The 121552-nt window shown below is 36.6% G+C and overlaps 3 protein-coding genes across 12 annotated transcripts; 1 reads left to right on the top strand and 2 right to left on the bottom strand.

Moving 5' to 3' along the window:
- Positions 1 to 543: 543 nt before the first annotated feature.
- On the bottom strand, positions 544 to 14857 carry RMDN1 (regulator of microtubule dynamics 1). Of its 5 annotated transcripts, none has more exons than XM_054649405.2 (10): positions 14584 to 14715; positions 13833 to 13944; positions 11039 to 11126; positions 9929 to 10088; positions 8497 to 8586; positions 7785 to 7840; positions 5650 to 5737; positions 4063 to 4093; positions 2742 to 2875; positions 544 to 744 (listed from the first exon to the last, which is right to left on the bottom strand). In XM_054649405.2, exons 1-10 carry the CDS (start codon positions 14713 to 14715, stop codon positions 706 to 708), a joined length of 930 nt encoding a protein of 309 aa, XP_054505380.2. In that variant the 3' UTR covers positions 544 to 705. The 5 variants fall into 5 exon arrangements, with proteins under 5 accessions (XP_054505380.2, XP_054505412.2, XP_054505388.2 ...); XM_054649413.2 differs by lacking the exon at positions 544 to 744 and adding an exon at positions 3343 to 3460 and having other exon boundaries at positions 2740 to 2875; positions 14584 to 14857; XM_054649429.2 differs by lacking the exon at positions 544 to 744 and adding an exon at positions 3343 to 3454 and having other exon boundaries at positions 2740 to 2875; positions 14584 to 14857.
- Positions 14858 to 14873: 16 nt separating this feature from the next.
- CPNE3 (copine 3) lies at positions 14874 to 43994 on the top strand. Of its 6 annotated transcripts, XM_077188226.1 has the most exons (18): positions 14874 to 15009; positions 17675 to 17733; positions 22196 to 22288; positions 24411 to 24550; positions 25209 to 25388; positions 26550 to 26624; positions 27042 to 27113; positions 27893 to 27976; positions 29553 to 29642; positions 32970 to 33068; positions 34203 to 34289; positions 34867 to 34926; positions 35922 to 36055; positions 36481 to 36535; positions 36637 to 36688; positions 37321 to 37454; positions 39538 to 39774; positions 41158 to 43994. In XM_077188226.1, exons 4-18 carry the CDS (start codon positions 24419 to 24421, stop codon positions 41266 to 41268), a joined length of 1602 nt encoding a protein of 533 aa, XP_077044341.1. In that variant the 5' UTR covers positions 14874 to 15009; positions 17675 to 17733; positions 22196 to 22288; positions 24411 to 24418; the 3' UTR covers positions 41269 to 43994. The 6 variants fall into 6 exon arrangements, with proteins under 6 accessions (XP_077044341.1, XP_054505361.1, XP_054505372.1 ...); XM_054649386.2 differs by lacking the exon at positions 22196 to 22288; XM_054649392.2 differs by lacking the exons at positions 14874 to 15009; positions 22196 to 22288 and adding an exon at positions 15288 to 17169.
- A 2587-nt stretch (positions 43995 to 46581) lies between these two features.
- Positions 46582 to 107479, bottom strand: CNGB3 (cyclic nucleotide gated channel subunit beta 3). The gene is made up of 18 exons (XM_054646419.2): positions 107372 to 107479; positions 104906 to 104981; positions 95252 to 95363; positions 80532 to 80686; positions 78875 to 79090; positions 77682 to 77890; positions 75816 to 75866; positions 73749 to 73835; positions 72060 to 72124; positions 68461 to 68583; positions 61230 to 61371; positions 59173 to 59332; positions 58721 to 58818; positions 57615 to 57698; positions 55641 to 55759; positions 51113 to 51259; positions 48383 to 48563; positions 46582 to 47239 (listed from the first exon to the last, which is right to left on the bottom strand). Exons 1-18 carry the CDS (start codon positions 107477 to 107479, stop codon positions 47009 to 47011), a joined length of 2364 nt encoding a protein of 787 aa, XP_054502394.2. The 3' UTR covers positions 46582 to 47008.
- Between the last annotated feature and the right edge of the window lie 14073 nt (positions 107480 to 121552).

Raw genomic sequence — 121552 nt, 5'->3', positions numbered from 1 at the left:
AGTATGTATTTCTCCTGTTGATACAGTCTAGGGTAAAGAGTGTGTGCCCAGCAAACATTTACAGCCACTAAATCATCACAAAGCTTCTCACTGCACATGGTGATATCACCCATAAAGGGATTTTCTTAGATGTTCCCTACTTGTTCTTTTTTCATTCATTTTTTATTTTAAACCACAACACTTTCTGCAAAGTCAAACACTAGCATTTAAGACCATTGGAATTAAGATGGTGCAGCTTAATGATAAATCTGTAGGAGCATCTATTACTCTTGAAGGCCATTGAACCTCACAAGAAAACACTGTAGAAAAATACTGCAGGATTATAATTATTATCATTATCCTGTCCCTCCTTTCTTTAAACTTACACTAGTCACATTTCTTATTATTCCTCATAAATAACTTGTAGTTTAGAAGTGTAAAAAACTTAATTTAAACCCCAGGCCTTTTCTAACTATCACTCTCCCAGCCTTTTCTAACTATCAACCCTGCTTGTGAATGAAGACCCCTTCATTCCCATGTAAATGAACAGACAGGATCACATAATGAAACAGAGCTTTCAGTTCAGATTTTAATAGAAATGAGAGGGAGATAGAAGGTCTGAGCTGTACTTTTAGTAACAGCTTCAGTAAACTGAAGTAGTATTTGGGGCCTTTTTCCTATGCTGCTCAAACCTGAGGCACTTACTTCCCATTATCTTGTTTCTTCTTATATAGAATTAAGCAGCTCCAAAGCTTCTTTCTGCACCTGAAAGAAATAAATGTAACATAAGAGTCCCAGATGGTTACAGACTCTTCTAGCAAAACTTCTCTCAGAAGCACCCAAATGTTTCCCTGCAGCTGTGACAGTCCTAGGACAAGTCATTTTTCTTCCATAGTTTAAGATGCTAAATACTTGAAATATGAATCAGAATAAATCACTTAAGCCAGTGTCTTCAGTGTCATTCATTTACTACATAAATGAAGTTTATTTGTGTTGAATACAGACACTAGTTCTTGATTTGCTGCAGTCCAATAGGAGCATGCAGGAAACTCCTACCTCTGACCATACCAAACCAGCCTAGGGATTTCAACACTTTAGACAGCAACTAAGAAGTGAGACCATTTCTGAGGCTCTGTTTGCTTGGAGCAATGGTTCTAACATTCATATTAAAACACCCCCCAAAAACAAACTGAACAGGAAAAAAATCTCAACACCCTCTCCTCTCTTCTCAAACCACAAAAAACTTCCATCCTAACAATGGTAATAACATAGCAAGCCATGCAGACAGTGTAAGCCAGATAACCTCTGAGTATCTGGGGTAACAAATGTTCAGAAAACCTCGTTATGCTGAGACAAGATTCAAGTGTCTGCACAGGCCAGTTTCCTTCATAGTGGACTATCAAGTCTAGTTTCCAATGAATTTTGCATTTTACACATTCACCCAGAGAATGGAGAGAATGCTGCCTTTCTCAGTTCAGCAGCTCTGCACCCCTCTAAGAGATTAAGAAATAGATGTCAGTACCAGGAGGCCACAAGTAGCTGAAGCAGATCAGTGGTTTAACAACTTGGCCACTGCACAGAATTCACTCCTGACTATACTTTTTGAATGGTTCCTAAAGACAAGCTTTTGGGATCACTGGTTTCATGTGTGCCTCTGGCTACTGGTAACTGTCAGAAGAAATGACCAATTCCTTACACACCTGAGACTACTACTCCTTTAGGCTATTAAATTCCTAAACATTGTGCAAGGCACTAGAGGAATGCAAGACTTGTTCTTTCACTGAAAGATGTTACTAAAGGAACTCAGTTTTGGAAGAAACAGTTTAAGGCTTACTAGTGAATCTACAGAGGGATTCTGAAACACTGTCTCGGTAGTGTTTGTTTCTAAGGTGAGAAATGCAAAATCCTACCAAAGTATTTCTTATGTTGGACATTCAGAGTGCTGCATCTCAACTGCAGCTTTAATGCTAAATGAAATAGAGGTCAATCAACCATAAAAAAATCAAATGCAAATTGAGGCTTTGTTAGTCATGATGCTAACAGGATTGTTTTTGAAAGGTAACTGCAGTTGCATTGGTTTATACTGAATGCATTATCAGGTATGAACAAGTCTAATGGATTATCTCTCCTGGAAGTACTTTGAATGTTTAGGTAGGAAGCAGATGCCTACCCTCCCAACCAAAATCCTTCTGCACAGTTTCAGAGGGTAATTAAGTGACTCATGACATCTAGCCCTGGAGATCTGCTGTCAAAGATACATTACCTTAATTTGTCTTACTCAGATCATCTGAATCTCTCTCTAGGGGCCTGGAAAGGACTGTAATGTTAAAGTTTTGGTACATCTGGGTTTTTTCTTCCTTGTGTTCACATGATTGTGAGCTATTCCAAAATGTAATTCCTACCTTACCCATTTCAGGCACATGAAAGGTGATTCTGTGTTCACACAGAAACAGGCTAGTGAGGTGCCTGTGTGACCTTCAGTAACACAGCTAAGGCTGGGTCGTTGTTGGCACTGTGGAACTACCATGAAGAAGAAAGGGTAACAGTTCTCTGCTATGAAATAAAACAGAGTATTTCCAACCACAGCTTCCAGAGGTGGCTAGTAATATACTAGAATTTTTTTGGTGTTGATGTGATTCTGAGCTAAAGGTGCTGAACTGTAAGTTGCCCTGAGTTACTGTTATAAGACATTCCACTGCCATGATGTCATACATCTTGGATATGATATATGATGTGTATGATCACAGTTCTTAACTTCCCACCTGTTTGTCCTCCTCTGTCTGTGCAGGATACTCCTTTGCTTTGCTTAACCACAGAAGAGCCATTTTCTTATTGTTTAACTTCAAGTATGTTTTCCCCAAAAAGAGCAAATTTTTGCTGTAGAAATTTGGATCAGCTGCATAGAGACAGGAGAAAAGCTTCAGATGAAAATTAGCAGCAAATTATACTTTGATACTTGTTTTAGAAAACATGGTTTGGCTTTGGATCAGAAGGAAGCAAATGTAAAATTTTCACTTGCTAGATTTTTTTTTCTTCTCATAAACAATTATATTAATTAGCAGCTTACTAGTTAATATAGTAAATGACACTAGATTCCTCACAAAGAGCAAAGCAGTGAGCTTAAAGTATAACAGCTTTGCTTTGCAGATTTTGGGCTTTTCTGGACCTAGGAGGTAAAACAGGCAGTGCAACCAGCTTAGCAAGTATAGGCAAGGGAAAATAGGGCACATTTGCTAGGACATACAGATACCAGTTTAATTTTTGCTGCACAGAAGAAACATTTTTTAAGGAGAGATTTTAACCTTGCTTTTATAAAGCATCATTCATTATTAAAGACTAATCTTGCCTGCTGTTCATACTTACAGCACAGGCTTTCTCTACTGCTGGATTTAAGGTCAGGTTTCAAAACATATGGAGGTGTTTTGGAGGCAAATTTTGAGATGAAGTTCACTGTTCCAGTTCACAGCTGCATTACCTGACACTCAGGAAGACACACTATGAGCCTTTCCTCTAATCTTCAATTATTTAACTATGTACAAATCTTTCATAGAACACTGCCTTCCCTTGTCTTCCTGTATCTTTCAGCTAGCGAGTTTTGCTTATGGCTTCACTCCTGGAGAAATAACACGTTCATATTTTATTTTATATCATGTGTACAGTTTAACTGTCAGATTGGCATAATACATTCTGAAATAATAAAAAGTCTGCTTTTTCTGTTTTCTATTTAGAATAAAGAGGACTTTCGAACTCCTAAGAAAACTCTGAAAAAGTAACACAGAATTCCCTTTTTTTATTTCTTCTGCCTCTCTGCACTCCTGTTGAATTCCTTAGGGAAGTGTACTTTATTCTCAGGAAGGTATAAATTTCACTTTGGTATTTATACTAGATGTGTAACATAGTGATAAAATGTTGCAATGTAACAGCTCAGTGTGCTGAGGGGCACACCACAGTTATCAGCTGATCATATTATACTGTTTTGGGTTTGGTGGCTACAGTTACTAAGGTAATACTGACAGCTAGAGGTTTACTGAAGTCATCAATCCTAAAAGATATTTTTCAGTCAAAATGAGCCACAGGTCTTACCTTCTTCTGCCATGTGGAAGTAACGGAGAGCCTGAAAAAGACAAAGTTGTATTCTTTAAAATGGAGAATAAACTCAACACAATAGTCAAACTAAAGTCTTATGCACACACCTGAAGAAGGAGTTCCTGTCCATGATATGTTTTTTTATTAATTCAGAATGCTACTGATGTCCAATTAGATTTGACATCATCTCAAAAGAACTAGTACTTACCCAACTATTCTCCTACTACTTTTCCCATAAGTGTAGTACATCCTATTTGTTCCTACCAAACTGGATTGTGTTTTTCCAGTTCAACTTGTCAAGATAAATTTTGAATTTTGTTTGTACTATCCAGCACATCTGCAGTTTTCCCCATCTATTTCTCATGTATAAATTTAATAGATGAAAAAAGTCTTGTGATTTTGGTCATTAATAAATATTGGAGAGAGAACTGACTCCCACAGAGCACCAGTCAGTAACCTCTCTTACATAAGGATAAACATCTATGATATCCACACATTTTCAATAAGTTTCCCATCCAAAATCTCAGTCAATCCCTACCTTTTCCTAATGAGAGCAGGGGGAGGGAAAAAGCTCTCACAGAACTTGAAAGTATGGATGTATCTACAAAACAGTTTTTGTACTGAAACTGCAGAAATCTTACCGGTACAAGTTTACTTCTTCAGCAAGTTTAAGTGCTACAGAACTGAATGCTGGGACTGGCATTATTTTGGCAATATTTGAAATCCTGGCTGACACTTTGTATTCTTCTGAGAGTGGTTTTTCAGGAAAACTTACAAGCTTGACATTCTATTAAAGAGTTTTATTTATTTTTCAAACAGCTCCTAATTTGTTTTTTGTGTAACAGCAAGCAGCCTGCCCACCCCCACTTTAAGAGAACAAAAGAGTTACTGGTTGCTCGAAACAAACAAAGATTAAAACAGCTGCACCAAATTTTTCTATTACCAATTTAACTGTCAAGCTTCTATATATGTAGGGGTGTTTAAATAAGATGCACACTGGTTTAGATGCACTATTTTAAAGGATTAACATGTGGATAGTATGTTGTAGGGTGTATGACTGCAGGAATCTTCATAGAAAAGAGGAACAAAAGTACTTTCAACTGAAAAAAGCCCACACCACATGTGGCCAGAGAATTAAAGGGTATTTGTTCATCTTAAGTAACAAAGCGAGCTGTTGCTTTTTACATTTTATATAAGGGACAAATTCTGTTAACTAGCAAATAGGTACATGGCATAACACCACCATATAAATCATCAGCATTGGACTAGTACAGACAATTATCTCCAACAGGGCACAACAGTAATTACAAGCTAAGTTACATATAGTTTATTATTTTCTCATGCAAAAACTATTAAAATAATTTACACTATTCTGTGTGTGCTACAGCTGAAGAAAATGAAAGGTTTTTATGTTTTTAGATACCTCTCACTCTCATGTTCTCATTTTATTATTGACAGTTGTAAACTCACAACTCCATGCCTATTGCATAATCAGAGGTCAGTTTTTGTCAGGAAAATAAGTACAAAGTGTATCATCAGCTTTGTGGGTGAAATAACAGTCTGTGAAATATTTTCATACTGTACCTCCTGAAATGTGGAAGATGGTGGTGTGGCAAACAGTGTTGCAGCTATTTTTCTTTGGTACCATGGCATCTCAGCAAAAGAGTAACACCTGAAGGAAAAAGAAACATTTATATCTACCCTTCACATTTCACTTGTTTTCAAGCAACAGTCTCAGAATTGTTGTTGGACATAAAAACTGGATGTCATAATTGTTGGTTCCAAGAGTCAAAACTGCAGACACACTGCAAGTTCCATAAGCATGTTCTTATACCTGTAAAAAAAATAGCAAGATGTCTGAAGCTGCTACTAAAGAAGTTTTGGTGTGTGTTTTACTGGGAACTACCTATGGTAGCTAAAACTGGAACAATTACTAAGCATGAGACAGATTTTGAGCTTGAATGATTTTAATGATTTATGTGTATTTTGTTCTAATGTATTTGCAAAAGCAACACAACTGAATAATGTCATTGCCTTACCTCAACACTACTTTGCTTTTCTCAATTATTAGTATAAAGTAGATCTGCAGTACATTCCTGAGACTCTGATCTATAAGAATGAAAATAAATTCAAGAATCAAACCACTGTGCTCTAGGCTAAGCCATGCTATGCTGGTTTTCTATCTACTAAGTAACACAGGTAATCTTATTGGTGCTGGAAGGATTAAACATTTTTATTGAAGCATTTCAAGTGCACAGAACATTCTGGGTGCAAACATTAAACAATGATATTCACTTTAGCAGCCTCCCACAATGAGATTACAATTGTTATTCACTGTGTAAAATAGAGCATTCTAGAGGAGGTGAAAAATGAGTAACTGTAAATGTTTGGAGGAGAGGCAGGCAAGACATGGAATACACTGCTGGAGTTGAAATTATGTCATTAGATATGCCTTATCAGCAACAGATTTAGTCCTGAACAGATTAGAAAAAGAAGAAAGAGAAATACTCAAGAACTGGCTGATACTAAGTGCCAGTTTCAATTTAAGATGGCTCTGAAATTCAGTAAGGAGTAGATTTAAATAGACAACATGGGAATATTTTAGAGCCAAAAGCAGCATTAATCTAACATTTCTGATAATATTTTCTAATTTTCCTTGGGAACAATGTCTGAAGTACTTTCCAGAACATGCTTCCTATCTCAAAACGGACTTTGAGGCTTAGTCAGTTGGTAGCATATACTTCTGCTTAAAAATCTGGACTATTGCAAGTGTTAGATCACATGGGAATGAATGGTGGATTCCAAAGGTTCTGAACTAGTAAAAAACTCTGGAGCATTCATCATTATCATTTTCTTTGATACTTAGGATCAAAAAAAAAAAACCACAGAAAAACTGACTGTGGGTTTCAGTATTCTTTTAGGCTAAAAATACATTGCCTTTCTTTATTTTCAATCTCTCAATCTTATAATAGAGATCTCTGGTAAATCAATGTGACATCTTTGGTCTTTTTCAGACAAATAACCAAAAGTGCCGTCTAGAGTCTCTCACTAACATGTGCGTGCTATTGCTTTCCATCACACCACTTGCACAGAATAGCCTGGTTAGTATGGAAAGTTCTATTCCTAGTCCATTTATCTGCTATGTAACAGTGATTCTTAGTATCATTTTCATTGAGAAGTAAATTCAATTTCAATGATTTTTGGTTAATATATATGCATTTATAAGCTCCCTTTTTTTCATATAACTTTTAAAATACTGTATCCTGACAGATAGTAACAAAAGTATTTTCAGAATACATCTCATTTTTGATAGCTTTTCAGGGACTGTATTAAGTTGCAGCCATCACTGAAATTCAATGTAAAGTCAGTGCTGAGTTTTGACCCCATTCATACTCCAGAAAAAAATGAGCTACTACTTCCTATCACTGATGCCCACTATGGATTCCATGAAGCAAACTTAACATCTGCAAAAGGACTTTTTAACAGTTCCATACAAATAGATTAAATGAACAATTATTTTTCATCTTTACAACTGCATAAGAATAGCTAGACTTTTTCAAGGCATGACATCCTATATCTGTTCAATACGTTTTCATGCTTGCATCAATTACAAGTACATTCTATATTATTCCAAGCAGTTCTGTAATTAATGCAAGATATTTTATTCTCTTGCATTTTTCTGTGCCATGTGCTAACTTTAGTTTGAAAATACATCTTACCAAATCCCTATAAGGTGAATTGTTGTAGCATCTTTGGGATTCAGTTCAACGGCTCTCTGTTGTGGGAAGAAAAAAACAACACAATATGTAAAGAAGTTGTTCTGACACATGGATTAAAATATATTTAAATATAGGCTTGTTAGCATACTGTTAATTAAACCAGACTGTGGTGGGTAGAATTTCAAGACAACACACCACTTATTCAGTGCACAACTTAATCAGCTCACCTCCAAAAGTCTGATGACACTGACAGATGTCTAAGCACATCTCTTTAGTAGGTTATTAAACCTTGCATTTGAGACTTGGCATGTTCAGATTTTGATATAATCTCTGGTGATATAAAATTAGTAGTTCTTCATCTTCTCCAGTATTTGTCCTTTACTGTTACATAATCCACAGTTAAAAGGACAGCCACACTGCCATTTCTCAATATCACAGTTACAACTAATCTAGTCCTAAGAGGTGTGTGAAGCACTTCAGCTATTTCAAGACTCCCTTCTAAAGTGACTTAGTTTACTGCAGGAGAGAATTTCTACTCTGTGTTTCTGGGGCATTTCTGGAGCATATGTCACAGTAACCCAAAAACCAAAGTGCTACTAGGAAGTCTGAACAGAAGTATGCTTTCAATATTTCATCAAAAATTAGTTACCAGCTGTCACACAATATACATACTGGACACATTAATCTTGTCATATGCAAAAAACTGCATTACCTGGAAATGCTCTTTGATGATAACAGCATTTCCAATTTTAGTCTTGATTCCTTCATAGTCCCCAACATCACTGAGGCAAATTCCATACCACTGTAATTCAAATAACAAAAAAAAAAAAAATTAATACAGCACTATATTAACAGAGCCTTTAAAAAAACTTCCAAGTAGAACTGTTTGTGCCCCTGCCACAAACAACCACAAGCAGTGTTGCAGTTCATGTTTATTTCATTGAGTTACTGTTAAATGGTTCATTTTGTTACCCTCCCACATTCTCCCCAAGTTGGTTTTTCCCTAAGTTGTACCCTCCCTTAAAGCTGTCCCTCAAGTCTTCCCCTCCCTTCCTTCTAGTCCCCTCCCTGCCTGTCAAGGTAACCCTTCCCCTTTTCCTGAATGTGCCCTGCCACTCACCCCTGGGGCAATCCCTGATTGAAACACCTACTTAGAAATCCCTTCATCCATTGGCCCATGTGACCTTTCTCTCTCCTCCCCCTGTCCTGATTGGCCCCACAGAGTTGATGTAATCCCCTCACTCCTCCCCTGAGGATTCCCTATTGGTTAGCTGTTTGTATCCACCGCCTGACTTGTATCTGAACAAAACCCCTTCCACATGGGGGCGAGGCGCTCTTATTGGCCTCCTCCCTCCACCTAGAATAAACTTTCCCAGTGGAACCTCAAGACAAAGAGTCTCCTCCTTCCTTCTTCACCTGGTCCCTGCTGTGGCTGTAGCAGTGTGCACTGTAGAGCTTGCAGCTCTTTAGGTTTGGCTGTGGGCAAATCCCAGACCCCAGCTGTTCCCCACTCCTGGAGTGTACAGAGCTAGCCTGGGTTCCGGTGAGCTTTGGCAAAGCAGTAAGTATTTGTTGTGAACAGCTCGATCAACATCAGAGCAAGCTGCTGGTCTGCATGTGTAAAGGGAATCAATGTCCTCTCCTGATCCAAGATACCAAGGCAAGTGACTACATTTTCCTACCTCTTTGCCAGTGAGAAAAGCAGCACACACCAAAAAACCCCAAAACAAAACCAAAAAAAACCAAAAAAAACCCCCAAAACGAGGGCAGAATGTAGCCAGGGCCTGAAATATTTCCAGTGAAACTCTACAGAGCCCAGAAAAGGCATGGAATGTGTGACGTACAACATTTCAACATCTTTAAGGTGAGGCTGGGGCAGGAGGAGCTGATTTCATCAGCTGTTATCATCCTGACCAGTCACTTCTTTCCATGGTCCTGCACTGAATGTTTCTGCTTCCCTAGAGGAAGTTTACCTGGAAAAGTCTGAACTCAGATCTTCCAAAAACTTTAGGAAGAATTAGAAGTGTCATTCATTCACAGCTGAAAAGTTATATTATGCTGAAGTTTCCTAAAACACAATGACATTTGGTGTGTTTTCTATAAGCAGAAATTAAACAAGATTTCAGTTATTTTGCAAGGCTCACCTTGTGTGCTGCAAAATTTGATTCATTTTTTTCAAGTGCCTTTTTTGCATACTCAAGGGAGTCATATGTCAGTTTTTTCTTCTCCTCTGCAGAAGTACTACCAAGCTGAGCCAGATCTCGTGATGACCGTGCCAGCCGCCATAACAACTCTGCATCGTCACTGGTTAGGAACAGAAACACTGAATTTTTAAAGCAATCAGAGAAACAAAGCAAAAAAGTAATATTTTAAAGTATATCTAAAGTGGGTGATAGGACAACAGTGAATCATCTGTCATGCTATGCTATGTACAACTCCAAGGTAACAAACAGCAAATGAAAGTCCACTATTACAGACTGTCTGAAAATACCTTTGGTCTGCCATTCTGGTCTGCAAAGCAAACACATCTGCAGGAAAGGTTTTTGTTTTCTCCAAAGAAAGACAGATTTAAGAAACTCCTATGGTACCACTCAAAACACCAGAAGGAAAAAGAGGGCTACTCTCTTCTTAGCTAGATGGTATTTTTTTCCAGCACTCTGCTGATTTGTATTGATGCTTACTTGGAATACTTAAATTATTATGTGGGTTTTTTTTTTTCTTCTAATTGTATTTAAATTATTAAATTCTTCCTAGAAAAACAATGGAAAAACCACAGATGAGCTGTACCACCAGCACATAAACCTGTAACTTTAAGTATTTATTTATATCATTTACCAAATGGTGTATTGTAGGTTACAGTCCAAGCTTATGGATTTAAAGTTTAATTTTGTTAACATACTGCTTTGGAACACTGCTTACACTTCATTATACTTTAGATAACTACCCCTGGCTTACCAATTTAATACAGACTTTAAAGTCTTTCAGAATTTTGCAGTGTATCCTAAGGGATTCTTAGAGTAATGAACAACCATGACTAAAAAAACTTGAGGGTTAACCCTCACCTTCTACAACTATCAGTTCTTTCTTCATTCATTTTTCCATCAGGAGGAAAAACATCACAAGTCCTTCCTTCCTACTTACTTAAGGGTGAAAAATAGGTTCTCCAGCATTCCACAATGAGTATATCAGTTGATAAACTGATACAGAAGAGCACAGAAAAGAAGCTACACTAATGTCCCAAGGCAATGAAGTACCTGTTTTTATGCTGAACCAGCAACCGATACAGCTTTTCAGTTTCTCCACTCCCATACAGGTAGTCTGCTTGTTCAATCACATCTTCCACTTATGAAGGAATTAAAATTGTGAAAACAGAAGAACGAATGGTAGTCAATTAAGACATTATCACCAAAACATTTTAAAGCAAGACAACTTAGCTGAAAATTATGTAGCTCATTTTTAGGCCATCACTTCAAACTTACAAGCACAGCAGGATTGAGTAAGCAACATGCATAATGCACAATGAGGATGACAACTAGTGCCTCTCCAGTGACACTACAACAGCTTTCAGCATGACAGCTTTGGTTGCTGGACAGATTTAACATCCCAAGGTGTCTTTCTCAGTGCATCAGACTACTAGAAATAAGTTATTTTTTAACTTGTGAAAATGGTAGAAAAGAAAAAAAAAGTATGGAAAATGGATGAGGAGAGCAAGTGCAGAGTGCAGTACAGAGTTGAAAGTAACAAAGCCCCTTCATTAGTATATGTAAAGAATTTAAATCTTACAATAACAATGAAAAACCCTCAACTTCTAAAAATAGTCTTCATTCTCATTATGGTTCCACAGTTTAGCCAGAACATTACTGCAGTTTGAGTGAGTCCTATTATTTACTCACAAGCCAAAACAAAACATTTCTTAAAGGCTTTCTGACCGAAGTCCATAGGGTTTTCCCAAATACAACGCCAAAAAAGACAATCTACCGGAACTCCTGTGTGTTTAAGATACTAATAGCAAAAACAATTTTGAAAATCAGAATTGGCTTTCTAGAATATCAATTTATGAGCTAAGTTCCATTATTTTTATGCCTTTTCTAGAAAATACTCTGAAACACAACAGTGGTGGGGAAATATAATTTCCACAACTGCATGAATATAATAATATATAAATAATATATAAATAAATATAGCACTTGGAACAGCATACAGGAAACAGAATTATCAACCACCACACTACAGAGGATTATAGCATGAAAAAGGATAGAATTAGAAGGAGAAATACCCAAAGGGAAGCAGATGGGTAATTTTGTTGATGTATGTAACTGTACAGGAGAAGAACAAGCTTCAAGTTTACTCTTCTGCCAACATCAAAGCATTAAAAAAAATACCTGTTAAGTCAAAAGCCTTGTCTAATTTTTTACAGACCTACCTATGCTTATTGTCTATTTGGTATTACTCCTGGGTCCATGATCAAACTTAAGAAGTCAAAACATAAGTTCTAACCCCTTTCATAAAAATTAATCATGTTTATAAGGTTTTCTTTTTCAAGTTGCCTACTAAATATGGCAGCCAATTTAAAGTCAGCACAGTTTTCTTTACAGAAGAAGCAAAACATTGAAGGTGACTGAACACAAAAGCCTCCTCTTCAGCTTGAAAACATTCTAGAATATAAATCAATGCATTCTGGATAATTTTTAACCTTGCTGTCTCTAAATGTCTTCTTTCAACCCTTTCAAAGATAAGATAATGGTCTATGTGGGCTTTGGATTTTAGCGTCCAAAATGAGCTTCATGGTACATCTTCAGTATGATCTTCACTAAATAGTTATGTTTGCTTGCTGACCTGAACACTACTAACATATCTAAAGACTAAATGCTCAGAACTCAAAACTTCTGAATGCATTTCCCACAAGGTGTTTTATACACATTATTATATTTTTATTATTTTAGAGTATTTTTCAGGTATTTCTGTTTTACCCTTGTTTTTACCATATTTATCGCATGTCTTGTATAGAAAGCACATTAGTGTTGCTTTTCTTGGCAATGTAAATATCAGATTCATGTGGGAGCACTGAAAAGACCAACTAAGCAGTGTTATTTATGTTTATATTCCTCATGAGAAATGATGAATTCTTTATTCCTCATTATTATTATTTCTTAATTGTGTAGAGTAGCTACTTCAGATCTACTCACTGATACTCCTGCACATGAAACGCTCCTTATCCTTTTATAAATTTATTATCTGAATTTTTATTTCTCTCTGCATAAACATCTAAGATCTTCCTCTTTTTAAGACATGGAGAAACAGGTTACCTGAACTGGCTACTACCTCAACTATACAATGAGCACACATCCAGTTTAGGCTCATTCTCCTTTCAGTCAGGCTTACTCTGAAAATCCTTATTTAGACAGGCAAGTTTTAATTCTGCAACAATATCCCCTTTTAAGATATTGTTACTGTCTTTCCCACAGTGAGTCTATTCTTATGCAAAGGATACAAAAAAACATTTTACCACTTGTTAAATTGTTTTCTAGTCGGTAAAGCAAGGCTTTGCTTCCCGCATTTTAGTGTTAGGGAGACAGAAGACATTGCTCAATTTTATATGAGGAACTATCTTGGTATTGCTCAACTAGATTAAACAGAAATTACACAGTGTTCATACTGAAAACCTCAACTAGCTAAAATTTCTAGAAATAGATTAAGTTTTGGTTTGCATTCCTAACAGACCCATTAAGACTTAATTAAAGTAAGAGTAAATAAGCATAATTAAAGATTGGGCAACAAATTAGTTATTATCCACTTTGTGCATGTGTTCTATCCCCGACAGGATGAGCTACTAATCTGCTTTCAGTTATACCTGAAATAATCACCTGTTGAAGTGCTACCACATCACCCATAACCAATTCAAAAGCATTCTGTCATGAAATTACACTGCATGCAGTCTTAATGGAAAAAATCAAAAGCATTACACCATTTTCCTCTATAATTCTGGTACTAAAAATTTTAAGTTTCATATCAGAATATGCAATATACTTCAAAATTAGAAAATATTACCTTTGAAGCTTGCATGAACCTCAGCAAAGCCAGAAATCAGCTTATGAGCTTCATAAACCAAAAAGGAGCCTGTTGAAAGCATGACTCCTCTCTGAAGGCTTTTCCTAAGCACCTGTGTAGGATCATAAGATAGGTATTAATGAACATTATCACTCCGAGTTAAAAAAAGCTTTTTCTTGTCTGTATCACCGGTTATATTTCAGATTCTGAACAAAAAAAAAAAGACTTTAAAATTTAAAAAAATCTTCATATGACAAAATGTCACTTCATCAAGCAAGGATTTAAAGTATATTCACCAGAAGCTCACGATTACGTCGGAAAACGAACAGAGCACTAGACTGGACATAAACCGTAAGTACGGAGCAAACACAAGGTATGAAGCAAAAATCAAATGCGTACTGCTCAAACGAGCCCAGGGCTGTTTTCGCACCAACAAACCATTCCTTCGCTACGCCCGCGGTGCCGGAGCCTCCGCCCGCCTCCCTCCTGCCGGCGGAGCGGCTCCGCGGGGGCGAGCGGCGGCCACACCCCGTGGGAATCGGAGAGAATTAGGCTGGAAGAGGCCTCTGAGATCACCGAGTCCAACCTACGAGCGAACCCCACCACGCCAAATACAGCACGGCACTAAGCGCCGCGTCCGCTCTTCCCTAAACACCTCCAGGCTCGGTGACTCCCCAGCCCCCCGGGCAGCGCATTCCAAGCAGGCCCTGGAAGCGGCCGCGCTCCCCGCAGCGAGCGGCACCCTGGCTACCTGAGTCCCCCGGCCGCAGGGGCCGCCCATCGCCTCTCGCCGGAGTGCTGTCCCCAGGCCGGCGGGGCCGCGGCGGAAGGGCCGCGCCAGCGCCGCCATGAGCGCCGCCAGCGCCGCCATGAGCGCCGCCATCGCCGCTGCCAGCACCGCCCCCCGCCTGCGGAGGAGCCGCTCCGCCCCACGGCCCTGCCCGGGCTCGGGGGCACACAAGGGCAAGGGCCGCCCGCCCGGCCGGGCAGCCCGCCGTGCCGCGGGCCGGACATTGCGCGGCCGGGCCCTGAGCCACGCCGGGCCCAAGCGGCCGCTGGCCCGGCCGGGGCGGGGGGGCGCGCACGGGGGCTCTGCGCCTGCGCCCCGGGGCGGGGCGTGTCCGGTTGCGTGGGTGTGGCCGCCGCGGGTCGGGGGTCCGGAGGCGCTGCGCTGCAGGTGAGGGTGGGGTCCGGCCGTGCCCTGGGGCCGCCGTGTCCCGCGGGGCTTGACATCTTGGCCGCTCTGCCCCGTCCAGTGGGACCCGTGTGGGGCTGGGGCGGCAGGGCAGGGCTCCGGGCGGCTGCTATCCTCGCCCTTCCTCGTGTGAAACGTCCCCGCAGCTGCGGCCCCGCTTCCTGCGGGGGGACGCGGAGCGCGCTGCCAGCTGCGGCTGCTGCGGGGATCGAGAAATCGCTGCCCCGTCCGCCGTCCCGCGGGTGGCGGAACTCGGTGAAGTTAAAGCTGTGGGCCTGAAGGTTTGAGTCCGTAGTGCCGGTCTCTGTGGCGGTGTAAACGCCGCTCTGAAAAGCACCCTTACCTCTGAGAGAGGAGGGTTTCGAGAGTCAGCATCGTTCCTGAAAACCGCAGGCTGTTCTTTCTGAGCTGCTGGTTGAGTGGGTGGTTGTTTTCTTTCTTCACTGTAGTTGCATAATATATACAAGACAAATCTTAGATAATGTTCATGTTGTCATAACTTACTCTTCCACTAGGGAAAAGTTTTAAAATGTGAAATCTCTTCACTTTTGCTTACATACTCCTGTCTTCAAAGTACGTTAAATATCCTCAAAGTAATATTGCCCTGCCTCCAACACTTACATTTATCTTCCTGGAGGGTTATGTCCCTGAAGGTTCGAGTTAAAAACATTTTTGTGGTGGTGCAAAAAGTTTGTTTAATAAAGTAAATGTAGTCAAACCTAATCCCGGCTTTTTTTTCCCTCCTTTTTTTTTTTCAGTTGGAGCTTTTAAATTTTGACATTATATGTGTATACTCATAGAGGGAAGATGTTTCAAAGTGCATGCAGAATACCAAAAAGCATTTGAAGGGGAAAAAAGTAGGAAAGATGTTAAAGGAGTAAAAGATAGGAGTTCTTTTGTTATCTTTTGTTATGTGGTGTTAGGAAGAATGCAGTGTTTTTGCAACAAGTATGTTTGTGCTAAATGTCTTAAAATTAAACTATGCAGATTCATTATAGGTGACTGTTACACTAATTTCACTTCAGGTAACAAAAGCAAAAAGCTATTTCTGGTAGGCTGAATAACTAAGCTATTATTAAATGTCCAGAAATGCATAGTAGCAGAATTGGTACCACAGTGTTTGTACAGTCTTCTTTTATGCCAAATTTTTCTCCTGTATTGAATGCTAAAGGAAAGCGCTAGTGTTAGGGGTAATAAAATTAAAATCTCAACTGTACACATATTTGGGATGGAATTTAATTTTTTTAAATTTGATTTAGGAACAAATGCTGTCATTACATGGTTTTCAGGAACAAAGTTAGGGAGTAAGATACCTTCTATTCCTTCCTGTTTTATTTTCCTGTGAAAGTCAGGATGCTCTTCCAACATAAGTAATATATGATCAATTTATTATTGGTAGATCTTAGTTCCTGTTAAACCCAAGAATATTATTTCTGTTCCTGGATCAGTTAGGCAAAGATTAATACTGGCCCCTCCTAGCGTGACATTTGAAGGTGTGGTATGGCTTGTGCAAGCCGGTAGGGAGGAAGTAGAATTGTGGTGTGGGTTTTTTTATAATCTTAAAGGTCTTTTCCATCAACTCTGATTCTATTTGATTTCTTTGGTTTATCTTTGATATTGCTTTAGATGAGATGCTTTTGCTCAGACATTTTGAAAGGGCATTATTAAGTGTCTGAAGGATTAATGAATAGAGGAATTTTAGGGGCTTGGTTGCTGGATCCAAGCTTCTGTTTAAGGAATAGTCTTTACTGATTTGAATCATGCTTTGTTCTCTGATTGAAGGAGACTATATCCTTTAGATCCATTCCGTCTTGTAGATGGATCAAGGGCACTTTCACTCAGTGCTTTATCAAAGGCACAGTTAGGAGGCAGCTGAATTCGTTCTAGTTGTGGGCAGTTAGCTTCTGGTACTTCCCCTACCCAGGAGGGTTTTTGAAAAAATCCTCATGGCAAGTGATTAGCATATGTGATGGTTCCAGGAATTAGCATGATTACTGTGTGCCTGTCTTAGGACCCACTGCCTGTGGATATGCTGAGCATGAATGATGCCTCCAGGTGCAGAGAATGCTGAGTGCAAGTAGCTGCTGTGATACAGAACTGGAGAGCAGCTGATTGGAGAGCACTTGGTTTACATACAGGAAGGTTTGAAATACTTCTGGGCTACTGTAAAGTGCAATTTTGTAATTGCTGGTTTCAAAATGTTATTGTTTATACTGAGATGTGCTGGACCACTGTGGAATACTGATTTCATGGACTTTCCTTTGTCATCCTTTAGCTGTGTAAGGATGCACAGGTTAGTTAGAGCATAAACAATGTTGGGGGCTACTGATTTTGATCTACTTACTCTAATCCACTGTCACCTTATTGGAAAAAAAATGAATAGGACAAAACCAGTAATTGGATCTTCATTCTTAAAATCTTAAAGGGCTCTTCTTGCTGGACTTTTATAATATTTACTATATATTATTCTCTAATAAAGGCTCTGAATTACCCTTGACTAATCCCTACAGTGCTGCTGTCATGGACACAAAACTGTTGGACAGGTTATTTATTTTAAGAGAAACTGTAGTTCCTCAAACCTCTTACTTTGATTGATCTATGGGAATAACAATTCTTCGTTTTAATTTCCTTTCATTTCACTTTTTAGTGCTACTGTTGCTTGAAGCTTTAGCCTTTTGCTGAGAGGCCTGGAGGCAGACTTCTGTGGTACGTTACTGTAATTCCTATTTAAGAACTAATATTTGTAACAGTGAAGAGGGACAACGTCCCTTGAAAAGAACTGTTAATGGGATTAGTTTAAGGCATGTGTTCACCTGCATCTTGTTTCTACAGTAAAGTATAGCAAGTTTTACTGAGATAAAGGTTTTTTCTTTCTTGTGGTTAATGTTAATTATGTAGTCAATTAGTCAGTGGCTCTACACAGGGAAATTGCAATGAAGAACACACAATTTAAGATACTATTCACATTGCATAGTTGATGGATGGTTTTACATGAAATAATTGATATAAAGATACTCTGATAAAGCATATAAACATATATGCAAGGAATGTGTGTTCCTCTGTTTTGCTGCTGTATGCTTAAAATAATTGAATTTTGAAGTCAGGAGATCTGTATTTCTTAATTTTCTTGTTAAAGGCACAATATTACCTTTTACAGTTTAGCTCATTCGAAACATCATCTAAATACTTTTGTGTGAGGAAGATGCTGGGAAGAACTAAGCCTTAAAGATGTGTCTAAAGGGCAAACACATGTATGCAGGATTAAAAAATAAAATATATAAAAAAAGACCAACAGAAAGATATTTAGAAATAACTGTTTTGAAGTAATTTTGTGAGCAGGTGTCCTATAAGTCAAATTAATAATTTCTTTGCAGTGGAATTTTTATTTAAAAATAGAATTCTAAACTTGTTCTTTGGCAATGTAGCTTACTGACAGATTTTTATATACGGAAACAACCTGCAAATAGTTGTGTAACTTGTTATACCAGTGTGCTACCAATCCAGTAGAGTATTATAAAGCTTGTATAAATAGGTGATTCATTTCCCATACAGAAAACTATGCTTCCATTCTCATGCATGCATGTATCTCAGATTTCTTTAGTATTAGCTTGTGTTTTGATTGACATAATCCCCAGTCAAATGAGTGGTGTGGTTATTAGGGTTTTATCAGCCTGATCTTACTTGTTTTGTTCAGAATGTTCTAATTCCCTCCTTTATACTGAATTGTGAATATGATAATCATGGAGTCATTTAGGTTGAAAAACACCTCCAAGATCATCAAGTCCAACGTGTGACCTATCAGTGTCTTGTGAACTAGACCATAGCACTAAGTGCTACAATGAGATGCTTCTTGAATGTCTCTGAGAGGGGTGACTTCACCACCTCACTGGGAACTCCATTCCAATGCTTATCAACACTTTCCATGGAGAAATTCTGCCTGATGTCCAACCTGAACCTCCCCTGGCACAGCTTGAGGTTATGTTCTCTTATCCTGTCACTTGTTGCTTTGGAGGAGGCCAACACCCACCTGGCCACAGCCTCCTTTCAGGGAGTTGTACAGAGCAGTAACATCATCCCTGAGCCTCCTTTTCTCCAGGCTTAACACCCCCAGCTCTTTCAGCCATTTGACATAGGACTTACTCTTTACACCCTTCACCAGCTCTGTTGCCCTTCTCTGGACATGCTCCAGCACCTCAATGTCCTTCCTGAACTGAGGGAGCCAGTAGTGGACACAGGATTCGAGGTGTGGCCTCACTAGTTCCAAGTGCAGTGGAACAACCACAGAATTACAGCCCTTGTCTTGCTGGCTGTTCTTGTTTTGCTACAAGCCAGGATACCTTTGGGCTTTTTGGCCATCTGGACACACACTGGCTCATGTTCAGCCAGCTGTTAACCAGTATGCCCAAGTCCTTTTCCACTGGGCAGATTTTGAGCCAGTCTTTCCCAAGCCTGTGGTGCTTCATGGGGTTATTGTGACCCAAGTGCAGGATGCAGTACTTGATGTTAGTGAACCTCATACATACTTCCTGAGCTATCACTCAGGAAGTGATAGCTGTATCAGTTCTAGTAGAAGATAAGCTTACACTCAAGATTTTGTGTGATTCTTCAAATTCAGAATGACTCAAGCTGCTTCTGGTACTTAGCTTATCAGCACATCAGCTGGCAATTTTTCCAGCTGTATTGTCTGTTAACAAACTGAAAAGAGGCATCATAATTCCAATTTGGAGGTAGGATTTATAGAGAAGCAGTTTCTTGGGGATTTTTTTCAAATGCAGTGATGAAATTAGGTTGTGAAACAGTCTTAGCTCTTGTAACCTCATATGAAATGTCTGTTTCCTGTGAAGCGCTCTGTTTCCTTGAGAACTGAATGGTTACCTTGAGATTTTAGAAAATGTATATTTATGTGCATGTAGCCCAAGATCACTAGCAATTGTGTTGCTACAAGCTCTATCAGTGAGAAGAAGCATCCATTTGTCATAATTTCATTGTCAGCTTCTTGCAGCAGACATAGCATTTCCTGCCTTTTTCAGTCTGGTGCACAGCTGACATAAAATGCTGAAGTGTAGCATTATGGCAAGATTAGCTGATCAGAAATAGACTTCATTTGCAAGTTTCTGGTTTCTCGTTCTGGTTTTGTGTTCATTTGAGCCCTGAGATATCTGAAAATTATGGATTTTTGGTCTAATGCCATTAGCAGTTCACAGGAGCTAGGAAATGTTCAATGACAGCAATAGTTTCTGTCAGAACAGATTTGAGGCTTGTGACTAAAGACAGTGATGCCAAACCCACTTCAATAGTTTTTCTGTGTTTTAGCTGGGTATCTCTGCTTGTCAGACTGGATGCACCTATAATTGGGAACAATGTCATTGTAATGCTCTGCAAGGTTATCTGGGCAGGCCAGTACTGTCCTCTGACATTGCAGCACAGAGAGGATTGCTACAGTCTAGCAGTTCCCAAGTGCGCTGATAGATCATTCTGATAATAGATCTGTTCCTTTCCAGGTAGAATGCCATGTTTGCAGTTTCTGCTGAAAAATAGACAATGACTCAGTTGTTTGATGTGTGCCACTTATCTTCATTAGAATCATCACTGGAGTTCAAAGAACATTCTGATCTATAAAACTGCAAGACAGGACTAGTCCTTGACTTAGATTTTTGCTTTGATAATTACAGCTCAAGCAGAAAGACTTGTCATATTCTTAGTTGACCTAATCATGCTCTCGAGCAGCCTAGACATGGCAGAGGGTCCCTTGTGACTGTACATCACTGCAGTTCAGGTGTACATTATATATAGTAATTTTCAGTCTTTTCCTGTCCAGATATATATTTTTAAAGCCTGGCTTCTGCAATTATAAAAGCTATTTCAATAAAAAGAATGACAGAGCTATCACCTGTACACATTCTGAACTGCTTTGCCTCCCTTTATGGTACCCTACCTGGAGGGCAAGTTGATAGCTTGAGAAAAGCAAAGGTTTTAATTAAATATGACCAACGTGGAGCACAGCTACTTCAATAACACCAAGTAATTCAAGAACTAAATTTCTTGTTATGTGTTGTAACTTAGTGGCAGTCGAGGCTTATCCTACATTGTCTGAACAATATAATCTGTTCATGTTATGTTATTCCAGAATTCCAAATGTTCAAGTAATCTGGTCATGTATCTAGAATATTTTACATTCGGTTTGCCGACTAGATGTGTTGTAGAATGGTATTTCAAGAGGTAATGCACCTATGGTTTATTTTCACCATCCTGAAAATATGGCAATTTGCCAGACTTTATTACATCAAGTCCTCAAGAAGAGATTGCTTGCTTCCCTGGCAGTGACTGATCCTTGAGGATGTTTATTATCTTTAGAAACCCTACCATCCGCCTCTTAACCTTGGGAACTTTTCAGCTAACATGGGCTTTTAGAAGTGAGGAGAATTGGGTGGAACTGGTGTAATTCTTTCTTTCATGCATTTGGGATGATGAGGATTTGTGCAGCATGAGCAGAACCCTAGCAGATAGTGCTGTTTGAAAGACTCCTGACTTCACACATGTGAGGCATGTGTGCCCTCTGCAAATTCTGTAAGGTGTGCAATGTAGTAAGAGAAGTATCTCTTATTTACTAAGTTTCACTACCTTAAATACTGCTTTGGGTTAATGAGACATAACTTTTTCTTGCTAATAAGTATTTTACTAACTTTTAACATTTATAATGTTACTGAAAATCAGTATAACTATTTGCAGTAAAATGTATTAGTTTTTCTGAGAAACATTTTTTTTTAGTAAAATAGCAAAATTATTTATGGAAATGTATTTGTATTACAGACCTCTTCAACCTATAATACAAATATATATTCCTAATAGTCTCCAAACTTCTTAGAAAAATGCCTTGCCTTATTTTTCATCTTGGATTTTTCAAAACTGGAAATGGTAAAGATTAAAGGACCATCTTGTCACTTGTGAAGTTTTGCTCTTTATCTGAATTTTAAGTGTCCTCCATTTAAATAAATGCATGTTCTTGTTACAAGTTGTCTTTTATCTAATATGGACACAATTGTTGCATCTCAAATGAGCATTTGCATTTCAGGGAAGGGAAATCAGCCTTTTTATTCTTCCCTTCTCTATGCTAAAGGATGCTTTTTGCACAGCACCTCTTTCTTAATCTTCTCTTTTCCTGCATTAGATGCATAGTGGGAGAGTTGGTGACATGGAGGAGGAGAGGAAGTAACAGAATTGATGTGTCCATGCGAGAAAGTACTTGAGTTGTACAAGAAGTGTGAGTACACACACAGACAAAGAGGAAAAAGCTGACCATATTTTTAGGTTGACTCAATGCTATCCATTTACCAGTGAGTTTGGAAATATTACCTTGAAAAAAGAATTGGGTGCTTTCAAGAACTCTTAATAATGAGGAGTTTCAGACAGTTGACGCAAGAAAATTTTGACTGGTTTGAAAATGCATCTCAGTTCAAGTTTAAATTCTGTTGCGTTTCATGCAAACCCTTTCTACTTGCTGTTGCAGCATCAGTGGGAGTTACAGCATCATTTTGTCACCAGAAATTTGTTTTTCTGAAAACTGTCATTAAGGGGTCAGGTACTGGTCTGCACTGGATTCTGTGGGAAAGGCACTAACTGTTAATGAGCTCAGTCTGGCAGCCAGGAAAGCAATAGGGAGTGGAAAATACCAGAATAAAAAGAGAACTAGGAATAAAGGGGCAGACTGCTTTTAAGAGGTGTGCTTTCTAAGCCTAAAAAGCATTGGTCTAAAAATTATTTTAGTACTTAGACCTTCACTCTTTTCTCCTCAAGGTCAATGAATTAAACTTTATGGAAGTCATGGGAACAAAAAGATACTCAAGGAAGAAATCACATTTAGGTTTTGGGAGGTGCATGAGGACTTCTATGAATCTGACAGGCTTCTTAAAATATGTGCATGGATGTTTGAGTGTTTCTTTTAAAGGTAATTTATATGTACTTCAGTGTCCAAAAGATTCATCACTGAGATAGCAAAATGAAGACGAGACATGTGAATTGTGCCCTAGAGGAATAGAAGAAGCCTGAGGAAAATTTCCTCAGACCCCACAACATTTTCTTTCTTCTATTTTCAGTTTCTTCTTTGTATTTTCCATGTTCCTTTTCCTTTTTTCCTCTAAAAAATCACTCCTTTTCATGAAAAGTCTTATGAATACAGTGGAAGGAATGGAGCTGGGTTGGGTTAAGTACAGTTTCATATTCAAATATTAATATGTATGTTGCTAGGGAGCTGACCAGATAGAAGCAGATGCCTTTCCTTCTGCCTTGTTCTCTTTGATGTCTCATGCACTTGTAAGATAAATTAATCCAGAGGGATACTTGGTCTAGACTGTGGGTTTACTGAAAAGAAGGCAAACCTGAAACTAAAGAGGCTTGGGAGCTTTCAGGGTACGCTTCTTGTGGAAGTTTTAGTCTCTGAGTCAAGGACAATTGCACTGTAGAGGTTAACTTCCCTAAGAGTTGATGGAAATTATCAACTCTATCCTTGAAGTGTATCATTATGGATATTTTTATATATATGTGTATCTATAGAAAATAATCTGGTGCTCAGACCTTCTTGGGCTTGCAAATGCATGTTATGCCAATGTGGGACTCATAACAGATAATCAAGTTGTTTCTGTAGGTTTGTAATATATGTTGGTCTTAGTGGACATTGTCCAGTGGACAATGATGGAGGTACTTAAAGAGAAAATGTAAAAATGCTTTCAATTATTCTTCTTTTTTTTTAATGGATCTTCAGAAAGAGCAGTTCCCCCAATTTCTCTGTTATTACTTGACTTCAAAGTATTTATCTTTATTATTAAAATTTGTAGTTGTTTTTTTGGATTTACTAAAGCAAGATAACCTGTTATCTGCTTAAATGACTTTTCCAATTCTGCCATGCTTATGGTTTCAGCACTTTGTTACAAAGATTTGGTAGAGGAGTATATAATACAGTGTGTTTTCCTTATTGATGGAATTATTAATAATATCTCATAGATACTGGCATTTATGTGGGCTTTTGGATTTCATTTAAAGCTTCTGAAGTTTTATTGTCAGCAATTCAAACCACTGTGCCTTCTTAGAGGTATATCCCATTTTTCATTTGGTTCCTTGGGCATTCTCAGAAACCTGATTTTGTTTTTTATGAGCAGATTTTTGAAATTAATTTTTATACCTGTGTGGAAAAAAACTAGAGTGTGGCAGTAATAATGCTATAATAATGTTGGTACATCATAAATTTTAAAATTTGCATTTGTAATCTCAAATTATCACTTTTGACAAGCTAAAACTTCTTGTGATCAGTTAGAGAGTTAATCATCATGACAATCCTATTGTTTGCTTTTTAGTCCATTTTAATGATGAATTCTGTTGCTGCTTTCTAGTGTAACAAATGGCGGCGCAGTGTGTGACAAAGGTGGAGCTGACTATTGCCTGCACCAATCTCTTGGATAAAGATGTTGGTTCCAAGTCAGACCCTCTGTGTGTGCTTCTCCAGAACACAAGTGGTCAGCAGTGGTATGAGGTACATCCTGATGCTTCTCACAAATCTGCTTGTTGGACCTTTTAAAACACTACAGCATATGGTTTTGTTAAAATATTTTAATTTTGTACCAGCACTTTTGAGTCCTTTTTATTAGATGATAACTCTAATAGTCTAGTAGGTTTGGATTTTTCCCTTAACTAAAAACCAAGCTATGGCAAACCACAACAATTAGTTACATGGGCAGCACATGAATAATCATTTGCTGTTAAATACTTACAACTGTCTGATTTTTAACACTGTTCCCCAGCCATATGTGGACCAATATAAGAAGCTTTCTAAGAGATTTAATGTGCTTTTATAAATTTATAAACAGTATTCCATAACTGGGGTCTCATCCTGGATTTGACAATACCAGATTTTATGTTGGTCTTTTCTGTGCAGGAATAGGTCCCACCTTAGAAGGAGTGATGAAAAATAGGTCAAGTATCCCTAACTTAGAGCAGTGGATTTTGAAATATAATGTATATATATATAATATAGTATTTTGTAATATAACTTATATTTAATGAAAAGGTTTATAGGAAGATACTCCTTTGTACTTTAAGAACTTTTGAATATATTTAATAATACCATATTTGATTTGCTTGCTTGTTTCCTTTGGGAAATACTGGATAAAGTGGTATCTTTCTAATTTCAGGTTGATCGCACAGAAAGAGTTAAGAATTCCTTGAACCCAAAGTTTTCCAAGAAATTCTTAATTGATTATTATTTTGAGCTTGTTCAGAAACTTAAGTTTGGAATTTATGACATTGATAACAAAACCTATGATCTGAATGATGATGACTTCTTAGGAGAATTAGAATGTACGCTGGGACAGGTAAGCATGCAGATGATTTCCCTTAGAATTAAGTTACTGAAAATCATTAGCCACTTTTACCTTGAATTTATCACTATGTTCTTGTGCAGTTGGAGTACTCTTAAATTGAATAGGATGCTCTTCATTTGACTTTTCAAGTCTCAGTTCAGTGTATATGCATTTTATTTGCAAAGGTCTTGAGATGATGCCCTGAAATGTGCTCTAGGATGGTGACTGTTGGATTGCTAGCTAAAAGTAAGTGGGCTTTCAATGAGCACGAAGTTGTAGTAATTGCTATTTATTTACTCTAATACTCAAATTCCTATTTTTATGCTCCCAAAAAAGAGAATCAGTGTAGAACAACGTATGAGTGCTCACAAGGGCCATGTTATCCTTGTAATCTGCTTTCCACTCAATGCAAGCAATGATCCTAGGTCTGCCAGCTGTAGATTTACTTTTATTTCCCACTCATATTCTGCTATTGATGCTATGACAATTGGGCAGCTTCTTTTAAACTTGTTCTTTTGAATAGATCCTTCAAAGGCACTTCTCAGAAAAGTTGTCTTGGGATTTTTCTTCCCCTGTGTCTTAAGCCTTTATCCTTATAATGCACTTAAAATAAAGAGGTATTGTGAACTGAAATTCAATGTCAATTAAAAATTAATAATTCATTCTTAAGGTAAAGGAGGAATAGACACACTTCTGAGGAAGCATTGCCTGAATAGGGTAAAATAAAATCAGCTGGAAACTGTGCAGGGGAAGGCTGATGATTTTTTTGAGCGACAGGCATTGTGTTTATAAATTTATTTCCTGAATCCATTTATGAAATGTGCCTTGCATGCATTTTAAAGGTATGTATGGAGAACCTAAAGAACAATTTGACATTGGAACCTAAGGTATTATCTTTGTCCATGAATGTGTGTCATGTTACTAGAAAACATTTTAATTCTTATTACTCCTGGAGCTCTGCATATGTTCATCTGCATGTGTGTTTTAAAATTTTGAAGTGAATAAAGTATAACCTATTTATTTATAGAAGATTATGGTAAGTAAATGTAATGCTGTCATCTTCACAAAGAGGAAAATTACTAAAATGAAAATACCTCACTAACTCATTTAATTCCTTTGAAAATCTATTAAATTGTGTTAATAATTCTTGATACTCCAATTTTGTCTTGGCAGATTGTTTCTAGCAGGACTCTGACAAAACCATTAGTACTTAAAAATGGCAAACCTGCTGGAAGAGGAAGCATTACGGTAAGAGAGTAAAGAAATAAATGTCTTCAGAGTTCATCCTTAATTGTTTCTGGGTTGTATTTTTAGTTAGTGGCTTGAATACAGTGAGTCTATTCTATAGTGCTGTAAAGCATGGTTTTTTGCTCCACTAATCTGTCTTTGTCATCGAATAGCAGCCTGTCTTCTGAATTATAAGTCCCATTGCAAACATCATGAGGGCGTCCAATGGGCTTCTGTTCGGGGCATATCTTTGTCAGTGCCATCATTTATGGCAAATAGATGGAATAGAATCCCAGTGCCAAATCAAATTGTTCCTCTCCTTCCCACCCCCATTTTTTAATGCTTCACTTGTGAGAAAACATGGGGGCTTTTTTAATGGGCATGTCATAGGAATTCTGTGAATATGAGTAAACTGAAATATTTTGTTTGCCTACCTAGATTACAGCAGAAGAAGTAAAGGATAACAGGGTGGTTGTATTGGAATTAGAAGCAAGGAAACTGGACAATAAGGTATTTAAGTGGTTGCTGTTTCTCTGATAAAGTAGTAAATCAGAGTCTTGTCAAAGCAGGAAACATTTGAGTATTCTTTCTCTTTTTTGCTTATAAAATAAAATCCATTAAGATTTTACTTATACTAAAAAAGAAATTGAAGTAAGATTCCTGCAGAGTAACTTCATTGACTGTTTTGAAATTAATTGTAATGTATTTCTAAGTAAGTAAATGCATTTCAGGGGTGATCTGTGAGCAACATGTAATGTTGTTAAAATGTAAATCTTTACATATATTCATAAATAAAAGGGAGTTTTGTATATCCATTGGTTTCAATGGATATATAAATGGTTGCCCATTACCTCTCTGAAATAAATGGTGAAAAGTGTACTTGGTGTTTATGAATTTGTTATGTTTACTGTAGGGCTGGCTATCAAGAGACTTTAAAAAATAAAATTAGAAAAATAATAGAAAAATGTTTCTATTTTTACCTTTTGATTTCATGATATTTTTTTTAACTCCTTAGTTTCCTGTCTATCCACTGTAGTACTTATAGGTATAAGTATTTTGCTTGAACTGTCAGGTATTTGATGTGTGGACATTTTTCTTCTAAATTGAAGGACATTCACCACTTTCTTTTCCTCTTTCACAGGTGTTAATATAATCAGATTTGCATTTCATCATCTAAAGCTTTTGTTCCCTGAATTTACTTTTTGTTAATCTAAGTGTGTGTTAACTGGAATTTAATGGTATTCACTCTACAGGCTGTTCTAAAATAATTGCATGTTATTTAAATACAGGATTTGTTTGGAAAGTCAGATCCTTATCTGGAATTCCACAAACAGACTGGAGATGGAAACTGGGTGATGGTTCACAGAACAGAGGTAGGATATTTTCAGTTAACAACAAAGAGGTTCAGGTTATTTAATTTCCAGTGTGTCACAGCACTAGAGATAAAATGCCTTACAAAAAGAATTGACTATCTGGAGTTGATGTGCAGACTAGTTAGAAATTACATCATCTCTTTCACTGACTTTTCTGGGAAATCTACCTTATTCTCTTTATGCTGATTTCAATATATGCCGTTCTGTTTGGAAGGAAAACACTTTTTTTTCCCCCTAACTTTCAGCAATCTAGGAGAAAAGAAATATTTTGAAAAAGAGCTGCATACTCAGAGACATTTGCTTAGTTCTACCAAGTGCTGGGGTAGGACTTGGGCATTCCTGACTCTGCTGTTCTTAGGAAAGTGTCACCTGGCTGTACCCTTTACTAGTGAAAGTAATGGTGCTAAATGCTTGCATAGCAAGGGCAAGCCAAGGAGAATGCAGAGTGAGGGGAAACGTGCTTGAGCAGCAGCAGCAGCCTTTCACCCAGGAGGAGGTGTAGGGGTCCTCTGACAGCAGCTGACAGGCTAAGAGCAGTTTCAGAATGTCTCACTGCACTGGCAGCTCAGGGCCCCATTACAGCTGAGGTGCTGTACCCATAGGAAGTGCTGACTGTATTCATTTTGAAGTATGGGCGTTGAAGAACTATAAATCCTTTTTGTCAGACTTACAGTTTCTCTTATGAGGTCATTCTTCTGCTTAAGGTGCATCTTTTCCAGTCATCAACTTAAGGAGTAAATCCAGAATTTGTGGTTTCAGCCTAGAAATGTCTAGTGGATTAGCTCTTTGTTACTGGTTCAAAAAAACCTCTTTTTTCTAGCGACTGTTTTTATTGGTTTCATTTTCAAGAGAGATTTTTCACAACACTCCTACAGTGTTGAAAGTATTGTTATTGTAAGGTGTTATTAATTAAGTAGTACATATTATGTGTACTTTCTTGTACTTTTGTAAGATCGTTATTTGGTGTATTGGGTGTATTTACAGATAAAGACAAATTTTGAAGATCTTTCAGTATTATTTGTAAATAACACTTTAGTGTTTTACTTGAGAGGCCTTTTATCCTCATGCACTGTTCTTGCTTTACTACACCATGAATGTCTTTTATTTGAGAGCATATTTCCATAAATGACATTTCAGAATAAATAATATGTGGGAGTGTGTTGTAATCTCTTTATCACTGATGTGTTCAGAAATTCTAATGTAATGTTTTTACACACGTTTTTGATAATGCATGGCTTTATATGTGTATGTATATATGTGTGATTATTAAAAGAAAGCAACCAGTATCTTATTTCTGTAATGATAAACTTTTTACAGTGCAGTAGCTGAAGGATATAAGTAGGTGATAGGGAAGTCTAGCAAAAATGGAGCTGAAAGAGACTAATCTCTTTTTGAACAATGGCATGTTAAGAGTAGTTTGATTTATATCCTGTGTATTGGGATTTGGAGTGCATTGACAGCAGCATTAGTCAATTGCTGTTTGCATACAAAAATCATGGCATGAAGGTATGATCCATCATGATGACTGCTTTCCACCCCTGTGAACAATGGTGTTCTGCCTTTTTTTCCCCAACAGGTTATTAAAAACAACCTGAATCCTGTTTGGAGGCCCTTTAAAATCTCTCTCAATTCTCTGTGTTACAGTGACATGGATAAGTCAATCAAGGTAACATATATTAAATGTGTGTATAAATTAATGCATTAAAAGTTAAAATATGTAACAAGGGGAAGATGTGTTATTCTAGTTACTGCAGGTTTTTTGTTTCAAATTTAATTGAAAATATTAGGTTTCTTATTTGAAAGGCACAGATAGATGTTTTAGGGGAAAAGAGGAAAACCCTGCACATTTTGTCATGCATTATGTGGTAGAAGCTGGTCTTTGAAAATCTGGGAAACCAATTGAACACAAGTATCTTTGAAATGTCCAATGCAGTTTCTTATTTTTATTGTACAGTTCTAGCATGGCATCAGCTAATACTGCTGGTGTTAAAGATACTGTGCAGTGAAAGAAGCATGTTAAAGGCTAGAATATACTTTGTTCTACGTGATGGGTCTTGTAATACTTTGTTATTGGTGCAACAGATAACATTAATGAAATTTTTAATATACTGCCTGATAAAATAAATTACATTTAATATACTAGCTAACAGATGTGGGTCAGATATAACCTGTGAATATCAGTTTAAGCAACTTTTCCTCTTCATATAAAACTGAATTTTCTGTCAGAAAGTAAATCAAACCTGTGAGGTAATACTTCTACTAGGGCTTTAATATTTTCTGTTTTCCAATTTTATCTTGAATAAATTGTGTTTAGCTATTGAATATTTTTCTTTAGGAATTCCCTTTAGGGGTGGAACTGAAGCTAAACAGCCGATCAAAATGCCATTTATAAGCTATTATGATCATGTTAGAAACCTGGTATTTTAGCATTTGAAAAAGACCCCTGAAAACCCAAATGCAGCAAACTGCTATATGTTTGATGTTCTTCCTTTGGAAAGGAAAACTTAGAGCATGATTTGCATGTAATGGGTATTAGTCATATGATTTGAGGCAGTCCTGGAAAATCCTTAACAGCCACGGGGATCTGGGTGTTACCAGTGCCTGAATGGATTTAAATACATATTTATAGAGGAGACTAATGAACAACTTTACAAGCCCAGAACCTTCTTCTCTTGCTGCTTCTGTGTTTTTTCCATCTCATTCCTTTCTGCTTCCCTTGTCCCCAAAAGAGCTGTGACAGCTCTTACATCTCCATATACTATAAATATATTTCTCCTTTTTACTTAACAGCCATACTAAAGCTATAGACCATTGATCTAAATGTATCTCTGAAGAGTTATTCTCAGCTCTATCATCATTTTAATAAAGTCTGTTTTTTGAAATCTTACCTGGGAAGTGCAGGTTTTTATCCAGAGGAAATAGACTTGACTAGGAATAGTTACAGACTTGCAGACAGGCAGTTTGATTATACCTTAACTTAGAAATGCAGGACCTATCACTTCAAACATTAAAATGTAGTCAGGATTGTATTATGGAATGTTATTGAAAAATTAAACAATGCCTTTAACACTTTTATATGCACACAGTTGCATGTGTAATGGGCTGTTTGGCATAGTAAGTAAAACCAGCAATTTTTCTATGAGTGGCTTTTCACCTCTTTAAAGGCTTAGTTTGTGTAGACCCAGCAGTGCACAAACCAAGTTGATCCTTTATCTTCTGGATTCATGGTTATGTTCCATGTGAGTGTGTTTGCAGTCGGTGAAGTTTTTCTGTCTCAAATGTGAGTCTTTCAGCTGGAGCATGCATGCCTAATTCTGCTGGGAAAAATATGTTACATCACATTGTTCCCTACTGCTATGGCATGTCCAGGAGGGCATATATGGAAAAAAAAGGAAATGCTTCTCTCTTGTCTGGAATAAATATTAAAAATTGGCTTAAATGGTCAAACATATCAAGCAAAGACAAATTTTTATGCCTTTGAAATAAAAAGGAGATACATTTACTAACTGTGCTAGCAGGTATCAGAACTATTGGGTCAGGAAATATGTTCAATTTTAAATTTTAGCTACTGAAGCACTTCACTGAGTATTTGATTGGCATAATTTATGACATTCAGAAGAATTTACATAGCATCTGGCATGAACATTAATTAGCCTGTTGGTTCTTTGGCTGCCTGCATAATTTAAGGTGCTGTTTAGTGCATGTGCATGCATTTTTTTATTTATTAGTGAATTCAAAATATTGTAGTTGTGCAAACTGCAAGATAGAGGTATGTTCTGTGCAGTAGAACTTCCAATCTACACATCATGTTTTGTACTTCAATATTCCTGTTTGTTGTCAGAAATTTAATTTCTTTCAGAAACTCAAGTGTATGTTGAAGTTGTTTGTTTTGCTTTTTTATTTCTATCTGAAATGCTCAAGTAATCAGTTAAATTGATTCTTGAATGTAAGTTACAATATTTTTAGACTTGAAAGATGGACATGCAAATAGCTGTTCAGTTTAAGCCATACATACTCTGAACATTTTTCTCGAAGTTTGCATTTTGATTCCAAGTAATGTGGGATACCTACTTGACTCTTGATTTATTATTGTTTCTATTTATCATCATCATTATTAAATTATTTTAGTATGTTTTTATGTGTGTTTGATTAAGTTAGCTCTCATGTCTGTGTTGCTGAATTGAAATAAAATATCAGAAGTGGATGAAATGAACATAAGCTTTTATAGATAAATAACCAGCTTTTTATGTAGAAAGGCAGATTGATCATGTTTTCAAAGAGAAAAAAACAATTGTTTTTCACTTCTGCCTTGTTTGGCAGATTGGGCTGTTAGAAGAGTGCATTGATTAAATAATAAAGCTTATAATTCAACTCTCACTGTAAGAAAAGAGATTTTTAGTTGACATTCAGATCCATGAAGTGTAGATCAAAGTTTAACAGATCCACTGTTTAATTTTCTAATCTTAAAAAATAAAAAATCATATATTGTTTCTAGCTTTAGGGCTGAACCTTCATATGCTTATGAATTCTGTGTTATTTTAAGGATTAATGAAGTAACATAAAAGTGTTGCTAAAACTCTTGTGATTGCTTACATAACTGATTTACTAAATTTTTAGCTGGATGCTCAGATTCATGATGAATGTAAAAAACCCTGTCTTGTTTTCCTACTCTTCCCAACACCCCATCACTCTCAAAACATAGTTCTTCAATATAATTGATGTTACTTGCTCATGTAAGACCTGACACTACTTAATATTCTCATCTCTCCTTCACTTGAGTAGAAGATTAGATTCAAGACTGAGTGCATTGGCATCTACCCAATTTTAATGTTTTTTAAGTGCAACCCTATGCAGTTCTAAAACTTCAATGCAAGAAAAACTCTGTGATATAAAAGATACAGGAATATTTGGGATGTTCAGGTTTGCCATTTCAGTGTTCATTGTTTTTGTAGGGCCATTTCTGTTACTAACAGTAAGTAATGCTGCATTTTAGGTTGAATGCTATGATTATGATAGTGACGGGTCTCACGATCTCATAGGAAGTTTTCAAACAACGTTGTCAAAACTGAAGGAAGCATCTCGGTCATCACCTGTAAGTGTTACACAGTCTAAGCTGCCTGGGTGTTCTTGATAAGCTGTTTCATTCATATTGCAGCAAAACCTAGACCACCTGGCCACAGGTGACCTCCAAGATGGGCTAGGCTACACCTTGACACTGCTACTGCAGTTGAGGCTGAAACAGCATTTGCATTGTTCATCCATTTTCCTAGGATTAATGTCTTGGTTACAGTTTATTATTATGTATCTAAATGCCCCACCATCACCACAAAAAAAAATTCACTAATCATAAAAATACAGAAATAAAAAACCACTGTATTGTCAAAAGACAGAATGCAGCACAAATTTAACTACAGTTAAAAGACCAAAGCTTGTAGTATTTTTTTCAAATATTATTTAATTTAAATTTATTTTAAAATGTGGCACTTATTAACTATTATGTATACTTCAGTGAATATGAGAAAATTCAGTATTTACAACAGTGCACAAAAATGCAGCTATGTTACATTAGGTGGCTTTTTCCTAAAATGATGCTACCCTTCCTGATCTTATGAACTATAATAGTTTCCAAACCTTTTAATAGGCAGGGTTTGCATGTTGAAGACAAAAGTTGGCCTAGCAAATATAACATAAAAGTATTTGCTTTATGGATAGGTGTGTTATCAAGATGTTTTACCATATTTTCCTTTAGACCTGTAAAACCTCCAGAACTACTTCTGCATTAAAAATACTGGGATCTATAAACAAGAGTGCATGCTTGTATTTCCCTAATATTTTTAGTGTTGTATTTATACTAAATAATAAAAATAATAATAATTCCAGCCACAGCTTCTGGAACACTGATGCTTTGTTTGAATTGTTATGTCTTTACCAAAAAGAAAGCTGTTAGCAGAATCCTCAGAGGGAGAATGGTACAGAATTTCTTTCTCTGTTTGAAATACATTTGTCAGAACAAGTGTGTTTATAGACTTTTGGGTTCTGTCTTGAGAATATGTTTTTTCCTTGCTGATATTGGGCAGGCTGGGTTTAATTTTGCTGTATTATGAAATGAACTACATTTTTAATATAAGCCCAAAGTATCAGTTCTGAAATGAAAGATAATTAAACTTGTTGCATATATGATAATGATATTATAATATTTTTGTTGGATTTGTTTGCATTCATGCAGGTTGAATTTGAGTGCATCAATGAAAAGAAAAGACAGAAGAAAAAGAATTATAAAAACTCTGGCATTGTGAGCGTTAAACATTGTGAGGTCAGTAATATATTCTGGAATGATTCTGGTTTTAAGTGTTAAGGTGTAACAACTCTCATTTAATATATCTTCATCCTCAAATTGTAAGAAACTTTAAAATGTCTAAAAGTTCCACATACAGTAAATATTTAAGGGACACTGATTCGCACAAGAAGACAAATTGAGAGCTGAATTACAGCTGTTCTCTCTTGTCCCTTTATCTTGAAGAGAAAAGTGGTTTACTGATTTAAGTAATTTCTGAACCACTGCATTTCCCAAATCACTGTTTTATGGCAAAGTAAAAAACTCTGTCATAATGTGTTATTTTATAAATGAAAGTTGTTTTGAAGCTGCTTTGGTGTATGTCTGTAGTTTTGTTAAAGGCCTGATTCTGATACTGTCATGCAGTCATACTGACTGTATGGTAGCATGTGTTGCAAATATCCTGGTTACAGTGGGTGGGTGGGATAGCTCTAGGGCAAAGCTAATGCTTTTAATGGGTAAAGACAACATATTTGGAACCTTAGAAGTTGCTACAATAACATTAGCTGGGTTTTCTCCCATTGAAAAAACCAAAACTTCTGTCTTCTATTTTTAGATTATTGTAGAGTGCACATTCCTTGATTACATCATGGGTGGGTGTCAGCTGAATTTCACTGTAAGTTAAATCATTTATATGAATACTTTTTGAGTTTTGGAGCAAATTGAAGTATAGAATTGATTGGCTGTGTGGTTTATTTGATTATTGTATTTTTTTTCTTGTCAACTTTGTTTTTGTTCTGTAGCATGGAGCAGGAAGCTATTTTGCCAGAGTGCTTCTAGTCTGTTCTTGCTTCAAGAAAAAAATAGTCTTTACTCTTGGAAAATGGTTCTGAACCTCTGGTTATGTTCATTAGGAACTAGCTAAGTTGTGTGGATGGAGACCAATGAGAAATTTACTGTTCTTTGAAAGCAACACGCAGAGGTCATCATGTGGGTTAGAACCCTTAGGTTATATAATTTGTGAACCAAATGCATCACAACTAACAGTATGATATCTTCACCTGATTAACATGCTTCATCACCAAAGCAAAGGAGACCTGTTGAAGTCAGAGAAAGAGCTCTCTAGGCTTCTGTGGAGCCTGACTAGTTGTACTTCTGAGAAGAAAGGGGTGTGTGTGTGTGTGTATCAAGATACAGAATTAAATTAATTTACCAGATTTTGAAGAGCTGCTGTGAATAGTAACTGAAAGTAAACACAGTGAAAACCTGACAGCATGCCCAGAAAAGCTGTAGATGCCCCGTCTCTGAAAGTGTTCAAGACCAGGTTGGATGGGGCTTTCAGCAACCTGGTCATGTGAAAGCTGTCTTTGCCCATGGCAGGGAGGTTGGAACTAGATGATCTTGAAGGCCTCTTCCAAGCCAAACCATTCTGTGTTTCAGATGAAAGTAATTTTGGCCCTTCTGGAGAGATGCAGAGCTTTTGAGGGTTTTGTTATGATATTGTTTGAAGAGTATTAATATTCCAAGAAACCTGCATCCAAGTACTGTGCCTGTTAGATTTGTAGATGTCCTGTTTACTACTCTTTCATGATTTTCACTTTGGCTTTGCCAGAGTTAAGAAGCCTAACTTAACCTTTAAGAGCAATGAGATATGAATGCTGCATTTGGCAGGTGGGGATAGATTTTACAGGCTCCAATGGAGACCCTCGCTCTCCGGACTCTCTGCATTACCTCAGCCCTAATGGAGTTAATGAATACCTAACAGCCATTTGGTCTGTCGGGATGGTCATTCAGGATTATGATACGTAAGTGTTAGATTTTTATTTGGATCATGTTTTTAGACATGTATAGACACTTATGGTAGCTTTTTAAACCAGTGTTGAATATGCCTGCAGATATACTGGAATGAAACTTGTGAGCTAAGTTATAGAACTAAAATACCATCATGTAATTGCAAGTATAAGTTTGTGTCTACTGCAGACCAGCAGGGCTTTTCATAATTGATGAAAAGAGCAGCATTGATTTAAATATCTGCTTGCATTCTTGCCAGTTCAGTGTTAAAGACTACTTTTGGTCCCAGAAACAATTACAGTGAGGAACTTCTGTTTAATTTTGCCCCTTAAATAACATCTCTAATGATGAAAAGCAGCACTGATAACTACACTTACTGAACTATGTCAGCTTTTAATGGAAGGCACTGACTTTGTTTTCTTTAAAAATGCTTCTTTAGAGATAAGATGTTTCCAGCCTTTGGATTTGGTGCACAAATTCCTCCCTCCTTTCAGGTAATGGAATGTGTAAATGTACTACCTAAGACAGCTGAAAGCATTTACTTCAGGAGGAGATCATATATGCAGTCCTGACTATGTTTTCTGTGTCTTCACAGGTATCTCACGAGTTTCCAATAAATTTTAATCCTTCAAACCCATTCTGTAATGGTAAGTCTGAGAAAGTAACATCAGACCTAGAGAATAAAATACCTAAGTTGACAGCATCAAGACACTTGAAAAGTGAACTGAAGCTGGTTGTTGTAATTAATTAATTAATTTAGTCCTGTAGCAGGAAAAATTTTACAACCAATTTCTTATTTAGGAGAAATAGCATTGCATCTGTCTTCTGTAATGATTTGTTAAAGAAGTGGTTTAAACACAAGGCTGGGAACAGTTCTCTTGTGCTGTCGAGATACTTTATGCTGCTTTGCTGCTGGTGTGGAGTTGTCTGGTTTGAATGTGGTGCTGCTAATGCCTGTTCAGTGTGGCCTCTCTGATCAGACTACCAACCACCACAAGCTGCCAGGTGAAGAGAATTGCTGTAGTTGTTTCACACCCTTGAGCATAGAATATTTGGCCTGTCTGTTCACACAAGGCAAATCATGTTATGTATGTGCCTTAGGCGTTGGTCAAACTGAGAGCTTCCATCACTCATGGGTTTTTTTTCCCACCATGGTTTGTTTTAAATCTTTGCGTAATCACCTCAAGTAACCGATTTATACAGCTTTAGAAAAATCAGGTGCTTCAAAATACCCTAAATCTAATATAAAAAAAATGAAAGATCTGTTTCTGTTCTCTAGGGATCCAAGGCATTGTTGATGCATATCGAGCCTGTCTTCCTCAAGTGAAGTTATATGGACCAACAAATTTTTCTCCAATTATAAATCATGTGGCAAGATTTGCTGCTGCAGCTACTCAGCAGCAAACAGCATCTGTAAGTTCTTTATGGTACTCTCTGTGTTTCTCTACTTTTTTATTTTCCTTCTTGTTTATAAATACTTTTTTTCTCTTTTAAATTTGTGAATGTATTTATTTGACAGTTGGCCCTTTACCTTGTGAATAAATGCTTGTTACCCTTAAAACAAGAGAAAAACTAGGGTTTTTTTGCAGATTATATATAACAGTTCTCTTAATCAATTAACTAAATAAACTCTTCAGATTTCTAATAGAAACTTAAAAGTACACAATACCTTTATGGTATCTTCTGTTGAAAGCTCTTGCAGTGCTATACAGTTGCTAAAGTCTAATTTAGGCCTTTATGTCTAAGAGAGTGATTTAACCTCAGCTGAGAAAAAAAATCAACTGGCCCTTGTTTCACATTAGATAGCTGGGAGAGAAAATTAACTAAGGTAGTGAAGAAGTGGATGGTATAGCTCCTGACACCTAGGTACCAACACAGATAATTAACTGCACTATAAAGGTTTAGGTGCTGTATGGGCTGTGCCCTCCTCCATATTAAAATTTTATACATGAGTTGTTTTCCATATTAAAAATAGAAATTCTGAAGACCAAGTCTTGAGTATTCAGTCATGTTGATAATGAGTGGAAGTTCACAAAATCCTAAATCACTGATGACAAATACTAGTGTATTTGATGTCATGTAAAATCAGGAAATAAAATTAGCTATTTTAAATGTAGATTTATCTGTAGAAACCAATTTGAAAAGAGCTATGGATTTTCATATGCCATGAGGCTGCTAAGGTTTAACCTTGGTAGTCTTTCACTAGTAGCTGTAAAAAAATAAATATATGTATATGTAAATATATGTATATGTATGTATGTCTATATCTTAGGAAAGGAGCAAACCTCTTGTTGGTTTTGTTTTTGTTTGGTTTTTTTTAACTTTTATGTAGTATGCCTAGCAAGAGATTTGTTTTTCCTGCCTGAAAGGATATATTGAAGACAATTTGCTACCTTGACATTTAATACATATCATAGTCATTTGGGGTTTGCTTTTGATTCTGATGCTGGTTGTTTTTCCAGTATGGAGGAAGTATTAGAAGAGAGAAGTAAATCCAGTGTGATGTGCTGTCCTGCTACAGTTGCTTATAGCTTTCTGTGGTCATAACTGCTTTATAGATTCTTGCTGATGTGGGGGAACAGACTAGCAGAAAGCAGGGAAAAAAGGTGATACCTAAAGACAAGATGAGGGAAGAACAATTATTTGAAGGCAGATAAAGGCAGATGGGAAGGAAAGTAGTGAAGAGAGACTTGCAAGAATACTGGGAGTATCTTTGGGACTTGAATTTATGCTATTCAGTAATCATATGAAATGAAGTGAGGAAAGACTGGAAATTCAAAAAGCATTTGATAATTTCCAGACTTGGTACTTCTAGCTCATTTTTGGTGCTCCAATCCAGAACAGAAACTAGGATGCCAACTTTTAGAAGCCCCGTCAGAATAGTGGAAGCAACTCAGGTGGTAATTAATTAATTTACTGATGTACTACAAAGACACCTTGATAATTAACTTCATGAAGCAGCTAGAAAACATGATTGGAGGAATTTGAAAATGGCTGTGTGTTTCAACACTGAAAGGTGTGATTTAGGACTTTCTGGATACAATAAATGAAGTAAAGGGTAGTGTTTCATAAAAGTATTGATAGACCAGAAAAGAAAAAAATACAAGTTTCAAAGGTGTTAACTTTCCAGAACCTCAGTAAACTGCCTTCTATCCCAGAACAAATAATGGCAAAATAGGTTAATTGTTGGTTTGTCTGGGGATTTTGGAGGAAAGAAGGGTGATAACACTGGAGTTTTGGATGGTGGCTGTTTATTGACACCTTTTTTTAAAAGATTATGTTGTCCTTACAAGTTTTTTCAGACTGTGCAGATGAAGCCTGACCACAAATTAGACATTTGATTGTAAAATTCAGTGAGCACACTAGACATGCCAAAGTGACAGCACTGTGTAGTGTTGTGGGTTTCTATGTGTATCTGTATGTGGGTTTTTCTAAGTGTACATGGCTAAATGGTTGCTATTTCTTTGTCATAACACAGTGTTTATTGGTTTGACAGCAATACTTTATACTTCTGATCATAACGGATGGTGTGATAACAGACCTTGATCAGACTCGAACTGCCATAGTTAATGCCTCAAAGTTGCCCATGTCCATTATCATTGTTGGTGTGGGAGGAGCAGACTTTGATGCCATGGAGTTCCTCGATGGTGACGATGGAGTTCTTAGGTCCTCGTCGGGAGAACCAGCTGTCAGAGACATTGTCCAATTTGTGCCATTCAGGAAGTTCCAAAATGTAAGTAATCTTACTGATATGCTTAATAAATATTGTAGAGGTATGCTGGGCTTGCTAGGATGTCCTGCATCTAGTCCTAAGCTTTTGTGTGGTGTATCCAATATGTACTCTTAAGACAAGTCTTTATCAAATGCTAAAAAAAAGCCCAAATCTCTCAGTTTCTAGTTCCAGCACTGCATTTCTGGCTAGTTTCTGCACCTGAATGACCTTTGTAAAACTCCCTCAGACTTGATTAAGCAAATGGATGGGGTTTTTTTATTTGTGAGGAAAAACTTACTATTACTTTTTTCTTATGGTAATTTTTCGTTTTATTGTGGATGCCCTTTTATGAATATGGATTAGTGTCATAATTTAGTGCAGTAGTAAAATTCAAGGCTAAGTCATAATCAGGGAGGTCAAAATCAGTAGAAACTCTGTGTGACCACGATAGTGGTGATAATTTTCATTTTCATAAAAGTAAATACCTAAAAAAAGGTGGTGAAACAATAAAGTCCTGATATTTTTTAATTTCTGTAAAATCCAATAATGTATGTGTAGGCCAATGGAAGTCAAATTTTAAGCCTCATAATGTTGAAAATAGTTGACTTAAAAACCACCAAAATTTCCTCAGGATGGGCGAATAAGATCAATATTTTTATTTCCATCCTAATATATATTCTAATTTTGTTTCATGTCTTAGTATTAACTTGTTAATAATACTCCTTACAACTTCTTATTTTGCTTTTATATTTTTACTTTTAATACAAATTCTGAGTTTAATCTGAGTAACTCAGGCAAACTGAAATGGGAAAGAGCAAAATCAAAACAAATTATGCTAATCAAGTAATGCACTTGGATGTAGATTAACTAGGTCATTGCTCAGTATAAGATTATATATTATAAATATATTCAAATGCTTTCAGTTTCTAGAAAAAGAGATTTTTTTTCTTATGGATACTTAGTCTTACAGTTAAAACAGTATCTGCAGAAGAGCTGCTCCATAGAAGTACAGTTATTGTGGATGAGACTTGGTACAAAAGATTGCAGAGGATTTAGACAAATCCCTGAAGGGTCATCTTAAGTAGGTAGTGGAAGTATGTTTACATGGCTGAAGTCTGATATCTGCACTGAGTATTTCACATGAAAAAAGGTGTCTTCAGACATGGCAGCCCTTTACTCAGCTCCTGTTACTTCAGTGGCACAAGACAGCCATCTGATTCATGGTAACAGGAGTGAGAAGGTAAGAGGAAAGCTTCCATCTGTCTGTCACACAAGGGCACTGTGTAAATCCTCTGTAAAATGTCAGACTTTAAATTGCCCTTCTAGAGGAGGTGCTTATTACTTGCCTTAGAATCTTCATTAGCAGTTGGTGGAAACTGAAGCTTGGTGTTCTTTTTTTATAAGTCTCCCAGAGAAGCTCTGGCTCAGTGTGTCCTGGCAGAAGTCCCTCAGCAAGTGGTGAACTACTTCAGCACCTACAAACTTCAGCCTCCTAAGAATCCTGCTGCAAAATGAATGGGCTGAGCAGAGGAAAGACTTTGTGCTTGCTTTACTTGCTGATCTACAGACTTTGGTTCTTGATATACTTCTGTATATGTGTACACATGCCTCTGTATCATAATGTCAGATGTTAGCTTTTGCCTACAAATCACTTTGCCTACAAATCACTTTGCCAAGTGTGCCTTTTAAGGGCCAAAATTGTAATGGTATTTAAGTTTCATGTTGATCTGAGAGAGAGTGCTTACATGGATGCATTTGATTTTGAAAAGAGTGGAAAGAAGAGTTTCTATTAAGCCACCATAACAAAATTTTGATACACAGGTGTTTCATATTCAGACAAGTGCCACAGAGTGTGAAGGCCCTCCTTGCACAGCTGCTTCATGTTTGTCACTTCAGTGCCTTTGGGCAATGCCTGGGATTCAGGGCTGTGTGAACATAAGCCAAAGAAGTCATTAAAGTATATATTATTTTATACTATGCCTTCTCTTAAGATAGTATGGGAACAACTAGGGTCAATCAAGGTAAACCTCTGACATCTCAGAATAGTAGTACTGGCCTATGAGGCTACTACTGTAAAGGCTGTAAGATGTGTTCCAATGTGCAGTGTACTGGAAAATGGAAATTCCAGATTTATTTTGGTAAGGGTTTTGTTTTGGGGTTCTATCCCCCCCATAAAACAGTCATGACTATTGATCTTTAAAGGGCTTTTTGTGAAGTAGGAATTTGGTTTTTATTTTAAAAGTTTTCTCTGATTTAGAACTGCATATTTTGAGGTAAAGTTCTTCAAATTGGCTACTTGTATTTACTTTTGTCATATTTTGAGTCATGCTGCTTTTCCATGAGCCTGCTAATGAAAAGTGCCTACAAAAAACCCGGTATTCCCTTTTTCTCTCCTTTTAGGAAGACTCAAGAAAGTCAAGTCTCTCAAGCTCTAATCCTATAATCATACTGCATTTCTCTAGGGCAAACAATTTCTGATTTACTTGGCTTGAGTTTTCCTTCACCTTTTATACCAAATGTAAATCATGTGTTTGCTTAGTGGATAAATGAAGGTTTCTTGACCTCCAGCTGCATACTGCTTGCTGAGGATCCCCTCCGAGCCTGTCACTGTGTGTAACATAAGTGGATGGAAAGGTCACATTTATCACTTCTGGAATGCCAATCTTGAACATTAATTTTGCAGTTTCACCTTTGAAGTGGTTTAGAGTTAGACATCCAACTTATCTCACGTGGATGGTCTGGCTGTAGTATGTAAGAACAGAGTGGGCTCCTGCTAAATTTAGCACACTTGGACACTCAAGATTTCACCAGGTCATAGTGTATTTGACTTTTAGCTGCTGGAGCTACATAGTGTGCTGCTTTTTTTGTTTTGGTTTGGTTTGGTTTGGTTTGTTTTGTTTTTTGTTGGGTTTTTTTGTTTGTTTGTTTTACATGTATAATCCTGTAGAAAGTCTGAATTCACATTAACATTGATGGGTGAAGGATATATCTATTATCTTGCACAAGACATACCAAATGCTTTGTAGACAGCTGACATTTATCAATCAATCATGAATGGATATATTGTCTCCACTCCATTTTTCTTAATGGAAGGGGATCCTAAATGCTATCAAGTAGTGAAATGTTAAGGATGAGAGTTTTTCATGTTAAGCCAAGCTCTTTCTTTTTTAAAAATATAATTCATATATTTATGTTAAAAAAAATCTGTAATCATCTTTTTATCAGTGTAGTGAAAATCCGTTACTACTTTATGTATAAATTACAATGAAGTGTCATATCAGATATGCAACTCAAAATATTGAGATCAAGGAAGTTACTATAATAAACCTAAATCACACTGCTGCAAATTGAGAGTGAATTATTTTGGAAGAGTAAACTGTTTCACAACTATCTGCTTCATGTACAGAGAGAACTGGATGCAATACTAATACTTTATCTGCATTAATTGTAGTGGATGATAGGAGTACTACTGATAGAAGTATGGGATACTACTGAAGTTCCTCTGAGCTGTCTGCCAAAGATAAAATGCTGCACCCGGGTTATGTGTTACCAATTCTGTTTTAAGTTGCCATGGAAGTGCATTTAAATGTGTTAGTATGTATTATTATACTAAGTATCTGCTGCATGTAAAAGAAAACCTGTTGTTTTGTCTGTATTCTATACATAAATTCTGAGTTTCTACAGTAGAGATTTCATTATCTTTTATTAGAGAATTGCTCCCTGTTCCTCAAGCTTAGGGAGTTAAATAGCATATCAACAACACCTAATTCTCAGTGTGCCCTATTCTTTGTAAATTAAATGTTTTAGACAGGACCTGGTATAACGTAGAGATGTGCAGCTAATGCCTGTTGAAAACTTCCAGGGTAGGCTGAAGTGATATTCTGGATGAAGAAATGCAGCAGATTGTGAGTCAAGGGGAAGGGGAGTTACTGTGCTGTTTTGCCATTTTTTGTTTATATTTCCATGTAAAAAATGCCCTAATAGCTTGCGGATGACAAAGCAAAATATTGTCCAAGTTTTGTAAAGTGAGTGTGCTCGTAGGTCACTGGCACCACCTTGTGATAAAAGTGATGTATGGCAGTCTTTGTCATCAGATGCTTTTTGCCATGTATTGGTCATAATATATACATATGCACAACAGAGAGCTCACCTGTAACCAGAATTTTTTACTTTTATATGTATTTCAGTTCTGATGAAGTTAAATGATTTACAATACCTCTGCATTAAAATTATCATTTCAATATACTGTTCTGTGGTACTTTTGTATTCAGCATATCCTGTGTAATGCTAAATGCTGCTTTTGTGATTCCTATGGTGAGTATGCCACGGATTTATAACAAGTATAAAAGGGAGAGGAAAAAAAATGCCTTTCCACTCTAGTGGTAATGACTCTGCATTTTATTCTTCATAAGTATCATAAACAGGCTTCTAGCAAGAAGATATTCTGAAGTTGGAGAGTTTTAACTACGACTGTTTCATGTTTTGTGCCACGTTAGAGTTCTCCCATGCATGTTATTTCATACAATTATTATAAGGTTTTCCAAAAATTCTTTTCCCAGAACAATCTCTACATTTTAGTTAGAGGGGGCATAGAGAGATGGTTATTTGTAGTTTTCAAATACATTATCCTGCTCTACCCTTCAGTTTCTTTACATTCAAGTGTAGTCAAGTCTGAGAGACTGAATTTGGACACTAAGATACAGGAGCCAGTGTTGCAGTGGAATGTGATGCCACACAGAGACAACTATGACACTGGAAACTGCATCTTCTAAGTGCACCAGAGTAATTCATTCTGCTTCTTCACTAATCAAGAATCTACAGGGCAGAATTAGTTCCTGAAGGAATTTATTGCATCTTACATCTTGTAAGATGTATACATACAAATAGTTGCAACTTCGATTTGTGCAGCCTTCTTGTGCCTGACAACCCTGAGAATTGAGAAATTGTGGGAAGAGGAAAATACCCCAACAATAGAAAAGTAGGATGTTACAGAAAACCAGATGGATGTTCTTTATGTGTGGCCACTGTCTTCTGCACTGATACTTCCCCTAATTTCTTTTGGGTCTAAGGAACTCAAGAGCTGTGTATAACAGTAGTCTTGCAGACAGAACTGTCAAACTTTTCTGCAAACCTGAGCTGTAGCAAAGCAGCAATTTGTGGGAAGCTCTGTCACTGCAGTGAAGCACTTGGTGCTGCAGTCTCAGCCTTTACTTTGTAATTTATGTCAGTGTGTGATTGATGAACTTAAATATGCGCTCAGAGAAAACGTTCAAAATTACCTGGTAGCATTTGTGTAGGCAGAAGGGAATCGGCTCTTTTCAATGAGAGTGAGCTTTACTCATTCATACAAAAATGCTAAAATATGGGGAATATTTTCCCCCCTTCCATAATGCTTTGACAACTTTCTCTCAAAAAAAAGGATGTGAAACTACATATTGCAATTCATAGAGTATTATTATTCATAGAAGGTCTCATTCATGGAACAGTTCAGCAGTATTTCTAATCTTGAGATTTCATTGAGACAGTCCTGGATGTGCAATAGATGAATAATTCTTTATGAAACGATTTAAAATTTTCTCCCTCTTTGTGATGTCATTTTTTCATACATATCAAATAACAAGCTGCATACAAAAAGATGGTTCTTTCCACAAAGCAGTTGAACCTTCACCTCGCTGCTAATGCAGCAGAACTTTCTTTTGAAAGAGATTATGGTTTGGGTCTCATCAGAGGATTGTGGAATATGCAACATATGGAATTCACTCATCCAGCTTTTACTTGGGCAAACTTCCCACTGATTCTGGTTAGGCTTCCAGTTTTGCCTGTGATTACAGAAGTTGAAAGGCTTTGAAGAACAGGCCTACAGAATGCACAGCCTGTAGGGTCATACATTGCCTGCAAAGTGAGTGTTTTATTTTGGCATGGTGCCTTGGTTGGCTGGTCAGCCAGGGAGCTGTGAAGCCTGCTTTTCCACTTCTTGGCTTGGCCTCTGCATAATGTTTTTTGTTTACAAAACTGTTCATCCAGTGGTATCTGAAAGGGGATTGGGAGAGAGGAGATGCAAACCCATAGAAGAAAAGAATGTAGTTGGGAGTTTATCTTAAAACACAGCTTCAAGCTTTTGTGTTTTAATACTGCATCTGAGACTGATGAGTCGATGCAGAAGGTTGGCAGTGTGGGAGCTCCTGCATGGGAGACTGTATCCCCCAGCTGTGGCACCCATGAAATTCACAAATGTGATGTAGCTAAGACATGGAGACACAGGTTTCTCTTTGCACCATTAGTCTATGATGTAGATGAACAACTGGAGCATTGGTTGCAACTTTGCAATGCAGAGCCAGAAAGTGTAAATCCTGCTTTTTATAAAATAGCCTTTATTTTTGAAGTAGCTTGTTTAGATACCAAGGTTCTTCAGACAGCTCTATCAAGTGCTTACTTGATGAGATATAACAGAGAGCATGCCCAACCCCTTGACAAGATCAAGCAAGTAAATCAGCAGCCCAAAATTATATGTCACATCTGGAGGGTGAACTCTTTCCCATGTTAATTTGTCAGAATCAAAGGCAGCTGAAGCAGATGTTTATGCTTTCAGAGGGCTGGCAATAATTCTATAATCTGCTTCCCTATTGCAGATTTTGGGATTTATTTTTTCACAATGGTTTTGTTATGTTGCCCTCTGTCCCAAGGTAAAACATCCCAACACATAGCAGCTGCTGTCTGCTCTGAGCCATGCTGGTCACAAACCCAGGTCACTGATTAGAAGTATAAGGGGAGGAGAGAGAAGGATAGAGAGAAACATAAGGAACCTTAGCAACAGTAGGGCAGCAGCAAGGAAAAGGATAACTGTGGGGAGGCAGAAGAGAAAACAGAAAAGAATACACACAAAAGCTAAGAGCAAACTGAGCAACGAGAACAACAGGAAGAAAGCAAGGATAAAGAGGAGAGGGAAGAGGAGAAGTAGGAACAAGACAGAGTAAGAGAAAAGGGAGAACATGAATAAAGCAAGAAACAAGTGGTCGTGAAATACAATCTGAGCCGTAATTTCTAGTACACCAAAAGTTCTCTCTTCAGTGTCATGGTTAAGAATATAAATAATTTGTGCAGTTGTGCCAGGAGAGGAGGGCAGGAAGACGAGGAGCTGGTGTAGATTTTTCTCACACGTAGCCTCTACTTTTATATTCTATACCCAAAAGCAAAGTCCGGCCAGGCCTCTGAATGTAGCAAGACAAATAGATGGGGCCACGCCCCACAGCACCATCTATTTCTTTTCTTTCTCTTTAATTTCAACTTTAAGAATCTCTCCTTCTCCTGCTCTGGGGGATGGTGTCATACTAATGATCAGAGACTCCTTACTCGTTGTTCTCTGTATAACTGCAGGCTTAGCATCTGTCTGTGGCTTTTCCTTTTTAGCAGGGGGTGCAGAGGGGGCTGCAGGCTCCACAGGTTTCTTCTCTTCTTTAGGCTTGGTCTCCGTTTCAGCTTTAGTTTCCTAGAAACAAGAAGTTTAATGTTTTCCAATACTGCAAAAGAAATTCAGAAAGCAGTTCAGGAATTCAGCAGTAGTTCTGCACGTGCCATGGACAGGCACAGCATGACAACTGTATTAATGGTATGCAACACATGTAAACTTCTATTCAGATGCTGAAAATTGGTTTCTAAATGAAAAGTGTAATTTCTGAATCAGAATACCAGTATAAAACCAAGAAAACACTTGTGGATATTAAAAATATGTTCTTCTTACTAATATAGGGGGATGAAACAGACTCATTATGAGGCATAGAACCCTTCCTTAGGTCTCGCCTTCCTTTATGTCCTTAAACGAGCGGAGAAAGAAAGAGTGTTATGTAAACCTTAACATACTTCACACTGCCCCCATTCCTTGGCCAAGCCTATTTGCTGATAAGTTCACAAATACACACTAAAATGAGCAGTATTTCTCCTCCAATCATACTGTTATAGTCATTGGTGTGAGCAAAGTGCAAAGTTCTTTATTTAACTTAAATATAACCACAGCTATTTCAGCTATAAAGAAAATAATTCTACCACCTTTGGGTAAATATGTAGAAGTGAGCAGGTTCTTATTAACATTAACATTTCTCAGAACAGAGTATTATGTGGGAATTATTTTTCATCAGTAACAACAATAGTTTTCTCATAAGTGCAAGATATTAGAGATGTAATCAGTTTTAGCTGTGTGGGCTACACTTTATATTTTGTCTTCAGGATTTTTAACAACCAGAGATCTGACACTGAGTTGGAAAGTTCACCATGTGCCTGAGTCAGCTGGATCAGATTACTGTGTTTGGGTATTTCTGTATTTACTGTTGTTTGCATAAAATTAGAAGATCAGATGCCCTTAAGACCTTTGTAAAATCCATTTATCCTTACTTTCTTACAGGATTTTTTGTTTGCTTGCTTTTTTTCCTTGCTTTTGTTTTCTCTGGTCTGCATAAAGTCCAGGTTCAGAAAGATCAAGACAAATTTTAGAATTAGTGTTTACAGAGATTAGGGAAAGTGGTTATATCTCAGCTACTGGGAGTTTTTGCTGTTGATTGCAGAAAGGCTGAATTTTCATCTACACTGTTTGCCCAAGCCCTCTGAGCAGATTCTACTATGTTTTCTGTGGCTTTACCTGAGTTTCTTGTTGTTTCTTCAGCTGCAGCAGCTTAGCAAGGCCTTCTTTTCCTTTTCCTCCAAGCATTGCTTTAAACAATTTTGGAGTTTCCTGTTTCTGCCCAAAGAGACTGGCCAAGCCCCGTGGTTGTTGCACTGGTGGTCCTGGAGGAGGTTTCCCCTTCTGCTTCAGCAGCACCCTGGAGAAAGCAGTGGATAAGAACACACAGCAGTGCTGTGAAACTGAGTAAAGTTCCTGCAAAGCTGGAATACCACATTTATGGTATTGGAGATCTGATGGCTCTTATTTGGTTCCCAAGTCAAGTGACAAGAGCAAAATTGGAAACAGTAAAGGTTTTGCCCTAGGCTCTGGTAGAGATGGAGGCAAGTGTTCAAATCTGGAGTTGCTTACCTATATCCTGGATATAAAGAAGGGCTGGCTCAAATTAAGGTGTCACAAAAGAGATCAAAGAGAAAGATAAGGAAAGAAGAGGTGTGGAGAGGGGTGGGTGCCCCATCCTGAGATGGCAGTTTCTTATCTGGTCTTCTGGATGCAAATCCAGGGAGCATTTGGTGCTCCACCAGGACTCCAGTTGGCACTTTTGGAGGAAATACTTTACCAAACTAACAGTGTGGCTCATCTCTCATAGGTCAGGTCAGACAGTGGTACTTGGTTTTGGTCCTCTTCAGTAGAAGAAGACACCCTGACAATACAAACACTACTGGCAGACTAGGTTTTCACACCATTCTGTAGCTGTACTGATTTGCAGCCATAATGACAAGAACTGAGAATGAATAATGAGGGTAAAGATTAGATGAAAGGTCTGAGATAGATGGGACCAGTAGAAAGCAGAGGGTTCCCATGCTTTCAGTTTCTATTAGATTACTGTCCAGGCTTCAAGGCCACTTTTCTATCCTTGCAAAAGCCCTGACTTAAGGTTCTTTGCGAGTGAAGACTATATTTGCAGTCTGAAGTATAGTAAATCCCATAATATACTATCATTTTCTCCAGCATCTTGTACTTTGGGAATTTCAGAAGTGAAGGGTTTACTTACTTTTTTTACTTTTTTTTTTTTTAATTTCATTGTCACAAATTATAAAAAGGTATACTTTAGTAGCTTGCATGCTTTATTATGCAAAAAACATATAGGAGTTATTGTGATAACTCCTGCAGGTGATAATAGAACAAATTTCTTTCTTGAATAAATCCTTTCAGTTTATTTCAAGGATCCCTTTAAGGGTGTCAGGTGGCCAAAAAGAACTCTAATGGAAACCTTCCAGGGCAGAGCAACTGGTAACTTCATTCCAAAACTGAGCATAACCACAATCTTTATGAAAACAGTGCACAAATTCCTCTTTGTGTCTAGTTTTGGCAGAATTTGTGGATGCCCTGACTGGTAAGGAACATGTCCTCCTGCACAGGGCAGGTACTGCATATCTTTAAAATTAAACAGAATATCTTGTTTTTAGTCTGGTATCTAGAGAGGTCTTTGAGCTCAAATGGCAGTGCAGATACAAAAGGTGTATGATTAAGCTCCACCATTGAGAAAGGTTGTCTGGAGGAAGCAGAATTTAATGGATGGGCAGAATATACCTAGGGTGGGCAAGAAAGAGAAGAGGCAGTGTGGGGCAGAGAGAAAGGACTAACAAGGTCATACTACTGTTTAGATAGAAGCTGGAGAAAAGTCAGGAATGATTAATGCTAGGGATCACTGGTCCATGTATTTGTTCCCCTTTTCTACCTGTTAATGCTAGTTTTGAAAATTGAGCAGTCAGCCCATTCTTTGTCTGGTTTCCTTGTTCCTCAGGGGCATCATGATTCTCAAGATACTGTTGTTTGACTACCTGGGCTGTTACAACATGATGAATGCAGCCATTTGCTAGCACTTCTGAAAAACAAAATGTCTCTCCTGTGCTATGTTTAGTCTTCTCTGGGGGAATTTCAAGTCTGCGACCAAGCTTCCAACCTTTGACAGCAATTTGATACAACAGTAAAGACAACAGTAAAGACCACTAGGGGTGCTGAAGTATACTAATAATGACAAACTGTTTCAAATATTTGGTATTTTACAAGGTAGCAAGGTACTCATTTTGTCATAATTTTATGACAAAATCTGACAATACTTTGCCCTTTCAAAGCTGTGAAAATGGTGATCCTAGCAAGCTACAGCCAAAGGAAGGTGAAAAGCAATCTTGGTTTGAAATCCCATTTTGGAATGCTTTTGAATGAAATGCACAGGTAATCTGTGTAGTTCCATCTTGTCAGGCCTTACTTTCAATCCATTCCTAACTGCTGCTTAAGGTTTTGGAAATGCATTCAAGTCTGTGGATGCATTGAAGCATATCTGTAGAATTAATTCTACAGAAGCATATCTGTAGAATTAATTGTTTTGTTGCATCTTTGAAAACCTAGTCCTTAACCAATGTCTGTCCTGCGGTTTCTTTCTTGATGTAAGACGGTGTCCTGATAGATGTCCCTATCTCCTATTTTTTTTTGTAATTTTACCTTAAATATAATGCATAAGGCAGCTATATTGAGGATTTCATTCTACTTACCACATTTCCACAATCCTTGGGATTCCTTCCAAGACCATGCTTTCAACTAGAAACTACCAGGCAAATCTGACCCCTAATAGCAAATGTATTTACAACTGTTATTTTCCAAGAAAGGAATGCAAATCGTCTAGAAGTCACAACTGTCCACCTTGCAGCTAAATGGTATGATTTAAAAACTGTTGTTAGGACATACTTTGCTTTCTTCATGAGAAGTTTTTCTGAGTCAGGATAGTTCACCAAGATTTCATTGAGTGTTTTCTTGTCCAGAATAAAAAGGTTGGCAAAACCATGAGCCACCACATTGGCAGTCCTTCGATTTCCTCCGCCCGCAGCTAGTAGGCTGGAATGAAAATAAACACAAAATAAACACCATCAGTCACAGTGTTCCTTGGCCTAGTGAGGAATCTCTCTGCTGGTGCTTCTCCACTAAAGTCCTTGTAAAGCTCATGGAGCTGGCTGTTCTGTCCAGTGTTCTGTAAAGGCCCTGTGCAGTTGGGATTAGAAATTCCATCTCAGGAAGGTAAATTGTCATGGGTGGTCAGGTATATGTGGATGCTAAGGACTGTGAAAAGTTTTGCTAATAGAGATACCCACAGTTCAAACTGCACTTGCTTTAGTTCTTATGTGAACTTGGCATTTCCTCAGTTTTATTGCTGAAAATTATTTGCATCAGTACTAGAGCAGCATTATTTACAATGAATGAGTGATTTTTTCCCCCAAGGATTTTTTTCCTGAGTGAATAACTTCTGCGGGACTCTTGTTTTTGGTTTTCTCACATACCTCATCTCACATTTAAATGTTGGCAATGAACTATACAGTTTAGGAAGGTCTTTCAGGCTGACAGTTACAAATGTGTCTGCCAGAAAAAGAAGGCTATTTTTTTTTTGAATGTAAGACATTAGACCTGTTTAGCTAGCAGCAGTTGGCCGGAGGTAGGACATGTAAGAAAGAATTAGATGTACAAATAAAAATAAATTCTTCATCCTGCACCAAGCAATTGAAGAGACTTCACTTGTCAGCTCTGCTGGTAAGTAAGAGAATTTGCATTTTGTTTTTAGTTCTAAAATTGCTCTATCACTTTATTCAAGATCTACCCCAAAATTTTTCCTTTAAAGATTTCCCAGTGAATTAATATTTTTAGAGAGCATTTAGGTTTATCTAAATTTAAAAGTAATTAAAAAAAGATATTCTGGACCCCAGTAAACAGGAATCAATACCCATCTGAAGTAATAATAAAGGATATATATTTGTTTTAATATTAAAGATAGTTATAAAACATATTTCTAAGTATTGAATCATATAGATAATATATTTAATTTATAAAGGATAGTAGGAGACCTCTGCAACTGTGTGTGCAAGGCTAGTTTTACATGCCCACAGTGTGTTTTTCTGCAACTCAAGACAGCAATCAGTACATGGACTGAATCTGAAAATGCAGTTTATCATCTTCTTTTTAAACAATTCTCTATGATTCTTGAGATAGAATAAAACTCTTTGCACAATAGGAAAATCTGCTAAAGAAAATTGCAAATACCTTTTGAGCTCTGATGAATCACTTCTCAACAAGTCATTGAACAATCATTTTTAGGCTTTCCTAACAGAAAGCTCATTTTATCAAGGTAGACAGGGACTAAAGAGATCAGCTTTTTCATTATGGTGATGTTGTGAGGTGAATTTTAGAAGTAAGGCAGTCTTTGCTCAAACAGAATCATCTTTGACTAAGGGCAAAGTTATGGTACTTCAGCATTCAATCTGGTTTGGTTAGTGTGTGAAGAGTTACATGACCAAATTTTTTAAAACAGATACGTTTGCCTTGCAGGAATGCTTGTTAATGCAATATCTATATTAATCACAAAATTTGCTTTTTTTACCTCACAGTTTTTACTCCAGTTTTGAGCGTCAAATGCTCTAATAATAGTAGAAGTTGATAACCTTAGAATTCTTATGGTAGCAAATTAAATTTCAAGCTATAAAGTTGTCAAAGTGATGACTCAGCTTATCTACTGTTTTTATAGCTGATCTCTGTGGGAAGCTGTTGTTAATAGAAATTGGGGAATGGCTTGTTTTATCAGCTGAACATGCACGGGGTTGTGGCAGCTCAGCTGGGCAGCTATGTGCATATGAGGAGAACTGGTAAGTCAGGAAAGGGAAATAGATCTGGATCTTGCTTCTGATAAGGATGTCAAACTCCAAAGGGCAGAGACTATGAAAAATAGCAGCTACTACTTTGAGGGAAATCCTGGACCAAAGTACTGGAAAACATCTTTCAGAAAACTAAATAGTCCCTGTAGTTTGGATTTTTTACAAAAAGTTTAAAATTACAAAACAACTGAAAGCTGATGCTGAGATCAAACATTTAGAGATCTTCCTGTCAAAAATTTACATAAAATGGAGAAATGTTTTAGTTTTTCCAGAATTGACATTTTCTGATAGGAAATACCAGTAAATGGATGAAAGAGGACATCTGGCTTCAAGTGCAACTTTCTCTGGGCTAGTGAAATGCTTTTCTAACTGAATTTCTCTTGTTCTGAATTGTCTTTGCTGATGGGCTCTCATTAAGACAACAATCTGTTTGCTTCTGATTCTGAAATTATTTTATGTCCCCAAACTGATATCTATACAGGAAAGTATAGATATAGCAATGAGGGTAAAATGTTAATTGAAACTCCCATTACTTAATCCCTTTCTGTAATAATTTTCAAGGATGAAATTGTCAAGGGTTGTATTTGGTTGTTACTCTTACGTTGGCTTTCTAGTATAATTCAGAGAATTTTTGGAAATAAACAGTTTTTATTTTCTTCAATTCCCTTGCTCCTGGAGAATTTTAAGCATCGTTGACATGCATTTTGAACAGAGTGAGATTAAATAGCAAGCATATAAATCATATACCTAAACCATTCAGAAGGAAGCTGACATATTTCTCCAAATAAATCTTGACTTGGAAATCAGAAGGAAATCAGCCTGATACCAGGTTATAACCTTTATAAAGTGAGAGGAAAACTTGGATGTCCTAGAAAAAGTAGTACGTAATCCATTAAAGAATATTCCTTTCCATTTGCCTCTATTCAGAAGACCTTGAAAAAAATTATATAGAAAAGCACAATACAAACTCATTATTTTCTAGCACCTTGCCACTAGGAAGAGCATATCTCTACTGATAAGCTTAGTGCATCATGTCTGCCAGTTGCTGTGGATTTTTCTCCTTGAGTTTATCCACTGCCTGATGTTTTATATGCAAATTACACATGTTTGGATGGGTTTGCTGCTGCAGTAGGTCAGAGGTGAATAAAACAAGACTAGAAGTGTAGTGTTATAGCATTGCTGAGGGTTTTGCTGGCCATATTGGCAATTATGCAAAGAGTAACACGTACAGGGAAATGAATCTTTAAAGGTCATTGTGTGGTTCTCTCATGGAAACAAGCGCTCACCTGTGTTAGATCAAAAGTGTGAAAGTCCCTTCCGTGTTTTGAAACCAACAGTTATCATTTCTCAGTTTAAAATACAAAGTTCTCACTTCAAATACCAGACTAATAAATAATTGAGAACCATGTGTGTGTTACATATGGGGGCTGCTTTAGCTTTTCTTCTGTCTTTTCATTAGTCAGCCCTTATTGATGGGTTCATTCTCAGTCTTTCTGCATAACTTACAATACAGCCTTTTGTTTGGACGCTTTGCTCAGGTAATTATATTGTCACACAGAGAAATGCCTCCCAAATAACCTTCTCCAAGAGCTAATATAATTTCACTTTCCCACTTAATGAACAAGTTCTGTAACTGAGATATATCAGATGTTTTCCACTTGAGGTCTAAGCAAGTTCTGTACTCACATCACTGGATAAACAGGAATGTTTCCCCTACTACAAAGAGGACAAATTAAACCTGGACCAGAGCTGATTATTGCTTTTCAAAAAGCAGATTAAAACTACCAGCAAGAGCATTAACAATAACAGGAAGGCAGCTGGAAGAAACCAAGGATCCAGTTTATCACATGCAGCAGCACATTTATTTTATTACTTTTCCTTGGGCTACCCCCAGCAGAGGGATGCAATGCCTAAAAGTTAGCACTTGATTGGCTAACTGGGGAACTTAGCACATACGAGTTAATGGATTTTGCATAGAAAGTACATGCAGAATATAAAAACCATTTGTAGCCACCAGCAAAAAATTCTCATCCAGATAAATTCAGACAAAAAAATCTGGTCTATCCACCTTTTTTCTTGTCTTGTATGCTTTTAAATGAATACTTTTTCAAATTGGGTTGTCTGATTTTCTGCAATTTAATCAGCTCTTAAATTAACTATTTTAATTGCTATTTTAGATTTTTCTATCTATTTTGTTGGAGATTAATTTTTATCTTTGCCATCTGTCGTTTAAAGGCACCTAGTCTTATTATACAGGCAATAAAATACATTTGGTCCTCCTGTATTGCAGACAGTATAACAGAGAGATGTGTTAAATCTTTAAAATGCTAAAGAAGAAATTTGTCTCTATATCCCTGTGTGCACTGATTAAAACACTGGTCTCAGATCTTACCCTTTTAATCACTGGTGCTTCACTTAGATTTTCCTTCACTTACATGCATCTCCTTGCTCAGTGGGCTCTTTGTTGATCCTACCCACTTTCTAGCCTCCCCACTGTCACACTTACCACAGAGAAGTTAAACAATCACTGATTATTTGGCAAGCTCTAAAAAAAGTATTCAAAACTGTGATGGACCTACCTGATCTCCCCAAATACAGCTCCTGCTCTTAGAGTAACCAGGACTTTGGTACCATCAGGGCCTCCAAGGACTTGAACTTCACCCTGTTTGATGATGTACATCTCTCTGCCAATCTCTCCCTGCGTATACAAACACATGAGGAGCCCATGTTTTAGCAATGGTTTTTGTTATTAGAATCGTATTACAGGTTCTTCTTTAAATATCTTTCTACTCTCTCATGAGCAGAGGGTGTACCACTATCATGAGGCAAAGCGGCAATTTAGTTTTAAAAGTGAAAAAGCAGAAGCCATAGAGCCAGGACTGAAAATGAAGGGATTTGCACTTCCTGTCTCTTCACTTGGTGCTCCAAGCTTGCATGCAATATCTCCTTGGTGAATAGGGTGAGACTGATATACATCCAGGGGGAAGGTGGTTCCAACATTCCCTACTTCATGTTGCAGCATTAATAAGATTGCTATGGTTGTTGGTTGTCACTATAGGACACGAAAGAACACAAGCTCACACTGCTGTTCTCAAGGTGAAGAAAAGAGGGAAGTTTATTTTCTGACTCTAACATTTATAGTTTTCCAAAAGTGACAGTGGATTGGAGGGTGACAGTGACACCTCTCCAATGACACTGCTCAAACCAACAGTCTATCAACTTTCTCCTCTTCCATAAAGGAATGCAAAACAAAGAGTTATTTACAGAAAGTGTGTGAAAAAGTTCACTACAAGAATGTCAACATCAGAAAGCTTAGAAAATCTTAAAAAACCAGGGTGACAGTTGGTCACATAGTAGACTTATACAAATGAGAGGACTTTTAGCTCTGAATCAAGCAGCAATAAGTTGATAGTTCAATTTCTCATAACCTGTCTTTGTGAAGAACTGTTTGCATCAGACTGCAGTATCAAGGCATTGAATCTGTTGCTGTCCTTTATTCCCTCTGTTGTGTCAGAGTCCCAGCTGTAGTCTAAAATCTTTTTATGCTGTGCACTGTATAAGCAACACACCAAACTACTCTTCCACCCTTCTTAGCCAACAGCAGTTCTTGGATTGGTCTTTGAAGGGACACACTTGATCCTTCAGTGTATTCACAAATGTTTAACTTCTGCACAGTTGAGTCAGTGAAGCTAGCCCAGCATTTTGGGGGAGGATTGTATGCTTAACTCTGGGATGGAGCAGGACCTTAGTGGGCATGTTGGACCAGAACTGCTAAAGACAAGTTAAGGGGTTCTGATGGTCCCTTGTGTAGGTGGTGGGACCTGTGGTCACTTGCCAGAGCAGTAGTAGTGTGGATTACTATTCATCCCCCCAAGCTTTGATTGCATTTGACTTTGCCCTGTGTTTAAATGCCTCCTGGAAAGAGACGTGGGCTCCCTGGTCAGAGGCTGAGATATTTATCTGTGAACTACCTGTCTGGCCAGGTTTAAGCCAAAAAGCTGAGACAAGATAGACATCTTTGCTAAGAGACAATGTGACAGCAATCAGCTGGAAACCTGGAGATGGCTCAGAGCTGTGAGTGAAGGCAGAGCAGACCCTGCTCGAAGGAGCTCTATGGAATGTATTTTCTACATTCTTAAATAATTCTACTTAAGTGTGTCTGAGTACACAAATGAAGCACAGACAAAGCATCATAGGCTGAGACCCGTAGGCTGGGTTTATATGCATAGAAGTATAGAAACATTATGTTTGATCCATTTTAAATATTAAAATTTCATGAGGTATCTTTAGATAAACCATATTTACATTAAATACTTTCCCATATTACTATAATTTCATGGTTGGTAATGTAAGTAAGAAAATTCATATTGTCTTGTTCTAGATTGAAATTTGAGAGCATATTTGTTGTTATTACACAGAGTAGCTTAATTAATTTTATGCTTTCTAATTCAGTCAGGATTAGGTTTATTTAAAGGACATTGTTGACCAATGTCTGAACTCTTTTTCTAAAACACATAATATAATTCTTATTTGAATAAAACAAGAATTCTCACCTTTTTGCAGACAAAGTCACCAGGTAAATATACAATGGATTTCAACCTTAGCAGCATGTCATATATCATCTGGGTATCACAGCCCTGTTAAAATAGAGTTGATCACTCTGCTAATTCAGTATTAAAAGTGATTATTAGTGCCTCAAAAGCCAACAATACAGGAATGACCCAGAGATTTCCTGATTGGAATGCAAACTCAAAACATCATAAAGATCAGCTACTAGAGCTGAGAAAGAACTGAAAGAGTTGTTTCAAATACTGATGAAGCTCTCTATGGGTTGAACATATTTCCCTTTTTTTTATAAAGGGAGTTTCTGTACATCTAGATTTTCGGAGGAAGCTCAGTTAGTGTTATATTCAGAGCTTTATATGTCTTTTATGGGGATGTTATGGGATTTTTTTTAAACCAGTCCAGGGGAAAACAACAGGTTCTGTCAAATGCTCATATGAATCTATAAATTCTATGTCTTCAGCAGATGTAGAAAAAAATGTACAGCCATGTAATTCTTATATAGCTGTATCATGTGATTTCTTACAAATATTCTAACCAGAAAATTTTCTGTCTGTACTCAGGGTCTCCTTGTTTTTTTCCCAGAAATCCAATTTTAAGTACACATTTAAAGTGTAGCTCTGGAAAACTACGATGGTAAGTAAAGAGAAAGCTCCTTTGCACAAAAACTGACTATGATGCAACTTTCTCTACACCAATGTTACATTGACAGAACACAGAGCATGGGTGATCTCTTAGGCAGACCTGGGTGGTCACAGCAAGGTGACTGTGTCAAAAATTAGATTGTTCTCTGACTGTTGAGATGGGTTATACTCTAAACTCACTGACAGTCTGATGACCCTACCATCAGCTATAGGATGTGGTCATAACAGGAGTTTGTTCTAATCTCATTTGTTTCTTTTGAGATCACTGCCTCGACACAAAAGAAATCCAAATGCAGGCACTTGGATTTGTTCTGATGTCTCCATTCCTGAGATATTTCTTTGACTTATTTTGCCTTGCATACTAACATGTACTTAAGAGTTTCAAGATGCACAAAACAAAGTTTCTGTATGGAATACCACATATTTCTGTATTCACTTGTAAAACTACTTGCTTTGAATAAGTCCACTTTGTTGACAATGGCAAAGTTCACATCAATTGCAACAGCTAAGTGCATTTTGGTTGGCATCTGCTCCAGTAATTCTGATTCATCTGGGAAAAAAAAAAAGACAAATTTAGGAATGTCCACAAAAATGAGCAAAAATAACTTAATGGAGTTATTCTAACACTTATGAGTTCAAGTGAGGAAGCAGCTAATATCCTTTTACTAAGATGCTTAATAAATCTTGTCTAAAATTATTACCAAAGCATTGTATTAATGAATAGAGTTTGTAGAGTATTAAGAATCATATTGCCTTGTAGTTTCTTTCTTTTCCAAAGTAAGTTGAGCAGCCTCCTCTCACTTCCCACATGCAATTCAGAAAAGGAGAAATGTGAATTTCACCCTATATCTGTATCTGTACAACCATTCTCACTGAGGCATGCTAAGAAACTGGAAATCCTCACCCAGCATTCCCTGAGAGTCCCATGTGTATTCATACCACGTTCGAACACGATTCTGCACCAATTTTGGAATAGAATAGGTGTTCATATAGGAGACAGTGTTGTCCACACAGGAACGGAAGTAGTTCTGCCCTGCTGTTGCTGCTCCAATTACGTCTCTCATCTGCAAACATCAATTGTTGTTACCACACATTTCAGAAAAAATAGTCTTGATTTTATTTTGCCAGCAACTTATGACATATAGTACTTTTTTCAAAAAATTATGCATTCGGCTGCATGTTTTGAATAGGTGCTTCTTCTGCTTTTTCAGAAACATTGCAGATTTAATCTGATTGTCTGATTGTAACATGATTTTAGAGGAATTGTTTCTGGGTTTTAGCTTATTCTTCTGTCTTGTATTTTTGGACATGGATGAAAATGATAGATAATGCTTTTCTTAAAAATCCATAGTAAAGCTACTCTGTATTTGGCATGCAATGCGAATGCAACTTAGAAGCAAAGAAAACTGGGCTGAATTTCTGGGCTGTATTATCTGACACCACTAAAACTAAGATTGTGCCACTGTTAAATAGCTGACATCAGTCCTAAGCTCTGAGAGCTGAAAGGTGACCTCAAAGTTTTTAGTGCAGGAACATCATTTAACATTTCAACTCAAATGTGATTCAGTTTTTAGAAAGTGGATGAGTTAATGTTCATAGATGTTCCTTCTTCAAAAGAATAAGTATTCAGATGTGATTTTAGTGGAATGGCTTCATGTGGCAGCTGCCAAGGATTAATGTGCCATGGGCTCAATTTTGCTCTTTATTATAGAGGTGCAATTGATTGTAATGGGAATAAGAATTTTTAGGCAAGTGTGCTAAAGCAGAAATAACTCAATAATTTCAAGGGTTCTTTGTAAACAGAAATTATAACCAACAAACTGCAATGAAGCAGCTTGTGTGTTAAGGTTTAAAGTTTGAGACTACACATGACTCCACTGGTTACAAAAAGTCATCTGTAGAATCTTCTTGGGGAAATGAGGCCTTCATTGATAGTTACAACCATTCAGGGAAAAGTTATAAATATGCAAGCTCCGAAGCTTAATTCTAAATACCATAATTCAGTTGTTTTCCAAAAGAAATATTTTATATGTATGTATTGTTTTATTTTTGGTAATTCTGGTTTATGGGGGAATTTTAAATCCTATAAGGAAGAGTCTCTTCAGTGACAGTGACCCCTTCTTGCAGTTCTGGAGAGCAAGAGACATATGCAATCTCTAGTTGCTTGATTGAACTTTTCAAATGCTGTATTCAAAATAAGAATTACATTTCAGTTTTAATTTAGTTTTTTTTAATTATTAATTTTATAACAGGCATGGAGAAATCAAAAAGTCTAGAATGGCTTCTACAGAAACCGATAAGGCACAGCCTCACTCAGACACCTCAGCATTTATTTTTCTGTAGGCAATGTGTTTTAAAACCTATGATCTAAAGCCCAAGTTTAATAGTTAAAAACCAGAAATATTTCAATTATGTTCATTTGGAAATATAACTGATTTGCTGTGCTATGGGCTTTTTAAGTTCCCTCCTGCCAAATGGGAAGCAAGAGAAATGAAAACCAGTTAATTTTCAGGTTGACAAATATATTATCATTTGTGGAAGAGACCAGAGGTCTAGTTTAACAAAAATAATGGGATTTCAATTAGCAGAATCCTATCAGGAGTAGTACTAAACATGACTTATTCAACAATCACAATTTTTATTTCAGATTTAACAGTATAATGTGAATGTCAAGGATTTGTCTCTTTGGCTGTGAGTAAGGGAAAAAAAAAGGAATTATACATAGTTTCAAGAGTCATCTGTGTCCTGCAGAGTCTTGGCTTTTAATCAGCTTGTGTGCAAAAGAGCTTCAAAACAGGGAACTGATTAAACACGTGTATTTATCAGAAAAATAAGCATGTTTGATGTTAAAATAGAGAATGGAAACTAAACTTTTTCTCAGAATAAAGTCCATTAAATTGAATATATTATCACTACATTACAGTAATTGGAGTCTAACTTGTTATTGATTTTTTTATGTACCTGACCAATCAAGCTGGAGAAGACAAAGACACCCATGAAATAATTCAGCAGTTGAAAAATGATCTCAAACAGCGTTTGTGGCTCTGCAAGGCCACCGATGGTGATCAAGCTCCGAACTGCCCAGTAGTAACACCTCAGGTACCTGTGGATACAAACAGCATTTTTGTTAAACTGCAGCTACTTATGTGTTTGAAGTTAAGCATATGCCTGCCTGAGTTGGGCCTTTCAGTGATGCTTTTCAGTCCAAAAGACTTTCAGCATTTTATAAAGGGTTGTGAATCTATAAATGATACAATTACATAGGCCAGGTTGAGTTGAATATCCTCACTCACAGCAAAATAAGAATGAATGGGGCATGCAGCTATAATTTACTGTTCTCTAGTAATTCTAGGTAGCATTAAAGAAGATTTGTGTACAAAATAGCCAAGATGGACATTACAGTGTTAGAATGCTACCAGTGAAGATGGTCAAAAGCAGTGTAAAAGTGTGGGAGATTTCCCAGAAGCTCTCTGTAGCAGCATAATAGGTGCTCAAACACCTGAAGGTCCCTTTCTTTAGTGTGAGGACACCAGTGTAAAGCCCTGTGGTGGGAATGACAAATGCAATACCACTCTTCTTGTGTCAGTTTTTACTCCATTTGTTGTGCTGGTCTTCCTCCCACTCTGCATCTGAGCACCCTTCATTGGCTCAACCTCTGGGTTATGCCTAAAAAGTCATATATTTCCACAAGCTGTGTGTTAATTCAGCTTCTCCAAACCACTAATTCAGCACTGAAAGGTTGACTCCTCTGTTAATATCTCCTAGCTGCTCATCTCCACAACTCCTTCTGTCACCTTAACAAAATCTTTCATGCCTTTTTCACTACAGAGGCTTTTGCCTTCAAGTTGTCTATTTCTACTACAAGTTTATGAAAAGAGCAAAGGACCTGAACAGAATGCTTTAAAAAAGTGCCTTGGCATCTCTAAAATTCTGGTTTAAATCACTTTCTAGAACATGGTAACTGCAAGCAATGCAGCACTGCAGTGGGGAATAACTAGTTCAAATCATTGTTGTGAGAATGCTATAATTTCCTTCTTTTCTGAGCAAACAAGTGACTGGTTTAGATGTATTTTTAAAAGCCTGCTATTAATTAGAATGTGACTTCCCAAGTTTCTGGATAATCAGACTTCATCTTTGCTGATGATTAGGAATGGAACTTCTTATTCCTTAATTATAAAGTGGTATTTTCTATTACTTTAGCTGTGACTACTGCTTCTGAAGCAACGATGATTCCTTATGTGAGTTGAATTCTATTGCATTTTAAATAATAATTTAAAAAACCCCAAACAATCCCCCCCACCCCCAGCACTAAGACACAGAACAAATACTTTTGGAGATAAGTTTGTTTTGAAATAGAAAGTCTCATGTGCCTCTTCTCATGCCTGCTCTGACCCTGAGGACACCTGGTCTGCTTGCAGACATTAGGTCTATTTCAGACTCCTCTCTTTGTAAGGTAGGAACTACACTATAATAAGAGGCTCATGTAATAATACAGCTGCAAGGTCTGTTTCGTGCAAATATGAGAAAATAAACTCACAAAAACAACCAATTCCAATGAAGTTTTTTTTTTTTCTTAAATCACTTGAAAGTGTTTTCACCCAAAATACAAGCCTTTACCGAGCAATTGATATCTGCTTTTCACTACAAAGCCCCTTTTATACTTGGTTGCAGACTAAGAAAATGCAGTAACAATGATCACTTTTACCATAGTTTTCTAGTTTTAGATGTTAGCAGTCAGAACTGGCCATTTTCATTCAGAGTCCTTAAATACAAAAATTCATTGCATATCTTCCATCTTAACATTTTTTGCTTGTTAGGGATGCAAAATGAACTGCTCGATTGCGCCACAATAATATTTTCACTTGGATTAAAAAAAATCACATATGCATGTTTCCAGCAAAGTATGCATAAGTGGCAGCTTTTTCTTAGACTTCTGTAGCATAAACAAATAATAAGAAAAAGATTGAGGTCCATTTTGGAAGAATTACAGATTTAAGCATAAAATGATGCTTCTAGTTTGGCTGAGTGTAATTATGTAAAACACATTAATATATTGATTTTGCCATAACTGAGAATGCTGTGGTGCTTGAAACATGTATAATTGGGTAATATAAAAGTAAAGAAATTAACAATATTTCTGTGGTACTTACTTTAGGAAAAAAAAAGTAATTAAGGAAATCACTCACCCTCAATGGCTCTGTGTGCCAAGTTTGCAAACTCCACCATGACAGACAATATAATCTTTATTCTGGGAATGTCTACAAAGAATGAAAGTAGCTCCTCAGAAGAATTTAGGGGTCACATTCTTCTTTGCAGTGTTGTATGTCCAAAATGTGTGAGTGTTTTTATATCTTTCTACCCTTTCCTAAGATTTAGTTAATATACTGTATTCTTCTGTGATTTTACTTCAAAAGAACCTTTCTATTGGTAAGATACACAATATTCTCTATCTCTTTGGAACAGGTTTTCTCAATTTATGCATTTTTTGTTTTTATTTTAATCTGAAATGGAAGTTGCACAGTTGAAATACAGAGCAGCTTTTTTCTTCCCTAAGAAGGGGGGAAATGAGATTGTAAATTTTGTTTGAGGAAAGCTAGAAAAAACAACTCCTATTTCAACAGTATTAGCAGCTCTGCTTCCTACCAGCATGTGTCTGGAAACACTCACTGTTCACTACACAGCTTACCAGCCTGCTATAAAATTACTGTTGAAGTAAACAGCAGCCATGAGACAAGAAAGGGATTTTTTCCTCTGCACATCATAGAGAGTATGTTTATCCTTCAGGCAATCAAAGTACTAGATTTTCCTTAAAAAAAATCCTAGGTATGAAAACATTCAGAAACACTGCAAATAAGATAACTTGTAATATTATGTCAATAGAAATATCTTTGTCAGAAAAGCCCATTTCAGAGTGCACTAAACTTCTGTCATGGTTTTGGTTAGCGCAGGTAAATCAAGTCCTTGTACATGTGTCTCTCAACTTTTAAGGTGATATTCACATATTCATTTCAGCCCAGGGAAGCATTGTTTCAGGACTATCATGTTTGACTCCTCTCAGATTACAGCCAGGATGGGTTTAAGCAGAGAAAAGCAGCAGCCTTTATAAACTAATGGCCTCCTTCTTGGTACCTCTTCTAGAGTGATGTGTTCATCAGGTGCCTGTGGGTCTGACGATCTCAGGCACAGCGGGGCAAACTACAAAGTAGTTACTTAAAAAAGTAAGTAAAAGTGAAAGTCTGAAAGTCTAACATATGAGTTGGGCTGTGCATTCACAGCTTGCCTGGAGGCACAAAACCGTCTTTGCATAGCAAGCACTGAGATCGTGACACATCAGACCTACTGCAAGAGCAATGCACAGCTGAAACCCACGAGACATGTTTCAAGATTTGCCAGTCTCACTGTGCATTGGGCAATGCATACCAAAGGAGTGGATTTGTTCTAGACACTTACAGTGACCATTTTCTGGGACTTAGAGATATCCACTAAGTCTGTGCCCAGAACAGGAAGGCAGCACGCTACAGAGAAACATAATTGGGATGCAAATAGATGTCTTAAATTTGCCAAATAATTTTGCAGACTTCTTGCAAACAGCAGAAGTACACCATGAGCAAAGTGAAATTATTTGTTTTGCCTAAACTTACTGCTGACCTGGAGGGTTTAGATGAGAATTTCAGCTGCCTAGTTTTAATTTCTCTGTGAACAGTGATGAAAGAGAGATACTTCCTTGGAATAATTCAGAACAACGACATTGCCTTGAATCCCTGAAAGGGGAAAGATTTGTGCATTTTCCTTAGGAATTAGGGATATTGATCTTTTACTTAGGTAGTTAAATTAGATTGTAAATAAACACATATAGTTGGAATTGTCCACTTAAGAGATCTTTTCAATATCTGCTACTGTCCTTGCATAGGCTCTATGCTCTGCTGTTGCTGTGCGTCTGCATTAGGAGAGACTGAGGTCTTGCTAACTCAAGCTGTGCACTTTTACTGCTGGAAACACCCTGTGTGGCTAATTTGGGTGTGTTGCAGGGAGGTAAAGTTGGCTGCATTTTACATCTCAAGTCAAAGGCTTTGACTGAAATCTGCTATGCAAAAGAGCTCAAAACTTGGACTGACACTAGCACTTTACAGCCTGGACAAAAACCAGAAAAGAATAGAGCTTGTAGAAATTTGCAGAAGAGCTACTTTGATAATTTTGCTTGTGGTTTAAGTGTTGTGTATAGCTGTTAGTTATAGATTTAGTTCACCAGCTAGTGTGCCTGTTCAGGAATATGTATGTAATCAAACTAATAATGGGAACTACTGTCTGTTAATTATTTTTAGATTGGAAAAGGGAAAAAAACATCCTAGGAGTGCTGACATTATTAAGAACTGGTTTTGGCCATAACTATCAATATTTTATGGACAAAGCAGGGATTCCACATAAAGCATTAGGGCCACTAAATCAGCGCCAGATCATATTCTGTGCATCAGTGTAATCTGAGACAGCTAGAATTTTGGTTTGCTTGTCAAACTGCTTACCATCATTTTTCAAAATTAGCTAAGTAGCTATGTATCCCTAATAGTATTTCTGAATATGTTCCCATTCTTTGTGAGACTACTGGCATATTTGACTTCAAATATTGTCAACCTCTGAATGCTCTGTGAAAGAAAAATTATAAGTTCACTGCTGTGCCATAATATATGCTGCAGTACTTGTCACTTTTCCTGAAAAATTGTTCTTATATCTGCTTTCCTAATAAATGAATGTACCTAGAAGTATCTTGTCTGATAAGCTTAAATTCACTTACATCTTTAATCATAACTAATGTTCACACGATGCCTCTGTGTGTGAAAAAATCCTCAAACATTTGATGATTAGATTTTATGTCATGCCTAATTCTCTGAGGCAATGACTATTTTACACAGTCAGCATTTGCTGTTAGTGGAATACAAAGCTATATTTTATGAAATGCAGCTCATTGTAGGATACTCTTTGGGGTTCTATGTTCATGGCACTATATATTCCAGTATGACTTAGATACAGGCAAAAGAATAAAGTCATATACTCACCAAACAATTATCAAAATGAAGTGGATTAATGTCTTAATGAGGTTTAGATGGATATATCATAGAACCATTGAATGCTTCTGGTTAGAAGGGACCTTAAATATTATTCAGTTCCAACCCTCCTACCATGAGGAGGGACACCTTCCACTAAATCAGGTTGCTCAAAGTCCCATCCAGCCTGGCCTTGAACACCTTCATGGATTGAGAGTCCACAGCCTCTCTGGGCAATATGTTCCATTTCCTTACTCCCCTTGTAGTAAGGAATTTCTTCCTAATATCTAATTTAAATGTGTCCTTTTTCAGTTTAAAGCCATTCCCCCTTGTTCTATCTCTGCATGCCCTTATAAAAATTCCCTGTGCTGCCTTCTTGTAGGCTCCCCTTTAGGTACTGGAAGGTGCTATGAGTTCTCCCCACGCCTTCTCTCCTCCAGGCTGAACAGTCCCAACTTCCCCAGCCTGTCTTCACAGGAGAGGTGCTCCAGCCCTGGGATTAATTTAGTGGCTTCATCTGGACTCATTCCAACAGATCAATGTTTTTCTTGCATTTGGCTATTTGGATATCCAAACATGCATTTTATTTAAGAATTTCAGTTTAGTGCAGAACTTGAATTATCATTTTATTATCACTGTTTATAACAAATCTGCTCTAAATTCCATGTGATTGCAGTGTGACTTCATTTGGGAACTTTTTTTTGTCTCCTCATGGAAAAAGTAGCACAAAATATCAAAAAACCTGGCCACTGTGAACACACAAGGCATTGTCTGTAGTAAAGCCAGTAAATAATTTTGATCAATTGTTTTTCTGAGAAAAATGTGCAATATTTTTGTCTGTGAAAAACAGGTAATTCTTTCTTCCCTGTTCTCTAGGCTGTTCTGAAGTAGCATTAAGAACTTGAAGACTCTCTACTTTCAGAGTTTACATGTTTCTTATTCTTATGTACCTTACTTTTTGTGTATGAGACAAGTATTCCTAAGAATCACATTAAAAAAAATAGCTATAATGGAAATTGCTTCTGCATTTTTCTTGTCAGATTTCTGGAAACCTCAATCCTGCAAATAAACACCCATCTATAGCTTCACTTACTTAAATGGTTCCACTAAGCTCCACGATCCTGCTTGCACATGTCTGACTGCAGCACTCAAGCTGTGTATTTTAATGGTGTGTGTAAACTTCAAATATGTCTTTTTTTTTTCCAAGAGATAACCCTATGTATGAAAAATCAGTGCTGATTTACACAAAGTTTGTTTTGCTCTTCAAGATAGTGACTTGACACCGAACTTGTGAAGTCTAACAAAACTACAAACAAGAGGAGCACATGTCCAAGAGAAGGGTGAAAAGTTGTTTAGAGGGCAGTTTATGACAGCATTAGAATACTATATGTGGTTTTGCAAGGAATGTAATCAAAGAACAAATTTAACTTCTGTGGCTTTATTTATAGCCTTTGAAAGAAACAAATGTTCATACAACTGGACCTAATATATATCTTTGCAAAACTACACAAAGAAAATATTTTGACTTTGCTTTTTTCTCTTACATATTCTCCATCATCCTAGAAAGTAAGGATAAATGGTCCTTACTTTGCACCCAACCAGTGCTGTCACAAGGAGTTTGTGGAAAATTGTGCCAAAATCGTTGTTTCTTCTGAAGACACTCTGCCACATGTTTAAGCATGACCTTCTCAAAAGAGCAGAGAGAGCTGGTGGAATTTTTTCAGACTAATCACCATCGTGTAGAGCAACTAAAATGTTGCTCTTTAATGACACAATGCTGTGTGGAAGCAAAAAAAAACTCCCTAACTCTCCCTGTGTTTCCTTTGAGGACTTGCTATACAATCCTTCTAACAGTTCCCATGTGCATATGCAATCAGTAAGTTTAATTTATGACCCTTGTTGCTTTCTAAATGTTTAATTAAGTCAGCACTTAGCACTGACTCATAAACCTATAAAAGCTGAAAGTGGTGAACTGATTATATACTGCCCCTGCCCTCCAAATAGGTGTTAGTATTGAAAGCTGCTTATCAGCAGTCATGATACTGAAAATTTGCTATCCAAGCAATTAAAAAGTAAACAATGGCATGGGAGAAGGATGGGGAGGCAGGAATGAGCAAAGTAAAAAAAATCTCTTGCAAAAGACAAGGACTTACATGTTTCCTTCGCCATCATACACCCATCTAGTGCTGCCAATTCCTTCATAGTCTGAAGCCCAATAATACAGGCATGCATTAATGTGCAAGATAAACAGCAAGTATCCAGTTGTTCGAATGACCCTGTAAAAGTCAACAGATTCCTGTAAAACAACTTAAATTTTTCCTTCTTTTTTTTTTTTTTAATATAGAACCCATTACTTTTTTTGGATTAACAGTACTGATGTTAAGCCTGTGGTAAGTAGCTCCCCACCTGTATTGAGTCTATGAAAAAATAGCTGGCAGTTACCCATCTCTCACATCTCTCCAAGGTCAAATAAATATCTTCCCTAGAATATTTGACATGGGGTAATTTTTAAATTATGGTTCCCTGAGGAGTTAATAGTCCACTTCTTTAAATGGCTATGAATATTTCCAGAAATTTGAGGCTATATTAATGAGGGTACACGGTAAAAAATAATGTGTTTCCCAGACTCTATCCAAGATAGGCTCTAAACTTGTGAACTAAAGCCAAGAAATGTCTGAGGTCAGAAATGAGCTGCTTTACAAGACCTGTAGTATAAAACCTGCAGTAGATCCTCTAAACAGTATGATTTAGTTGCTACAGCAGGAGTTATATCATTCCTAATCCCAGTTCTTATGCTTATGGCCAGTGCTTTGAAGAATACCAATGATTAATCACCAAGCAGCTTTCTGTTTAATACAATAATGATCTCATTGTATAACCTCTGTTCAGAGCATGGGGATCAAAAGAAATGTCTCCTGGATTTAGCTATTGAAATATTCATACAAGCAGGGGATAAATAAGAAGGAAAAGGGCAGGACTTGCCTAAACACAGACTGGTAGTTCATAGGTTTACCTGCTACAGCTAGAATTCAATGCATTATGCAGTACAGAATAACTGATTAAGTGCTTTGATGAGAATTTAATAAGATTTAACTGAGTTGGATCTATAAACAAAGGTAATGGGAGCTAATATCTGTGTGGTTACTTCATGAAGCACTCCTTTGGTGCTTCTTCAGGTAACTTTTTATGCCTTCCTTGGCCTTTCCCTGCCATTAGATAATCTACCTAATCATATTATTCTTCTTTATGATGCTCACAAATGAATGCTATTTCTCTGTTTAACAGTTGGTGTGCTTCTAGGACAGCTCTGTTTAGGATTGCAAGCTACAGAGAACAGCAGAGAGCTGTTGTGATCTTGTAATGTTGCAATATTGTCCATGCTAGGTCTTCTGTTCAAGTTTGAATCCATGAAAGTGGACTCCTGAGGTCTGAGTGAAGATTCCAGAAACCTCTGCTGTGTTATATTTCTCCAGACATATGTTGAATATATCACAATGAGAAGATGTAAATAACTCATACTAGCTCTATTTCTACAAACTCAAACTAATTAGTTTGAGGAAGGAATCCCCCTTGCTGTAGAAGCTTAGTTTGATATTATCTAGTTAATTGGTGCCTTGTTGCTCAAAGTGTGGTTATACCAATCTCAGACCAAAGCATGATTGTCACATTAAAATTAGATGCAGTCGTTTGCACAAAAAGACTGGGGGTTTTAAAGATTTTTAGCTCCTGCTTGTAGTCTTCTGTAAAACTACCTCTGTTCTCCATTTGTCAATGAGAAAATCGGGACTCAGTGTTTTCTGAAGTATGAATTAGAAAATAGATTCATTTTGAAATATTTAGATTCTAGAGTTTACATTCTGCAAGTGATTTAATACTGAAAATCTGAGTGGGCCTTTGGCCAGGAAGCAAAGACAGAAGCAGCAAACACAGTTGTAGTTCTTAACCAATATCATGCTAAAAAAAATCTCTGACAGGGCAGAGTAGCTGGCTCTGCTACTGTGTGCATTTTACAGGACCAGTGAGATCTTGCTCTGTGTGTCTCAGCCTTTCAAAACGAGCACCTTTCCTGTTTTTGACATGTATATAAATATCACATCCTTCAAAGCTGGTCTAGCTTGAGGATATACACATCCCCTTTACAACTTCTCCTTTGAATCTTCATCTCCCATTCCATATTTTCATAATAGTGTGAAACTCTGTCCCTTGAAAAACTTTATTTGGGTGAAAATGAGTTTTAAATTTGTTCCCAGTTCTTTGAAATCCATGTACTTATAACAGTATTGTTATATAAAAACTAATTACTTGATGCAGAATTGTCTATATTATTATATGTTATCTATATTATATATACTGTATCTGTCAATACTCGCTGCAAATGTTACAGGAAATACAGAAAAAATATTGAATTATGACTCCAAAAAGCAAAGAATATAATATGGAAAATAATTAATTTTAAAACTACTAATTTTAAAGCTTATCAATATTAGAACAAGTTAAATACCATAAGCAGATGAAGGCCCATTTTTAAAAAAAATGAAATAAGAAACTGAAGAGGGCAGAGATTCAGAAACTGACAAGAAATTTCTTTATCTTGTGGAAATTCAGTCCTCTCTTGAACCAAAATAATTTTTAAAAAATCAAAAACCACACCAAACCAAGGAAAACCCAAATCAAACCACAACAGAATCTTCCATAAGCAAAAAGAGAGGTAAATATAAGAATAAATTTTGTGAGGGTCAGCATATCAAAACTATTTTAGTAGAACTTTCAAACTTTTAAGTTTTGTTTTATTTCATAGGTACGTGGAAAAATGAAAGAGCAGATATTTGAATCTTCTTTTGAACTTTAGCTTGTTTTTAAATCTCATAAAATATCTTGTTGGAATGTATTAATATCAAGTGTGCTGTATAAGTGCAATACTCTCTGAAATGAAATAAGATGGTAACCAACATATTTCTACAGCACCAGAAAACAGGAGCAATACATGCCCCAGAACTAGCATAGGAAAAAGGGTTTGTTGGTGTAGGAATTGTGCAAGGTAAACCAGTGCTGATGACATTGACAAGAATGATAACAAAGCAGATGGGTTCCTTGGACCTTAGCGGCATCACTGGCAGCTGAGGGGCCTATGAATCTTGCCATAGCTGTGTCCCTGGACTACTTGAGTTGGATCCAAAATTCTTTCTGTCAATGCAGAAGGTGAGAACACAGTTCAGCAGCCTACAGTTACAATCACTGTTTGTGAACTGTGCTGAATTGATCCTCATTCCAGCTGTAGTCAATGCACTGGAGGATCAAGTTTCTGTACATGCCAGGTTCACGGGGAGAGCATGTTTGAAGAAAAATGTTGACACAGGCCCAGGCTCATAAGTCCTATTAAGTACAAATAAACAGCTTCTGAGGATTTGGAACCACTATTAGCAATCTAAAGAAAGTGTTCTTTAGCTCTTTCAGTAAACAAACTTTCTGAAACTTCTGATCAATTAAATTTTGGCAGAAGCCTCAGTTTGGTGAAAATTTTGCCAGAAGCAGGCCAGCTGAACTGAGCTAGATTTCATACATAAGTGAGGCCTTATATATATATATTATTTTAATGATTACCATAAAGGCAGATATTAAAAAAAAAAACTTTAAATGGAACAGTTAAAGATGTATCATATTTCACCCAATGCTTAACTGACAACTCATGAAATCATTTGAAATTCATTCTGTGCCAGGCTTTGCATGCTACTTGAGTTTTATCAGCACATACCTGTAGATGTATGCTTTTTCCATAATAGCTTCCAAACGATCATTAAACTCAAAGAACGTGTTATGCTGAGTGGAAAACAAATGAAAGTAATCCAATCATTATTTTTCAGTACACATTTTTTTTTTTATAACAGTACTGGCATTAATTCACATACACATTTTGAAAATGGATTTTTCAGCAATCAAAATTTCTATAAATATTGGTTCTGGCCAGGACGGGGTTAATTTTTGCAGTAGCTGGGAGGGGCATGGCTAGGACTCGTTATTCTATACAATCTCAGGTCATTGCTGGGAGTGGGATAAAGGGACTGTTTCTTCTAGGGAAGAAAGGTGCACCTCTCTGTTGAGAAAATCCAGCAGAGGGAGCTGTCTGGTATTGTTTATTATTGGGGAGTTTTTCCATGGGAATAATTTCTTTTCTTACACCCTCTGTCGTCATTAGCAATGTTGTTGTTAGTGGTCATTTTCTTGTCTCATTGTTGTTTCCAGTAAATTGTTCTTATCTCAACCTGATCATTGCCTTTTGTGCCTCCAGTTGAAGGTGGAGAGGGACCAGGCATGCAGTTTTAGTGGGAGTACTAAATTGGAGAACACTATTCCTAAACCATGACAAACACTTAACAAAAATACGAGCTGAAAAACAAAGATAAATTTGAGTCAAGTGTTTTTCTGGGTGTTGAGTGATTGCAGAAATAACCTTGCTGTTTGGGTCAGAGTACTTCAGGTGAACAACTTCTACTTCCTCATACATATATAATTTCTTGGGCAACATGATCACAAAGAATTACATGATTTTTTCTCTTCCTGAAATTCCAGTAACTTTCCTTAAGGGATCATATGTATCAACAGCCACACACTAGAGGATACTCTGTATCAATGGCAGCTGTATCAAATTATTCCTGTTTAGTATTTGCAGTTGACCATTAGTGATTGCATGTAGCTTTTTCCTTTGTTTTTGTTTAATACACAGCTGGTTGCTAATACAAGGTACTATTTAACTTTTCACTCTTTCATGTTATTTTGGTTCTGATTTAAGAAATTTTTGAAGTTTTATTGAATAGCAAAATGAAGAACACCTTTGCTTTATTGTCAGAGTTCTGTATTCCCCCAGCTTTAAGTGAAAGCCAATTCTTTGTCAACATGTTGATTGTGTGCAGAGAAATGCATTTAGCCACACAGTGGCCTGTGTTCTAATCCCTTCTCAGACCTTTCATTACACAGCTCCAAGGTCTTTGTAATTGATAACAAAAGTAGGTTTGTGCTTGATAGGTATTCTGTGTATAGTTTTTGTCCTCAAAATTACCTCCTATGTTTTTAAACACCTGACATAAGCAACACAAGGGGAAGGTACATTGGCATTACTTAGTGATTTTTTTTTTTAAATCTTTGAAAAATAAACAGGTTATTTGAGATTGATCTAATTTCAATAATGTGAAAAATAACTTTAATCAAAAAATACTTTTTAATATTAGGAAATAATAAGGTCAGAAGAAAAATAAGAAAATGAGGACTTAATTTGGCTAGACTATGCCCTGTATTTTTTCTTTCTTTATTAAGTTATGTTGTACCTTAGCCTGAAGATATTTTACAGTTTCTAAATTTCATATTCCTAAATATTATAAAAAAATTTCTGTTGCATTGCAAAAACATCTAGGCATGGTTAGCAATCCATCACTAACACAGATCTTACCTTTAGCATCCTGTTTGCTCGAAGTGCTGGATTAAATCCAAAGAAGAAGTATAAAATGTCAAATGGAAACACTGATATCACATCAAGCTGTTAAAGAGCAGAGAGGTCAATTTAAACTTCATAGTAATCATAATGAATTTATTTGCTGTCAAAAGCCTGCTTAGACTGAATCATGACTGTGATAATATTTGAAGAGTCAGCATGCTAAGCATGTAGCTTCCTAGTTACTGGCAGGTAAGATTATCTCCTTGAAAGCACCAACAGCTTGGCTCTGCCCTGCTTTTGAGTCCCCTGTGCCTGAGATTTTAACCTGTTTCATGTGGATTATTAACAATATCTCATATATCTGATTATTATACATTCTTTTTTTTCAGTTGCAGTTCTGATCAGACTAAAATGTTTGGCATGGAGCTGGTGACTGCAGGTGGGGAGGTCACTACACAAGCACTTCTTAAAAGTCCTTTAAAACACTTCTTAAAAGCACTTCTTAAAGGTCCTTCTTAAAAGCTTTTAGAACAAGGCTGCCTAAAGTAATTTGAGGGAGCACAATGAGTTAGATTTCTTGCTTGCAACCTGCAGAAGGCATGTGTTCCAAACAACAGGTTTATATTCATCGTAAGATAATAAATTTGACTGAGTTGGGTTTTTTTTTGGTTTTCTTTTTTTTTTTTTTTTGTTTTATTTGTTTGGTTAGTTGGTTGGTTTGCAGTTTTTTTTCTTCTATCAAATTTTCATGCTGCTTCTGCCCATACCACAAAGATTTTCAACATCTCCCTGCAGTCCATCAACTATGTGATTACTCTTCTTATGTGTATCTTTATTCTTTCCTAAGATAGAGAAGGAAAGCTGTGGTAAATTTATCTTTTCCTTTTTAAAGATCTTGGGATACCTTGCTTTGTTGCTGTTATTGCTTGGAAGAGAAGGATGTGGAACTCTGGGTTTCATCTCACTGAATCAGAAATGCCTTTGCTGTGAGGGGTGTAAATTGTGTTGGCAGCAGCCAGCCTGCAGCCCTGACCTTTTATTCCATGCAGGTAAGAAGCAATTAATATCTGAACAGTGTGCAAAGCAAACCAAAAAACTGATTGAGAGAAACAACCTCTTATGGTCTCTCTTTCTTTTCCACTCAGACATATGTCTAAGAGGAGGGAAAATTTAGTCAAAAGTGCATTAATATCAGTAACTGCTAATTAGTACTTAATCATATGACAAATTCCCACGTTATATCTATATCTTGAGTGTCATGAGAAAACTCACATTAGTTTTTTCAGAAATCAAGAGCCCTAAACATACCTCAAGTGTGAACTTAAAATAAACCCCTACAAATCCACTTTGACTGTATGGTGTATATCCTGCACTTTTGGATAGCTTAATATCAAGTATTTATGTAATGATACCACAGTCTCTGAGAAAAAAAATAACTCTGAACAACGCTGGTGCAAAAGTAGAGAGGAGGAGAGGGCAATGACTGACGTGTGCTTATAGCAACAGAGCTGTAAGTTCATCAGGAATTCAATAAACTACCTATCTTCCACTGACAGATAACCCCAACATTTAGAAGCAACATTAAGAATTTTCCTAAATCAAATGCATCTTTGTTTTTACAAAGTGCCATGAGCATAAAAAATCTTAGTTTGAATTTTTGACTCCTGTGAGTTATGAAATGTTCGTTACAATGAGGTACTTCAAAAGAGTTTACAGAATAGTTATCATCTCTCTTCAAGAGTTTTAATTTTTTTAAACAAATCTCTGGCTATTGTCTTTAGTGTACTGGGATGACCTCTCAAAAACTAATCAAATTCTATTCTATTAATTTATTAAAATTCCAAAATAATATTTAAAATTGCATTTATAAATATTCTCTCTTCCAGTTAAACACTGTTTATGCAGATGTCAGTCTTCAGCTGGTGAGCCATTGTTTCATTATATGCCATTACATTATATGCCATTGAGCCAATGTTTCCTGGTGATATTCTTAAACCAACAGTGGTTTTCAGTGAATGAAAAAAAAAATCCTGTGAACAGCCAGAAGTTCATATTGGCATCAGTAACACAGGTTCTACTTACCCGAAACTTCATAGAGCTGCGGTAGAATTTCTCTGTTTCTGCTCTGTCTGACTACAGTGATAATGAAAGGAGAAAAGGGCATAGTCAAGATCAAAATGTCAAGGATGAGCCTCTGCTACTCCACAGTACAGTAGTGGTGATGAGAGTTAAATTAATGATGGTCTAAAAGTATGAATGGAGAAATATCTGTATGTATTTCTGAGAAGAAGTACTGTTATTAGTACAGCTTACATTAGATCAGATTTTATTAGAATCACTTGAAAAAATGAAAGTTGGGGTTTGTCTGATTTTTTCCAATCTGGGTGTTGGTCTAGAAAAGTACATTACATTTTTTTCCACAAAACTTCCCTCTCAAGACATCTGTATGACTTCATGTTCAACCCAACCCCTTCAATTTCATGGCAAAAAATGCATTTATCTGCAGTGATTCCAAGAAAAACTCAAAGAGTGTTTCAAATGGTGCTGTACAAAATTAGCTCCTTGAAAGCTAACAATAACATGCTAGCATTACTAGCATTACAGTAATCAACACTGCATTCATTACTAATGATTGGCTTTTTATTTTTAATTTGTTCTTCATGGGAACTAATGCTAATATAATAATAAGAAAGGATAATCACAAGTATATAAAGAAATTTATCTATTATTGTACTTTCTGTATTTATATCAGGGAAACTTTAAAAATAGCTTTAAAATCTTAATCATATTTCCATTCCAACTTTCACTATTATCACTTTAAACATTAAACTAAATGCAAGAGATAAGGCAGGAGATGGTTTCTGTGCACTAAAATCTGTGAACTGTAGAAACAGCTTCAAGGGAAATACAAGCTGAGCTTCATAGTTTAGAGTTTTAACTTTGTTCATAAAAATTGAGTTTTGTGGATTTAGGCAAATCTAGTTACTGAATGTCTTAGTGTGGAAAAATACATTCCACTGCACTGCAATGAAATGATATTTGCACAGCTTGGTCTGTAAAGGTATCAGTAATATCGTATATGTACAATGTATAATTTTTTTTGTAAAAGCACTGAGGTAAAGCTAGTTCGAAATTAGATTTGAAGATATATAATTTTGAATTTTCTGTCTGTTGGGCCCAGTAAAGTCAGGTCAAAGTAATCAAAACTTTTTTTTTCTGAATTAGGTATCTTTTTTTCTATAAGATGTCAAAGAATCAAAAGCAGGGAAGAATAAAGAAAAGTTAACATTTTAGATGGCCTTTGGTAGATTAAAGACAAACTTTCAGATACTTGTTTAAAATTTTATTTTACATTTCTCTATAAAAAGATAACACAAAAATTGTAGCAAGAATCAAAATTGAACATACTTATTTCCCCAAAAGTGATTATCTCACATAAGTTATTTTCAAAGTATCCTAAAATTACAGGGATTTGTTCTGATTTTGGAAAAAAATAAAACCACCATGTCAATATCTGTTACAAAGCATGCATATTCTGTCCAACCCTAGCAGAATAAGCCCTGTCTTCAACTGTGATTCTGGTACAAGGCAAATAGGTGAAAGTTTCACAAAAACGTACAAATTCGTGCATATATATATATATGTACAAGTACATATGACCACTGATTCCAGTGAGGAATCTGTTTAGAGCTGTATGCCTGTTTCAGCTGTTCTCATCTGTTACTTTCAAATCTGAAATCTTGAGTTTTTTTCAATTTTTAAGAATTCAGGTAATGGATATGCTTCTTCCCACATAGGATAATGGAATGCCAGTCTAGAATGGAAGGTCAGTGATGAAAAATATATGTACCCTTTGACAGATAGAAAAAGTTACATAGATTTGACATAGTGATAAAAAAGAAGCCTGGATGAAATACTTCCCCTGGAAGTCCCACTTCCAATACTTACTATTATATCTCCCCCTTTGATAAACCGCACTCGGGGCTGGAAAATGATCAAGTCGCACAGGTAGCAGATGTCACAGATGACATCAATGGCAAACCAGTATATGGTGTTACTGGGGGTTTGGTACGGGAACACGTAGCGCAGGGGAATGAACCAGCAGTTCCAGTTATAGGCAATCGTCACGAGCATGAGCCACGCCACGTAACGGCGATCTGCAAGGAAGAACAACGAGCAGAGAGGTGTGAACCTGGAGCCTGTTGCCATGTTTTAGACACCTTCATTCTGCTGCAGCCTCTGGGAATGCTTCAGCCCAGATCAACCTACCATTCTCCCTTCTGCAACTGGAATGCTGCTAAAGTGATATAGCTTGGAAAGAGGAGTCACACAAGGAATTTTCAAAAAGGAGAGATATTCAGTGCACCTGAAGAAACTTATATGATCAAATATAATTATTGTATATAAGATATTGTATCTTGCTCATGTATATTATAACTGACAAAATAATTATTTGGCTGTCACGGACATATTTTATGAAAAATTATTTTGCTAGGACATTTTCTCCTGAGAAGCTGAGAGGCCTCAGAAATGAAATGTAAACAATAATAATCTACTGCTGTGGAATGCAACTGGTGCATCTTTGATTGGTCTCATGTTGTTGTTTTTAATTAATAGCCAATCACAGTCTAGCTGTCTTGGACTCTCTGGTCAGTCACAATATTTTATTATCATTCTTTTCTATTCCTTTTGAGCCTTCTGATGAAATCCTTTCTTCTATTCTTTTAGTATAGTTTTAATATATCATTTTCTTTTAATATAATATATATAATAAAATAATAAATCAGCCTTCTGAAACACGGAGTCAAGATTTTAATCTCTTCCCATGTTTGGGTTGCTTGCAAATTCCACATTTGGCCCTAATGAATGGTACAAATTCCAGATCAAGAAACAGAAGGCTTGGGTTCTAATTCTTGTCAGTTTGCATTATACTTTTTTGCACACCATCTTTAAAACTGATGTTACTTTTCCCTGTTTGGAATAAATGTTGTTTAGGACAGGACCTCTGTGTCCTTGGGAGTTGCAAACTGGAATGTGTATCTTATGGTGCCTCACAGGTGTGAGCCTGTGTAAGCCACCATGTAATGCCAGGTCACTTCAATATGACTTTACCCCATTCTATTACACAGCTTTAAATTTACCTGTGTATGAGTCAATGGTATCTGGTAGCTTCATATACTCCATGTATTTTTTCAGTGGAGGTTTTTTGAATTTACAGCACAGCATATCACAGTAATGATCCTCCTCTGGCTTTGCTTCTGCCTCCTCTTTCTTTTCATCTTTTTTTTCATCTTTTTTTTCATCTTTTTTTTCATCTTTTTTGTCATCTTTTGCTGGGGGTGGAGGCTTCTTTGGTGCTAGACACATAGATTAGCAAAAACATAGGCATTTTAATAATGGCTCAATTAATTCACCCTGTTTTAACATGAAGATAAGCCTCATCATGTTAAAATATCTTCTAAAAATACTGGGCAGTGACTAAATTCATTATATTAAATACATAGAAAACCACTTGAAGAATAAAATCACTACTGGTATAAACATGTACATCTGCTATCCTGAACTTAGGTTACAGAGTGCAATATCTATATTGCTGAATTTCCCTGGACATTGCTTACAAGTTATACCTTTTATAAAACTGACAATAAAATTGTTAATTCATAATTTAACATTCATTAACACAACTGAGCATTTCTCTTTACATGACTGTTGCAAAGAATGAATGCAGTGAGGATGGAGATAAGAAAAGACAGCTGTGTCATGGGCTGATCTCTCCCCTCTCCTGAGAGCTGATATGCAAGATGTGGCAGGTGAAACTAGTGGGAAGCCTGTGGTTTTATAGCCTACATTTATAGCCTTTTATAAGTCTACATTTCTAGGCTTATAAAAGTCTTGAAGCACTCTTTTGAACCCAGTTCTTCCATCTTTGAGCTGGATAATCTTGTTTGCATGTGTTTCCTATTAATTCTGGTGGCTTTACCTCTGATTAAGATACACAGTCTTAGCAGTAAAATGACAAACTGGATCTATAATAAGTTAGGAAATAAAGGTCATAAGTTCTACAAAGAGAACAAAAGATGTAGATCAGCAAATATACAGTTTAGGAAAACAATTCCTTTATCAGTTGATATAGTTAATTATTCTTCAGGGACCATTTTTACAGCTTTTTAAAAACCACATACACAATGAACAGCTACTAAAAAGTTCCAGACCATAAACCCACCAAACCCATTTCTTTGTGGAAAGTCAAACTTTCCTTTGAAGAGGAGAAAAATTGATTTATATTTCATATTTTGTCAAAAGTCAATGATTGAATAATATCAGATGAGTTTGCTGTATTTAAAGCATGGACTTAAAGTCTTCAGTGTGTCCAGATTTCTGTCAAGACTAAAATTTTATTTACTTTATTTACACAGAAGATCTCATATCAAAGTGACTAACATCCACTCATAAGATATATGTTTCTTCATATGTTTCAGATTCATCTTCATGAATAAACATCTCTGGGAGCTATTTCAAAATACAGAAAACTTATTGACATGAATGATTCTAGATACTGCCTCTATAAGCTTTTTCCCCAAATTCTTCAATGATGTCATTCAAAGGGAAATTGTACATTAGGATTACGGCTTACTGTAGAGAAATAGGGATAAATTGACTTCATAGGGCACAAAGTGATCCTTTCCAGTGGATAAACACACTATACTTATAAAAAAGTTATCACCGTATTTTCTGTTACTACAAAATTATTTTCAGTTTTAAACTGAGCAAATGCACAGCTATTTCTAGAGCACTTACAAGTTGGAGGACTTGCTTCAGGTGAAGATATCACTGGGTCATTCAGCTTTTCCTTATAGACGTTTGCCCTTTCACGCAATTTCTTGACAATCTCTTGAAGCTGGGCATCAGCGTACTCATTTGTTTGGGGGCCCGGACGTGCTGGCTTCTGTGCACTGGTTAAAACAAAAGGGGGAAAAAGGCTTAATGTACTGGAAATCAATGGGAGGAAACAGTGGTAATTCTATTTCTGAACTGAATTCAGGCATTGAGATTGGATCTTTAGTGAGCACAGTGTTCATTCATATCACTTCATTCATGCTAAGTGGAAACCTAAGTTACCTGCTCGTTCCTCCTGCTCATGTCAGCAGCAGTCTGTATTTCAAGCAGAGGTCAGGGTACCCTGTTTAGCCTGCTGCACTAATGGCTTCCCACTGATGCTTTTCACCAAGTTCTACTGTGGCTGTGTAAGGCCTAGAGTTTTCCTGATGTATTCACTAAGTTACACGGCATCCTCTTCACATCTGTGTATAAAAATGTGCTCATTGTGATATGGCAATATCCTAGTGAGGACAGGAAATGCAGGTGGAGGAGGAGGGACTTATGCTTACTTTACACTTTCTAATGTTGGGAAGATTTGTTTCATCTATGATTTTTATGGTTTGTTATAGCTTACATGAGGTAAAAAACAATTGCATCTGTTTTCAGTAGAAACAAAATACTGGTCTTCTTGCTGAGGTTTCTTCTTTTTCTGTTAAGAGTTTGCTCAGGGTCACAGTAACACTAAGCTGATACTGCAGCGCTCACAGCATTTGTTCAAACCTGAGAACTATTGATTTTCAAACACTTGCAGACTCATACTCTGCACCGAAACTAATGTTTTCATTAGGTTTTATGCATGCTGGGCAGTCGAATATAACATCCAGGTGAAAGTGATTCTTGATCAACTCTTCAGTGCTTATTCTTGACATTTCATCCTTGATTATTTGCTACTGTCTGATTTTGCAGACTGGGGTTGTTTTTGAGTGCAACTCAGCTGGCAGCTGGGCCACACATTTGGACTTCCTCCATGTAGAGACCAGGACATGGGATTCTTTTTCTGTATCCTTGACTCAATCCTTCACAGCTGATGTGATGCATGGATGTCAGAGATGGTTGGAAATGGCTGTGACTGACACAAGGCAGCTTGAGGTCTTCTCCCAGTTGCCACAGGTCACAGTTGCCACCCTGTATGGAAATTCTGAAAGCTATGCCCAATATAGGAGCTACAGCAGGAAATGGTTCTTTCTTCCTTAACAGTTTTTCAACTCTCTCAAGTACCACAGGGATATGGCTACAGCAAGAGTAGCAGCAGATCAAAAGTGAAATATGCTTGAAATGCCCAGATTCTTGAGAAAATCTTCCCAAATGTGAGTAGGGGAAAAGTGGTATGACAGTACCTTGGGTAGGGAAGAAATGAACACTGCTGCAAAAGTGCTCTTTGAATAAACACGGTGTCTCCTCAAAACCTAAACCTACTTTGAAATTTCTAACAGAAGGAGCTGTAGCTAAAAAAGGAGAGTGTCAGAGTGGGATGCGTCAAGCTTTTTGAGAAGCAGTTTTCTGGAGACACAACACAAATCACAGTGCCCAAGGAAGTATAATTTAAGCATATAAAAATCCCTCAGCAATAAAACCATTGGATAAAGTTGAGATATGCTCCATTTAGAAACAGAAGCAAAAGTTTGGAATTATATGCTTGTCATTCCTCTATCTTAAGCCTTGTATATTGTCTATTAAAACTCCTCAGACAGGAGATTAATCAAAACAGTTCTGATACATTTTGTAATCTCATCACAGTTCCTTTTGTGTCACATTGTCCCTTTGCTTAGGCCATCTGTAATGTAATGACATTTCTGGTTTTGAGCTAACATCTCACAATTCATTTTTTGCTTCTATGCAAAGAATTTAAAATAGTTCTTAGTCTTTGCTGTTGCTGTGTTTGCTCAGGTTATTACCTATCTTTTAGTTAGGTACCCTTACCACAAGTGTCATGACCAAGGCCCCTACTAACTTCTTTCTAGGAATGAGCTACAAATTGCTTGAGATTCTCCTCTTATTTCACAGATTTTCCAACAAAAGTTAAAATCTCCTCTATCATGAATTTGGTACAATGTAGCACAGAGGAGCCATGTTTCCATTTGGTACTGATTAGAATCTATGTGACTTAGTCTAAAGTTATTTGCCCTGCAGTTGATGAGAAAGTTGATTTTCCTTGCCCTACTTCTCATTTGGCTTGCATTACCTCCTACTCCATTATTTTCTTGTAACGAGATGCTTACTTTAAATTTTCTTTGGTTAATACAGATGGAAGAGACTGCATGTTGAACACTGCTAATTTGAGGATGTTTATTGTATATGTACTTTGTGTGGGGGTGCACTTTAAATTGCCTGGGCAAATGAAGCCCATTTAAACTTCACTAAATTACTTTTAATTAAACTTGACTCCTTTGGTCTCATCTTATCTTTGACCTTTGTGCAGTATGTTACAATAGGCCTAGGTCTGTATTACTAACTCTCCCTGTAGTCCTTTACAGAGTGGAACTGTACAAGTAACTTCATGTGGCCTAGGAAATGAAAATCAGGATGGCAACTCATGTACTATGCACACAGTCTTGTTACTATCTCAAACATATTTTGTTTAATGATAGCAATATATGTAACATGAGAAGTATAATAATAATGTAGTTTTTTGATATTTTTCACTTCTAGATTTTATTTTTGTTACTTGTAGATTTAAACTTGTTTGTTCAGTGATAAAATTGCAGTGCCTTTATTCTCCCCAAGCCACAAGAGAAGATTTAGACACCTATAGTATAGTTAAAGAATATCACCTTGAAATAGGCTACGGAAATACTGTATTGAGTATACTAATGTATGCAACTGCTGTTAAGGACTGTGGCTGGAAAGTTTTCTGTATTAAAAGTTCAAATAAACAGTGATAAGAAATGCAATAGTTCAGAAGGCTTGCCCTTTTCTAAGTTGCAATCTGGGGTTTTAATTCCTCTCTGTTTCTGGCTATGAACACCAAATACCTGAGTTCAATTTCACATTTAATCTACCTGGTGACCCCTGAGAAAATGTATTTCATAAATGTATGCTGCCTGGAAAATATCCATAATACTTTTTGAGGATTTCAGTTATAAACCTATTTTTTTTTGCAGCACCTAAGAAACTTTCTAATTACAGGGAAATAGAGTTCTTGGTCCTGCAATAGAGCTTTCAATGCTTTTATTGAGTTCTGATGTTGTGATTTGTGATTGCATTTACAATCTGTGTCTTGAAAAAAAAAAGTCTTTTCTGAATAAATTAGGGAGAAACTCTGATTCAGATAATCAGTTTTCAGAAGGATATGATAATACACAAAACATGATGGCACAGATGAGAAAGATTTTAGAGAGACAGAAAAATGTATTTGCAAGTATCATGAAATTTATTGATTCAAAAATACGTCCCCAATTTTTGCTGACAATCCCAGTGTGAGTAATGCTGTAGAAGCCCTGAGTTCCAAGCCTAAGATCGGTCATCCTAAATTACTAGGAAAACTAGTAATAGAAAAAATCCAACATATTAGTCACTTGCTTGGTACAGCAGTAGAGGTATTCCAAAAAGCTAAATTCCCCTATTTTTATTATACTGTCTTTGTAGTCCAAAGAAGGCTTCCCTGAGGAGAGGTTCAGAATGACTGAGATAGGTTTCTGCTCTGAATTGCCTGTGCAGAGAGACTATTTTTCTCCTTTATCTGCACAGGATGCTGACAGGATTTTAGGAGTGAGCTTTAATAGTCCCCTTCATGATTTTGCTACAAAATCTAGTAGTGTACTAATGATGGGACATTGGATTTGGAAGATTAAAAAGTAGGAAGGATTCCTATGCAGGAAAATTTGAGTTATTTAGTCCAAGTAATAGAAATGAGGACAAATCTAATGCCCCATACTACAGACATGTACTTAGAATCAAATTGTAAGAATTTCATTTGTAAATGCTGAGGTCATCAGTTGCAGGTGACAAAAGGATAAATGTCCAAGTGTTTAGTCAAAGGGAAGTTGCCTACGAGCCATACATAATCTGGCTATGAAAAACACTGATGCACATATAACTGTAGAATGCATATTACATACTGCCAAGTAAGTAAATATTAACATTGGAATATAGCCCAATGTGAAAATTATTCTGACCAACTATACTCAAAAGGTGCATTCCCATCATCTAGGACACGAGAAAGTCTCTTAGATTGGCCAAGGTTACTGGGAACATGACTTTGAAAAGGACAAAAAACCATATTGAGACATAATAAGATCACTGTCTACAAGATCAAAATTGGTGCTGAATCATGGGAAAATAGGTATTTGAGCTGAGAAAAATTATTGTGAGAAGAATAAATGTGAATAGAGTAACAGTGAATTATCATGAGTTAAACGTATGAAGAAAGTTTCCAAGTCTTTAATTACCAGAATTTTAGGCAGCTTTCATTATGACTGAGGAGCAGTTGAAAGAAGTGTGATAGACTTCAAGATTATATTAGCTAAGATCATGAAGACTGTTGTAGGCTGTGATTCCCAAGAAAGCAAAAGAATGTATGCAGTCTAACATGAAATCCTTTTCAGCAAAAAATCCTGAAATATATAAAGGTTTGGGAAGTGGATATGTGACTTAACCTGTATATTTACCATCTACTTCTTCTTCTAAATATCTTAACAGCTCAAGTGCTAAGAAAGTAAGTTTCTAAGATACATAGATTATCTTAAAGTCTTGGAACAAGCTGTTCACACATTAGATTCCATGGACTTTCAAAAAGCTCTTAATTAAATTGTAATTTTCCTTAACTGTCTTGAAACAAGTGTCTTCCTCTGAACCATCATGTTTTCCTTTAATCACAGAATCATCAAAGTTGGAAGAGAACTTCAAGATCATGTAGTCCAATGGTCAACCCAGCACCATCACAGTTATCCCTAAACCAAGTGCCACATCCAGACACTTGCCTGGGCATTTTATTCCAAAGCTTTTCCACTCTTTCACTGATGACTTTTCTTTCCTAATATCAAATCTGAACAACTCCTAGCAAGGGAAAGTGTCCCATAAAGACCCATCTTTACTGATACAGAAGATTATGTCCTTTTCTATTTGCTGCGTTTTTAAAATACTGGCATTATATTGACTTTTCTTTGCAATAAAACAGAATAAATCACATTTTTTATTTAACTTCATTTTAGGATTGAGTTGTTCTTCACAACAAAATTTTATTTTAAACTGATGTTCTGTTCCTTTGTCTTACTATGTATTTTATTATGTGTTTCATTTATTTAAACATAGTGATACCATAATATTTGTGTTGGTTTTGGTTTAATGTATATATAAGCAAGAATGGGCCATAGGCATTTATGAGCTTCATGCAGAAAACATATAAGAAAATCTTTCCATTGGAATGCATGATTTTCCCTTAGTTCAGAATCTTTGTACAGAGATCATGCTTGTTTGGGCCCTAAGCAAATGTCCTTGAAAAAAAATGCATAGATCATCCATTTCCCAGACCTTGTGTTGTGTTCATAAAGCAAAACATACATGAAAGCAACAGTGTTCAAGGAAGGCACTATCTTTCAGATTTATCCACTGGTATTGAACTCAGAATAAACTTCTTGATGCAATGCAGACTGAAATATCATAATCTAGGCTGCAGAGATTCCTGGTTTTTAGCTGAATTTTGTTTCACAGCAGCTTCTCTGACAATCCTCCTAGTTATTTAGTCTCAACAATCTGTGAATCCTCTAATCTTCTTTACAGTACTCTCTAAGGAGAAGTCTGTCTCAATGCTGAACACATGGAACTCTCACTGAGGTACCAGATTGAAATGTGAATAAGATTTTATTTTAATTAAAAATTCTGCAGTAGGAACTACAAAAGAAGTAAAAAGAAAGTAGTAGGGATGTTGAAAGACTCAATTAGCTATGAAAAAAATCACCTTTCCTTAAGGTAACAGGTGATATACTGTTTTTTAATTGCACTATTTATTATGATGTGAGAAATAAGGACAGAATAATTTCTAATACTAATTGCTTTAGAGCAAAGGTATAATAATCTAAAGAAGTAATTCTCATTTATTTCCTTATATTGTGTTGTTGTGTCATTGGGGCTTTCTTATCTGTAAGTAATTAAATCTGACTGGGGCATCTGCCATTTATCAGGAATGTTTAACATTTTAGCATTTAAATACAAACACATATCTTATTTACATAAGCCTTTAATTTATGACTTTGTAAAATAATTTAATCAAAGTACCTGTTTGTACAGAGTTCATGAGCACAACACAAACACATCCTATTTTCTATCTTTAAGTTTTTCTTAATATGCAGGGAATTAAAAACTAAAACAAAAATGCCATAAAATTTCCCACTGAATGTTTTCAAAGGTAGGAAAAAAGTCTCAAATTTGAAAAACTTAATTTCCAATACATGCTTTCATTTGTCATCTGTCTTCATGGGTCCCTAAAATAATCATACAACCATAAGGCTCTAGAGATGTTTGAGATGTCCTGTCATCACAGCTCAAAGCAGGACGAGGTACACCTGAAATATTCTTATCTAACCTTTTCTTAAATATGTCTTGGCTAGTCATGTCTATTCCATAATTTTCCTAAAGAATTTATTTCTGTGCTTCACTAGCTTCATTTTATAATTTCTTTTTCCTCAATGTAAATCTCTTTTGGTACAATTTGTCTTATGCATTTTGAACATGGGGTAAAATTTAAGGGCCCTTCTCTTTTATCTCACTTTTTTTCCATATGCACATTTTAATATTTTCCTTTTTTAATTTATTTTTTTTTCCAAACAAAAAGGATTTGATATAAGGGTAATAATTGTATGATGACTAAGAATGTTATTTAAATATATAATTAAGGGTGTGTTCTCAAACTTCCATTGTTGCCCATGCTAATTATATAAAATCACCTTGGTGTGACCATCTTTGTTGCAAATCTAGGGTAAACTGTTGTACAGAAACCTGTGTAGGAGCTGACTACATGTACCTTTCCCAGGATCACACAGAAACTCAGAGAGAAAGAACTTATTCCTCTGAGATGACTTCAAATCACTGCTATTAAAGACCATCCTTTCCCCTTCTGCAAGACCCTGGCACATTCCTTCCCAAATGCAGCAGCAAAGCAGGTGTGCTCCCTGCAGACACTGCTCATCCCCCTTCTCCTCCTGGGCATCATTTACCCAGGGTACTGAATAAACCTGGGCTGCCAGATGTGTCTGACTTCTCATCTGACCCTCATATCTCCACCTGTCACTGTTTCCTCTGTTCCTCTCTTGGGCTGTACAACTAGGGATGTTTTCATCCTAAATTACTAAGATTTGGAAAAAGAGTAAATAACTGGAGACGGGGTGTTTTAATAAAATATGTTGAACAAGATTAAACATAGGCATGAAGACTTATACTTGCCATGAAGTAATAATCAGTTTTCTTTTACTAAATGAAAAGCATTATGTTTTAGATTTATATCACTCTTAGATTTATCAATAAAAGCCTTGATATATTTGCAAATGTTTGTTACAAATGCAATTTAAATAAAAATGTTTTATATTACACATAGTAGTGTATGTATCACAATGCTCATTGCTTTGCTTTTTTCCCTGAAAATGACTCAACATATAATAGCAGAGATAAAATTTCGAATAAATTATAATTTATCTTTTTACAAAAATGTTTCTTGCTTTAAAAAATACTAAGTGAATGGAGGATTTACACAAAATGCACAGAAATTGCCTGTAACCAAAGAAATCAATCAGCAGCAAATTATGACAAATAATACCCTTACTTTGTTACATATTCAAAAAACCCCAATTTATTCCATTGACACAGTTAGCAATAAAGATGTATGAATATTATGAGCATATGATATGAAACAGTGCAAGGGTAAAAAAATCCTGCATTTCAGTCTGCATAATGACATTCTTATCCTTTCCTCACTTCATTTATTCTTCAATGAAGAACAGCTAAATTCACTACTTTTTAATTTCAGGCTACCTACTTGATTGCCATGCAGAGTGAGTGAAATTAAATAGCAAGGGTAACTGCATCCTGCAGATTGGATAGAATTTAAAGGCTCTGGGAAAATACATCTCACCAAAGATTACAGCAAGTCTAATCCATTTTGGTACAGACAGCACACCATCACCTTTCTATTTAATTTGCAGGTTCTCAATGTAGTAATTTCAGAAACTTAAGTCCAAGAAGTAAAAGGCTCTGAAAAAAAAAAGCCTAAGCAGAGGGAACATAAGTGCTAAGAAAAGTATTTTATTTTTTAACACATTAATGTATTTTCAGTCAGGCTTAATAAATATATTAGATGCATTCTATCTGTTTACCATTTCAGGTACTGCAATGATTAGCTGAAAACAAATAAGGAAATGTATTAGCCTCTCCATAAAATGTACTTGGAACTGTGTTTAAGCTGGGATTTTCTGTAAGGCCCAGCATTGGCCTTGTTTTACTTCATCTAAATGTGACTGGAGATTATTGCCATGAGTGTCGTTTTGGTACATCCCTGGCGTTCCTACAGTAATCAAGGATTTCTGGAGACTCTGCAGAGGGTTGATACTGGGTCTGTTTCACTAATGTGCTGAGATTTTATACTTGTGGTAGGACATAGTTTCTCTAAGGTGCATCTACTGGGTGAATTGATGTGTTGTAACTAGTGGATAGCAAGCACTAATAAGCACAGTAATTTTCTTTTTCAAGGCTATTGAGGTAAATGAAGTGCATTACTCACTAAGAACATGCTACCAGCAGGAGTTCTCTTTATTAACCTGGCTATGCACCATGTAGCAAATTGCCTCTTAATCTTTGTTTTGTTTTCTTTTCTTGCTATTAGGCAAATTAAAGAGGGGAAAAAAAAATCTTTATAAAGGACTATTAAGTAATAAGACGTGGCTATGAAAATGGCAAACCACAAGCATAAAGTTCAGTTTGCCTGAACCACCCATGGTCATATGCAAGCTTGCAGTACAGGAATTCCTTTTTTTTGAAAACGTTGAAAGCTGTGTTTCTGCATTTGAAAAAGCAAAACCAGATGAGTATGCTTTCTGGGTGGGAATGATATTTTAAAAACAAGTTTAATATTTTATTAAAATGTATTTAATGCATTTTCTATTTTATTTTTATATTTTGTTTGTAATAGCTATATTCTGAAGGTGGCATATCAGATATAATGTTTTGTTCCTCTCTAGACATAACTGAGAATGGGTAAGATTTTGAGATAAAATCTAAAAGCATAGAAAGTCCCAGTAACCTACTGCAATTTTTTCCTTTCTGTGGTCTTGACTATTTAGCCTCCAAATATGGATTATTATTATTTTATGCAGGATTTTGCATGGCAGGGCTCATGATCATTGACTGGGGTTTCAGTGTACTGCCTTAGTATAAATAGTACATTGTAATCTCTTTGGTAATCTGGGAAGATGAAATACTCTTACAAATTCAACAGGGCTTAAAGGCTTTAAAAAGACACAGAGGAGAGAAGAGGTCACAGAAGCTCTTTTTGTCCTTCCATTTCCTCTGATCTCTACTCTCAGGTGCTTTGTTTACCTTCTTCCACACTCTCTTTTCCAGGACTTGACGCAACTTTGCCTCATACCTTGAAGCTTTGTGCTAGTTTCTTGTTAATAAGGCTCCCCTGTCTTCTATTAGAGTGCAAATGAGGTGCTGAGTGTTCTTCTGCTCCCTTATTTCTTGCTGTGAAGAGACAGGGTAGTCCTAGCCCACCCTTCCAGAGGTTATTATTGCTCAGCAATTAGCTATTAATGAAAATTATCTCTTGCTCTGTTACATTATCAATAAAGATAGAGGGGAGGAAAAAATAAATTGGCAGACAGAGCCAATTTGTGTGCAATTCTATCCAAACCATTAGGAAACAGATATTAAATGTTTCAGTCACTAGGCTGTAATTCAGTGCTTGGTACATCATCCATTCTTGTGGATTTCTTCTTTCAGACATAGTGTTCAGGTGGCTGAGACCAATGCTGTGTCTGTCTACTCTTTATTAATGTCCATCACCATGTATTGGAGTATTTTATAAATGAGGATGTACTGAGGGGGAAAGGAAGATTGTTGGGTTTTTTTTCCTTTCTTTTTTTTTTCTTTTTTTTTTTTCTTTTTTTTTTTTTTTTTTTTTTTTGTGGACAAAAAATTTCTATGGGAATTTTTAGGAGCAAATGCAGGATTTGACAAAGTTTTCATTCACTTAGCAAGCAAGCAAAAAAAATTTGCTCTTTTAGAGGAAATTAAAAAATGTGCTGCTCCAAACAGTAAAATTGCCTTCCTTCCCCACTTCCTTATTCTATATATCTGAGCTTGCACAGATGTATTTTAAAGAATTAAATGCCACAGTAACAGCAGATAAGGTGAAAACTTTTCTATTAAATTTTCCATGAAAGTTGATGAGCTCTGGATGCATATGATTTGTGAAAAAAAAAAATCCATGAACCTTATTTCATTATCTATATTACTCAGGCATATGGCCATACTGATTATTTCTTGCAAATCAGGTGACTTTTGATTAAACTTTGACTCTTGAAAGATAATTAGCATAAAAAAATAATCTACACAAATTAATTGTCCTGGGACTCCCGGTGGGACTTCCACCCACAGTCTGTGCCCATGGATCATTGTTGTCCACTTCAGGTCAGGCTTTGGTCACTGCCTGGGCAATGTTTAGGTGTGTCTACCTCCAGCTCTGTCTCTGGTCCTGTCTCCCAGACAGACTTTGGACCTGTCATGTAGCCTTGTCTCCAGCCCTGTCTCTGACCTTTTTTTCTCCTGACTGGACTCCCTGGATGGACTCTAAACCTGGTCCACCACTTGGCCTTGTTGATGGAGCCTGTTGTTAGGATCCTGCTGTGCTTGCTGTGTTCAGACACTGTGAGGCTGAACCTTGGTGGTAAGAACATGTTTGTGCTGGGGTTATCTTGGCTCTTATCTCCTCTCCTCCCAGTGAACTCCTTACAGAAACCTAAAATACATCTGGGCAAAGTCTAAAATTTCAGTTAAGAAAATTCTACTGGTGATTTTGCCAATCTTGATTTCCATAACAATATCATAGTATTGCTGGATATTCAATAGACCTTTAAAGATCATTTAATCCATCCCATCTGCTTTGGACAGGGACATTGTCCAATAGATCAAGTTGCTCAGAGCCATGTCCAACCTGACCTGGAACAACTTCCAACAATGGGACATCCACAACTTCTCTGACAAACCAGTGTTTTACCACTCTCATCATAAAAAATTTCATCCTTATATCTAGTCTAAATCTGCCTTCTTTAAAATCATCACCCCCTGTAGAATTGCAAGAAAAAATCACAATTCTCATAACCTTTCCTCATAGGAGAGGTGCTCCACCTCTCTGATTATTTTTGTGTCTCTCTCGAGACCAGGTCAATGTCTCTCCTGTTCTGAGGACTCCAGAGCTGGGTGCAGCACTTCTGGTGGAATCTCAGCAGGCTGGAGTAGACAAGGATGAATCACCTTCCTTGACATGCTGGCCACACTTTTTTTGATGCAGCCTGGGATACAGTTCGCTCTCTGAGTACACACTGCCATCCCACAGCTGATTTTTCATTCACCAATATATCTCCAAGTCCTTCAATGCAGGTCTGCTCTCAATCTGTTCATCATGCAGGCTGTACGGGTGGGGGTAATTAGTGTGACCCATGTGCAGAACATTGCACTTGGTCTTTTTGATCTCCGTGTGGTTTGTGTAGGCCAGCCTCTCAAGCCTGTCAAGGTCCCTCTGGATGGCATCCATTCCCTCCAGTTTGTAGGCTGCACCACACAGCTTGGTGTTGCCCAAGGGGTAGCACTCGTTACTAATCTGTATTTGAGAAGTATCCAAACATGGATTAAACAGTAACAGAGAAAACTCTTGGACAATTGGACCCTTAGTTGACTATCCTGACTGTTCTAACAGTCCTTGAAATGGCTTTGACTAATAAAACTAGCACTGTTCCAAATAACTCCCAGGTATGGAAATACCTAAAAATTAGCAATGACCAAACTCTTCAGGAGGCATATTTTATTGTTCTAGTGCTAGACAGTGGTTTGAGCATGTTTCATTTACTACTACATTTGTAGATCACATGTATCTATTTGACTCAAATTCTCAGCTTTTCTAGATGTGATAAAGGTGGTTGATTTCCCTAAAAATATTCTAGTGAGCAAATTTGAACTCATAGACTCAATAAGGCAGTTACCTTGATAAGGAATGGTGTCTTAATAGACTTCCATGAATCTTAAGAAGTAATGAATTAAATTCTCTCAAATGCACATTTTAAAAACATTCTCCCTTCAGCTCTGACAGTCATACAACAGATCTGTTGTTTGGTTTCATGTCAGTGCAACGACACCAGTGCCATGACTTCCAGACTCTACTGCAGAATTTAGTGAGTAACTGTTTTAATATTTATCAAATATTTACTGTATTTTTAGAAGCTGTTGTTCAAATTAGACCAACTAGGTATATCTGGATAGACATGTGACACTGAGTCAGAACACCTCTGAGAAAGCAATGTTTAATGTAAATATTTTTAAATTTTCTTTTAACAGGCAGATTTTGTTTCTACTAATAAGAAACATACCCTTTTGTTTCATAAGCACATAATTATGTTAACCATGGTTACAAGATTTACCAGTGGAACTGTAAGCATTGAATAACATATTGTATGATGACAAAAAGAAGGAGATTCTTATCTAGGTTGTCATTTTTGACCTACTGATTCACATTGAAGTAAGTTATTTATAACTTTTCCATTCTTTCTAGTCAGAGTTATTTTTAATTGCATCTATTATTTTATAAAGGTATGTGCAGTAGCATTTTGCTTGATTATTTCCAGACATGAAGTCTGGAATAGGGAGGGGGAGGAAGTATGTAGTTAATTTATCATCTCTATAAATTTACTCCATGTCAGGAAAAGATTTTTCTTTGTGTCATTAGGACAATCAAAATAATAGAAGGCAAAAACAAGCAGGAGGATTTTTTACCTGCTTCTGTATTGAGTCTATCAGTTTTTCTCCACTCAAAGTGATCTCAAAAGGCAGAAACTTCATGATGCATAGCAATGGGCCATATGAGAGTAAAGGCTTAGAGTTGACTGACTAGGTAACATCTTTGCATAAAAGGATCTGGGGGTCCTGGTGGACAACTAATTGAGCATGAATCCATACTGTGTTCTAGTAAGTAATGAGGGCTAACTAATCATTCTGATTTACAAAGAACACCAGAGGTGCACAGCAAGAGTATGAGAGGCAAAAGAAGCAAGTCAAAGCAAAGGAAAATTTAATTGCATTTAGTTTTCTTAATAAGGGTGGTCAAAGGGTGGACCAGATTGCCCAGAGAAACCATGGAGCTCCATTCTTGGAGATAGAGATTCACAATTATACTGAAAAAAGTTTTGGGTGCCTTGATCTAACCTGGGAGTTGGGTCTAATGTCTAAATATTTTCAGCAAGACTTTGGACCTCATTCCTTCTGGAGAAGCCTCCCAGCCTGAGCTGTTCTATCAAGACCTTCATTTTCCATAGTGACACAGAGAGTGTCTTCAAGGGCACACTCAGCAAGTTTGCAGCTGACACCAAGCTGGGTGGTGTAATCTGCAGGAATAAAGGAGAGCCAAAAATATGATCAGAAGTCTGGGGCACTTGTCCTATGAGAAAAGGCTGAGAGAGTTGAGGTTTGTCAGCCTGGGGAAGAGAAAGCTTCAGGGAGACCTTATTGGTAGCCTCTTAGTATTTGAAGGGGGCCTGTAAAAAAGATGCAGGCAAACATTTTAGGAGGGTTTGTGACATCACAAGATTTAACATTTTTAAACATAGAGAGGGCAGATTTAGATTAGAAATTTTTAACAGTGTGACTGGTGGAACACTGGCACCTGTTAGGCAGAGGTGGTGGATGCCCCATCCCTGGAAACATTCAAGGCCAGCTGGGATGGGGCTTTGAGCAACCTGATCCACTTATAGCTGTCCCTGCTCATTGCACAGGGGTTGGACTTGATGACCTTTAAACGTCCTTACCAACCCAAGGAATTCTATGATTCCATTAATCTATGAATCTCTGCTTCTGAAATTACTATAGACTATTCAAAGCTTATTGTTTTCTAGACTTCATATTTATTTTTATTTTCACAAAACAGTCACCTCAACTTCTTACAAAGGTTGAATGACCCTAGATTCTCCCCTGAAGGAATACTACTGTTTCATTTGTTTGTCTCTTCTCAACAAGAGATAGTACTAATCTTCTAATTGTGGAGACTAATGCTGATTTAATGTCATAGCTCAGGAAAAAAATGTGCAGGGTAAAAAGTTTCAAGTTGAAATGATGTGACAAACATTCCAGTTATTCAGGGCAGCATTCTGGGACTTTCTTTTTTGCTAAAATATAGTAATAATGAAACAGCAGCACTGCTAAAATTTGCATATAACTGTAGTTGAGAAAATCCTTTTCCTCATTTCTGCAATTTAGGATGATGTACACAACAAACTATCAAAAGCACATAACAAACGGATGCCTCATATATATGCTACCTTGAAATTGAAATAAAGCTCTTCAGATCCTTACAGGAGGAACTTTTAAAGAACAGATATATGGCACACAGAAATGTTAAGTCAGGATGCCAGATAGAATCTTCAAATTTTTTAATTGAATTTACTCACTTAGCATCTTCTTTCCCATCTTTGAGTTCATGCTCTTCCTGTTGAGTTGTCTTAGCTGGTTCAGTTGATTTTTCAGGTTTTGAAGGCTCAGGTGCTTTTGCAGATTCTGTATCTAGGAAAAAAGTTTTAATTTTAAAAAATGAAATTTAAAATAATTATTATAGTAATACTTTTGAAGGAATCACAGTCTGTCTGACATTATTTCTTCAGTAGATAAGCACTAAAAGACACAACTTCTGGGACCTGACCTCTGAAATGTATCCTGCATAAATCTGTTTCATTGCTAACTGTAACTGCATGTTTATGATAAGTTCACCTTTTAGAATATGTAATTTACTTGTGGTTTTTAAATAGATTCATCAATAACCTGCTCAACAATGGTCAGTTCAGAGCTCTTCTGTATTTATGAGGGACAAGAAGTGACGCAGCAAGGTAGAGGACAGATAGATGTGTCCAGAAATGCCTTAAGAAATGCAGGAAGAAAAGTGAAGTGTAGCTAATTTTCTTATGAATAGAAATGCTAATAAAATTATCTATGCTTCAGTGTTTGTACTGCATCAAAGATGATGCTTTTGCTGCCATGACAGTACGTTTGTCTAGTCTATTTCTTCATTTCTGTTACTGGTAACTTTTTTCAAGTCATCTAAGCAGGAAGTCTGTAGAGTTTGAAGCAAATGGCATGGTCTCTTGCCATTTGAGTGGCCTTAAATGATGCTTTCTTATAATTAGTCCCATGTCTTTTAAACTTTCATGTTGAAAAATAATGTGATAGCTCTCATCAGTCTGACACTTTTCATAATGGAGGAACAAGCTCAGCCTTCACAAATATGATGATAGAGGAAAAACTTGGCAGCAAAACATAGCAACAAATAAATCAGGAGCCTGTGTATGGTATGTGCTATATTTTAAGTTTGAGAACAGCTCAAAGAAAATCAAAATTTGAATATTTTACATGGATAGTATAAAGTTACTTTCCTGATAGTTAAACTCCATATTTAGAGAGTTATTCCTTGAAGAGAAGCAAAAAATTCCAGCACTTGTTGCAGTTTCTGCTCCCTTTTGAATTCATGGTTTGTAGTTTACCAGTTCTCTCTGCCTTGTCTCCACAATCCAAAAAGCCAAGTACTCAATCAAGAGTGACAGCAAAGGTAATCTCAACATTTCTGTAATTACCTCACTTTGGGAATTTTCCTTGTTATAGTAGTTACTCCTAGCTGTATCTGTAGGCTACAATCTGATATGAACAATTAGAGCAGTGAAATGGTGCTGAAAGAATGGCATTGAATTTATATCTGTCAGACATTTGTCTGGCATATCTGGCAGATAAATTTCAAATTAAGTATATTGTGATCCACTGAAATTAATGTCAATAAGCAGCTTGAATAAAGTAGTTTGACTCATGGAGTTATTTTTCTGGTTTGGTTTTATTCTAAAGGAATAAAACCAAACCTGTTATGAGATCCTAAAGGGTTTTGGGATTTTTTTGGGGAGAAAAATAGAGAAAATCAGGGGACAATCAAGAGGGTTTTGTTAGAAGAGCATTCTTCATTGAAACAAAATGCTGGTGTAGTTACACTCTTTAGTGTAACAGGCTCCTGAATAAGAAAATTCATCTTTGGAATGACAACATGTATGAGAAACAAAAAGCACACAGTAAAAATACATGGTGCTTGCACACAAACACTCCCATACAGAGGATAACAACTTCTGAGCTTGATAGATATTCTCAAGGTATTCAGTCTGACGTCTGAACCCACACTGACCATTAAATGCTGATTGCATCCAGACTGAAGGAAAACGTTTCAATCCCACGAATATTCCAGATTTTTACATACAAAGATTAATGAATTTCTAGCAGGGCTTATTTGCATTAATATTAGAATGTCAGGGCCTAGCACCACTAATAGCTGTGTGTCAAATTTTAATTTTTCCTTTCTGTGTGAAATTGAGAGGGCTGCCTGCATAGTCACATATTAAAAAAAAAAATAAACCCATTGCTCTTCTAACTCTTGAATCTAGCTTGTAGTCTTCTAACTCTTGAAACCACGCCCAAAGGAATGTCCTTAATAAGAGTGTGGGCATTTTAAGGAAAAATTAGACTACAACTGTTTTCATTTTAAGGAAAAATTAGACTACAGCTGTTGGTTTCCAGAATAGATAATGATCCAGCAGGTAGGTGGCAGGTTTGCAGGACAGTTTTGCATAACTTTGGTCATGGTAGTGAAATCCTGAGTGAGAAAAAAGGCAGAATCTTACCAAGGCACCAACAATGAATGCAATTTTTGAAAACCTTCAGATCCATGCTGACTCAACAAAATAATGGGTTTGAGTTTTTCTGAATTATTTGCATTCCCATTGTACTGGCATAGAGGTGGATGAAGTTCCCAATGCATTAGTGGTGGGAGTTGAGGAATGAAGCCCACTGATGTTCACACATTCTAAATATTTGGCCTTCCTGTAAGGATAATGTATTTTAAAACTGTATTGGGATAAATATTGCTGGTTCTATTTTAAGATGGAAGGGGAAAGTGACAGCTGTGGAAGTATCACTTTGTGGAAAAAACACTGTTTAATAGAATCCCTCCAAATAAATCTGATTAAATTTATAAACCCACTGAAACCTTATCATACCAGTGATCTGCCTAGGACCTCAAGGAGCAAGGAACAAGATGCAATTTATAAAACCCATTTGTTTACCTCTCTTAGGTAAGTTTTTAGTTATTAAGATATGAATAAATGTCAGCAGCTGGATAGTAGCAGTTTGAGTGCAAAACAGAAAAAGTGCTTTTGCTTTGCTATAGTTCAGGAAGGGAAGAATTTCTTTCCTAGAATTCCCAGCCAGCTCCACTGTCTTGCTCTAGCAGTCTGACCAGTATCACATCTATGCTTCCCCTCCCATCTCTACTGGTTGGATATACATAAATGTAGAACTTGTCATGGCTAGCAGTAACTAACATAAAAAGCAAGAGTTTCCTGAGCTTCTTCTTTTGCCTGCTCAAAAGCACATTTTAGTTCAACTTAATCATCAACTGACATAATCTTATTTAACTTTGAATCCACAATATATAGTTTTATAGGGTGATTCACAAAGCATTGACTCACTTTTATCTTCTTTTTCATCTATGGAAGCAATATTTCCATCAGAACACCCACACATAATGTCTATTTCATATTAATTAAATATATATGGTCAAATACTTCCTTCTACTGTTAACTTCTTTGTAACTTTTACAAAAATATGGTAATTTTAAAACACACTGTTGCTTAAAAACTACTATATGGTTGCATAATGATAGTGTAGTACTAATTATAGTTGAGTTGCTATGTATGTAATACAGTTGTAAATGTTACCACTCATTTCTGATGTTTATTACCAGGATTAGTGTAAGCAATGTTGATTTAAAGAACATTTAATGTTGGTCTTTTTTGTTCCTTCAGTAATGAAAAATAATCCTGCAAATCTGATTGGCCTGAACTATCTTGACCTGGTTTCCAATACTTGGCAGAAACACAGAAGAGAATTAGTCATGGTAGACAAAAAGACAAAGATAAACAAATACTTTAGATTTCTTCTGTTGAATATATATTTGATGGTTACTTGAAAACTTTGTGTAGCTTGATGTTTGTGCTCTGTGCTGGTTTCAGCTGGAGCAGAGTTAATTTTCGCCAGTGGCTGGTGCTGGATCTGGGCTGAACACAGGGCTGATAATACAGAGATGTTTTTGTTATTTCTAGGCAGGGCTTGCACAGGGGTGAGGAGACTGGGGATGCATGGAAGCCTGTGAAAGACATAGATGGAACAGCTGACCCAAACTGACCAAAGAGATATTCCAGGCCATATGATACTTTATATACTAACCATGCTGAGTATATAAACTAGGGGAAAGAAGTAGGAAGGAAGTTGGGAGTGATTGTATCCAACTTCCCGAGTAACTGTTGCACATGACTGGAACCCTGCTTTCCTGGAGATGGCTGTCAATGGGAATTGAATTAATTCCTTGTTTTGCTTTGCCTGTGTGCATGGCTTTTGCCTTTCCTAATAAACTGATAAAGTACCTCAACCCACAAATTTTCTAGCTTTTATCCTTCTGATTCTCTCCCCAGTTCTGCTGGTCAGAGAGTTAGTAAGAGGCTGTGTGGGGCTTGGTTGCTTGCTGGGGTTAAACTGCAATATGCCTGCAGGAAAACATGAATTTAATAAAATTAATTTAATATACTATCAATGGTGCCAATTTTAATGGTTCATGGAAACACTTGAGGGTAGACAGCATTGTTTGAAACAGGAAAAGGTGTATAAAGACATGGTTAGAGTCTGCTAGTAGGAGGCAGAGTGACTAATGTTTGAGTAATCTGTTCTTTTTAGCAGTGACGTATTATCTGCCTTAGAAACATAATTTTAAGCACTTAAAATCAGTGATTTTTTTGACATTTCCTCTTTTTTGCAAAGTGTTAGACATTTCAAAATATGTTAGAAGTCTCAGATTGGCTTTTAAGTGGTATTGCCTGCAACGTAGCATAGAGAGCAGGTTGTCGTGAATAGCTGGAATAAAGACTTGGCATTTGGAGCAATGGAATGGAAACAAGAGAACCTGTCTACAAACTCCATGTAAGGCTTGTGACATAGTTAGTCATTTGCCTGATTGTTCTTGCCTCATGGAGGTGCTCTTGAGCTATACAAAATATCTAAAAATGGCTATAGGGTCCCAAAGATCTCAAGAGAGAATAACAACACAGAAAATCCGTGGATGAAGGAAAGAAAAGAATTCAGGTCTGACATTAGAAAATGCACACCTTTGTAATCTTCTTCTTCTGATATGAAAAATTAGAGCAGTGAAATGGTGCTGCAAGCATGGCATTTCTTGAAGTAACATTTCTTGAACAAATGCTATGTGCAGGGAAAAAAAGTTCAGAAATCAACAGGGGTGAAATAAAAGATCAGTAAGTAGGTCCGTCTTAACCCTCAACTTCAGTGGCTAACAAAAATATTATTTGAGTTTATTTTCTATGAAAGAAAGATTGTGTGAAGAAGTTGAGTTTGTTTTCCTAACATTTAGACATGTCACTCCTGTGAGAAATGAAGATCTGAGAGGAGTTAAAAGACTTCACACCAGCAGAAGTGAATAAAGCTGATTAAACATATTCAAGTCCTTGGTAATCTTTGAAAAAATATTTTATTCTTTATATTATTTTATGGAAATAGTAGCTGCCTGTTTTCCAGTAATGAGTACCAGTGATGAGCATAAAGGATAAGGTGACAAGGAATAAAATTATTTCAAAGTCTCTATGGATTGGCAGGTTCAGTCTATTGGGCTGCAGCTTATAAAATCACGTACTTCATTTGTATTTTTTGAAATAAAAACCCCTTCTTTAAGTCTGGATTTCCTGGTGTTACAGGACAGGTCTTGTCTTGCTGCTTAAGGGCAATTTAAGAGTCAAATTCATAACAAGCCAAACAAAGGTTTTAGCAAGATTTCATGTTTAATTCAATTCACCCTTCTCAGAGTTTTAACTCAGTTGTAGTCCATGCAGAGTTAGTTGGTACCTAATTAACCAGAATTAACCAAGGTTTTGGTACCCTCAATAAATACATCTGCTTTATTTCTATCGACAGGAAGGAAGAGCAACCATATTCTGTATATCAGCTAGTGATCAAGCCTCTCCTCTTGGCTCTGGGACTTATTTATTTGCGATAGCGTCAAATACATGTTGGGAGGGTTTTTTTACCCCCTTTTTAAAAGATTCAACAATTGTAATATAAATATATACTGAAATAAAAGTCCTTCATTCTTCCTGCATGGTTACTGTTTTGTTTAACTCCTAGGTTCATTCCATGATCCATGTGTAGGTCAGTTACATGCTCCATTTTAATTTCTTGGATTCCATAGGGTTTTGCTTTCTTTTCTGCCCGATGGCCTAGAGGCTAGGAAGGCTATGGAACTTCCTCCCACTGCTCTCTAGCCTAGGTTTTACACAGGTAGTTAGGTAGCTCTATGAGAGTGGGAGAGATATGGGTTTGAACCCTCTTATTATGAAAGAGGCAAGGTATAACAGGTAGGCTAATAGATCAGAGGGGACAGCTACCAACAGCTTCTGCTTTTACTTGTCTTCTTAGTGGAAAAGTTCCTCAAGTACCTGAACAGAAGAGGGAGTCTAGAGTGAATTATTGAAGCTCTTTTTGAGCAGCCCCTCCTCTGTGGGGCTGCACTGCTCACCTAGAGATACTTTCCAAGCCTCTAGGCTCTGAATATACTAAATATCACTGAACATTAACTTTTGGGAGATGGTAATCTCCCAAAAGGGAGTAGAAGCACAATTCCAGCATGTATAGAAATACCTGTGGTAGTTTTACTTTAGCTTTCCCACTCAAGTCCTACCAAGAACAAAGCAATGCCAATATGCATTTTAGTAAAAGCTGAATAAATGTGACCGTGACTTTGGAAAACATCTTTGAGACACTTGTTTGTCTACCTTGAGCCAAGAATGACACAAGAACAGATGAGATACCCAAAGCAAGAGGAGAAAAGAAGGGTTTTTAACAAAAGATTCTTTGGTTTTTATAGAGTGATATGATACATTCCACTTGATTGGCTAGTTAATAAAAAACATCTTTCTCACAAACAGTCCTTGAGAAGAACAGAAAAACAAGGTGGGAAAACACCACTTGTAGATTATTTATACTAACAAGTTTATCACATTCCTACAACTCCCTAAAAATCCTCACAAAGCACTGTGAGAAACGATTGCCGTTTCTCTCTCCCTGACCGGCTGGCATCCACACTTGTTGATTTAGTAGAAGATCAAAACCCAAAATATTGGAAACAGTCAAGTTTCTAGTAAGGGAAAAATGTAAAGATGAGGACAGACTTCAGAGAAATACTAAAATGTAGTTGAAAAGAATCAAACTGGAATTATATGTCAGGAGAAGGAAAGAAATTATAAAACAGAATGATAATGCAGTCAGCAGCTAGCAGGTGGAAGCTGGATATGTTCTTCTAAAGAGAGCACCAACAGAGCTATTGAACAGCAGCACATAAAACAAGAGAGGCATTTGTATAGCCAGTCAATTATGGGACATGATAAATATGCAAAGAAATTATAGCAATTGGATTCAATATCACGGAGAACCTGTAATTAGGTGAATCACACCTTGTTAAGTACACAAAAAAATGCAGGGAATAAATAAAAAAAATGAATCCATTATGGAACAAACTGACTAAGCACAGAGAATTAATTACAGAGTGAAGTAATTATGCAAAGAATTAATCATAAAGAAAGTTAGTGAGAGAGAGGGCAACTGAGGAGGCAGAAATAGGGCAATGAGTATCCAACAAAGAAGCCAAAAATACCAGGGGTTCCTGGCTGACCTAAGTGGCCAAGTTTTAATCAAGCAGGCTACAATAGTACCTCCTGTTGGATTCTCATGTGTGCTGGAAACATTGTGCTGCTTTGTGAAATAGTTAGAGAAAGGAAAAAGGTAATGGCTGGTTTTGGTGATGCAAAAAGAAGGGGGTGAAGATAAGCTCTACTCAGTCTGTTGATTTGTATTTAGCACTATGGAATTGCAAACTGATACTATGATTACGGGTTTTTCTGGTCTATTTTATTTTGATTACACCAGAGAAAGTAACAAGAGGCCTTGGAAAGACTTTTCTCTAACACATTTGATGTTCTCCATTTAGCTGATCTGCCTTAACTAATGTTGTTGGAGCTCTGGCTGTACTCCAAATTTGTACATACAGCATAAAATGCTTTCTCTAGTCTCTCATTCTCTGCTTACCCACACAAATTCTTATTTTCTTCTTCCAGAAGATTATCACAAAATTTTGAGTCTGACACAATGTTCACAAAATTTTGCAGAAATTTATCTGGACCCTCCTGTGAACTGCTTTAGATTAGCTTCCATTTTCTGTCCAGAGATAAAGAAGTTCCTTATTTGGCTCAGCTGATAGGGACTTACATTCAGAGTGGTGAAAATCATAAGTTTCTCCTGAGGTGTGGTCCCTGTAAATTTTCTGGCTTGTATAGTCATTGTCTATCTATTTAATTATACTCTTCATGTCTTGTTGCAGCTGTTTGAAAATGAGATTTGAAGTACCTTCCATAAGAATGGTAGATTTAAAAATATTCCCCAAAACACATGGACCCTAACTCTGTTATTAAAATTTCCTGAAGTAACTAATGGTGTAGTTGCTACTATACCACCACTTTTTATTATATTTTAGAAGGAAAAAAAGTAGTTGATTATGCCAAAATATATCTTAATTAGTTATATTTATCTGTAAAATTAGATTAAGTTTTTATGGGAAACAAAAAAAATTTCTGTACTGATACTCGATTCTGTCATGAGGTAGTATCTGTGATTTAGTGTTGCTAAAAAAGCCAAATATCAAATTTGGTTTTTTCCATTGCTGCTACAGTTAATTCAGGTCAGACTTTGTTTTCTCTTAATTTCATGCTACAGCCATTATATAACAAGACAATTGCATTAAATGGACTTTGTTTAAAGTTTCATTACATGAGGAAACAAATTGTGACACTTGCTATGATTACACAAACACAAGTAAGGTTTATGAAAGTTTCCTTATAATCTTTTTCCAGTTGCTTCACTCTTAGTTATTTTTTATCACAGAAAGCTGGAGATTCCTCAGTCTTTGCTTTGCTGCTTCAATGAAATGAACATGAACATGAGCTGCTCTCCTAAAGGAAAAGCATGAGGTGACAGGAAGACTGGACTCTGTTTTTCTCCAGAAGTGGAGGATGGAAAAGGAAAGGGCTGCACCACTCATGCTGTGACGGAGGGAGGAGGGGATATGGCCCAGCAGTGTTTGGTGCTTCACCCATCCTGAGCCTTTATTTTGGTAGCTGGTATAAGCACTCATTCAGGCTCTGGTATGCACAAAACAAGCTTGGCTCCTGGAGGTGGGGGAAGAGGGGGGCAGGATATCCATGGCCAGTGGCCTCTGTCTCCAGAAACCGGCTGCTTAGGCAGAAAATTACCTTGTTTTACTGCCCTGAGTTCTAGGTTCCTGAGTACCAGTCCTGAATAGCTTCTGAACAGGGATGGCAAATATTTATAACAGCATTACTTTTTTAAAAATTATTTTGATGTATTTTATTGGGGTTTTTTTGTTTGTTTGTTTTGTTTTGTTTTGTTTTAAGTTTGTAATGGCTGTTCAGTGAAATATTTGAATGTCAGAAATGTCAGATAGTTAAAAGTCTGTCTTATCTTGTACCTCTTTATTTTCTGGTACCTCTTCTGGTGAGAAGAGTGACTAAAAGAGACATTAAAAATATGGTCTTTTTTGTTTTTTTTTTCTTAAGCCACTAAATACCTTTATTTTAAGATTTTTAAGGAGCCAAATTGCAGTAAGAGCACATAGAGCTTCCTAGACTAGCTGATCAGAAGGGGCAAGCTCATGAAGGCACTATGTGCTTGAAAGCTTGTTCCCGTTTGTTATTGTTGGACGCTGTTCCTATATTTGTAACAAATCATTGGCCTGGGGTCAATGACAATTCAGAGATCTTAATTTCTCCCCCAAAGAAAAAATAAGAGCTCCTGCCAAAGCACTTGGAAAACAACAGTTTCATTTACAATCCTATAGAGAATACATATACTATGTCCCAATAATCTTTGAAAACTCATAAATTACTGACCTTGTTGCTTTGGTTTAGGCTCTGCTTTACTATTGGCCTCTGCTTTCTGTGGTTCGTTTGTTGTTTTATTTTCATCCTTAAAAAAATACACAAGATTAGACACTGTAGATTGTCATTGTTCAGAATGATAAGGGTAGTTTGATGTCTGCAACATTTTTGTAGGAATTTGATTAAGCTGCCACACACTGACCGTTGTTCCTGGGTGTTCTGTGTATTTGCAGATGGATTTGCCAAAGGACTTGTGATGGATGTTGAAATCAAACACTGGAATCTTCACATCCTTGGTGCAAACCCAGCTGCTCAGCTTAGAGTTTGCAGAGTTGTCTTGTTCAGTGCTGTCTCTCACAAGCCAATGTGCATCTCTGAGTTAGTCATGATTCTGCCTGAACCTTCTGTTGGGCTAACACACCTGGCATATTTTGAGCTACCTTAACACAATGACACATCTCAATCTCTACAAAATACTGAGATGGTATCAACTTTCACTGCAAAAAATTAACTTCCTCCCACACTTGCTGACTTAGATCCATTGACCAAATCCTTGTGTACCTATACCTTGACTCATCTCGGTTTTAACAGAGTGGCCTTTGGAGGAAGGAGTGAGATGTGCATGGGGAGTCCTAGGCCTTCACAATACTATGTAACAGCATTGTGTTAATCAAGCCCATCAGCATTTGCTATCCCATGTAGAATGATTTTTCCCTGTGTGCAGCATGATTATTAATAGTGGTGGGTTGTATCAGCATATGGAAAAATTATGTGACATTAACATCTTTCAGATCTTCATGCACTTTTTTTTCTTTTCCTTTCCTAGGTTAGTGACCTTCTTTTTGTTTGTGTTTCTGAGAATAAATTGGTTTGGTTTTTTGTGGGTTTTTTTCCTATGAAAATATTTGTGTTTTCCTGTCTGTTTTTATTCGAAGAATCAGGCACTGAAGTTCTAATATACATATGTATAGAGAACTAATTATAAATTTTATATACATATTTATATGTAAGTATATTAAAATTCCAATCTTTGAGTATGCAAGGTCTGTACACACTCAAGGCTTTTGCATGATATTTTGTTGTAAAAGTTGTTTTCTTTGTTTCAGGCTCCCTCCTAATAGTATAAGTACATAAATTAGTGCATTAATCAGTATAGTAACCATTTACCAGATATTATGTACTTTCTTCTCTTTCTTCTTTACTCTTTAGATGGCATCTCCATGCAGGCAAGAAATGTCTTAATCCCTAATCCATTGATGTGCCTCCATTTTAGCAGAGTTTTGAAGTGTGTAGGCTGATGGTGATACAACCTGAATGTTGTGCTTATGTACGAAATTATTCTCACCAAAAGACTAATCCCTGTCTCCAGTGAAACCTAAATAGATCTGTTTTACTGAAGTACCTTGCCAAGTGAGGTATCAGTCTGCACAGAACTAACCTTTCAACATCCAGGAGCTTTCTTCTTTCAAAACATTATTTTATTGACAGAAGAATACTGAACTATAAAAGCATGAACAATGCCTGTAGATCTGCAGTATATAAAGGTTATTGAACATAGACATTTTTGCCCTTTTTTTGTGGATGACAGTATGGATACGCCAACTTACTTAAAATTAACTTTATAATGGATAGGTTTTGACTGTTTCAATAGGCGTGAATGATTAATAGTCTGAATGATTAATATCAGGCTGATATTGAAGAACCTTTGTCACTTCCATAATTATTTGGTGAAGCCATAAATTGCTGTCATTTTGTCTTGTAAAGTTTTGATTATGTCAAGTTGGAAAAAGCAAAAATGTTTTTTGGAAATTATTAGGAAAAGATAAAGGTTCAAAGGCAATGAGAGAAAAAGTACTTATCATTTTGCTCCTGTTTAAAATGTTTCATTATTAAATAGAAAACAATGAATTAATTTTCATGGTGAAGAAATAGTTTATAAAAATATAGACTGTAGACTAACATGACTTTATTTTTCCAAGAAGATTTACATTATCAAAACCAAGCTGAAAAAAGGATTTCTTTAAAAAGCTACTAAATTACTTTGTCTTTCCAGTGTTTATCAGGAAGCAGGCTGATATATACCTGCATGACATTCTAATATTCAGAAAGGACACACTGACATTTCCTGCCAGAAGGAAACAAGATGCATAAAATATATCATCATATGTAAAGCAGCAGTACCTGTATCTCTAATTCTCCATTTGCAATGTTGATCACGACCTCTCATAAGCCTGTACTATTTCAGGTTATCCCTATTTGGAAAGCAGCTTTCAAAAGGAGAAAAGTGTATTTTCTTCATAAAGAAAAGATGGTAGGGTATAGGAGAATAAAGAAATTTATTTCATTTTTCTAAATAAAGATTGATACCATATTCAGTAACTATATTTGAAATTCTAACCTTTGGTATTTACTTGCATAAATACATTCTAAACAAAAATATACTATTAATGAGTCTGTAATAGACAAGAAAAACCATACCTGGCCTGTTGATGCCTGTGGTGGTGGAGGGGCACCTTCATTCTTGCAATCTGCTATCTCAGGTGCTAATTTTGGTCTAGAAAATACTGATTTTAGTTTTCTAAACATCTTGCCTCTTCAGCTCCCCTGAAGCCTCTATGACTCTTTTACCATGAACAGGTTTATAGCACATGTTTTCTTGCCATCAGTAATCAAGCCAATTAGACAGTTAATCAGGTTTAGGTCTGATTAGTGCCTTAGAGAAATTTCTTGCACAGTCTATTTCAGTGACTTTTTTTGGTCAACATTAGCATTTTTTCTTTTTATCTTGTCGAGTAACTTATTTGTAAGTTATTTTTAGTCTTAACCATTACACCATATACAGTTCCACTTTTCATGCAAGACGTCAGAGGAGAGTGACTTTTTTTTTTCTTTTTAGAATAAACCAGTTTCTAATCTTTTATGTATTGGATATTAAGCATTAAATTTATGTTTAGAGATAAAGTTTTAAGTTGTTATCATATCTGTAGTTTAGCCAGGAAATGAAAATATTTAATTAATAAATAACCAACAATACCATACCTGATGTCTCAAAAGGTTCAATTTCTTTGCAGTCCTGAGCTTATTTTTAAGTGAATGACAATAAAAGGTCTTCTCTTGGGAGTTGTTTTGGCAACTTTATACCTTGTCTCATTCTTCTTATTTGAAAACATGGAAAAAAAAATTTGTCCTTCATTTTCTAATGTGCTTACAGGCAATACAATTTTTGGTGTCTTAGAATTTTGACGAGAATAAGTGTTAGGCGAGTGAATATCCTATAAATTAGTAAAACATAGTTTATAACTGCGACATGGTATTGAGATTCTATAGGCTTTGGGTCATCCTATATAATTCAGGTATGGTTTAGTTTATAGGTAAATTCAGTTTCAAGTATCTCCAATGCCATATAGATTAAGCTCCTGTTGGCAAGGATCTTTACAAATTAATTGTCCCTTTTTATCCTTAATTTCACTTTATGTATTACTAGTCTATACCTTCACTTTGAGCTTTGAATTTGAGCTAACAGCTCACAATTGATTTGTGCTGATCCTCAAGGCTTCAAGAAGTACAGAAACCTACTCCTCTGATTTATCCTTTAAATGACATATTTAGCAATTACATTGAAATATTGAAAATGTCCCTCCTTGGAGTTTATCATCTGGCAAGGATGGTTTTTAATCCTTATTCTAACATAGTAGTAACTGTAAGAATGAACCAACAATGTTTATTAGATTGCAAGTTTTTTCCTTCCAATGAAACTTATGAAGCAAACCTTGTAATAGTTGGCCAGACTTCAGTTTTGTAACTGGGAACCTCCCCCTGGACATGATTAATTCATACTTGTTAGATACAGCAAGATCTCAGAACCTCCCCTTTTTATTTGCCTCTATGACCTGATTTACTTTAAAAGCTATGCAATTCTTGCTAATCTTTCACATTGTTTTTAAAATTAGTGTTTGAGCAAGTAAATTATAAATTAATATCTATAGTGTTTTCACTTATTCATGCAGGTCTGGACAATAGGTAACTTTTCTTCTGGATGTGAATTTTCACATTGCGCCATAGCAGAAGAATCTTAGAAAACAAGATATTTTTTGAAATTTCTTTTGTGAAATTTCAGTGAATTAAATTGACCAATTCAGGTAACTTTAAACAATAGCTGCATCCAAACCATATTTGAATACCGAGCCTTTTTGGGAGTAACCATTTTCTCATAAAAAAAAATATTAATTTCTAAAATCTTTTAGAATGGGTAGTTTTGTTCCTTGTTTATTAAAAATAGTAAAGTTCTGCATAAAAACCATAATGCAATGAAAATATGTAGCATTCATATGTAATCTCTCATAAGAAATATGTATCTCTCACGAATTTCTGCAAAATTATCACCAGTCATCTCTTTTAAAAATGTGAAGCAATATGTTCAAATGCTTTTTGTAAATATAGTGTTTATGCTGGCATATAATTTATATTTTATAATTAAGAGGCCTGAAAAAGGGATGCAGCAGACATTAAAAGGAAAGTGCCATTGGGAATATGTGCATACTATGGACATCCACAGTTAATGAATGTTAGATTTGCTTAGTCTGTGACTAATTAAACAAGTGTTCAAAACCCCTTCATATGATCTGATTTTGTAAAGAATAAGCAGATTACAACAAAACTTGTATTTTGATACCAATAGACGTACAAATTCATGTCTGACCCCAGTAAAATGACTGATCTGCTTCAATGTATCCATTTTTTTCTATGTGCAATGGCCGTTTAGGTATTTTTACCACGTTTTGAACATACTAAAAGCACATCAGTGAATTGAGCACTGTGATGCACTGTTAAGTAAGAAGATTAAGAATGCAGCAGAAAAGAAGATAGACTGTGTGCAGTTAGCTTCTTAGCTACATTGGCTTTGGCCAGGGCTTACTAGGTGCTGTATTTATGGTAAACCCCAGAGGGTACAGAGATTTCAAGCCTCCCTCATGTATTCTTTAGCTATAGGATGACTACATCCTATATCTATTATTGATTTACCTCCTATCCCTTTTTTTTTTTCTTCAAGGACATATTTGTTTTCCAGTAAAAAATGTGACATATGCATTGTCTTTTCAAACTTTTGATAAGATTCTTATTCAAAGGATTTTATTTTCAGTCTTAAAGAGAGCAGTACTTAAATCATAAGAATATACAAAAGAAAACGTGACTTCTTTTTCTGAATAATTAGGAGAGCTGGTAATTGGAAGAGATTCCTTTTTTTCAGGACTATTTCTTGAGGTGGTTTGGTTTGGTTATTATTGGTCTTTTCTTGCCTGGAACTTGTAATAAAATGTTTGAAAGCACCGTGAGCACAGATTTAACTCCCAGTGTAGTTAATAGGCATAGATTGAATTCCAAGGACTGATTTTCATTCCTCCAAAGGTAGTGTCATTTGCTCCATTTGTTTGAATGTACAGATCAATAGATATCACTTGGAATCTTTATTTTGTATTAAGTCATGTGTAACATTTTAATAAGACCAATGCCTGGGTTTCACTTCTGCTCAGGTATTCTTTAGATGCAAAATGTAGTGTGTAGATGTTTTTTGTAGGTATCTTTCTTCAGTTTATCTTTGTGATTTAAGGATATTGACAGCTAAGAGTAGCACATCTTTCTTTAGAGCTCTGTAATAATAGACAAAAGCTGAATCTCGGACTTTTCATAATTTTTGTTTCTTCAGAGTGAAATATTTGAAAATTTTCACTATTTCTGTGAGTTATTGAAAATTATAACAGTAATTTATCTGTCTTCCTTAATGCTGGGGTTTTGTTAAAAGACTTTTTTTATTTTTTCCTCAGATTAAAATTTTTTTTGGAGTTCAGATTGTTCATAGCTACTGATTGTCTTCTTTTTCAAACAGAGGTGATAATATCTTCTAACTAACTCTACCTTAATAAAGAAAATGAATTCATGCTTTCAAGGGAAATCTATTTCCTTAGGAATATTATCACAGTCATGGCCAGATGTATGCATTACAACTTTGGTATTCAGTGAGGTATTTAAAGAAATTACAAAGATTTCTTACAGGATGATTCCTTCACCATTTTAATATATTTTGCACTGATTCATAAGGCTTTTCATATGTTGCAGTTTATATGCTGCCACAAATCTTCTGAATCCTAAATTTGAGGCAATAATAAGTCTTATGGTCTGGAGGAATCTGAAAATTTGTAATAATCTTGATTGTTTGGACTTCAATGAATGCAGACTTTCCTTTTAAATTCATTTTTTTTTTTAATTCTGATAATAGGATTTATTCAGCTTACAGCAAAGAAGAGATCGAAACACTTCGGCAATATCTGAAAATAATCTGAAAAGAGATAAAATGTTGTTATTTCCTATTCCTTTTCACAGTCCTCTATATAAAATTACTTAGTAGAGTTGAGAGCCATATCCTAAAGGCTCATTTTCTAGAGTATGCAGCAGATCCTGGCTAGCTTCGAGTATGATCATGGAATCATGCTGTAATGTGATGTGTGGGTTGTAGGAGGTGACAAAATGGACTGTCAGCCTGCCAAAATTATAATGGCTGATGCCACTTTTTGCTAGTGACCTCTTTTGATGAAAGTGACACGTGAGTTAAAGGAGTGGGATTTCAGACAGAAGAAAAATGCAAACCTCTTTATGTTTAGTTATGACATTCATCTGCAGGCATAATAAAAGCTGAGGAAAGGTTCTTGTCTCCTAGTAGAAGGTACACTTTCCCTAGCATGTCTGGCTTTTTTTCTTATTTTTTTTTCCTGTCTTTTTTGGCATCTCTTTTTCCTCAGAGCAAAAACAAAAAAACCCAGGCGCCATAAATAGATGTTTATGTCTGTATTTCTTACATGTCCTTATGGGCAGGATTTCTTTAGTAACATCATTGTCACTGCCTAAAATGTGACTCATCACATGAGAAAGCTTTATCTGCTAAGCTAGAGCTCAAAAGTGTCTCACTTAAATGAGTATTCAAAATTAGTCTCTGAACCTAAAGCCAAAAAGGAACAGACCCTCCAGAAAGGTAGCTGCAAAAACTACATGGAGGATTCTCAGCCTGGGCTACATCACTGAAAGAATGAGGAGTCCTGCAGACCCTCCACGAAGACCACATAATCTCAAACCAGCAAGTTAGGGTCTCCTCAAGTACCTTCATGGGTACACAGTACTTGTTTGGGATGTGAGAGAGGTCACTCTCATGTCAGAAGCAAACAAAACCTAAAATAGAGTGGTCTCATGCCATATTCAGCCATTTAGTAACCTTATTCTGCTGGGGTCACAGTCACCTTTCTTTTCCTATTTTTCATCTCTATGAAGAACAATGGATTGCTATAAAAGGAAATAAATTCTCTATCACAACATTTAGATGGGAAATTGCCTGTATGTGGTCTGCTGGATATTTCCCAGGGGAAACCCTCTGTGTGTAAGGCACTTCAAGGGAAACTGAAGTAGTTCAAAATACGAAGTTCAAGAGCTAGAGTTTTTAAAAATATGCTTATGCTGGTTTAAAACCCAGTGGGAACTTCAGACCCACCCAAGCTGTCCCCCTTTCTTCCCATCCAATAGTGGATGAAACACTATGAGAGAGTAGAACATGGAATCACAATTTGCTTATAATTTGCAATAACCACAACAACATGAATAAAAGTGTACACAAGAGAGTGTTTTACCGACAAAAGGGTGTTTACCACGGAACAAACAAAAATGCCTGCTGAAGACAGTGCCTGGTGTGGTTTTCCCAAAGGAAAATGAAGACTGGCCTCTGCTGAAACCATGCCATGATGTTATAGGTAAAGAATTAAACAGTGTTAGAAACTGTACAAGAAACCATTGTCTAACAACAACAATGTGAGATGAGTTCAAACATCATTCTGTACTGCTAAATTTTTTTGGTGAATACACAGTGCACCTGTTTACCATAGGGAAGTTGGCAAGGGCTCCTTTGCTGAATGTCTTCAGTTGGAAGCTCAGGAGGAAAGCAGGGAGGGGAGAAAAGCTTTTCTTTGAAAGGTCTGACTCCTGGACTCAAGCCAGCATTTCAGTGTGGAGCTGCATGGACTGCCTTTGCACCAAATTTAAAAACTTTTACTTAAAACTACTGGACAAGTAGTTTTTTTCTGCTGAAGGGTACTTACATCAAGAGCTAGAAAACTGAGTCACTTTGGTAAAATTATTTCCCCTGAAATGCTAGGAAGAGTAGTAAGGTCTCTGAACTGTGCAAGCATACACTAAAATAATAGGCTGTCAAAAATTTCAGAAAAATGTCAAGACTTCAAAAATGTGTTTCTGATGCTTTGTTTTCAAGCCTTATAAAATAGCATTAATCTGGAATGCTTCTTATTGTTAAAAAATTTGATATTGTGATGTTGGTTTCAGAACCACTGCTTTACATGTATTTTATACTCAAAAGAAAAATGCAAGGGTTATTCTCTAGTAACTATATTTATTACTATAAATATATTATAGTAATAAATATTATAAACTATGATTTCACAACAGTCTAGTCGGTTATCATTTACTTATTTAACAACTGATCATTGCTTCTCTTATGTAAATCGTGCTTCTTTTATCCATGGATAACAAGGATGGTAGAGTGGTAGAAAAGAATTTAATTCCCTTAAGTAAAACTCTGACAAAATATTGGGTGAGTTTGTCTTTCACATGTGTGAGTGCATCAGGAAAAGGAAACTTCATTGTACATGAGAAGAAGAGATATTCTTGACACCTGGATCTCAAATTTTGATAAGATTTAAGTCTAAATCCTTCATTTTGAAATTCAGAACCATCTAATATGAGGTGAAAATGAGCCCCCATTAAAAAAAGGTATTTTTTCTTTAAAAAAAATCACAACATAAAATCAAAAATCCACAGCCAACAAACCGACCAACAGAACACAAAAAACAAATCAAACCAATGAAATAAGAAATAATTTTGCTCAGAATAATTGCAGTACATAATCTCATTCTTGATGCCAGGTTTCTGTCCAATATCATCTCAACATTTTGCAATTATATTCTCTTATAGGAGTAAAGTGGGGGTGGGGAGAAGAGAGAAAGAAATAGTTTCTTACACTGAAAAATATATGAAGGTGATCAGGATAGAATTGTAATTTCATGTTCAATATCTGAGGGCTTTTGAAAATTCCTTTTCTAATAAAAATGAGAGTTTTAAGAAACAGAAGCAAATTTGATAACTTAAGTGATGTAGTCCCCCTATTTTTTTTTTCTTAAGACTACTTCTCAATTACTTTAGTTATAAGAGCTCGACATACTTTCTTGAAGAGGGACTATGGAGATGATGATATGGCTTGATTTAGATGAAAAAGGACCCAGAGGTGCAAGACAGGTACCTGTGGTGAAGAGCAGAAATAAGTGTGGGGGAAAAACATCTGTGGCCACTGTATTGTCTTGCAAGCAAATGATCACTGTGGGGAGGGGAGGAATAGAGCGTTATACACTTAGGGTCTTTCATGCCAGCAATATTAATACTTGTGTATGTTAACACTTCTATCTGAGGGAAATGGAAATAGAAACTTGGTTATAAATTGCATCTCTTCTGGAAAGATGAAATTCATCATGCTATCAAAAGAAGAAAAACTCTCAGAAGTGTGTAATGTATTCCTCTAAAAGCATCATATTTTCTATGTACCCTCAGAGCATCCTATTCCCTCTGCAGTTGTGCTAAGCCTTCTGTTTCTGCTAACATAAATATTTAAAGCATGCCACCAGCACAAGCTACCTCATCTAGTCAACAACATGGTAACAAACTGCAAACTGAGTACTGCAAAAACAGTGCCTTAGCAGAGAAAGAACCCTAGCACCTTAAACATGGAGGTAGTTTGGTACAATTGATTAAGCATTGAACTGGGACTTAGCTCAGTTTCAGTCAGTCCATCAAATATTTGCATTTTTCCTGTGTGTACTTTCCTCTCCTTAAAAGTAATTACTGTCTGAGGAGGCTTTCCCTGTCATGAAGAGATCAAGACTAATGCATATTTTTTAAAATTCTGGCCCTTTTTTTGTCAACTTCTAGAGTTGTCATGCTTGACAAATAAGTTGTTTGGATGGGGAAACCTCTGGTGGAAGGAATAGGAATTCTAATTTTTAATTCATTGCTAATGGTATTTAACACTCCAGTTTCCTCTAATGAGATAGTGCATTATGAAAGCATTCACATTAGGAAATATTAACTCTTTGTGTAAGTATAGCTTGGCTCAGAAAAGTAGTGTCTAAGATAATTAAACTGTTCCAAGTTCTGTACTGGCTTCTGCTTTCTCTTCTCATCTTTTTTTTGAAAGGGAGAAGTGAGAATATTTTAGTGCAATTATCTTGTGAATTATATCTTAAGCTTAAATCCAGGACTTGTCTTTGGTTTTCACCTCTGACAAAAAGGGATTCATATTCACAATTCCCACTCTTTCATAATACTCGGCTGACCTTTGGTAAAGATGAAAATAAATATCTTCAAAGTCTGCTGTTGAATCAGTATAACTGTTTCTATTATAACACAAAGATCAGAAGGAGAGCCAGAGCAAGTGTTAGCCCTGCACTTCCATCATTTGGGAGGCATAAAGCAGACTGGTAACTTCCCCTGTAAAGATGGGAAATTTGGTATAAATAATTTCATTTCTACTTACTGGATAAAACACAAAAACCTTGTAGGAGTGAAAATCAAATGGAAATATCTTTTAATAAGCCTTGACTCTAGAGTAATCATGACCTGACTGGCCTGCAGTTCAAGAGGGTCTGGTGTTAATGATGAACTTGATTTAGCAACTCATTTGATTTAGTAATAAAAGGCAGAAGAGCAATGACTCCATAAGTAAGCCAGGCTCCATTTCTAGTTTTTCCTGCACCTCTCTTTTGCAAGTATAACATTGATTATACTTCTGGTAAAATGTGATCAGCTCCAAGGGAAGTAGTAGAGGCTAGTGTTGCTAGAGACACTCTCATAATACAGTGAGATAGATTTGAAAAGGTTATTGCATGGCCAAAAAAAAGTCCTTTATTGGCTTGGTTGACCTATTCTATTCACTTTATGTTTGCAGGAAGGGGTTTACTTCTGTTTAGGTAATGCTATGAAGAATACATATTCCCATTTAATAATATATTTTGGGGGCAATGTGAATGAAAAGGTGTTCTTTACTTGGAAATTTTAAATTGATAGATTGTTACTTGCACATCCTCTCCTAATGAAATATAATTCATCAATATTTGACATTTCCATCCCGCAGATAAGAAAATTCTACATCTATTGGGGCCTGCTAACCACAACAATATTTTAAAACTTACCTGATTTCTCTTCATTTTAGTTCATTATCTCTTTAACCTCAATATTCCCACCTCTCCCCAAAAGCATCTTTCATTAGTTTTAAGGTTACCTCTACACAGCTGTCATAATTTAAGGAGAGGGTAGCTTAACTTTCGTTAACTCAATGTGCTGAAGTAAGCTTGCACCCATTTGAAACGCCACTCTGTCTCCTGTGTTCCTGTGTACCACTGGAATGGTTCCTGTGGGAATACAACAGTTGTGAAAGACAGTTACTTGCCCGAGTGATTTTTCTGCTTGCCATCATATATCATAGTTTTTGATTCTGTTCTTCTGGGATATGTGCATATGGGTATATCTAAAAAAGGTGAATTCCTTCACTGAAGTTGTAAATGAAAAAAAAAGTGATGTAATTAGTTTTCTCTTTAAAGTTCACCATGTCCATAAGTCTTTGAAAAACTGTGTCTTAAATGTTATGAGTTACACGTGAATGTTCTTAGACTGCAGTAGTGTGTGCTGGACAGAAACCTAGGTAAAGAGATTCTAAAGGTGATATAGCATGTTTGGTGGTAAAATGCAGCAAAATATTTGCTTTTCTAAGTCACTAGTACTTCTATTTAAGGACAAAAAACTTTTAAAGAACACCTGAAGAATTTAGAGGAATAAAATAGAGCACATCTTTTCTCCCCTTCTGCAGTAGGCTTTGCTAATATATTTGATATCACGTTTAAGATTGTTCTTGGAAAAAATGAAAGTTCTTGCAGTTTAGGCAAATAGATTTATTTAGTATTTAAAAGCTCAATCAGTGCTGTACAAGCTGGAAAGAAGCCATTTCCTTTCTGTTATAGATTTAGCTTGGTTATGGTTCTCACTGCTACAAAACTGCCATTTCTTATTCAGATAAAATATGACTTTTTTTCTCTCCCCAGCCATTAATCAAAAGCACTAGTAAGTTCATGATTAAGCAGTTTATGAAGAGCAGTAAATTTTATCAGGGAGAGAGAAGATTTATATTTCTCTTTAAAATTATAGCTTTTCCAGTTATAAAACAGCAGAGCAATAGTTGCTTTTCCTTCAGATTAAATCCTGGAAAAGTTCTTAGTTATAACTTTCCTGTTTGTTTATAAATTTCTGTTTGGTCTTTAGCAAAGACCTCATATTTTTAAGGGCACCTGACTGATAAGACGGACTAGAAACTGTGAGCTCCAGGGTAGTCCCATTCTTCTACTTCCCTCATGTGTGTGTATAGGAAGAACATGGAGGATGGCATCTACTCATACCTCCAGTTACCCATGTTTTTGCATCCTCAACACCTTTGTATTGTGAGAAACATGTTTCTTCACTAGATTAACAAAACTTCCCCCCTTTTCATCCCCAACTTAGTGTCAACCCAGAAAACCCATGAGTCATGTTATCAGCCATACAGTTATTAATTTTTACTTGCACAGTGATCTGAATTTTCTTTCTTTCTTTCTTTCTTTCTTTCTTTCTTTCTTTCTTTCTTTCTTTCTTTCTTTCTTTCTTTCTTTCTTTCTTTCTTTCTTTCTTTCTTTCTTTCTTTCTTTCTTTCTTTCTTTCTTTCTTTCTTTCTTTCTTTCTTTCTTTCTTTTTCTTTCTTTCTCTCTTTCTTTCTTTTTCTTTCTTTCTCTCTTTCTTTCTTTCTCTCTTTCTCTCTTTCTTTCTTTCTCTCTTTCTTTCTTTCTCTCTTTCTCTCTTTCTTTCTTTCTTTCTTTCTTTCTTTCTTTCTTTCTTTCTTTCTTTCTTTCTTTCTTTCTTTCTTTCTTTCTTTCTTTCTTTCTTTTTTTCTTTCTTTTTCCATTTTGCAAAATGTCTCTTAAATCTTCTGATTTCCCTCTTCAGCTTGTTTAAAATCAATAAACATTATATTCATCTTCAGGTATTTCATGTTGGTTCCTACCATGCCAGTGTCAGAGAATCCTGAGATCCAGGATCACTTTGTTCTGAGACCACTAGACCTGCTCCTCCTGTCAGAGCTCCAATGCGGTGTCCTGCTGAAAAATCACATCAGGCGTTACAGCAGGTGTCCTTCACCAACTTCCTCACCCTAATTTATTTTCTGTCAGAGACAAAGCAGCCTGTACAAGCTGATGGTTGTGCTTTTTTGCATTATCAACTGGTGGTCTATTAGCAAGACCAGCAGCAATTTCTTATAGTAAGTGGAGCTTCTTTCACCACTGATACACAAAGCAAATCACAGTCAGAGCTCTTCAGCTAGGTTTTTGGATAAGAAGTTTGTTGAGACCATGCCAGGGATGACAATGGTCTTGTGGATGGATGTGTTTTTTCCTGATAATTGAGAAAAACTGGTTTGTAGACCATGAATTGAAAAGTCCTGCTATTTAATAATACATACATTGAGCAGTTTTGAAGGTAGTGCTACAGCCCCAGCAAAAGACTGAGTGCATCCTTTCCATGTCAGTAATTTAGAGGGCTCTATTCTTTGATTAAGAGCTAAGTGTTAGACCTCTACAAAGAGGTTTTGCTGCTTACCTCCCTTTTAGGTCAATAAATACTGAATGGCTATTACAGTATAAGGCACACAGAAATACCTTTCATGATTGTAATCCTGAATGCTTAGGGACCAGATCTGCTGAATTTACAACCAAATGCTACAGATTTAGAGCTTCCTGCTGCAGCCTCTACTCTCCTGCTGAGTACTACTTAAAACTCTTCTTCTTGTATTAATTTATTCTAGTATGGAATGTTGCATGAGAAGGCACCTCTTGTGTCTCAAGGTCTTGCTTCCTAATTAAAGTTTATGGGTATGTACTGCAGTCTTCTGGAAATTAATCAAACTTCATCTTAGGCATTAGTAAAACTTTAGGTTTACACTCTCCCATCTCAAGGTTTTTATAAAAAGCTGTGTAGCCTGTGTAGTTAAATTACAGATTTGTCCTGCTATTTTTTACAAATAACCAATCTCTTCTTTCAGCACTGCTCCTCTTTAGAGGTGTTCTCAAGCACAAGTGATGGGAAAGTTGTCAGATAATTGCACCACTGTCAGCTGGACAAGAATGTACTTTTTTCATGTACTCTCAGCTGTCTGTATTTTGATAGACAAAAAGAGGTAAAAAATTCCAAACATTTTTTGTGTGCAAATATGATCCTGGACTCACTGGAGAAACAGCCTGTTTGTTAAGATAATGTAATGTCTTTACAGTTTCTTTTAACACAGACTGAAAATTACATTTTGTGGTTTCTGTATGGAAAAAAGTATTTCATACAAAATATGTAAACATTTCAATATAAATGTTTCTTAAGTTTTTTTTTTTAATCGGAGCAAGCATGTTTTGCTGCACTGCTATGTAACACAAAAACATGAGATAAATACGTCCTACAAAATGAGCTACACAGGGGAGTTTATGCATCCCCATTAAATTCAGCAGCCTAATTGCATGCAAAGCTAAAAATGGCTTTGAGATGCTTACTGCCAGCAGAATCTGACAGGAAACTGTTCTTTCTTAATAGAAAATACAATTTTCTCAACCACCTACTATGCTTTAGCCTTTTGTAAATATCAGGCTCCAAATAATCTGTCACTTTCTTGCCAACTGTTTTTATTTTATTAATTGTTTCTTAACCTGGTTTTATATTCTATTTGTTCTATTTGTATTGATTTTCTCTTTGTCACACACCTGTACAATGAGTTTAAAAATGAAGAAGTGGAAAATAATTTTATTTAAAAATAAACACTGTATTAAAAAAAACCTCTGTATGGTCATCTAAGTGTAACATGTTTATTCTCACGTCTTTGCTTGGTTTTCAAGACTGAGATTCTGAGATTCGTCCCGACTATCTGAAGGGGGAGCTGTAGGCCTCCTGAAGGGAGATTAGGCTTGTTTGTGCCTTTCTTCTCACAGCATTATGAAAGGCATCAGGACAAATGAATTCTTGAGTTGGACAATGCAGATGAGTGTCTGACATGGTCTCTTGGAGGTCTTGTAGCAAAGCCACAAAGATTTAAATGTAGATATTTCTTCTCTAACAGATGGGCAATTTTGCTCAGTGATGCATGTTAACTCTATAATGTCATAGTACAGAAGGCATGATACTGCAGTAGCACTCAAGGATGAGAGTGTCCTTCTCTATTTCTGTCTCATCTTGGAAGATGCACAGCTTTTCTGTGTTCTGGACTGAGTCACCAAGTCCTGCTCTTAGCATAATTTGCATTGTAGAGTTCTCCTGCATCATCTTTTTATGTCTTTTCCTCTCTGTGAAATGGAGGGCCACAGCTGCTCTTCAATATTTTGCTATTTTTGCAAAGATAATTCAAAGAATAACTTGGAGGGGGCGTTGGGGTAAGGTGTCTGTGTTTTCCCTGTACTTTCATTTGTTAAAAGGTGGACTATTAATCATAGAATCACAGAATGGCCTGCGTTGGAAGGAAAGGTAATGGTCATATAATTCCAATCCCCTGCCATGGACAGGAACATCTTCTACTAGGCCAGTTTGCTCTAAGTCCCCTCCAACTTGGTCTTAAACACTTCCAGGAATGGGGCTTGCACAGCATCTCGGGTCAACTTGTTCCATTGTTCCATTGCTCTGACCATCTTCACGGCTCTCATCTGGACTTGTTGCAGACAGTTCACATCCTGCTGGTCAAATTTCTTTTGGTGCAGGTACAGCTGGCTTTCTGGGCTCAAGGCATGTCAAGCTTCTTTCAATCAACATCTCCCAGTCCTTTTGCCAAGGTCTGATCTCAATCCATTCTTCATCCAGCCTGTATTGGTGATTGGGATTACCCCAATCCAGGTGCAAGCCCTTGCATTTGGTCTTGTTGAACTTCATTGGATTCTCACAGGCCCACATCTCAAAGTCCTGTCAAAGTCCTTTGGATGCATCCCTTCCTTCCAGGGTTTTGATCTTACCTCTCAACTTGGTGGTTTTGGCAAACTTGCTGAGGGTGCATTCAATCCCACTGCATGATGTTCCTGACATAGTTGTTGTAGGTCCCGACACCAATCCTTGAGGAATGCCACTCTTGGGACAAAAGGGTTAAAAGTGGAAGAATAGTGAAGAGGAAGCTAGATTTGCTTGAATGGCCTTGCAGTTGGGAATGCCAAAGCATGGAGAATAAGGGTGAGGGAAAGCCTATATTTTATGCCTATTGCTGTTTCTCCTCTGTTTTGAGAAGTGGAATTTCTGTGTAGAGATAATGTAGATGTTCTGAGAGACTTGGAGGCACTCTCATGGACAAGCTCTCTATTCTGGGAGGAAGAAGGAGGAAGAAGATCAAAGCTCAGAGATCATAAAAAGCACAGGGGAGGTCACAGCATGTTGGCAAATTACGAGCGCATGGGCCCTTGATAAACTGGTGGGAAGAGCAGCCCCTCCTTTTGCTAGGATGGACTAAGCCTGGTGGGAGCTGCA

This window comes from Agelaius phoeniceus, chromosome 1 (genome assembly GCF_051311805.1).
Source record: "Agelaius phoeniceus isolate bAgePho1 chromosome 1, bAgePho1.hap1, whole genome shotgun sequence".
NCBI classification, from domain to species: Eukaryota; Metazoa; Chordata; class Aves; order Passeriformes; family Icteridae; genus Agelaius; species Agelaius phoeniceus.
Note: the sequence above shows the minus strand (reverse complement) of the source record. Positions and strands in the feature narration are given on the sequence as shown.

What these genes read in the sequence shown, in the direction of transcription:
- CNGB3 (XM_054646419.2), bottom strand. Translation starts at nt 107,479, where the DNA reads ATGTTTAGAAAACTAAAATCAGTATTTTCTAGACCAAAATTAGCACCT. An exon ending in GATGGGAAAGAAGATGCTAA is followed by an intron (nt 80,687 to 95,251) that starts GTGAGTAAATTC and finishes TGTTTTAACCAG; the next exon opens with TGCACAGAAGCCAGCACGTC. An exon ending in TCAAAGGGGGAGATATAATA is followed by an intron (nt 75,867 to 77,681) that starts GTAAGTATTGGA and finishes TTATCACTGTAG; the next exon opens with TCAGACAGAGCAGAAACAGA.
- CPNE3 (XM_054649386.2), top strand. Translation starts at nt 24,419, where the DNA reads ATGGCGGCGCAGTGTGTGACAAAGGTGGAGCTGACTATTGCCTGCACC. An exon ending in TAGAATGTACGCTGGGACAG is followed by an intron (nt 25,389 to 26,549) that starts GTAAGCATGCAG and finishes TTGTCTTGGCAG; the next exon opens with ATTGTTTCTAGCAGGACTCT. An exon ending in CTCAGCAGCAAACAGCATCT is followed by an intron (nt 37,455 to 39,537) that starts GTAAGTTCTTTA and finishes TTGGTTTGACAG; the next exon opens with CAATACTTTATACTTCTGAT.
- RMDN1 (XM_054649405.2), bottom strand. Translation starts at nt 14,715, where the DNA reads ATGGCGGCGCTCATGGCGGCGCTGGCGGCGCTCATGGCGGCGCTGGCG. An exon ending in GGTTCATGCAAGCTTCAAAG is followed by an intron (nt 11,127 to 13,832) that starts GTAATATTTTCT and finishes TTCCTTCATAAG; the next exon opens with TGGAAGATGTGATTGAACAA. An exon ending in CTGGTTCAGCATAAAAACAG is followed by an intron (nt 10,089 to 11,038) that starts GTACTTCATTGC and finishes GTTCCTAACCAG; the next exon opens with TGACGATGCAGAGTTGTTAT.